The sequence below is a fragment of the Lepeophtheirus salmonis genome, chromosome 8 (genome assembly GCF_016086655.4).
Source record: "Lepeophtheirus salmonis chromosome 8, UVic_Lsal_1.4, whole genome shotgun sequence".
Classification (NCBI taxonomy): domain Eukaryota; kingdom Metazoa; phylum Arthropoda; class Copepoda; order Siphonostomatoida; family Caligidae; genus Lepeophtheirus; species Lepeophtheirus salmonis.
The window spans coordinates 6,533,976-6,675,855 of record NC_052138.2 but is presented as its reverse complement, the minus strand read 5'-3'; the positions used below and the strand labels follow the sequence as shown (position 1 = coordinate 6,675,855).

Here is a 141,880-nt window from a genome sequence, read left to right as displayed (position 1 = left end):
TAATATGTCAAACCTGGACCTTTTAGGCGGGCTTTCCTTGAATGATAACGGTAATTCGTCAGCTTCAAACTCTGCAAATGTAATGATGAGCAACTCCTCAGACATTTTCAGTTTGGGGGGGAGTAGTGGCCCAACCTCATTACCACCAGGATTAATACAACCCTCCTGTTTAACTTCCGTACCTATGTCGCATCAACCTGTCGAACCTCAACAGCAACAAATATCAGCTCAATCTACAATTCCAGCAACGTGGGGTAATCTTGGCTCATTAGATATCAACCTAGACAATCTTGGTACTAAAAAAATGGATGCGAAGAAATCCACTCCCATGAATGCTATGACAACTATCTCTCCCATCCCAAGTTTGATTTCGCCTACTCATAAACAACAAAATATTATCATAAAACCTATGGCTACACCTCCCGCAACTAATACGGCCAATTTCCCAGCTTTTTCTTCTTCGAGTAATGGCTCAAGTTTGATCTAAGCAGCGCATACCTACATCGACACACTTACTACTATTTCTCCACGCTGCCTGACTCACTTGAATATGAATATTCATCCAATGAATAAGGTCGATCAATGATATGCAATTTCTGCAACACGGCTTCCATTACTTTCAACTCTTCAAAATATCAAAATACATCCCTTAAAAAAAGCGTGGTGGTTGCGGCCTGAAGAAGGAAAAAGAATTGAAGAACAAGACAAAAGTTAAATTATATAATGAAATATAACAGTAAATCATATTCCTTTATAATATGTAACAAATGGTTTACAGTTTGTGATATATACATATTATACTTTACTACACTACATATATATTTTTCCGTTAAATTAAGAACCCTATACATACATATATTTTATACAGAGTGATTGATTCAGATTTTCTACTACAGAGTGCTAAACAAATTGCTTTAAATAATTCATTAATTAATTTAAAAAAAATCAACTGGGTTATCTTTTATTCGTATGAATAACATTGTATGTTGCTACATAATTTCAAATAATACATACTATGTCTTTAATTAAAATAATTTCAAGGGACCATTTTTATATTGGACGAGGTGAGGATTGATGTAAAAATATGCATGGATTAGTTCTGTTATAATACTAGGATTTTAACATGTTTTGATTATTATTTTTGATTATATCTGTTTGATTCAAGGGATTATAATATCCCTTGAATGTATTTGTATATTATTAATTTTATTAATTTTTATTATTATTATTTTTATGGTAACAAACAGAAGTATAAGAAAAAAAAACACGAACAATGATAGAAAACCATTAAAGATTTATGCTTTGAGATTTGTTATACTTTTATTGGTCCTTGGCATTTGAAATGAACATTAAATATATCGAAGAATACATATTATTTTATATGAAACAATGCTATGATATAAATCTAACTCTTTATTCTTATGTCCTATTATTTTCATTGGTAAATGACGGTGGGGTCAGCATATGAAGTGCGTAGGAGGAAGAAAGGGATGGGGACTTGCGATTTTTAAAGTCAACAATTTTTTCACTGGATATGAGATACTCTTAGAAGTATTTTTTATTTATTTTTTGAGGACTTGGACTTAAGAATTCACTATAAGGACTTTTTCCAAAAATCTGGCAGTTGATATCCCCCTTCTTTTTTATTCTTTTTATTGCCAACTATCTAAATTCGGGCAATCACATTTGAAGTCTTAGCAAATAAAAATATTATTGTAGATATGTTAATATTCAGGGCCAATAAGAAGAGATAAGGATAAGACCTCGTTTTGATAGGGGGTGACACCCTCTTCGGTCTTACATGGAAAATCCAATCGAAAAAATGGGTGGCTTTTATTAAAAAAAAGTCATTAAAAAAATTTGTACTTAATACAAAAAAAAAAAAAAATTCCACATGAATTTTAACGTTTTTAAACGCACAAAGTATATTCGTGCCCCTGGGCTTGATCAATGAACTCCCCAATATAACAATTATTTTTCTTTTTAAATGAATTAATTGTTAATCTACTGGAGACTTACATTAGATCTAGCTGAATTGTGAATAGTCCTTCAACGAAATAAAGGATATAATAATTTATCAATGTATTTACCCAACATTGTATTGAATTATTAGAGGTCGACGAAGAGACACATTTTGCTTGATTAATATAGAAGATAACTCCACAACCAATCTCCAGTGTTACTCTCCCTTTTTATGAGCAAAATTACACGTAATTACTCAATACTTATAGGTTATTTCCTCAAGAATGGAATAATGCTTAAGAAAATAAAAAAATATTATTTAGTTTGGCAACAACAAGAAAACTCGCACACTAAAAATACTTAGGATTTACACCCCTAAATAAATGTACTGCTTTTTCTTTTTAATGTGACGCACTGAGCTTTAGCTACACACGCTAGTTGATAAACCTCAAGGGTAATAAAAATACAAGGTTATACGGTAATGTATATGAAAATTAAGATGCATTGCCTCCTCGATAATTCTGAATGAATGATCACAAATAATATTTGTGATCAATATACAAAAAAGTTGGAAGGATGAGTATTAATCTTGGTAACATGAACCTAGATTATATTATGAGATTTGTATTCTTCAACAAAATACTTAATTATTTTTAACATTTATTGATAAATTATTCTTATCAATCCTTCGATGGTGTCACAAGTTGCCCGTTACAATTAAAGTAATAGAAATTGATAAAAATATATTCTAATTTCTTTATGAAAGGCCCAAACAGAGACAATTATGTATCATAAATTAAATGAAGTATCTATGTAGACTCTAGGCAGCTAAATGACCATGTACGCAATTTTTTGGCATTTTTGCTCTCCCCTTCATCCATATTTGTATTTGGTACACATTTCTTCAACCCCTTCTCCTTATAAACCACATACATTATTAAATATTTTAACTTGTGTCCGTAATTTAAAACCCCTTCCCTCTTCCTGGGTACGTACTTTATACATAGAGTCCCTAATCTCCTTTTCCTGACTTCTGTTTAAATAAGATATGTTGACATTGTACCGTGCAACTTCTATTGCCAATAGTCTCTTGAATCAAGAGTAGCTTTGCTCGACCTCGGTTGGTGATCTTCCATGATATTGATATCGTAAAATATTAAATACAGTTGATTTGATTTTTTGCTCTAAATACTACTTATAATTAATCTATGCATAAGACCCGGCGTAAAAAATTGGGAGACGCACCCTAAGACAAACTCTGTGTACTTTTACATGTTACATGTGTCCGCCCTCTCGGTTCTAAACCACCTCTGTTCTAAGTCTCAACCTAGACTACATTGACAGAACATTGTATCCTACTCTTGTGCCAAATTCCTTCATAAATATCAAATTGATTCCTGTTCTACTCATTATGAATAATTAACATGTAAAGTGTTAATGAATTGGAAGACCACGGAAGTTAAAAGTACGTTCTTGATTATATCAAGAAATAAATTCGTATGAATTAAGTATCGTGGCATTCAGAAGCATAATATTGTATGCTTGAGGAGTTAGAGGATTAAGAATCAAGGGACTAGAAGCCAAGGATAAGGTGACTCAAGGTTGTAGACATTCCTAAGATTCCAGAACGGGATTTATTTATAAGACAGACCGAATGGTTTCAGGGTTAGAAGATGGAAGATATTGATAAATTATATAATTATTATTACGTTGATTGACCATGAGTAGTGATCTGTCAGTCAATGAAACGACTGCTAATATTACTAATAAATTAATATTCCAATAATTATGTAAAGGAAAAGCCAATTAAATGAAGGTTGATGGCGGTTGGTCTTATAAATAATATGACGAGTTATACTATGTAGATATTATTTTAATATTATACTCTATAGAATATAGATATTATATAAAAAGAGAGTGTGTCGTTCGTTCATATTAAGTTTGCTGCCTTGTCCCTTTTTGTGTGAGTATGTAATTTCTTGAATTTCATGCCTTTCTTTTCCAACTCCTCCATACTATATACATAGACTTATAGATAGATAGATATATACTACATATAGACTGAAGTTAATGTAGTCTTTAGGGGGGTTTTTATTTCATTTCTTTTCCTTTAGTTTCACTTGGATTATTTATGTTTACCTTCTACTATCCACTGTGCTAAACTGTGAGGAGAGACTCCGTGACTCAAATCCCTAGTGTGCAATGCTCCAGAGGAGGATCACCCTTTATCCCTCCTCCTCTTCTTCCTCCTCTACTTACCCCTGAAGCCAATAAGAAGGAAAGGGGAATTAGCTCCTTCCTTCCTTCCTACCTACTTACTCTTTCTTTCTTCTCCTACTGAATTGTACTTTGGTACTTACTACAGTACTTTTGGTCGTACTCTTCCTCTCCTCTATTTATCGCGTAAGGGATGAATATGAAGAAGTGAAATGGGGGGATGTGTGGGTACGGCAAGAAGGAATGGGAGAGGTCACCAACATCATCGACGTCCTTCAGGTCTAAGCGTTGCTGGAGAGTCCTCTACCTCTCTCCCACCACAACAAACCCATCATCACACAAGTAGTAACGGAATAACAGCTAAGAATAGGCCCCTTAAACATGAGAAAATCCGGTGGAAATCCGACATTCCCCTCACAGATGGACAACTTCTCTCTAAGAGAGAAGAGTTCTGGGATACGGCCCCTGCCTTTGAAGGGAAACCAGAAGTATGGAGTGCTTTAAGAGCAGCAACGGAGGCTGCAGAAACGGCTGAAGACTTTGAATTGGCTCAAGCCATACTAGATGGAGCTGGTATTTCTATTCCTCAAGGATCCCTGGTCGAGTGTTACGACGAACTAGGGACTCGCTATGCCATTCCCGTCTATTGCCTCAGTTTTCCCGTAAATCTAGTCACGGAAGAATCTTCAAGTAAGTCAGAGAGAGAACCTGAGTCCGAGACTTCCCCACGCTCAAAAGAATCTACGGAAAAAGACGAGGAAAAACGTACGAATCCTTCTTCTTCTACATCCACGTCCTCTTCTTCTTCTTCGTCTTCTGGGACAGAAATGAAGTTGAAAGTCAGGATCAGTCTCACCTCCTCATCACAAGATGTCAAATTATTTGTCAACTCTGAGTCCACGGTTGGAAATTGTAAAAAGAAACTTCAGATCCAGGAAAAACTAAAGCATTCTCCCTCACGTCAAAGATGGTACTATGGTGGAAAATTACTTCACGATAAATCCAAAATTGGGAAATTTGGCATTCCCAGTGGGTATGTCGTTCAATGTGTTCTCAACAATTTGGACTTTGATATTATTGAAACCAAAGACTAGTAGTAGGTAGATCATATTTTCCAAATCATCGCATGATTGATTTCAAGTAATACCTATATTAAAGTCGTCATCATATACTCATTAGAAGGATTCGTTGATTACCTAAAGATTTCCAATGCTGCTTTCTTTGTTTGTTTTTTGCATCTTGAATGATCGTGAAATCATACCTTAAAAAAGAAAACAGTGAAGAAGCAGACAATTTTTAATTATAATTATTAAAGACACTACAACAAATTAGGGTAATTGTAATTATATCTTATTTGATCTTGTGAACTGTCTTTTTTAAAAAAAAAAAAAAAGATTTTCCTTCATTTTTCTTTGTCAAAATGTAAAAGTTATTGCAGAGATGAAAAACCTTGATTAGTTAATAATTAATTTATGTATGATCCAATGGGCTTTTGAGGCTCTAGAATTAAAAGAGTTTTGGTCTTTTCCCCCTTGTTTTAATTTCTATTTACATTTTCTTCTCTCGCTCTTAAAAAGAAATCAAAAATAAGTTGACACATTGTCAACTTTGAGGGGTGAATCCCATCTAGGCTAATTAATTGATTGACTAATTGATTTTCTGTACTATTTGTGATAGCATTTCTATTATTCTTTCTCGTTTTAAAGATGTGTTTGACTGTATAATAATATTAAATTATTTGAATTTTACTCATTTTTATATATCATCTTTACTTCCAGATACGAAAATTGTCCACTATTAAATGTTTGTGTAAAAAAAAAATAATAATCATTTTTCTGGGAATATTAATTTATGTCTTTAATTTTTGCTTATATATTTTTTTGTTTCTTTGTTTTTAATGTTTTCTCGTTTTTTTTTCTAAAAAAAATAAAATATAAATAACTTACAATAATATTTTATGTAATTATGTACAAAGTATTAGGAAATACGTGGCCGCCCCTCAACACAAAAAAATCTAGAAAAAAAATCACTATTAATTTTGACATAGGCATATTTAGATCAATTAAGTGGGTTTTTTTTCTCCTGTAAGTTTTTAATAGTTCTATTTGTTGAGATAGTACCAAAGAATGTTAGCTATAGTTCAAAGATGTTTTTGCATCCGAAAAGTTGGGCTAAAATTGATTTTAACACCCCCTTCCCCTACTAATACTGGTCTCTCGATTCATCATAGGCAATCTTAAATTTTAATTTAGTTGATTATTACAATGAGATAATATTGATATTAACACGAGAATACAAACAAGGATATTTGGTTTTTTGAAGGCCTTAGGCAACCCTAGTTGGGGTCGCAACTCACAGGTTAGAAATTACTGATCTAGAGCATGGATCATCATTTGACGGTCTGAATCTGGATCTTCCAAGTGCTGTAGTATTTGGCAGATTGTACAACTAAACATTTCCACAAAATAATTGAGTAGTTCCGATCTAGAGCCTTTGTTTTACTTATGGGGCTTTAATTGGCTTCTATATGACTCTTCAATCGTATTATCTTTGGTATTCCTTCATTGTAACCGGGCGACTTTTAAGTGCATTCGAAGCATGTGTGGAGATGGGATAAGGGAATTCTAGGCAAGCCAGATATTTTTGCGGCAATTGAGCAATATTTATTGTGAAATTAATGTATTTAAAAAATAAAAATAAACGATTATCCTAAAATATATTTTTTATAAATAAAAAAAACGTCATCAAATATATTTCATGATAAAAGGTCATCGAAAAAATAATATCATACGCCTATATTTCGAAGGACAAATAATGAATAATGTATTAATATAAGATGATTAATTCAATAATGCAAAAAATAATCTTTTGTGTCAAAGAACCACATAGACATAGTATCCTGGTCCTGGAGCAAAAATGCAATAGCTAATAAGTGACAGCCAATCAACATGCATGAATGATTTAGGTTTTCAAAATAAGGATATTCATAATTATTTATGATCAGGGCCAGTTTTAGGGGAGATGAGTATTTGCCACAGCTCTGCACTTGATTATAAAAATAGGAATCCCACTTAGGGTAGATTCTTTATTTTTATAAAAAATCATTTTTTGATTAAAGGTGTCCATTCAGTATTGGTCAAAAATTTAGAAGAACTATAATATTATATGCAGTTTTGGATAGTGAAATGATTACTTTACCGAGTAACAAGTAATATAGCACTATAAATTTACCAAAAGAGTAATACATTCATAATACATTTCTTTTAAAAATATATTATTTAATTTGAGAGTGTGATAGATGTCACGATGTTTTCTTGATAGGTGTACAATATAGAAATAAGTTCGTATAACGGTGTAGTAACATATTTTTAATACAATTTAGGGTCAGATTTATAATAAAATTATGCAATAACGGATAGATGTTTGATACACAGTAAGGTTTATGTCTTTTAATTTGTTGCTCTCATTTTGCCAATCCACAATTTCCTTTAAAATTAACTTAAAAAGGGTTTTTATTATTATTAAATTGGTTGTATAGATCCCCAAAATGCCCGACATCAACATGAAAACGCTCTATAGAATTGGATTCATGAATCCACACAGATAATAATTAAGCAATATTAAATTACGTTTGATTTTAAGTTCTAACAATAAGTAAAGCAACGAAATTACTTTTTAATTGAGTAATATGTAAGAAGTCACTTCATAAGTCCTGATAATTGAATAACAATACATGGACACATAAATATTTATCAATTTAAGATTAAACAGCACTTGTGGCTTGTTTTGAGGCCTTTATGACAGAAATGGGTGGCTTCCCGAAAAAATTGTCTTTCCAAATCAGTTATTTTAAACTTTTTTTGATTGGTGAAACAAATGCGTGAGAAATGGAATGAGAGCTTGAAATTGATTGAAAATGCGTGAGTGCCACGCCACTTGCATGATACATTTAACTTATTACTCAAGTAAGTAATATTAATATTATCATAAACTGCACATTAATAGCATATTAAGTGCTATAAAAATATAATTTCTGTTTGCTAAACATTTGCTTTGGGCCCACAATACGTACCTAATTTAAAAAGGTTTAATATGATCTCATTCATTAGAATAACTGTTACATATATTCTCTTATCGATAACAATGTCACTTGTAAGGGACCATTCTGAAATCATTGAAGATAGTGTGGCTTATCTTACTATTATTTGAGTTAAGTTAATTTTTACGAGTTCTATCCTGTAAAATTTTGATAAATGATTCATTTGTTTTCGTTTCAGGAATAGACCCGTATGCGGACAATGCAGAGTGCTATAGTGGGAAAATGAAAACGCTTCCGAAGAGGGATGATGAATAAATAATAAAAAGAATGGATGCCTTTTTGAGTTTGACCTTGATAATCTTAAATGTAATTAATAAGGGGGATGAGTCGAGACAGTATTATTATCTATTACATTTGTACGAGTTGATTCAGAGGTCGTAGTTGACGTACTTCTCCTAAGCTTACTGCTAACCACTAGCTAGCTGCATGTTTGAAATAATAGGTGCTAGAGGGCGAAGCTGTAGCTGTTCTTTGTAACACCTTGAGTCAGTTTGCTACTACTATTAGATGAAGAGCAATCGGGCAAGGATTGGGGCTCCTTGGTCAAGACTCATCTCTATTACGGACAATCTTTTTTATTTCTTTTGTTTTATTATCTTTTTTTTTTGGAGTGCTTGATCCTTTTGTGTATATTTATTTAAAACATAATGATTTACTAGTTGCTGCTAAGAGTGAATAAGTGCTACAGCCTGGTGTCCACCACTGCTGCTGCTACTGCTACTGGAGAGTGACGAAATTATTTTTCAATTTTGATTTTTCTTTCACAATTGAATAATATCAAATACGCTACAGAATTCGATTTTATGTCAACTCATTCGTGTCCTTGTTGTCATGGAAATGATTCGTTATTTCGTGTACCTTCTCCCACTCCTCTCCTCACAAGGTCGGTGTGTTGTCAAGTTCATTATGTCACCTGTAATGTTTACTAATAAATAGGTCTTTTCTCCTCATTTTATAATTAATAGGCGAGTGTCGTGATCGTCGAATATTAAAGGACAAAGTCTCCATTATTGGAAGTTCCTCCTCTGGAAGCATAAAAAAAACTCAAGAAGACATAATAACCCTGGAGGTCGGAAGTCCACTGAATCTGACGTGTCTTGTTCGAGACGGCTTAGAGAGTGAGCCCCAACTTAGTTGGCATTTGTTGGGCTTTATAGAGGGGATTACGCACCTCAAAGGGGTTAACACACTCAGTATTATCTTTGATCAAGTCAATCTTGAACATAAAGGAGTGTATCAATGTTTAGCTTCGGGGGTTTGGGATCATTATCGTGGAGAGGAGATTTTTAGCAAAAAAATGCAGTTACAAGTCTATGATAGTAAGTGCATTTCTCATTGTACTGACATTATGAATATAATTCACATTAACAGTCTTTAGAAAAAAAAAAAAAAAAACCTTTAAATAGACCCCAAACATGGAATAAGAATCAACAGTTGTCGTTTTATCCATTCTTTACTTATTCTTCTTTTTTATACACCTAGGAAAGGGTCTTTGTGATGAAGGAGTCTTCCAATGCAGTCATGGAAACTGCATTCCAAATCATCACGTCTGCGACGGTGTTCTGGATTGTCCTCAAGGAAATGATGAGGATCTCCTAGTCTGTGGTCCAGACCCATGTGAATCAAAGCTTCATTGTGCAGACGGTCGTTGTATGGACACAAATCTTTGCTGCAATCCGGACTTTGATGTCAACTGTACCTTTGTTCCTAAATGCTGTAATGCATTGATCGAGTTTCATCGTAATTTTAATAAAATGGATATGAAGTTCCTTCAAATTGCCGAGGATGATAATAATTTTCATTCTACGATTCTTACAGTTGTGGGTATGTCTATATTTCGAGTTCATGCCTGGCAACGTATATAATATGAGTAATTACATTTCAGCTTGTACAACAGTTTTTTTAATTGTTTTTGGTTTTATATTCGCAATCGGTATATATCATAGTAGAAGCTCCTGGACGCATCAGATTGGAGGAAGAACTCCACCTCGTGTGAGAAACACTTATTTCATAAGCAATCGTGTTCAAACTTTAGAGCGGCCACCGTTACATCGGCCTCCTTCATACAGAGCAATATTTGGTAATAATGATCCTCCACCGCCATACAGTGAAAATATAGGGAATTCAAATGAAAATATGGAATTCGATCTCAATAATAACGGTGATATCAATGGGAATAGTGAATTAATCGATAACCATGAAATTGAAACGCGAATCCGAGAAGAAAGGTTAGCTTCTAGGAGAAATAGAGACTCCTCATCTGATGATACTACTATGTAATTATTCTATTACTATTTAATTATCTTATTCATTCAGATTTATATATATATACACATTTATATATATTTTGCCAGTCGTTGCGCTGCATATCCCCCTCATAATTATTACCCATGTTTCCTACCATTTTTTTTATAAAAAATTTAATGTTATATGTTAGCTAACGCGTCATGACTACATGATATATACCCCTTTTTCTATTTAATTAATACTTTTTATGAATAAACCCTCTTAAATAATAACATTACTCTATATAATTATATATCTTCGTATAGTCTCGGAGACACAATTTTTTTTTGGTTTTTTTTTAAATAACTTTTAATGTGTTTTATTCAAATACTTTTTAAAAAAATATATATTTATATTTAATATGCTATTTTTCTTAAGTATCATTAACTTATATCATTGTTTAAGTGACTCAAACCAAAATTTGAATAAATATCGCGCATCTACCTCAATTTTAATCCTTCTTTGATTCATTACTGATTCGTGATCAATTCTATTCTATGCATAGGTCAGAAAAAGAAGTATGGGATTCATGTAATTTTTACGTAACATTCAATTAGATATTGCTTCTTTTAAATATACCTTCAGGTTGAATCCTACTTAGTTATCAATTATCACATAATGATGTATATCAGGGTGACCTTATTTTGTATTCCAAAAAAAAGAGAACACTTAATATTTTGAAACTATTAACTAGAGATTACAAATCTCTTCATATATTTTTGTGGGATTTTTATTCTTAACCCTGCTCAAAAAATTATAAAAACAGTGCCAGGGTTCTGTTTGTCTTCCTTTTCTTTTAATGAAACTCTGTATCTCTCATACACTATCTCTGAAACTCGACTTATTATCCCTTCAAAATGCGTACATTTTAAGAAAAAACGTTCCAGGGTATCTTTTTCAATTATACAGAAAAACCATTTTCTCTCCTGCGGTGTTTTTCAATATATGTTTCCAAAAGTTAAAGTATTTATTGTGGTTCTGTAAATGAATCAATGCATGGAAAAGTCCAGCTTTTTACAATTTATTGCCTGCAATATTCCCTCAACAAAAACATTTTTGCCCATAGATTCCCTTTTGTTGTTTATAGATCTCATATATTTTCTTTTCGTAGATTCATGACCTGTAATCTCCGAATCTTTCGATTTCCAGGCCCCTTATGAAATTAAAAAAGCTATCCCTCTGTCCAATCTCCCTCCCACGTACTCATATTTTTTTAAGAACCCTTTTAATCTCCAATTCCTCGGAGTAGCTCGAATTAAGGTTTTCAATTGAAAATCTCACCGACATAATCGAGTTTATTTTTTAGTTACATCTCTGACACAAAGTCCAGTCAAGGATTTTCTATAAAAGGTTCCTCATGACCCCCCGCCCCGCCAAATAAAACAAAAACACGTGACTATTGCACTGAGGTTTAAATGTCCTGATCGCCCTAATATAAGTATGTACTCAAGTCTATTTTAAAAATATTTTATAGCAATACTTTTGGCTTTCTATTCTTTAATCCTCCATTTGTTGAAGTGTAAGCCCAAAACATTATATAATTTGATATTTGTAAGGGAAAGACTGGCTCTTAAATATTGTTATTAATATTAATCTATAACTATGTCAAGAATCAATGGACAGTTAATTATTATAAAATTGAGCTACTTCTGACAATCTATCTCTTGTTACATATCATTAATTAATTTTGGTAATACTAGAGTCAAAAAAAATAATTCTCATCTATTCCTGTTACATCTTGTTCGCATATGTACTGAACAAGTTGTTACTTGTTATAAATATGTTCACGTGACGTCAGCATTCTTGATGTCGGCCATTTTGGGGGCTTAACATCCAAGTTATATAGCTATGAAAACCATTTTTTTTATTAATTTTAGGGAAAAATGTTAACTATTGAATGTGAAAAAGGGAACAGCAAATAAAAGGAACTAAACCTTACTATCTATAAAGACTTTATCCATCAATAGCCTTGTTTTATTATATTTTGGATTAAAAATATGTGATTACATCGTTGTTCAATCTTATTTCCATATTATAGATAAACATTAACTATTACAATAGAACAAGGGACGGGAACCTTTTTGGCGTAGGGAGCCATGAACGCCACATATTTTAAAATGTAATTCCGTGAGAGCCATACAATATGTTTAACACTAAATGTAAGTAAATATGTGCATTTTATTTAAGACCAACAATTTTAAAGGACAATAAGTATCTGAATTCGTTATAATTAAAGCCACTAACGTACACTTAATTTATTCAATTTTGGAAAAAATTTCAAATAATTAAAATTTTTACTCTATTGTATATTTTGCCCGAATTACCTTTTTTTTAGAAAAATAAATCTTTAAAAAAAATTCCCCTATTTTCGCGCTAAATTTTTTTCTTTCCCACAAATAAATTTTTCAATAATAAAAAATAAAAAATTTAACTCCCCTTTAGTGATAACTGATAACGTAGTGCCACACTGAAGATTCCTACCAGGGTTGCTACAATATTTTTAACGTTATCATTTTTTATTAAAGATTTGTCTACGACACCCATAGGTTCCCGGCCCCCGGAACACAATGAATAAAATAATTTGTCCATCTTATGTAGTAAAAATATCAACTTTGACCCCTAAAAGTAGCGTCTCCTTCAATTATGATCCAATTTATGAGGTCTGTGAAAATATTATAACCAAATTGTACAAGTTGCAACCTAAAAATGAGATGAAGATTTTTATATGAGTAATTTGGATAATGCTATAATTGAATATTCCATGGATGGTTGATATATTAGGGATGCAATTTCCCACTATTTCGATGACAATTACTCATTGACAAAGCACATTATATAGCTCAAAAGTCCACTATTATACTGTAGTTAAATATTAAATACATAATAAATCCATAATTTTGAACGGTTAAAATGAATTGGGGGCATCAATTAACAGTTGGTAATAAAAATATGACTGATTTTGAATTCAATAAATTAATGCATTGTGAGAAGTACAAAATGTAACTTGGGACTATGTACAAAAGTACGTTAGCAGGTAGCAGGAGGGAGGCAGGGGTTTTGAAATTGTGTACTTTATAAAGGAAATGTATCAAATAAATATGTAGCAAATGTCGAAACTTGCCTTCATACTTTGCAGTACATGGCATCTGGATCAAACAATCTCCATATAAGTACGAGTTGCAACTAGCACAGAAATCGCAACTTGTACACTACAGAATATATAATATGAGTACTTGTTCCAAATAGTTAATGTACGACGCAATATTTTACCATCACTCTTTTATTTATTATAGACCATAGTTATGACAATTCTGCGTAGTTCGTGAAATATTTTAAGCATAAATTAAGGGACTCGAGGCCCCATTTTACTTTTAGTATTAACTACATAGAATGATCTAACAATACCAGACTGATTGTTCTCAAATATTATTTTGAAAGCACATTTTATTGTCTTAAAAATTCTTCAGTATTCAAGTTGCAAATATTTTAAATAATTTTGGCACTAGCTCTTGTAGATAAAAACTGATTGAATTTAAGACTGCATCAAATTAACGATCTCATTCAATCATTATTATTAGGTCATTACATTACTATGTATTCACATTTACTTTATGTAGCCAATAAATTAGTTATTACCTTTGCAAACAATCCCATTATCCTATTTGTCTGCTCCTTAATCCATCCAGAACATAATTATTTTGTAAATATATCAACTAAAGAGTATTTTACGTGACCTCAGCCTAGTTGATGTCAGCCATTTTGGGGGCCTAAACAACCTAGTTCTATGACTATGAAACCCTTTTTTTCATTAATTATTAAGAAAAATAGTAAATTATTGAATGTCAAAATGAAACCAACAAATAAAAGGACATAAGTCTTAAAATATTTTATCGCTCAATTGCCTTATTTTATTTTATATCTGTCCCCAAAAGGTATTAAAAATATGCTAATACATTGTTATATAATCTTATTTCCATATTGTAGATAAACTTTAACGATTACAATGTAAGGAATAATATATTTTTCTTTAATAATTATTCTACTTTCCTCGTCTTTAATCGATCTTTAAAATGTTTTTTGTACAAATTTAGGTATTTTATAAGGATTTTTAGTATGTATTACTTTGATTTCAGTGTTTATCATTGGCATCAAGTAGTATTCAATGCAAGTGTTCTGTTTTTGTTTTATTCATAAGGTCATTTGATGGACTTTTAACATGGTTTATAGGAAATTTATCCATTTTATACTGTAAAAATATCAAGTTTGATCCCCCCAAGATGGTATCTCCATCAATTACGATACAATTTATGACGTCATTGAATACGTTCTATATACCTCCAACATGGCGTTGCTTCTGGATAATTAAGCATTCTTCTTAGAATATTCTATGATCAACCGGCCTATTAGCTGTTTACTAAACTAGCTAGTAAATAATTACAAGTAACTAGCTAGCCCGATGAATCATCATAAGTCAAATATTTTCAAAGTGAACCCCTTTGTCACGCAACCTTTCGCCTACAATAGAAGAGTTGATGACGACAGAGTAAACGTTTCGTTGTTACACGTAAGCCGGTGAAGAATCTCTCACAATTTAAGCCTTAAAAAGACTAAAAGTCGAAGCCACTTTCATCTCCCTTCCTAAAGTATCCGGCACAATGGTAAGTAGTTCATGAATAATGGGGGTTTCTGGGGTGCATTGGCGATGGAATGCTCTTGTGACAATGAGGTATAGAGCAGTGGCTATCAAATGTCAATTCCATCTCAATGGTTATGGGTTTCGTCTCTTTTATTTATTTTAGTATTAATGATTTGACTCTTTGTTTTTTATAGATCAAGATCGAGCATATGCAAAGATTCGCCTCTCCGGTAAACCCAGCCATTTACCCTCACTTATCACTCGTCCTTTTGGGCATTGGACTCTTTTTCACGGCTTGGTTCTTTGTGTATGAAGTTACTTCAACGAAGTTTACAAGGGAGCCCATCAAAGAAGTCCTCATTAGTGTCATTGCTTCACTCTTTATGGGACTTGGAACCCTTTTCCTCTTACTTTGGATTGGAATCTATGTTTGATGGCTTTGCACGTCTTTTATTGTTTATTTTAAGGTTAAAACATGGCTCTTTTATTAAAAGTTTAGGGTGTTTGCATTTTTTGTCGATCTTTATTTTTTAGATTTGTTTTAAACACATTTCAATGTTATTCATGATGATTATTATTATTATTTTAATAAAATAAGTCACAAAGTTTTCGTGTTTTAAGTATGTATTATTGTCTTAAAGTTGTAATAATCGTGGCTCGACGACCCAAAAGCAAGTTAAAATGATTTTTATCATAATTGAGTGTAGATTACATTTTTACAATTGTAAATTATGCTTACTAAAACCTTCGGGCGTGCATCAAATCTCATTTTAAGGAGCCAAGTTTGATATTCACAATTAAAAATTGAAACATGTTATTTGTAAGGCCATTTCTGGGTCTATTTAATCAAAAATAGGTTATAAACTAAAGACTAAATGATGAGGTATCTTAACTCATACCACAAATTTGAATAATGTGCCAACATAATTTAATCAAATGTGTTGATGAAATATTGGTATGTATATATGTATGCAGTTTAATTAAATATACAAACTAGCAAATTAATTTCGATGAGAATCCGATTGTGTGCACATCAAAGCTATAAGACTTCAGAAAAAACAAGATACTCTAAAAAACTTTTAGATTCAAAACATGGAGGACCTAACGAAAGTTGGTAGCTGAAATGTCCTCTCGCAGAAAAACTCAAACGGAGATAACCAGAGACGTAGACCCCAGAAAGTCTACTTATGATATCAGAAAACGGTTTGAATCTCGTGGACATTTGAAAAAGCCCGTAGACAAGGTCGGAACAGGACAGCAAGGACTACAGCCAAGGTAAAAGTCAGAATGGAGAGGAATTCAGTTCAGAGTATGAGACACATTGCCAAAGAGATGAAAATGACTGAATGAACCATTTAATGGTTAGTAAAGGCAGTCCTGAGGGTAAAGTAACTTTACAAAACCATCTCATTAACATCGTGGTTCTCAACAATCTCAAAAATGAATCACTAATTATCCTCTTCTCTGATGAGAAGCTTTTCTGAGTTGATCTTATGTCGAATAGCCGTATCACTTTATTTCTTAACTGAACTTAAGAGATGTCCGAGACGAAGTAAAATTTTTAAAGGTCGCTATCAAGGTCCATAGTCAAAATTGGATATGGACTACACCGAAATGAGGATTTTCTCTTTTTTTTCAGGATTGTTTTTATGTTGGAGCACCACACATCATATAAGCTTTAAATTGTGATGCACAATTCGTTCCAAGATACTGTTTTTTATATAAATGAAAGATAGGCTAACATAACTCATTTAAACGTTCTTTGATTTCTGAAATCATCAAATATTTTCATAAATTGCTATAAAACAACAACTTGTTTAAATACTAATTAGTCATTATAATATTTAAGTACAAAGTTTTTTAATATTTTATAATTCATAACATTTTTTTCTCATTTATCTTTATTAATTAATTATATTAATGATAAAGTTGGCATTTTCTATTTAACAAGAAGTTAAGAAAATTAATACTCTTATTTTCCCTTTTGCAAAATATTTTTCTTGTTGAGAAATTAACTTATAAGTAATGGAGGTTAAATTAGGTTTTATTTGTATGTCTCTTGAGAGAACACTTTACGACATGGTTTGAGATTCGACCCCGGTTTTCACTGCCAAAATTGGGAAAATATCAAGTATCAAATTCTCTTAAGTAATACATGTTTTCTGAACCAAAAATTTTCTAGACTTTAAATTTGAAGTCAGAAATACAAAATATGCAATGGTTTTTAGATATACTCATTTTTGTAAAGGTATGTATAATCTGACGGAAATAAAAATAACTTCTCAACATTTTCAAGTTCAACAAATGAATTAATTAGTTAAAAATCCGTGGTTTTGAGAGCCTATAGTTGTTTTGTAACAAATTGGAACTTGATTTAGTCAATATCAAGTAGCTGTTGTTCATGTGATTGCACAATATCACGGTTTTCAAAATATGGATATTTTGCTCAAAAATCGAGTTTCTGTTGCTTCGTAAAATTTTTTTTTAAAAATCCAGAAGAATTAAGTAGTTAGACTCAAATTGGTATCATTTTCATAAAGAAGTATATGTTGGGGATATTCGATTAAGTTTTCACGAATATTGTATTTTGGTTGAGGCCACTTGTTTTGCGAAATTTTGCATAAAATTTTAAACGCGTAAATCGTAAAATAAAAGAAAAATTGGAAATATTACAGCTGTTAGGAGAAAAATAAATACATCAGGCTAAAATATAGGTACTATTTCAGGTACAAACGATCAAATTTTCAAGTATCTAGCTCGAAACGTTTTTATGCAAGGTTAATAAAAATACATATATGAATTAAGAAGCTTTTAGCTAATAAAAAAGGAAATTGCAAATTTTCTACTACTATAGGGTTAGATTGTTTAGGTAATTTATATGAAATGCTCATTTGTGCGGTGGTATATGTATTAGCTCTAAACATATGCCAAATTGGTCACAATTCAGGTTTCAAGACGCTTCTTCTCCAGTGATTGATGGAGAGTGTTTAGAGCGGATTTAGACGGTTTTGCCTGGTCTCGTATTATAAGAAGCCGCTAAAAGTGTTTTTAGTAAAAAGGATGATAAAATAAAAAAATAAGTTTAAAACTACAAGTTTATTCATAATAAGTTAATTTTAATTAGGAGTTTAATTATAGGTGTATTAATTGGGTTGATGAGAAGGACGCTTTTTTTTTTTTTTTTTTTGGGGGTATGGTAGAGCTAAACATTATTACATAGATTGTTATACATATATGTATTTCTATTAAGCTTGGTTTTATGTACCATACATTTTAATGTCCGACGGTATATTTTCACACGTCAATAAAATTAGGGAGTAGGCGTAATATATTTATTTTTTTAAATGTTCCTGTACAAGAAATAGTATAATTTAGGTATAAATTTAAAGCTTATTAAATTTCAATAAAATATTATGTAAATCAAGCCTGTATAGTCCTTTCTTATCAATATATATGGGTACCTAAAGCCAGGAATTTATCTAAAAGTGTGAATTTTCGATTCTGTTTGTCACTCGATATATATTTTCTAAACGGCCATTGCACAAAAGGTATAGAAGAAACAACTGAAAAAACAGCTTTATTTTAAAGTCCTGGCCACTATCTAGTATTTGGAAATAAATGATGGTTTTTTAATGTACATTGTAGATTATGTAGGTCTACAAAATTAGGATTTTAAAATTTTTGTCACGCAATTACCATCATTTTGTCAGAAATTCAAAACAACACAAAATAAGGGTTTGAAACTTAAAAAACTATACTCTAAAGACATTTTTACACTATAATAGACTTATTAAACAATTTTCAATTTTTATTTTCTACCCTAAATATTTTTTTCACACTTGAGGTGTAAGTGATTGAGGCACATAGAGGTCATGTTTAAAATGAATATGCTATTACCATCTAAGCTATTAAATGAAACCAAAAAATAAGTCATAATTTTTTCAGGATCTGGATCCAAGTTTGTTCCCAATGAGCGTTATTTACTTATATTAGTTTGTAATCAAGGCTTCAGAGAGTGGTAACTCCATGAAGGATAATAGCCAATAGTCTATTTAGATTTTATAATGGTGAATTTCAAAAGGGAGGCTGTTTGTTTATTCCTAAATTGAATACTGTAACGACACCCTCAGAATTATAGACATAATTCCATACGACACCTTACCGGATAATTATATATATTTTTTAGTTAGTTCATGCCCTATTGTCGAGTGCAACCCTGTAATAGATTTTGTCGTCACGATATTAATTCAGGGACGTGACTACAGGGATCTGGGGATGCTAGAACCCCTGGCTAAAATATTATTCTCAAAAAGCCCACCTCCCCAAAGAAAAATCCTAGTAAGGGCCTTCAATTCATTTTAGTTTATTGATATTTTGTATAAGTAATAGATTAGATACCATTTTAAAAATTATTCATGTTCTATATCTCATTTAAGTGATGCGTTAATCACGAATATATTATTTGTTTTCTCTATCAAACTTTGGTTTTTGTGAGTTTTGCATTTTATAGGCTTGAGTCAGTTTTTATATGAAAAAAAAAAAATTGTATTTATATGTATATATTTCTATTAACCTTGCTAGTGATGTATTCAAATATATTTATATATGAAATGTAAACACTTGTCTTAGGATTATTAAAATATATTTATATATGAAATGTAAACACTTGTCTTAGGATTATTAAAATAATTTTAAAATACAATTGATAAAATAGTATTTGCAGGTGTAAAAAAATTATACATTGAATTATCACAATATACTCACTTATAATAACTATATACTAGCTATGTACTTGACCAAAGGTATATAAATGACAATTATAAAGAGCCAGAAAATTGTTCTACAAAAAATATCAATACTTTTTTATAGAACCCTTAGTATAAAGTAGAAGATTGATAGACGAATAGCTACAGCCTCTTTCTAGTCTTATAACTTTGAACAATAGTTTCATTTTTGAATTAAATTAGTAAGGGATTAGACAGGGGAACACTCATTTTATCCAAATGAATTCAAGCCAAAAAATGAATTTATCTTTGAGCGCAGAATCCAAAACTGATCTCAGTTTTTCTTTCAGTCATCTGAATTCCCTGAAACCTGGGATTATAGTCATTCGGGACTATTATCATTCAGAGTCATTTTTTACCCTTAAAACAATCCCCAAATTAAAAGTAGCATTTTTAAAAATGTTTTTGTTGATTCTCCATTTTGTTTTGAACTCGATATATTTTCATTTTTAGTTTAAAAAATGATGAAAAACGACACTCTTCTTTAGATTCTTATAACTTATTCATAATACATAGTGATGAGGAATATTATAGCTTATATTATAGAAAAATATTCAATGTATAATTTAAAGAAATATTTATTTAAAAAATATGCACCTCCAAGGATTTTTGTTCTATTTTGTTTTTTTAAGTGATCCAAATTTGAAATTCTCTACTCATTGTCAATGGATCACTATATCGTTTCGATCTTGGTATCTCATTTCCAATGAAGGAGTCCACAATACTCCCTTATGAAGTTTAGTAGTTTTCTATCATCGTCCCTCGTTGAATTCGAATTAGATTAAATAAAATAAAAATAATGGATGTGTCTTTAGATAAGTTTTAGCAACAACGTGTGTACGCTCATGACCTCATATTAAAAAATAAAAGAGAAATACCAAGGTTAATAGAAATACAAGGATAAACCATGAATTTTCAATTTGATGTATCGTACCGACTGTTGGGCAAGACAGACCGATTTTGAAAAACATACAACTAATCATATTCGATGACGTCACTATTAATATTAATATTGACGTCATAGTAGATGAGTGGTTGCGTGTTTCATCAAAATCTATTTTTCTTTGCCAAGCAGTCGGTACGATACATTAAATTGAAAATTTTAGCAATAGTGACGTCATAGGCTCTCAGTGGTTTCGTGTTTTGTCAAAACCCTCCTGCCTTGCCCAGCAGTCGGTACAATACATCAGATTGAAAATTCTAGCAAGCCCGATTACATAATGGTCTAACCTTGTATTTCTATTAACCTTGAGCAAATATCAGAAGCGTTTTTCTTGCAAAGGGTTTGAAGGCTTTTAAATTTACCTGATTTAAGAAATGGACAAAATTCAATCAGTGATTGGCTTTCACTCATTTTCTTCGTGCAAATCAATTAGCTCTAATTGTAGTTTTTAATTTTTCGTTTGAATGTCACAGGCAAAAGGAGAGCTATGTAAATTGGACTGACCTTCCATTGCATTTAAATCAACAATTCGTCCGATAAATTCATCAGATTATACTAACAGCCGAGAATTTCTAGATTTAAAATACCCACTCTGTATATTGAGTGTGGTCTTTGTTGACAGCCATCTAAGATAGGGAGAACAAACATCCCCATATCTGTGCCCTTTTATATACTGACCCTGGTCATTTTTATAAATCCATGAAATATCCATTTTTTCCTGTGAAAAAACATCTGAATATCGATTTTTAAAAATAAATCAAAAAAATCAAAAGAAAGAAAATCAAACAAATAATCAAAATTGATTGATATTTTATTCTTAAATTTTCAAAATATTAACGACCCCTTATACTGATCAGGTCACTCATCCCCTTTTTGGAAATCAAAATATGGTCGCCCTAATCTAGGAGAGGTTCAAAGAATTGAAATTTCAAATTTATTTCAAAAGATGAGTCTCAAAATCACCTTTAAGATGTATTTAAGGATGATAACGACATTGGCTTAGTCCTAGATACGAGGGGGATTTGAAAAGTTTCCTACCTAACAAAGAAATAAGACATTTTTCTTCATTTTTATTTTTTCTCTGCAAAACAATTATTCACGGGACACTTTTTGCTTTTGGCTCAATTACTCAGAGTTGTATTGACATTTTAACACAACAACCCTTTATATATCGGCTATTGTTTGAATCTATTTAAAGGTTACACTTTCAAAACAATCACATCAACTCACTTAATCAACTGTTTCACAAGTCAATCAAAACTACATTAATTGAACTTTTAATTACTTCTGAATCTACTCTACTCTACAGATTGGAGAGTGGCCTACAAATGTTTGAGCGGGGCTGGAATGGTTGCGTTGCTTTTCATGGAGATTATATTTTATTATTAAAATACAGTATTAATCATTATTTGCATTAACTAATTATGATAGACATTATTCTAACCTATAAAAAATTTTCATCTTTCCTTTCTGAAAATGTAAAAAAAAAAAAAAAGGATGCACACATACGTGGAACATGAATTTTTCCTAATTCTTTTTTGGTTTCATCGGATGATTTTAGAAAAATACTTTTTAAATACTTTTAATAGGTTAAAACAATGTCTATCAAAATTATTTAATGCTAAATAACTAATAAGTTCCTCTTATTGAACAACAGACAAACTATTAAATATTAATACATTTTATTTTATAAATATGGAATAGAGGTGAACATACTACGGCCCTCGAATACCTGCAGCAAATAATGTTCAAAATTAATAAAACTGAATAAAATCACATCTATATTGATAATAATTTGTAAGGATAAAGGAAAAATTGGTATTTGTTCTACTAAAATAGCTATGCAATTTAGATTTGAGATTGTTCTGATAGGATTTTTTGCCCTGGGAGTTTCCTTGGAGTTCCTGCTCCTCTTTCCACTAAAGCTCTTACCAGATATGCGCATATGAAATGAGACTTTTATTGTGAAAAATGGTTACAAATTTAATTTTCAAAGTATGCGCCTTCGCTAGCCACACATTTTCCCCATCTTTCATGCAATTTATGGATACCTTTCCAAAAAAAATTGTTCGTCAAGCGTAAATCATTGAGTGTGTGGCCCATCGATGCAATCAAGGGATACTCGGAAAGCACCAGGTCTGGTGAGTAAGCCGCATGAGCAGTTGTACGATTCAACAAGCTAGTGGGTGGCTATAGAGTGATTCGGTGGTGTATTGTCATCAAGGAAAATTACCTTGTGTTGCCTGGCTTTATATTTTGGGCGATTTTGGCGTATAGCATGGTTCAAATCGGTCAATTGTTGTTGGTAGTGATCACCATTAACGGTTTGACCGTTAATGTTAATTCGCCATCTTCAAACTTTTTCGGTGGCCGGCCGGGCTCTTCATTTCTCACGTCAAAATCACCACTTTGGAATTTTTTAAACCACCTGAAGCACTCTGCCCTTTCCCACATTTCTAATTACAAACTACCGTCACACAAGAATTCTCGAATAAATATTGATATTTAGTTACATGTTTTTAGAAAGTATTTTTTATAATAAGCTCTTTTTCTGGAAAAAGGTATATTTATATTTTAAAAGGGACCTTATTTTTTTGACAATAAGATCAGAAATTTCCGATGACATCCTATTTTATCTGAGTATGTTACTCCATCATTCCATCATCAATATAATCTTGTTTGATATATAGTTCATCATATTCTTCAGTTTGTTCTGCCGGAATCCTATCCAGAGCGTTGTTGGCATCGTTATCATAATTGGAATCATAGCAGAGTCTCTTTGGTTTGCTTGAACCACAAGCAATGACGATAATGTTTTGCCAGGATAGTCTTTCTGGGGTTGACGTCTAGACGGCGGATTTTACTGACGGGCTGGGGCTTTTGGAAATGGCCGAATTTCTTTTGGTGATATGAAAGTGCTTGACATTGAAGGGCTTTTATCAAGTGATGATCCTACAGTCGGTGAGCAAGTTAGTGGTTGTTGGATATCGGAAGAGTCTGATTCATCTCTGTTGGTGATTGGTACATGTCTGTCCTTAGAATAAGGTGGTAGGAACTTGTGGTCAGGAAATATGTGATGTTCCATAGTATAAATCTCAGTGGATCGAAACCCAGGAACAATATTTGCTAGAGTGAATTCTTGCAGGAATTTAATTTGTGGTTCTGAGTGAAGGGACATAAGTTTGCCAGCATTAGCAGTATCCTAGCACAACATCTCCAAAGCACGATCCTATTACTGTTCAAATGGTCCATACACCAACTTTTTCAGGGCTGCATTTCATGCAAACACTAGAGTGGCGTACCATCAATCAAATCTTATTTCATAATGACTGGGGTGAAAAGTTAGACGTCAGAGACATTGTGACTTTTTACCCTGGCACCGGTAGTCTTACTCAGAGGCCTAAATCATCAAATTGACTTTCAAGTGAAGCAAAACATCATTTAATATTGGATGTTCTAATATTAATGATAACAATCACCCCATGCATACATGATATTAGAAATGCATGAATAAATACTAACATTTTTTCGAAGATCGGATTTTTCCTTTTTGTCTTTGAATCCTACCACCCAACAAAGATCTTAGAGGTAAAAGGAAGAGGAAGTCAATGCTTCCTAGCTCATAACCATATTGTGCCAGACTGTACTCGTGAAAATAGCCAAAAAGTATGTTTTAGGACCAAATAATTACTGTATTTTCCCCTCCGTTCTTCCTTAAATATACCAAAAAATACAAAAAAATAAAGTAAGCCCAAGAACCGAGACCGATAAGCAATATATTGCAGCCTCGGTTCGACTTTGTCGGTTCCGGCTGAATCACTAGACCGATAAAGGCATAGCCTTGGTTATAAGGGTAAGTCCATGCTGGAATTAGAGTAGAATTGAGGATCAACATCGTTGTCATTCCAGCCTATATCATTGCTAGAAATGGAGCTGGGTATGTGTTTATTTTCTTCATCTCAAGGATGCTTGTAGCTGATTTAATTAAATGTTATGCATTTTGATAAAAAGAGAGTAAGAGTGCTAAGCCGCTCTCCTTCCAAATATTCTTAAAATTGTCAAAGTGACCAATTTCATTTTCTTTTTTTAAACATACCGGCAAGGTTGTGTCCGATTCAGTGGTTCTTTCATTTGAAAGCTTTCGGTCTCGTTTTTTTAATATACATACTCAATATCGTAATAGGTACTTAAAACAAGGGGCGTCACTACAGAGTTCGGGCTCAGGAAATGATATTAGATACTATCAGGAGCGCAGCTACCTTATACGTAGTGCCCAAGTTCCAGTAGGACCCCTGAAAACTAAGGTTACTTTCAGTCTACACATACTTCGTAAAAAGGGGGCTATAGCTACGCTTTTAATAAAATTTTACGAAGCACTATAGTAATAGAATATCCGATAAAATACTATGGTATGTAGGATTTTAATATTACGATTATATTAGGACGTACCCGTATTATTTTATTTCAAATTATTTAAGCATAATGCTTTATATAACTCCAGAATTTAGTTAACCTTGTCAATACACAAAATAATAATAAGAAATAGCTTCCTCCATCAAACATAATGAGGATACATACTAAGACTAACTTGTTAATCCTCTTCCTAATTCCTTTTTTTTTTTTTTGGTAGATTTTCGATTCAATAATCCATACTTTAATTTTTTTTTCTTTGAGAGACGAGAAATCGATCTTGCTTTATGAAAAAAATCAACTTATTTGCGAAAAAACAAACTTGCCTCTAAGAGCCCGGGTATCTGCTCTAAATAGAATAAAACATAGTTCTAGATACGTAACATCTACCCGTATGATATATTTTATTACGAATTATTTTATTATGCACATATTAAGAATGTTAAGAGAAACTCGCTCATTCTCTTCTTTCCCTGTATTACGAATTATTTTATTATGCATATACTAAGAGAAACTTGCTAACCCACGGACAAATATACAAACACCTACTATAATAATATCGGGTATGGCGAAAAAATATTTGCACTATCAATCTAAAACTTTATTATAAATTATTTTAGCAATCAGTCAATGAAATAAAAATAACTAATGTGATGTCTTGGCTAACTTAATCTTCGATGTTGTCCCCTTGTCAACAATGATGGCTTCCAGGGGGCCACGGAAGTCCTTGCACCCATTGCAGATGTAATCCTCAAACATGGCATCCCAGTGTCCTTGAGGTTGTTAATATTTGGTTTACGTACAGTACAGGCCTTGGCCTCAACATGCAGCCAAAAAGTGAAGTCTAATAGGTTGGCATCTGGTGAATAAGGGGCCATATTTTCTTTGGCCAGAAAGAAAAGTTGTCCTCCAATCCCTTCTGGGCCTTTTTGGACGTATGTACAGGCGCACCATCCTACTGGAACATTTTCTTGCCAGCGTCCAAAAGTGCGCGGACCGAAATTAGTTGGTCACATTCGGATGGCCTTTTTTCGGCTACGAAGACACTTAAGAAGATATCGTTGAGTTCATTTTTTTTAAGTATTTTACCGTATTCACAAAAAACATTTAATTAGTAGCAAAAACGAAGTGTAAATAATTTTTAGTCGCACCCGGTATATTATAGTAGATACTAAAAGAAGCTTGCTAATCCACAGAAAAACAAACAAACATATATCTACCAAAATATTATATTAAATATATAATAGTCTCGTAGTACCTAAGATAGCATAAAATAGCAGTTGGCATAGTTGGCTCATTTAGGTAACTACAAGATGACTTTCGGCTTTTTTCCGGTTATTTTTTAGGAAAGGTTGCGAGATACACTACAGGTAACGACGTGTTTTATTTACATAAAATTATGTGATGTAATATTAAAAGTTTATAAATATACCAAAAAATACAACAAACGAATATAAGCTCAGGAACTGAGACCGCTAAGCAATATATTGGGGACTTTTGTCTGTTCCAGTTTTAACGTTTCAAGAACCGGTATCCCTAGACCAATAAGGGCACAACCTTCTCCTCCGGTGTTTCATATTATTTGAACCATACGCCTCAAATCAAACGTCAACCTTAGAACCATAGATTTATTCGAGTAAATTAGATAACAATATTTCGAATTATTTATTATTATAACTAATAAACCAATAATATTAAATTATTATGATGATGAATTGCTTGAAGGATTTCAATTTGAATAATTATAATAATAATATTAAATATACATCTTTGAGCTTTCAATTTATACAACATAAAAAAGAAAAGAAAATATGAATGAAATAAAATAAAAGTGAAAAGACTTTAAATAGTAGCACTGATTAGAACTGAAAATATGAAGTTGACTGTCAATGGCATATTAATTATAGTGTGCACTAATTAATTATTTATAGTTAAAGTAATAACAACAGACAAAAAAAAAATGCTTATTTTGTTATTAAAATGAATGATTGAATATTACTTGGTGTTCATCCTCATCCAATGTCATTATGGGAGTGGGACGGCGGTTAAATTCACAATCATATGCTAATAAAGTTGGACAAATTAAGTATTATAATTATTTACAGTTTTTGTATAGACAAAATGTATATTTTACTCTTTTTAAATATTATCATTTCACCGAGAGCAATTATTATTTAAACAATTCAAAATAATAATATAACTTATAAAAAATTAAATTAACTTAAACTTTAAACAAGAAAAATGAAATACTGACAAAAAAAAATAAAGTAGATGCATTTTTTTTTTTTGATTTTTAAGTGAAAATGTCGATTTAAAAGATAAAAAAAGGCTGATTTGATGGTTGAATAATAATGATTATTAAAGAAATGGAAATGTACATTCCAAAGACATGACAACTCTCACTTTTCCTCCCTCTTACATATATATTGATAAAATTCGATACAATATGATCACATGAGACAAAAAGACTTTATGTAATACCTTAATAATTTCTGTACATAAAGTAATATAATCATTATTAGTTCAGATCTCTTTTTTATAGTATATTACTCCTTCCTAAATTACCAAGTGTTTTACATCTAACAACTAAAAATATCTGGACAAGCAAAAACACCTTTTTATTTTACTATGGAATGAGAGACACAAGGGCCCGTTAGTGATTTAAAAATTATACAGCATCTACCTTATTTTTAGTTGTATATTATTAAAATGATAGAAGTTATTCATGATTGAACTTAGCAATTGAGTAAAGAACAAGGATTAGGGAAACATATACCCATAATTATATGAATATAACCATACATTATTGGTAGGCCACCAACAAATTAAATACTTGATTAATGAAGTATGCCACTTCGGAGTTTTATAATTTGATTATTGAGTAAAATAAATTGAATTAATTTACAATAACAATCAAAAATGTTTAAATGATTGTTATTGTAAATATAATTAAAGCAAAGGTAGTTGAAGAAGCTTTTTTTGATGTATGGTTAATCCTTGATTAAGTTTTGTATCTTTATTTTTAGGCCAGATAATCAATCCATTGATGTAACTAATCATTATAGAGATAATACTGAAAGGACACTGTGCAAATGTTATTATTTGTTATCCAATGAATTGTTGAAGAGAGTAAAAAAAAGAAAAGAAGTGTTTTCCTTTGAGCTACACAAGAGCTTTCAATTAACAAAAACTTAATTCTACCCCACCACAAATCCTTTGCGTCAAATGATTAAAATAAATAACCAAACTTCCTGTGATGACTCTCAATTCAAATTAAAGATTAAAACAGTTGAGAAAATTGCTTATCCAGATATTTTAGCTGTCGTTTTATAAAATAACAAAATATATAAAAAACAAGTCTTCAAACATAAAGAAAAACGAGAGAGACAAACAGCTCATTACTAGGTTATTATCCATACTTTGCATAATATTATTTATCTTCTTTCATGACCAATAAATATATGAATTACAGTTTTAAAAAATAACAAAATGGTTGTACTTATTGAGAATCTGAGTCAGAGGAAGAAGAAGATGACCCAGATTGGCTAGAATTAGATGAAGAGGACGTGGATGACAAACGCCCAGTGTTTTTAGTTGGAACACTCCCGGAATCCTCTGCTCCATCAGCAGGTGGATTAGTGGAAGCCGTGGTGGCACCTGCAGTAGCGGTAGTAGCTGCCCCAGAACTACTTTCCTGAGAATTATTACTGTTCTTACTACTATTGGTGGCATTGTTGTTATTGGTTGTTGCATTTTCCGAGCGTTTTTTTCGAGGTTTTTTCCGAAGAGATGATGCGACAAATTGTTCTAACGCTCGAAGAGTTGATGGTTTGAGGGTTTCGAAATCAATTTCAATTTCGTCTGGGTTAGAGTCTCTGAGCGCAGGCTCACGAGATTGAATGATTTGAACGACACGACCTAACTTGTCTCCTGGCAATTTGTTAATATCAAGACTGAGCCTCCTTTTTTCGTCATATGTCATAGGAGTAGTTTTAGAGCCACCTTCATCTTCCGAATCGACAATGGGTAATTTAGAAGAATGAGAAGAGGCACTCTTTTTGGGTTTTTTAGTAACAGATTTGCCGCCGCCGCTGCTGCTACCACCACCGCCGCCTCCTTCTTTACTACGTGATTTCTTTTTACTCTTTGATTTAAGACTTTCCTCAACGAGCAGCTTCATCTGCTCCTGCATCTGTCGTAATTGTTCCTGTAACTGAAGTAATTTCCTTTCCCTTTCATCCTCGGAATCATCTCCATCAGACTCGGCCTTTCCATCAGGAACACCAGGAGGGAGATTACCACTATCGTCTGGTATCTTACTAAACTTCATTTCAAACACATCCTGCAACTTTCTGGCCATAGCAACAACCTCATGTTCAGGGGGATTATATTTGAAGCAATTTGTAAATATGAGGCGTACATCTGCGGCAAATTCTTGTGCAGAATTGTAAGATCGGTTATCCATTTTATTTTTTATGGTTCCGAGATCCATAGGGTTTTTAATAACTTTATCATAATCATGTAAATCTAAATAGTCAGTGTCCACGGGTTTATAAAAAGGCCAAGCATATCCAACATGTTTTTTAGAAAATATTTCTTTAAGAATTTCATTACAAGCCTTGAGGGACTCTGAAAGTTTTTGTCTAGATTTACCAAGATTAGGAGGAGGTGGATTATCAGGAAGATCCTTGGTGACACGTTTAATTTGGCGGGAAGATTCTCTACGATTCACTTCGTCAGCATTAGCAGATTCGTGTGTCGTCGTATCCGCCTTTCTCTTCACTCCTTGTTTTTTCTTCACGGGTGCTGGAACCGAGTTAACGACTGCGACAGGTGGGGGGCCGGACTCGGAATCGGAGGGAAGTTCAGTAGAGCTGGTTATGGAAAGAGAGCGTACGGGTCGTGAGGAAGTGGCATTTGGAGGGGCTGCAGCTGGGGGGACGGGGCCTACAGGATTGGTAGTAGCACTGCTTTTCTTCTTAGTTTCTTTAGGTGGCGGTTGAGCCACTTCCATTTCTTCTTTGGGCATGGCTGCTATTTTGGATAGGAAGAGTTTTTCGAGTGTCTGCGCCATGACGACGATATCTTCTCCCGCTTTGTTGTACACATAGCAGTTGGTAAACACTGTGTTAAAGTCCTTGATGCACTGTTTGGCACTCCAGTAAAAGTTGTTCTCCAGGCGCTTTTTGATGGTGCCAAAGTCCATGGGGTGTTTAATGATCTTGTGATAATCTGGAATGTTGAGCTTCACTGCGTCCACAGGGCTCTGGAAAGGCCAGCCAAATTGGTGCTTCCACACAGCCTTCATCACCACACTTCGCAAGTAGGAGAGCTGATTCGTTAGTCGACCAGGTTTCGCGTCCGTCGGCATAAAGGGAGGAAACACTTGCCCATTCACGGCCTCGTAGTGATCCTCCTCTTCCTCAACTACAGCTTCACCACCGCCTCCGCCAAGAGGGCTCTTCACTCCTACACCTTCCATACCGGGGGAATCACAACAAACCAGAGCAGGACACTAATCACACAGCCAAATCAAATAGATGAACAGACGCCGTTCTTCCTTCCTTCTTTTCAATCCCTCTTCTCTTTTTCTTCTTTCTTTCTCTCTCTCTTTCTAGCTCTTCTCCTTCTCTTTTTCCTCTTCTTCTCACTTGAGCTACGATCTCGCGACCTTACTCCTTCCTCACTTACTTTTATACAACTACTGCTGCAACTACCACCTTCTTATTTTTATTTTTTTTTCAACTCCCCCCGCCACTGCTAACAGACACCAAGAGTGAGCAACCCACATACATATTTTACACACACTCTCTCTCTCTCTCTCCCTCTTCATTAATAATAATGAGTCATTATTCAAAAGGAAAGTCTCCCTCTTTTTGGGACAGAATCCTCTAGGCTGCAGCTCCTACTCTCTCTCTCTCGCTTTCTAGATTCATATAGAATAGGAGTGACGTCACTCAACGGCTATATTACGACATCAAAACCATCGGTCTATTTAGGTAGAATTTATATATCCTTTTACTGGGTAGACTGTATAAGTTTGCCCGTACGTCATAATTTCTCTTTCTACCTAGAAATTGGAGACTACGACAGTGGAATGTTAAAATTGAATTATTGCAACCTTTTAACAATAAGGAAATCACTAGAGGAGATTGTGAGGCTGTCTCTTATGGAGAGGGACTTGGAGTGGATGTGTGAATTGAAGGATGAGGCCAATAAAATATATTAAAAAATCTTATTGCCTTACATAATGAGATGTGATCTCCTACAGCCTCGTCCCTCTGAGTTCCTATCCCTCCTCCAAATACTCCATTAGATACAAACTCACAACCTTCTCCACATAATGAGACCTTCTTTCTACTTTCATGATCCTTCAAAGTGCAATTTGTCCAAATATATATAAAAAAAGTTGAGATCCCTCTTCTCAAACTCCAATGAAATATTTTTCTAGTGAAGAGGTTGCGATAATTGAATTTTGACTTTCCGCTATCTCACGTCTCCAATTTCGAACTAGAAAGAGAAAGTATGACGTACAGGCAAACTTATACAGTCAACCTCTCTAACTTAGCCATCTGCCTCTGTGACAAGTGGTAATATTGTAGAGCAGAAATCAATATGTTATGACGTCACTTATTAAAACCTTATTATTATAATACTTAGGAGGTAGAAGATACTCTTGAATGACTGAGGAGAAAGGTTCTCTCATTTCATGGTGACCTCTGATATTTTATTTAACATGTTATCCTTGAAAAACAGGGGTTTGAAGACCAGTTTTAGTGCTAGGGCGCACCCATTTCTTTTTGCAAGTACCCTTAACGATTTGAAATGTTTTGGCAGATGTGCAATTTGATTTGAATTCCCAATCATTTTATTCTATATTATTATTACTACACTTTTATTAGTTGAATAGAGAGTGGATAAATATTCTACGTCGTGGAGTAAACCAGTACTTGAATTGTTTCTTACAGTTACTTTGAATAGACATAAACAAGTTCTACTTGCAAATAGTTTTTAGATAATCCCATCAAGGTCATGAACAAATTTATTCTATTCATGTGAGATGAGCCAAATAAGTACCCTTATAATGAGAAAAGTATTGAATTAAAGGACCAATAACATTTATTTTAAGGGTTTGTTTTACCCATGACCTAAATAATGATAGTTCAAAGAAACTTTTCTCTTTTATTTGGATCCTGCATTTTAAATTGTCTATATTTCTAGTCTAGGATGTATTACTTACAAAATAGCTGAATGTTTAAGGGTTGCCAGGAGTTGATAAAAATTACCTCAATTTGTAAAACGTAAATCAACTGATTTCCATATTTTTTTCTCATAAATTAAAAAAACAACAACATTGCAGTATTTTACGTTGTAGATACTTAAAGAAAATTATATCAAACAGAAACCCAACTTATTTGATGTACAATAATGTTGCATCTATTCTGCGCGAAGCGAATTTATGACATGTCTGTTCAATGTTCTAATTTGTATTTTAAAACTTTTCTATGAAGTATTTGGGAAATCGTATTTTTAAAAGGCTGTACATAGAAAAAAAAAACACATTTTTTTAAAGGATATATTAATTGAAATATTTATTTATTTATAAGATAATAACAATTGACTTTTCATTATAGTATCATCGACAGCTTCAAGGTTGCCTTTTGTTAAATTTTCAAAGTTTTAGTTTTCTTACTCTAATAAATATTAGTGTTTTAAACGTGGATTAGTGAAACTTGAATGGGCTGTTGTTAAGTTGTACAATTCCCAAGTATTAAGTAAAGAATAAAAACCATTTTTAAGGGGCAGTTCATTAAATGAAATATGGAGACAATTTAATACATCAATCAATCAATATTAATGGAAAATATAGCCCACAATATATATTTTCCCCAGGCCCTGCTCACACTAAAATCTACTGTGCCCAAGTTGGGGAGAATTAGCTCACTACAAGTTGATTCTGAGCTTGCCTTCATTCTTTATTAGAGTAAAGGTTGAGTGGTACATTAAAGATTTGCGATATGTTTTATTAATTTATATTTAAAACTGTTTAGAGAGAATATAACCAAGATTGTGCCTTTATCGATCTAGCAGATCCGGTTCTTGAACTGCTAGAACTGAGACCACAAAATATTGCTTAACGGTCTCTGTTCTTGTGATTTTGTTCTTATATAGAATATATTAGCAGGGGATTATCGAGCGTTGCTCGGCACAAGGAGGGAGAGTGAAATCATATTGAAAATGGTCAAATTAATTGAGAAAATTATTCAGACAATGCGTCTATATAGTACATATACTAATAATTATAATATGAATGCTTCGTTGTTGTCGAGAATGATCCTGATATTTCTAATTCTTATTCTCTTGGATTCTTCACACTATACAATCCGGTTAAGTAAGGTCATCCACAAAGTATCTTCTTAGCAACTCCCTCCCCCCAAAAAAAAAAAAAAGATATATTTTCATTGCCTCTTATAGTATTATGAATATAAAAAACCATCCATAATAAACTTCAAATAACATACCAACATATATGCATCAAAAAAATTGTCTATTTGAAAAGTCCATTTATTATTTACTTCAAAAAATTCCCAAATCGAAATTCATGAAGAAAATTGAAAAATACTTTTTTTGTACTAATTTTATAAACAAAGATGTAACTAGGATTTATTGGAGTTGTAAAGAGGAACACAAAACTACAAATATTTTTTTCATACTTGCAAAAAAAAATAGTTATGAAGAATAATGCTATTGAAAAAATAAAACCGATAAATGGTTCATTTTTGCAAATATTGTAAAAATTATGTAACAAAATGTTTCGGAAATTGAAAAAAAAATGCACACCATTGTTTTAACCTGACCTCGTTCAAAAGAGGGACCCATGTAAAATTTTACCCTCTTGTTTCTACGGTGTGAATTACCGATCTATATAATAACTGGATACTCTATAGGCAAAGAAAAGGGGAGTCAACTGTCAGTTGATATTTTATGTTAAATCTATGTTATAAAAAACCACGAGTAGTAGTATTTATGTACTAGTCAACTGCTGATAGAAGATTTGCACTTTTTCTCCTTTTTATTCAATAGATTGTGCATCCAGTTATAAGGTCGATTTTTGGATGAGGAACAGGGAAAGAAGAATTATTCTTTAAGCCCTATAGACCTTCCCCTATTGTCTGTATCATTTTTCACGGATTTTGTGGAGTATAAATTAATAGTTCTACTTGATCTCTTTCCCCGATACTCTTTCAAAAATCGATCTAAAGACTCAACGATAAACAATACGTACAATTGGGAAGTTGTATAAGGCATAGTTCTACCTTCCCTGTTGTTCCACTCCACCAAAAATGGACCTATTATATAGGTGGGTAGTGTGGAAACCCATAGAGTACTTACACACAGAATCCCTCAATGATTTTTTTTTACGTCGCCAGGGTGATACAGTTGCATCTGATTTTCAAATAGCTAAGGGTTTCTTATGGATCTGCAAAGTGGTTTTACGCACAAGAAGGTGTAAATAAAAGAGGGAAGGTATGGAGTAGATTATGGATCCAGGTCCACTACTAACTATAATATTTCTTATGCCTGGGTTTCCCATACTTTACTATGTTAAGACCCACACGACTAATACATTTTTAGCTGAGGTCCCCTTTATACGAAATATGTGTACTATGTACAGATATGTAGACTCAGAGCAAGCCTCAATTCTCTATCTTCCTGCGCATCCCCCACCAAGCCTCCCCTCATCTTCCCACATTGAAGACCATTGTCTTAAGCAGCCTTAGTTTCCGGGGGGCTCTGTTGGAACTTGGGGCACAACGTTTCCTTCGCAAAAGGTAGCTGCGGCACTGTTTGTACCTAATATCATTTTCTGGGCCCAAAATTTATAGGGACGCCTCTTCTTTTAAGTCCCTGTTACCAAACTGAGCCTGTATTGAAAATAACCGAGACCGATAAAGCTGAACCAAGACCGTTCAAATGAAAGAAACAAGAGCGGGACTAATAGAATTGCTGAACCTGAACCGGGCACAACCTTGGATATAACACGTATATACACTTATTGTATCACGCCACCTTTCTTACGAAAAGAAATAGGAAAAGGTTCAAAATCACTTAGTATTAAATCAATTCTTCCCGGCACGATGATGTGGAGAAGAGGTAGAACCTTTCGTTAGTGTTGTGTCGGTCCTTATGTATTCTGTCCATTCCAGTCTTAGTACCGGTGCTTGGGACCGGTCTTTAGTGTTGCCAACCGTACCTTAAGAAACGGAATAGGTGCGTATTAAAAAAAGCACCCGTGACTGAAACGTGACGTACTTTGTCCCCTAATACAGAGAGTTTTAAAAAAAATGGTCTATAGATGTACTGTTTTGGGATGGATGTTCTCCTTTTTGGCTATTGTTTTATATTAATGTATACAGTTTTATGTGAGCAAGACATGCTTCTGTTTAAGAAGGATTCTTATTTAATCCAGTTGATACAAATTGTTATTAATTTGTATTGCTTAATAATAATTTGTTTTCCATGTGTTCATATTCCTCAAAAATATGGACTTAATTTAATTCTGTGTCAAATAGTTGGAAAATCGGAAGCAATGGATTGACAACTGCACCTTGAAATACGGAATCCTTCCTTATTTAGAAAAAAAAAAACACCCACCCCGAACCTACCAATGAGGTGTTCTTATTTATTTTTGAGAGAGTTGTCAACTCTACCGGTCTTTAACTGTCGGTCCTTGGAATTTTTATAAAAATATTGATGGTTTATTTAGCCAAATAACATATATGAAATATGTATTAAGATTATTGCACATATTTGGCAAAATATATTATGTTTTTCATTATAATACAACATAACACGAACATTTTAAATTATTACTTAGTTACATAAATTATTCTATTATGTAACAGAATCTTACAAAAAGGAAAAACACCCTCATTAACGTCACGAAGGATCGTTTTTACATTCTTTAAGGACACACAAACTGGACTGGAATAGACTGGACTGAACTGTAATCCTGAATAAGGACCAACACAGCACTAACCATCGTAGTTGACCAAAAATTTCAAATTGTAGTAGTAATAAATAGGTGTATGTTAAAAACACAGAGGGCGCTTTAAATATTTATTTGTTCGATTGTCACTTTATTTTACATTTGGTTATATTTTTCTAAATGGAACACTTGAACCGTACTCAGAGAAGTATATAATGATTTCATACAAGATCTGGAGTGATTGATGTTTAAATAAAAATATATTCTTTTGTTTTGATCGACTAACTTTTGGCTTAAAAAAAAATCCCTTGCTTTTTTACTCAATATCTTTTATTTCTCTCTTTGAGAATTGTTCATAGCTTTAAAATAGCTCATTCTAGTTCACTCAATCAATGTTCTGAGCACTGATTAAGAGAAAAAAAGCAGGGAAATAGACAGCTGACAATAAACAATAGTGATTATTTTTGTGTTAGCGAGTTAATGTCGTAAACACTCTGCTTCTATTACATTTTGAAGTTTTTTTGGATTTTTTTAGGAGGTGGGGGGTGACATAAAAATACTTTCCAGGGCATATTCAGCTCACGTGTCATAGTTTGTCTAACCCTAGGTTTTGTATCACGGTAGTTTTTTCTGTTTTTTTTATAATGATTTATTTTCAAATTTAATTAAAAATATGAAGCGTAATTCATTATCCTATGTCAATTTAAACTACCCTTTCTCAGGTTTGGATAAATAACCAATAATGAGTGCCGTTCATTTTTGAACGGAAAAAGACAAATAATTAACGGGGAAATCTTTGAATAGCTTTTTTATTGTCCTATAAATACATATATTATCCGAAAACCAAGTGACATAAGAACTACCACGCAGGGTTGTTGATTAAAAAAACCAAATTTGACTTATTAGTTTAAAATCGATTTTATGTAGAAAATCTAAATAGCAGTAATACAAAATATTATTGTTAATTAATGGATTCTACAAGTGTTATTCACAGCATTAGATACGAGGACTGCAGAGTCGCAGCCGAACTTGCTCAAGGTTGGGGCTTTAGCCCTGACTCGGAGTCGGACTCCCTAGTTGTTGGGTAACTCGTGAGTCCGGATAAGCTTGTGTGGTCCGCAACCTCGAAGAAAACAACAACACAATCATGGCTGTTGCGGCAAATCAATTATTTTAGTTTAGACTGCCTCAAGATTTTGTAAACTACTGGCTAATTCAAATGAAGATCTGTGAAGTTGACAGAGAAATGATTGATCCAGCTGTAAGGAATAATGTATCAAATATTCGTATCAAACACTCTGCCGGGAAGCTATTGGCTCGATTACGGCCAATAACTAAAGCTTTAGATGAGGTAAAAAGGGAAAAATACACTATTGCTCAAGCAGTAAATATTTGTAAAGAGTTATGTGACCATCTCAGAAACAGACAGCAAGAGGAAAAAATGGCGAGAAATAGGTATAAACAATTGATTAACAAGACTCATATTCCTGCCAACATGTTTGATCCTTCACTGCAGGGGAAGACACTTAATGAAGAAGAGATGAATATAGCAATGGAATATGCCAATGAGAAATATCCAGCACTTGTTCCTATCATCAAGAATTTTCAGGCTAGATCACCTTCTTTTCAGCCATTTAAGTTTACAGAACCTGTGACCAAGACCATATCAGCTACTGAATGGTAGGCATCTCATGCAGGTTTTATGTCTTACTTACTAGTCTACTTACTGTTATGTAAAGATAACTACTAATATGGTGAGATATATAGGCTCGTTGCCAGGATCGACTACTAGATTCGACAGGAGGGTAGTACCGAGTGAGTTCAAAGGTGTATTCAAGTTCTTTGTTAACATGCAACTAACAAAATTTAATTTAATTTAACTATAACTTAACACAAAGAGTATTTACACATATGGTATATAAACCGGTAGGGATATACTGGTCACAACACTTAGAAACTAAAAGACTGCTCAACGTCACCAGCAGTAGTTAGATCAAATTTGAAGTTGGCGAGATCTTCAGGAGTCTTGTTAGTTGGAAGCATCTTATACCCACTGATTATTTTGCTTAAATGGAAGATCAGGATTTTTAAATTTGGCGAAAAATTATTTTTCCTTTCTAGCAAGATTCAAAGGGGATTCAACAATCAATGTTACTCCAAATTTCCCCTTCCTCTAATTGGCTGTAATCGGAATCGGAATCCCTCGAAAATAGATTCTGCACTCATAAACAAATTCGATTATTGTTTTCGATTTATTTGTACAAAATTTTCCCCCGTAGTTATTCCCCTGTGTTATTCTTTCTTTTCTGAAAAATTTAAATATCATCAGCTGACAAGGAGTACTAAGGTAATATCTAAAATATGGAATAAATTTAACTAATGGTGTCGGTCCTATTTCGTGATCTTATCGCTAATGATGGAAATTGGGTGTATTTTTTAGCTAGCCCGTTTTTTCGAATTGGTAATCAGAAGAATGAATTTTCTTTTCCTTAGCTGTTGTCATTATTTTTTAATTACTGAGTAAAAATTGTCAATATTCAAATTTCAGCAAAGATAGGTCTTCTTCACAATTTTTTTATTATAAATGTTAATATTAACAATTGGTTTTGACTAAAATTATAAACAAAAAAACTCCTTACTTACCAAGGATATCGTTGAGTTTGTCTATTTTCAAGGGATTACCAACAAAAAATGTATCTAATTATAAAAATTATAAAAAAGGATTTGACGTCAATATACTTCCATGTTTATAAAATTTCATATGTTGGGATGACTGATGAGTACAGAGGGAATGTGTGTAAAGAAAAAAATAAGAATAGGGATTAAAAAATGACAAACGGTGGATCTGTGGGCTCCTTCTTCTTTTTTTGTTCATTGTTGGTGTGTTAACATCATCCGGTGTCTAACCAATATAAAGCCTAACCAATACTTCTTGCCCAGCTTAACTGTATTATCCAAGTCATTCTATCAATCATATGTTCATGTTAAAAACATTATTACTCAACTAGTAGCTAAATAATTAATAAACCAATTTTGTTTCATTTATACTTATGATGGCCCGTATTATGGGGTAATATGGGCCAATTACAAGGTCTAAAAAAAGGGCCCTAACTAGATACAATGAGAGCTTGCTTTGGAGTTATAACTGTCCTGTTGGACTCGGAGTAGAATTGAGTAAAATACAGAAAGGAATAGACCGATCTGGCTGAAAGTTGGTGTGTCTGCTTCCCAGATGTGCTACTAACTAAAGATAACCTCGATACACACCAGTTGTGCCATCTTTCGGACTTTACTATGACTTTTCAAACGACCCTGGTACAGTCGTATATATCAATAAGTTAAATATCATTTTTCAACCAAATGTCCCAAATGGTCCACCAGCGAAATGTCTGCTCTACAAATTGTCCTTTGTCTAAATGTCCGTTCAGCAAATTGTCAGTAAGCAAAAAAAAATTGGCCAATTGTCCTAGAATAATATTTTATAGAGCACCGCTCTAACCCAATGGTCAATGAAATTTGTCCTTTCGTTTAAATTATAATTTTCATTAAATAATAAGTCTATAATGAGTAGAATTTATATTTCAATAATTAATATGTGATTGGGTATAACTTACATAATCTGTAACTTCAAATATAGAAACAAAATTTATTTAGTTAGCGTGTAAGATAGGGGCAATAGAAAAATTATGTATCCATGTTGAACATATTTAATCCAATGTTTATGCGTAAATGCATATATATCAGGGAGTATTTAGATTAAGGACTGAGCAGTTTATTTAAAGAAATTGTGCCAACAAAAATATTATTCTTATGTATTATGCGAGTTTGTTATTTAAATGTAAATATAATCTAAAAGATTCGAAGCAGAGATAAGAATGATACAAATTTCGAATATTACAACCGTTAGCAATATAATTATATAATTTATATTTATATATGTATATAATCAAAAAATAAATAATTATGTATTTTATATATTATAATCCCAAGAAACAAATATTGAGTTTTTACCTTCTTGTTACATCTTAACAGTTCTGGACGCCATCTTATAAAAATAAGGTGCATTATGCCTTTTTTAAATTATAAAGCAGGAACTTTGTCACGAAAAAAAAGAGAAGAGTATTGTACAAAAATATAGGTTTATGATAATAAATATGTCGTTTTACACCAAAAATTTACATACTATTTGATATTAAGGACATTGACTAAATGAAGGGGTGATCAGGAATTATCTTCTAACAATATAAGTCTTTGGTTTTTTTTTAACTGTCTATATTTGAGCGCAGCTCAATCTTATTTCAATCATCAAAAAAATAATATATTTGGCATGGACTACCAGAGAAAAGGTCTGGATACTGAATAGAGAAAGCCGTTGACTTCAACTTCAATTCATTGATTTATTTGTTAATGTTTCGCTTTTATGAAGTCACAAATAATTAGTGATGGGAGGATTAATTGGAATGGGAGGATCGGGTGTTTTTCCGAAATCGGTAATGTTTTTATTTTCGATTCCGTTTCTTATTTTGCAAGGTTATGAAAAAAAAATAGGCCACTCCAAAAGTAAGGAATTTTTGCTTTTTAGAAGAAAAATTAATATTGCAAATTTATTAAAATTTTTAAAAAAAAAAAATAACTTTCTGTGAATAACTATATAACTTTCAAATACTTCTCCGAAATATTTAATATTTGAATTTTTATATTAGAAATTTTTCCAATTTTTTTTGGGTTTTTTTTAGAGCAGCCAGGGATTTTAAAAATTTTTCTTCAAAAAAATTATTTTTTTTGAGAAAAGCCATCTGCTTTTGAAGCTTACTTCCAAAATATTTAATTTTTTTCAAAAAATTAAATATTTGTAATTTAATTTTTTAATTACAATGTTTGGATTTTTTCAAAAAAATTCCAAAACCAAGCCCCCCTCAAATGTAATCATGTGGACGCCCCTGATAGTAAAATTCTATTTTTTAACTATTATTTAAAATATTAAAGAATCAGCATTGGTAATTTTTAATAGAATTCCATCGGCATCAGGATTTTTTTTTTGCAATCGTCGCATCACTACAAATATTTGTTCAACAGGTAACTCAAATATGTCCCGAGTCATTTTGTCTAGTAGTCCTTGGTAAGGACATGGACTACTAGACAAAAATAGAGGTGATGGAATAGAGACAATCGTTGATTTAAAATTCAATTAATTTATAGTTATCCTTTCATTGATTTCCTTTTTAGTGTTTAACTTTTATGACATCACAAATAATTATGAGTAAAAGTACTTTAGTCAACAGCTTAATCAACTCTGTCACCAGGTCTTCTCTATAGAAGTACTTGGTTAGGGCGAAGAATGCTCCTAACATGGACCGCCCATCTCTTTTTTAAATAATTTAAGGCTGATTTCGTTTTATATGAATAGAGGGGATTGAATCAAAATAAATGGAGTCTCTCATAGGCCACTACAACCTATCCAGCTCCTTTGGTTCTTGTTTTAGATTCTATAATAAAAATATACATTTTTTATTCAAAAAAAATTGTTGTTTAAAATTATTTGCTAAAAAATATAAATAAAAATTCCAAAAAATTAAATTTTTCAAATTTTTTTACAAAAAACTTAATTTTCTCTGAATATCTGAGTATTTTGTAAATTTTTCTCCAATTTTTTTTTTTTGTAACCGGCTGTACAATTTTGAAAATTTTTTCCAAAAAAAGCTGTCGATATTGAAATTATTTTCCAAAAAATTGGATATTTGAAATTATTTTCCAAAAAATTGGATATTTGAAAATATTTTCCAAAAAATTGGATATTTGAAATCCAATAAGTTAATTTTTTGTGAACAGCTTTAGATTTTTGTAATTTTTGTCTAAAAAAATTGATATTGGCAATTTTTTCCCAAAAAATTTTGATATTGAAGATTTTGTTTCTTAAAATTTAATTTATTGTGAATAACTATCGATTTTTTAATCTTCTATCCAAAAAATTAACTTTTTGTGTATAGCTGTGAATTTTTGAAATTTTTTTCAAAAAATTAAACATTTGAAATTTTTTTCCAAAAATTTTATTTTTCAAATTTTAATTTTCGTATTTTTCGTAAAAAAATTTCAAAAACAAGCCCCTTCCAAAATATAATCCTGCGGAAGCCCCTACGATTCTACAGTATAAATTTAAAAAAAGCCTGAAATCACATGAATGGTCCATGTATAAGGTATTCCTTTCTTAGGGCTAAGGAGAATATTGTCATAACATTATGTAGATTCGAGTTTTATATAGATTAAAAAAATGCTATTATCATAAAATAATTGAAATGAGAAAAGAACATGCATAACAATAATTAATTAGTTATAATTATATTGAAGGGGAATTAATAAATCTGAAGACAGTAACTACAGGGTCACCAAACCTTTTTTTCCTTTTTTTTCCTAGGGAGGATTGAAAGAATAATCTTTTGGTTTTGCAATTTAGGTATATTGAGGGTATATATTGTATAGTTTCGCACTATCAATTTGCAATTCGGCAATAATCGTAATGAATTAGGGAGGGTGAAGGGGGTTACGAATTTTGGGAACAAGATGCACTTTTAAAGTCCGATTGCTAACAACAATTATATACAGTAGGTTTGAATTTGTACTAGTCATTTTGATGAGTGATGATAATCAAATAATTTATTTATTTCCATCTAATAAGTAGATATGTGAAAAAGAGCCCTTCCCGGCAAGCGTTGATTACTTCAATAATATATTATTTGGGAAGCTGTTTTAAATAATATGATATAATTTGTTAAGGCTGTTGTCATCATTTCTTAAATCTCGTAGAGGACACGCTTGGGTATTTCAAATGAGTTCATTCTTAACTAATGCCTAAATCATATCCGTAGCAATAAAAAAGGCAGAAAAATACACATTATATACGATGACTGATTAAAAATAAATCCTTTGCTTTCTATTGATGATGTTGGTACACATGTCCAGTCTTTTGGTGTGCCCTACGATTTTTTTAAATATTGCTCATATTAGTCAGATAGAGTTGCTCTGATTAAGTATAAATAAACATTACAGTATTACATTTGCTTCATCTGACCTAGGAATCTTTTTTGAAGTCCATATCCTTAAAGTATATTTCCTTCTCTAGGAACGACCGGGGCGTAAACGTACACACATAGAGTTCAAGATAATAATTTATCCCGTGTGCGTTGTCCATTGAGCTACGTTGTTCTTTTTGTCCAATTTAGCATTTTAATAAGAATATATGTTATAGAGAGTTCAAAAGTTTTTAAATTTTTTTACCCTAAATTGATTTTTCCTTTCATTTTTTTTTTTCAATAATGAAAATTTATCTGTCAAAAATACTAACTAACAATGCAAAATGACTGATATTATCAATGTCTGTTGTGGGCTTGCGTACCAACATGGTAAAAATATAAATTTTAGAATCGAATGAAAATTGAATTTGTAATGAGAAAATAAAGATTTCTTTTGAATCAGAGTATATAGAGTATAAGGTTTTACTTCATTTTCATAGCGATATGTCATAATGGATAAAATTTCAGGTAGTTTGGGATGAATCAGCAAAGTAATAACAGTTTTTTCATTTCCATCCATGTTTAAGACAGACAACTTAATTGTAAGTGATTATTAATTAATTAAGTTATTTTAATTCAATCCATTACTTTTCTTATATTGGATAAAAAAATAAGAAGAGAAAATTGGCATGCTTTTTTCGCTCACCGGGAATGTCTCCATTTCCCATTTCAATCAATAAGTTAATGTATTAATTTTATTATCTAAATTAGAGTAAGTGTCGGCAGGCATTAGTTTGGTGACCCCTGATCTACATAGAGTATGCAAATTTGAATAATACCAGCCTATTTCGCTCTTTTAAGCTCTGCTGTTATGTTTTTTTAGCGTGTCTGCTCATTTGAGTAAGGTTCATTTCAGCGAGCGTCATCTTAGTGACATTCTTATGAGCGAAGATTTATTAGTTTAAGCGATATTTACATTTAATAAAATTACAAGATGAATTAAACGTCATTACTCACCCAAGTAGTGATTAAAACCAAATGGGATATGCTTAGGGGAAGCAACTGAGGCTCTTGTCAGAGTTTGTAGTAACTTTGTAAGTTGCAATGAAGGGAATAGTTTAAGAAACCCATTGAATGTGATAGCCTTCAATTGGTTTCCGTTGAGTAGGATCTTGTTGTGAATAACTTAAGGCTTTGATTTATGGGTCATTTTGACTAATAACGACGTATATTATATGAAAATATCGCGGAAAAGAAACTCGCTCAAATAAATTTTTGAACAAATGAAAGTTACTAGGATGACACTCGCGGAAAAAAAGCTTACTCAAATGAACCCACGCATCCTTTTAGGCATTTTTGTGTAACGGGAATGTATAAATGTATTTTTTAATGTCAACCATAGGCACTTTCAATATATCGTATAGATCAAAATATAAAGAAAAAAAAACAAAAATCATGACTTTACATGAGAACACATTTCTCCTTCATTTTCTGAACTCCTCCCTTTGACTCCGTTTCTTCTATGGGTTGTAGTGATAGTTGACGGCTTGTTTCAAGCTTTAGCAGCTCTTCAAATAATTCCGTAACGTTTGTGTCATTTTTTGCAGAGGTTTCTATATATTTACATTTCCACATTTGCTGAAATTATAAAAGAGTTCATGAATAGGATGTAAATATATTAAATTCAGTTAAAAATTAAATAAAGTAAAGGAACTGTTCGTCCCAAAAATGTTGAAATCCCATCTGAATGCTCTCCCATAGAACAAAATAACAAATAACCTCATGAAAAATTCAATAACATCAGTTATTGACGTCACCACAGATGTATCTGGAGCACAGGCTTGAAAATTGAGTGTAAAAGGAGAGCCCTTCTTTCTTTCTGTTCTCTTTTGATCACATGAACGGAAAAAACGATTTACCGAAAAAAAACAACAACTATGTATCATACAATCTTTAGTCCAAAAATAAATTTAAAAAAAGGGACAAAACCATCTAGTAGTTAGCCAAATAAGTATGTCATAGCATATTTCAGAGTATAAAATCCTACATTGTATTTTATTTGATGCTATATTACAAAACTGCTTTATAATATTTTATCATATCCTTAGCCAGTGATGAAACTCCAGTGTAGAATGGGCATGTTACAAATAAAGAAACCGAAAATCAACATGGTACCCCTGATCATTTGAAGAATGTTTTGGAGGAGATAAATAATAATGTTCATGACGTTTCATTAGCTCAGCTGTAACAAGGGAGGAAGGAGAAAAGGATACAAACAATCATCTTAGCAAGAATTACTCCAATGTCCATCCCCAATTATATTCTGAGTCCAAGAAGCACTTACAATTATAACTCTTCAACAAATCCTCAGGGCCACACTCCGTCTTTTTATTAACTTACACGAATGTTCAAACAGGTTTTGAATATAATTGAATCTATTTAGGAAAATAAATAATAATGACAGCTGCTAAGGAAAATAAAATTATTTCTTTAGATTACTAATTCCAAAAAAAAAACTGTCCAGCTAGAAAATTCACCAGATCTTCATCACAGATGATGGGCAAACTTTCTTTATATAAATAATAAGATGGCCAATATATAGAATGATGAAATAAAAATATGCAAGTATTTTGCATCTTGTATGAACAAAAGAAACACAAAAATGGAAGAACGTAACTATTTCGTCAGTCATCATATGTATTTATGCGACGGGGGATTAACAGGAAATTGTATTCCAGTACTTTTGGAAAAGGAGCATAAGTATAGTTAAGGTTGATAATTTTGGCAAGAATACAAAAGCGTGCGAGGAGAAGGGGAAAAATACTTATGTCATCATTGATTAAATAATATACATCTTCTTCTATCAAGAACGTCATCATTCCCACCTTTATTATTCAATATTAATATAATATTAGATGCAATTCTATTCTTGCACCTGCAAAATACTATTCGCGTTGAAGATGGCGAATATAATGCGGGGAAATGCTGCTGAAGATATGTTACTCAAATTCCTCTTTAAAATGCCACTATCAGCAAGAGAATAAACGACATGAGCAATAAGATCTTGGCTCAAGTGGTTGCAGATCAATAGTTGAAATAATTCAAGCCCTGTAAAATTCAACCTCCAACTCGATGAGATCCCTGTCATTTTAATCTAAGGCAGCTTGTCGTATTTGTGCGCTATATGAAAGATAACGGGATACAAAAAGATTTTCTATTTTGTAAGCCTCTTACAACAATAACCAAGAGAGTTGTTGTGAAGAAACTCATGGATGACTTCTTCAGAGGCAACAATCGTTCAGGGTTTCTGCAGTTGGTTCGGACGGATCTCCAGCCATGCTGGGATCACACTCTGGTTTTGAAGCGCTGGGGAAATCCGATGTACCACACATTATTATTACGCAATGTGTACTGCAAAGGCATTCGTTGGCAACAAAAACCTTGCCTCCTCTATAAGTAGCGCAAGTATTATAAGTTGTTGTTGAATGTGTGAACTACGTGCGAAATAGTGCTATGAAGCACCGTCTCTTCAAAGAGCTGTGTAAGGAAATGTACCTCGGAATTCAAGGTACTTCTGTAGAGCTGAAGCAAGTAATTGCCATGCACTTAGAAGATCTTACAAAGTCTCTCGAGGGATATTTCCCCACCACAGAGTCATATCCAGCATGGGTGAGACATCCTTTCACGTTTAGTGTTGCGATAGCAGACGTGAATGATGAATATCTCGATGAAATCATTGAACTTCAGCAGAGCCAGCTTCAACGGCAATTCTTCAGAACAAGAGCACTGTCAACTTTTTGGTACCCTACCCTCTTATTGCAAAGAAACCTCTGGATATACTCATAACGTTTGTAACAACTCATCTTTTTTGAGAAATCCTTTTCGAGGATGGTGGACATAAAAACAAAGAAAATGAACATACATTGTTGCGAAAACGAAATGAGAGTGGCACTTGCCAAGGTGAAGCCATGCATTTCTGAACTTGTGTCTGAAAGGGAAGAGCAAAAGACACATTAATTTGCAACTAATATTCAAATATTTAATTTTTTCGTAAAATTCTTGTTTTGTTGGTCTTGTTCATTAAAAATAGTGATTCATTTTGTGCACTCATAAAATATATACCTATGTTCTGAAGAAGTCATATATTATTATTCCAATCATGAAGGGGTTCAGTACCTCCAATAAGGTTAAGAATCACTGCTATAGAGACAATTTTCTTTAATAATATAGATATGATTGTTTTTAAAGTTTTCAGCAATAGTGCTTTATGAACCTCCAAAACCTCCAAAGAGTAGCCATTCATTTTTCAATATTCAAATCTTTTATCCTCATAAATTGTCGATTCTTCGAATGTAAAAGAAAAAAAAATGTAAATAGATATTTAAAATGTGAATTTAGTTTATCTTATTAATTGTATTATTTTGGATAATGAATCTCCCAAAAAACAATTTCAATTTTAAAATAAAAATATAAAAGCTAATTTCCAATTCTTGATGATAGGTAGTACAAAAATTGCATTGGAATCCGTGTGCCATAGAGCCAAATATATAAACATGACTTATTTTTATTCATGTTGGATTACAGATGAAAAAGTATATGACCAGGCATCAATACAAAAACAAGCAAGGATGGTTTTTCACACAAATGAATCTGTATTCAAGTATCAATATTAGCTTTCATTCTTGCATCATTTATATTTTATGGAATATAGTTATTTGTGGTTAATTTAAGAGTCAAATGGAATTAATTGGCTATATATTAAAGTCAAACAGAAAGAGGGGAGGGTGTACTTGAGTGACATTTAGAGTTGAGTTAGGCAGGAGCGAGACATAAGGAACTACTAAATTAAGACCCTTGTTAATATCAGTGCCTTGATATATGATTTCAGGGGGAGAAAATGACATATGGCTACAAAGACGAGAGCCATCTACATTAAAATTAGCATTAAGAGAGAGCTATAGTCATATTAAAATACTAAACAAAAAAGAAAGAAGCACGATTAAGAAAAATGAAATGGAGACAGGCTGGATTTTATATATATCAACAAAGAAATCTTCCTTATCAAAAAAAAAAAAAAAAAAAATCATAGGTAGAGTTGACAAGTTTGTATTGAAAAAATAATCTTTAAGAATTAGAAAAGAAAAAACGGTTGTTGCATGTACACTTTTTTTTTTTTTGTACATTCTTTAATTGGTTATCTAACACAAAAATATAGTGTGTTCTTTGATGTCAGCTGTCGATTTTTCTGCTCCTTTATAATTTAAATCATTATTATTTTATGTAAATATAGCTATAAGCCTCAGACAAAATGTACTTTTGAATGCGGCCCTCGTGCTAAAAAGTTTGACCTTCCCGGATTTATATTATAATTAACATTCCCAATGGGTATTTCAACTTATTCATAGATGGACATGAAGCTTAAAAATAACTTGATCATTTCTCATATTTTTAAGATTTTCATAGTTTCCTTTTTTGTGGACTAGGGGCCTTTTATGTCCTCTAAATGGGGCAAACAGTTTTAATATGCCAAGTTGATTATGTGGTTAACATCATATACACTTTTTAAAAATGCAAACAGGTTCGAGTACTTCTGTTCGTTTTGAATATGAATAATTTTAATATTTTAATCAATTTACCTGTAGAGCTTCTCCAGTTTTTTGACTAACTTCCCGTTTGCCCGCTTCTTCATCACTTTTATTACCCACAAGCATGATCGGAAACCCATCCAAATCACCTTTTACCTATTATAATAATAGATAAGTAGTCATGCAATCATATGTATAGACAATCAAAGGCGTAGGAAACCCCAAGTTTGAGGAAACTATTAGTGTTTGGGTTCGGTATGAAAAGCTAGTCTAAAACCGTTAACAACTTATTCTGTCTTTTAAATAATTTCGATATGGAGCCAGGAGCTTCCGCAAGGGAAGGGCTTGAGGGTCTCTACTTTTTGCTTTTTACTAGAATTTTCCTTGTCCAGGATGAAAAAAATTTACGCAAAAAGTAGAAGTTTTTTCATTAAATACGATTAAATTACGCTCTAGAGCCTGAGATCACAGTTTGAACTAAAATATCCGTCCAAATCAGTCTACAAAAAATTGCTTAAAACAGTATCTTAACACTAAAAACTATCAACATTCATTATATATTGGGCCAATGTTAGACTAAAAATGTATAATGTTATAAAAAAACGTCCTAAGTACTATCCTTTCTTTTTGAAAAAATCATCAAGAAAAATCCTTTTAAGAAAATGTGTTTGTTTTTTTAAATGATAGTCACAAATATTAGATGGATTGTTGGTTGTTGTTTTTTTCGTTACACCCAGGTGAGTCTCTACATGAATAAAAACAGTGTATTTTTATTTCATAATTACGTAACGGGCGCATCAAACCGCATAAAATTTGGCTAGTGATTACTTAAAGGCATTAATAATAACCTCATTAATTACAAATTCTAAATTTTTTTTGCAATAAATAATTAAAATAACAAAATTAATTTATTATTTGATCTTTTTTTTCTAATGAACCTAATTTTTAATTTGGTTAAGAATGAAAGAGTGATTATTATAAATCTAATGAACCCACTATTTAGATTCGAATACCCCCATGGGGGCAGTTGGTGGCCAAACTATCGTATATTGAAAAAGTCATCAATTTTTTTGTATGAAAAAAAACAAACAAAAAAACAGTTAATATTTCAAGCAACTTTTGTTTCTGGTAATATTTGAAATGTGGCCTTTTGGTTTTCATTCACTTAAGTGAACTGACTTTCAGCAAGTGTCATCTAGCGACATTAATTAAAGTGAGGATTTATTTGGGTGAGCTTCTTTTCAGCAAGGTTGCATTCAGCGACATTTTCATATAATAGACATTACATGATGAATGACGTGATTATTAGACATAACGGAACATGAATCAAAGGTTTGATTTCATAACATTCACAACGAGAATGATCGGTGAATGTGCATCGCTTTTGAAGATAATACTCCACAGAGACCCATGGATCAAAGTGTTTGAACGCCATCACACTCAATAAACTTTTTAAATTATTCCCTTCATTAAAACTTATGGCGTGGGTGCGAAATATGACAAGAGCCAGCTATACCACTCTTATTTGATTGAAACACCACCCTGGTGAGTACTGACACACAATGATGACGTCATTAATCTTTTAATGTTTACTATATAAAAATATCTCAGAAATTAACATCGCTGAAAAGTAGGATGCCCAAAATATTCGTTCATATGAATGTCGCTAATAATCACTGGCTGACAATAACTTTGCTCAAAAGCGTGGACAAGGCGCCTTTTATGTCCTATAAATGTGCCAAAAAGTTTTAATTTAAAGAGTTTATTATGTATTAAACTTCATATACACTTTTTGAAATCCGAACAGGTTCGAGTACTTATGCTCGTTTTGAATATAAGTGAATGTCTGAAAGGGACAAGAAAAATATAAAAAGTAAGGGGCCAGATTTAAATGCCCTTCCCCCCCCCAAAAAAAAAAAAAAAGAAGCCCCCTACGCCAATGTATATACAGGGGCGTCCGCAGGGGATAGCTCAACCCCCGCAAAATTAAGGAATTTTAGGGTCAAACAATTTAATTTTTGGATTTAAAAAATAAATCCAAAACCCAAGTACCCCCAAAAAAATTATATATATATATATCTCTTTTGCGGACACCCCCCTGACATAACCATAAAGTAAGTATCCTCACTTCATTAACTAATTCTAAAATAGTGCGTAGTTCTTCTAGGCTCTGACGCGAAGAAATTGAATAAACTAGTATGAAGGCATGTCCTTTGGAGATTGAAAGTCTTTGCATCGCGGGGAATTGGTGAGAACCAGTTGTGTCCGTTATTTGTAGAGTACATATCGACTTATTCGAGGAAATAACCTAATAAAAATATATCGAAATATCAATACACATTTTACTACAATATTTGAAATGACATTGAATTAGTTAGAGGTGGAGAGAACCATCATACTTCAAACAGGCCCAGTTTTAGCGAGAGCGGAGACTGGGGCAAAGATAATTAATTGTACGAAGCACTTCAATTATTTCTGGTAATGGGACAATTAAAAAAAAAAAAAAATCCCGATGCCGATTCTTGAATATTTTAAATAATAGTTAAAAAGTACCATATTGCTATAAGGGTGTCCATAGGATTATATTTTAGAAGGGGCTTGTTTTTTGGATTTTTTTTGAAAAACAATCCAAATATTAACTTTTTCCGGAAAATAATTCAACAATTAAATTTGTTGAAAAAAAAATTTCGATGAACAATTTGATATTTAATTTTTTTTTGAACAATCCACATAAATTCACAAAAAATTTCAAAAACCCCTCACAATTATCAAAAAATTAAATTTTTTATAATTTTTTTTTAAAATTCAGTAGCTGTTCACAAAAACTCGATTCAAGAAAAACACACAATTATCCGATTCATAATTACAATTAATTTTCCCATCACTAATTTTTTTTTTCTTTAAAAAAAATTAATTTTAAAATTAAATTTTTGGAAAAAAATTTCAAAATTCCATAGCTACTCTCACAAAAAATCAAATTTTTGGGAAAAAATTTCAAATACTAATATTTTTTCTTCTGTTGCACAATTTGCCCGAATGATCTTTTTTAAGAAAATTAATCTTTTAAAAAAATAATTTTACCTTTTTGCGTAAAATTTTATCATCCTGACCAAAAAAAATATAGTCAAAATTCCTTAATTGGGTGGGAGGCTGCAGCTCTCCACTCCTGCAGACAAGTTTTGGCATTGGCTTGGCTCCATAACTATATATTTTTTTTAAATATCCTTATTAAAATTGTCCAATCTACGTTTTTTACTAAAGTTTTACTGGACTTGGTTTTCGGTCAATCAAAAGTTCAAATGTAAAATTTTGTTTAGATCGGGCAAAAAAACAATTGGCTCTTCACCGATTTTACATATAAATTGTTCATGATCTCATATGTGTTTTCAAATTATGAACACGATATAATGACGCCATACAAAGTTTAAACAGAGATAGCTCGGAGTAATTTTCATTCCATCGTTCCTTTAGGAATATGGAACTCTGAATTCAAGCATCTCTAGAGATGCTTGAATTCCCTTTATCTTCCATTGGGTTTAACACTTGGCGAACACAGAAGTCCACTTAATCAGGTCATACTGAATTAAGAATGATCATAGGCCTTAGCTTTTCTTAAATTAAAAGCATATCTTAATTTCGAATTGTTATATATTTTTGTTTTATTGTTATAATTTCAAATTGAATATATGGATGGATAGATTCTGAACTACTCTGAATGTTATTTGTATAAAGTATTTGTTCTAGACTATTGTTTAGAAATATTTATAAAATATCTTAAGTTTTTCTTTAATATAATGTAAACATACATGACCTGGGGCGTACGCCCTCTCCAAATTAAGTAATTTTTGCTTTTTACTAGAAAATTTAATATTTGATTTTTTTTTTCAAAAAATTTAATATTTGATTTTTTTTTTCAAAAAATTTAATATTTGAAATTTAATTAAATTTTTTATTTTTTTTTCACAAAATTAATTTTCGGGGAATAGTTATGGATTTTTGATAATTTTCAAAAAAAAATTTATACTTAATTTTTTTTCAAAAAATTTTATATTTGAAATATATTTGTTTTGTGAACAACTATGGATTTTTGAGTTTTTTTCCCACTAAATTTAATTTTTCCTGAATAACTGTGGTTTTTTGAAATTTTTTTCCTAAAAATTTTATATTTAAATATATTTTAGGAAATTTTTTTCCACAAAAATTTCATTTTCTGTGAACAGCTTTGTAATTTTTTTAGAAAACATTTAGTATCTGAAATTTTTTCCCACAAAAATTTAATATTTTAATTTTTTTTCCAAAAAAATTTATATTTAAAATTTAACTTTTGAAATGTTTTATAAAAAAAATTATAATCACCACGACGGCCCAAATGACGGTTGATCGAGGAAAAAAGGAAATTCCACCTTTCATAATGTATGAAACCGAACAAAAAATTGGTCCATAGAGTGAGACCGAATAGAATCAGTCCATTAAGTGGGACCGAAAAATATCGGTCTATTGAGTGAGATTGAAAAATATTGGTCAACTGTCTAAAACAGTGGTCTAGACGGAAAAAGTGGTCTAATTTTGTCTTTAAACCCAAATGAAAAAAAATAATCGGTTCTGGACCGAGTCTCAACACTATTTTCCCTTCAAACTATTGTCCAAGTACAAAATAAATTATAGTCTTGGACTGTAAGATCAAAAGTCGAGTTTTGCAACAAGTGTTCAAAAACAGGACTCACGTCCCCACCTCTGTAATGAATTTATTGAAGTAATTAATTAATTATACCTTTCTGTAGGTATCCTCAATGGTTGGAATATAGGAATTTCGAAAGGTTCCATTGATAAAACGAAGAACTAAACTCGTTTTCCCAACTCCTCCTGCACCAAAAACTACTACACGATAATCGTTGCTTTGTTCAGGCATGGCTCCAATGAATTAATGACCGCCTAAATGAAAATATGTATGGCTATCACTTCATTTTGTAGGCATATTGGGTAGAAAGATAAAAAATGAGTCAGATATTATTAAAACAGAGGAATTTAGTGAAGAAAAAGAAAAACCTTATCAACATTTTAATATAAAGATATACTGCAATTTGTGAGTGGTTCATTATGGTATTACTAATAGCAATTAAAACGGTAATTATCATCTAATTAATATTTATATAAATATGTATCTATTAACCTTATGTATCCTTATGATCAATCTTCTCTTTTAATGATTAACTTTCCCGTCATTCCAATGTTATTTTGTAAAATTTCAAAATATCCTAAATAAGATTGAAAAAGATTCATTCACTGTGTTTCAGAGCATACGGAGAGCACTTGAATTGGTTTAACTAAATTTATTATGGAAGAGTTCACAATTATTATGACTAATGTTTATTATGCAGGATCCTAAGACACATCAATTCGTTAAAAAGTGAATTTTATGTGAGGTTCTCGTAGGCCTTTTTTGATAACTGCCAAGAATAATCAAAAGGAGAGTAGGCCATGCCTTTTTGGACGAGTAGGTTGGCTTAGTGGTGAGAGAAGGACAGACGGAGATGGTTGTGAAATAGAAAGCTTTACTTTCCTAGGGGGGAAGTACTGTGTAAGTACCAGGGTACTCACTCTAATAGTATGTTTTTATGAAGAATAGTATGTTTTAAAGAAAGGAGAATAAGATAAATTTCACAAAATAATTATACTTGTAGATAATCCAAACGCAATTAACGTACGTTTATATAGTCTAAAGTGAAAAAACAAACATATTCGAATGTGGTCATGACGGATTCTTTTCTTTTTTTTTTCAATTTTTTTAAATCAATCCCAATATTCAATGTTATTTGTTTAAGAAGGTTTTTCAAAGAAATATACATAAATAAATCAATGAATCCACAGGTATTATCCGTGAAGCATAAACATTGTCCGCCGCTATGTAAAAGGTAATAAAATCAAAAATCAACATGGTAACCTTGACAATTTGAAGAATTTTAGGGAGAAGAGCAGCTTCGCTGTCAAGACATTTAATTAAACCAGTTGCAAGCAGCCGTCAAAAGAAGGAAATAACCACAAATCTCTGTCCCAGGGACGTCTGCAGGGGGAGGGGGCTGAATGGGTGTTGCTGTCATTTTTGAAAAAGAAAAAAACTAAGCCCCTACCTCCCCCCCAAAAAGAAAAAAATACTACAGACCTCCCCGACTCCATATATAGTAAGGACATATACTATAAAGCTGTAGCCTCCCCCCTCCCAAAATAAATAAGGAATTTTTACTTTTTATTAGAATTAAAAAAACGTGATTCTTTGTATTTTTGGACTATAGCTTCGGAATGGGTTATTGTATAGCATTGACATGGTTATCAAATCAAAGCCAATAAACTGTACTTCAATTTGTATAAATATGTTATTAACCCTTTATTTGTGCCCATGGGTAAATTTACCCTAGATATTAAAAAATGCTTGTTTTTTACAAGGTTAATAGAAATACAAGGTTATACCCTAATGTGTGTACGACTTATGTTTGACTCCCACCACGCTTTTAATATTGACGTCATAGTAGATGCGTGGTTGCGTATTTTGTCAAATCTGTTTTTCTTGCCCAGCTGTCAATACCATACATTTAATTGAAAATTCTATTAATAGTGATGTCATAGACAATGAGGGGTTGCGTGTTTTTTTCAAAATCTGCCTATCTTGCCCAGCAGTCGGTACAATACATCAGATTGAAAATTCTATCAAGCCCAAGTATATGAAGATCTAACTTTGTATTTCTATTAACCTTGGTATTTTTATATTTTTTCCCTCGTCTTTTTAGGTATTCTCCTAAGTTATTAGTATCTTGAGATATATGTATAAGCAAATAGAATGCAATAGAATATTCTGCATCAACAGAACTTGAGGATATCTTAAGCAATGAAGATCCAGTGAACTGTGAAGGTTCTTTTTCTAGTGAGGATTCGATGATAAAAAATGTATTCTCATCAAAGCCTAAAACAATTAATTTCAAATTTACACTATCAGTTCTTAGCAATGAAGATATTTCCAGTATTGCAGATCGTTTATCACTGTCTGACAACCAAACTGCAGCCATGGTATTTGCAGTATTAAAAACAGGAGGGGTTGATCTTAACTACTTTAACTTATCAACTTCAATAACTAGAAGAAATACGATAAATATTCGCTATAACTGCTGCCAAATATACATGAATAGATTTAAGGAAAATCCACCAAAGTATTGTACATTACACTAGGATGTCAAAATTTTAAGGGAGTTTCTTGTTAAGAATTGCCCTGTCGTTAGTCTCGCTGTACTCGTCTCAGGTGCTCTACAGCTTTATGTTCCTTTTATAAGAAGTTCCACCGGACTTCAACATTGCAAGGCTACATTGGACGTATTGGAAACATGGAACCTGACAAACAACGTTGTTGGTCTAGGATTTGACACAACAGCCAGCAATAGACGCATCAACAACGGTGCAGCAAAACTGATTGAAGGCAAAATTGGGTGAAAAGTTTTCTACATAGCTTGCAGACATCATATATCAGACGCGATAATTGGAGGAGCATGGGAGGCTATTTTTGGCAAGAGTTAGGGCCCGGACAATACAATGTTTTGCAAATCCAAATAAGTTTGGTGTATGTTAGATAAGGACAATCCAAGAATTTCAGCCAATGTTTAAAAAGATTTGGATCCCATGAAGAAAAAATCAATTAATACCATAAATAATTTTATACAAAAGACATCTCCCAGGGCAAACTTAAGAGAAGTAGCAGAGCTATGCCTGATTGTTCTAGGTAAGAAACCTAGTAGAGTTATTCATTGGACCAAGCCCATTGCAATGCATCATGCCTGTTGGATGGCCAAGAATATATATGCTATGAAAATGTTAATGTTTTCAAATGGACTAAAATACGAAAAGGACACCATCAGTAAACTAGAGAGAATATATAAATTCCTGGTTTTATTTTATACAAAGCACTGGATAATAGCAAAATACCCCACCCATGCTCCAATCCACAATTTGCAAATGATTAAGAACATGCTTCAGTATCAACATGTTAATAATGAACTGTCAACCTCTGTTCTGAAGAAAATGAGAAGTCACGGTTGGTATCTGACTCAGAAATTAGTTCGATTCACCTTATTCAGTTCACATGAGAGCATGACAATGCCAATAAAGCAAAAGCTGCAAAAAAAAACAAAAAACAAAGCCGGATTGTTATAGAAAAGCCAAGATAGTTTTTCAGTCATCACTCAAGTTACATCCTCACAGACTTGGTAGGACCTGTGTCACATTTTCGTTTTGACGCTCTCGGATTGAAAAGGTACTGGCTTATTACACCGGTTGATACGAGGGGAAAAAATGAAAACTATAGAGCAGCATGGGAGTTATTGAATTCAGTAAAAGGGATCAATGATATTGTTGAAAGAGGCGTAAAACACATGGATGACTTTGAAACTAGGGTTACCACCTATTTAAAGCAGAGAAACCGCTTCCTGCAAGTTGTTGAACACCACAGATATAAATATATTAATTTCAAAAAATCCAATTTAAACCATTAAGAGTCAATAATTTTCTAGTATGTTATATTGTATTGCTTTTTAGTATAAAGTTATTAGCTTTATTCATGGAAAAAAATTATTTTTTAAAATTTTATTCTATTGTATTGTTTTTTGTATACATATACGTCAAGATAATAATAACTTAGAAAATACCTAAAAATATAGGGGAAAAATATAAAAAACAAGCCCTTTTTAATATCTGCGGTAAATTTACCCATGAACACAAATAAAGGGTTCATAACATAATTATACAAATTGAAGCACAGTTTATTGACTTTGATTTGATACCCATATCAATGCTATACGCTGAGCCATTGTAAAGCATTGTCAACAGAATACAAACAATCACGGGTTTTTTTTTGCCTTTTTTTTAGAGCCACCAAAAATGAATTTTCAAGGGGCATGCGGCAGAACATAGCCGAGGTCCAAAATCCAAATGACCGGAAAATTTAGTTTCTATAAAATTTAGAGAACGGGAAGAAGTCAAATATCAGAAGATTTATAAAAGTCAATAATTGGACAGGTCTAATGCCCATTCTATGTACACTGGATTTTCATCATTATACATAGGCACCATAGCTATACAGCTATACTTATTGAGATACCGAGTGGTACATTGAAATCTGAACACTCACTAATTAAATACTTAATAAAGGTTGAATGATTGAAATTAATTCATATTTCGACGTATTAAACTATAAACAATTAGTTACAAAACAAAACAAAAGTCGAAAAAATGAAACTTGAACTTACTCGACGAATTTCCATTCGCACACTCAAAGCAATTCAGCGTCTCCAGGACCACTATCTAAGCCGTCAGCAAGTCCAAAACGTTAGAGGAAGAAGGGTTCTGTCAAAAAGTCCAAACTGGACCCAGAGGAGTTAAAGAATGCAGACCAAGCCAATCCCTTCAAGTCCATGAGAGCCCATGCAAAGGATCTCGAGGTTTTACACCAGATTTTTCAGGGAGTTAGCAAAAAAAGTGGGTGGAAATACCCTTCTGTGGGTGGAGAGGCCACTTTTGAGACCAGCAATGGAAGAACCCCATCTCCTCCGCTGCAACACTAATTTGAATGAGTCTTTTGAACTCTTTTTTACACTTAAGACCCCCTTAGGCCCTAATGACAACCCCCTCGACTATACCTGTTGGGTCCATGTCGAGGGAAAGATCTGCAGTGTCCGTCATCCAAACACTGAGGCCGCAAAGCCACTGTCAGGCAGCACTAAGACGCTATGACAGAGGAATACATCTGCAGCAGACGTAAGGCCTTCAACCGCCGCCTAAAAGCCATGATTACCACTAAGAGCATCTACATTAATGATTAAGATAGCTTAGACATATATCTATTTAATTCATTCATTTTTTGAAATTATATTGTAATAAATTATATTTTGTTGAAGTTTAAAATACAAAGTGTTCAGATTTTAATGGATCACTCGGTAGAGAAACAAATTCTATTGACAAAAAAATTCTAAGTTACAAGTCTTCAAGGATATTCTCGAGTTGAGTCTCAAGTCCAGTCGCATACTTCATACGAGTTGCAGTTGAGTCGAGAGTCTTAATAATCGAATTGAAGTAAAATATAAATCTATACGTCCAGCCATGTTCGATGTTTTTTTGATTTTTTTGAGAGGATCAATCTCTATGAATATCAATTAAAAGAATTTATTTCCCAAAAATTAAAAGTAATATTGAATCTGATCAATTACTCATTCATATAAAATCCCTGGTATTCATTTCATAACAACCCATTTAATAAAACATTTTAATCAACGTAAAACCTTATGACAGTTTAGTTATATGGTTAAAAATACGTCATCTCAAATATTGATTCCATTGAATTCCATGTTGGATCGGTCAAAAAAGACTGCAGTCATCAGTCTGGTCCCTGGTAAACTTACAAAATCGGCAAGAGCTAAAATACTTATTTCTCTACACTGTATATTAATTAGTATTTATTATTAATGAATACGACCTATTATATTCAACCCCAAAATGTTAAGAATCGAGTTTTCCTTACCAGTTATGAGTCACAGGGATTCTCATTGAAAGTAATATTCTATTTATTTTAAACTTTCCTTCCAAAATTTTATTAAAAAACATTAAATTAATCAGTATAATAACACAAATGACAGTCAATGTCAATATAGTTACTCAAAAATTGTAATACAACTTCTTGAATATTAGGGCGTGTTAAATATAATGCATACTCAATTACTAAAGTACTCCCTGATTCATCACAGAATACAATATACAGGGAGCACTGTATAAAATCTCGCAGGCATTTAGGTTAACTCATATTAGAAAAGAAAAATATGGGAAATGCTATATATAAAATTCAAAAATATGTATGTGACTCTAGATGAGATTTAGCAACAAGCTAAAGTAATTCCTAGCTCATCAAATCATATTTTTTTTAACTAATCATCCTGTTATTTTTCTTTGTTTTTTCTTGGGTATTGAGTCAACACGTGTGTCGTGTGTTCATGACATGAAAAACGGAGAATAAAACCAAGGATTTGCTAATGAGTTATCTTTTATATTATTAAAGTAAAAATTGTCTGTTCTTCGACCCCTAATAACCCTGGCCAATGTCGACTACTAACATTAGTATGCAATGGTGGCTTCTCAATAGCACTGTGGAACTACAGCACTCCCTATTAATGTCTTATATACACGTTTTTGTTGATATATATTGTTATACATGAATATCATAAAGAAGATATGATTATCAATAGTACTTAAACTTACAATTGTTCCACACCCTCTCATTTATATAAAAACATTAGTTATTATTTATTAACTACAAATGAGGCTAACAATATGTGTAACTGCGTACTCAACAGTTCCAATTTTACTTCTATGGTGGTTTTTGATACCCGATAGCCTATCGGCGATAGGCAATAGCTAAGCCGCTAGGATAGAAGAAGGGAGAACACTTTGACTCGCACAGTGTAAGTATGCAGGGAATACTATTAATACTGTTACAAAACGCCGATTTACGGAGAGAATTTTTTTGCAGGAGACGTGCGCGGAAGTCTATAAATGTTTCGGGGATCATCATACAAATGCTAGATTTTCATTTCTTGAATGGGGGAAATCAATTTGACGTCATTAATATATAATGTAGATAAATTCTTAGTCATTCACCAAGTTTTTGTTTTTTTTCAATCCGTAGTTTCGTTTAATCGCACCATTCGCTGGAAAATAAGTCATCTCAAGTAGCCTTCAAAATCACGAATAGAGTGTAATGGATCGAATGAAAGGTATAATGGGCGTTAGTACATTTATTTATCTTGTAAAGTTTCCAATCAATCTGTCCACGTGAAGTACATAAATTTTAACCAGACATTAACACATTCAATCTTTATTACTGCGCAATATAAAAGTACTTTGCCCTAATTTCTAACCTCTGTTTTTTTCTTTTTCAATAATTATCAATTATTGTCTGGAGAGCGTGGGAAGATATTCATATACTCGAATTTCTTAATATAAAATTCAATTGCAGGTATTTGAAAGTATCATCTTTTGACCAATACTGTACTCTGTAATTCCTGTAAATTTCATTCAATTTTCTTGATGTTTAAGAAAGTTGTGTTGTTTTATTGGAATATCATATTTTATTTGACCATCAGATTAAATCATTTGGGTTTATATTTATATATTAAAAACTTGAAAACAAATTCAAAGGTTACTGTTCAAATTAATATAACAAACTTCTCAGAATAAAAATGTCAAATAACAAATACTAAATAAAATCCATCATGAAAGTCAGTTTTATCGTGAGCGGAACTGAAAGTAAAGACAGAATGCGGGCATTTAATTTATTTTTATCGAGGTGTTATTTTTTTTTTAAAGGAAAAATTATAAATGACTTACAGGGTGACCCAGAAGTCTTAGGACAGCAACTTTAACTTAATATTTATCCTAGACAGGTATATATATATATTTAATGTTCCGCTAATTGGTTCGATGGAGTTGCACTGATTAAGTATAAGTAAACATTATATTATTACATTTACTCAATCTGACCTAGAAATCTTTTGGTGAAATCCATATACATAAAGTATATTTCTTTCTCTATGAATCGCCTGGGAGCGAACGCACATTGAGTTCAAGAGAATAAATTATCTCGAGCGCGTTGTCGATGAGCTACGGCGAATCCAGTGTATATTTTTATTTATGTTTGTTGCATACGATTTACTCAACCTCCATCTTTGTTTGTTGTTAAACAAACATTTTTTTCTAAATTGTATTCTTGAGCCTCTAACGACGACATCATGAACCCTAGCGCACCATCATCTCTCTTCATTTGGAAGGGAAGTAGCTCATTGTGTCCAAATTATCGGTCCAATACACGATCAAGCGGTAGTGAACTTCCTTTCCTACTACATACAAAATATCATTGACATAAGCGAAACCGTATATAACATTGATATGTGCTCATAAAAGACGGAGAGTAACTCAGAAAACTTGTTGCTGAGTAATAATTGTAAGTCCTTGATGGAGTCAGAGTAGAATGGAGTATCAACATGGGAGTAATACTAGTCTATATCCTTCTTCACTTCCATCTCCACGTCCCCTTTATCACAGCTGCTTGTATCTGAACTAATGAAACGTCATGACAGCTAAGTTTCCCTCCTCCAAAACATTTATCAAATCAGGGTTATCACGTTGATTTTCGGTTTCTTTTCTCCTAACATGCCCAAAAATTTTATGTTAGTGTGGTTATACTAATAGTTACCATATTTTTTGAGCTCACCGTGATTTCGACGCTTTTCACATATCTTTGTATTGTTAAAAAAAAAGGCTTATAATAGTTATATTAGTTACAGAGAACTAAACTCTTACTCAATTGACGTATTTATAAAGAAACAATTATTTATTCATTATTGGTTGAAGATCTTCACTTTATTTTATTTAATTACAAAATGATAATATATTAACATGTTTCACTCTTCAGATTCAACGTATAAAAAAATAAAATCATAATAACCGACTATCTCTTTGATATATACATTAATCCTTATGTATGGGAGTATTTTTTTTTTTCAATTGTCTCAACACCCAGGAAATTGAAATCATTCAAACTTCAGTGATACATTTTTGTATAAATATTCTTTCAATAAATACTTTTACCAATAATATCATTTAAGAGAGCAGAAAATGTGTCAAATAATTTGAAAAATTCAGAAAGGCAGAAAAATGTATACAAAAATTATTTTCATCATATGATTAATCAATAGAGTATAAAAATTGATTTGTCTTTTCAATGAAAAGTTGTGAGAAAATCATGTTAGATTAAAATAATTATAACACCTATTTATTATTTTATTTTTTTTTTTTTGGTGAAAGATTGGAGCTATATTAAATAATGAATAAATAGCTTTGTTTAATATCCCAACTTGCTTCCAACAGAATCAAGGTGACCTGAAATATTAATTTGATGTTGGGGGCTTTGTGATCCGTCTTTTTCCACGAGTAGGAGGAGCAGGACGAGAAAACTTTTGTTTAACCAAAGTTTGCTTTGGATAGAGCTCGTCAATCAAAAAATCTTCTGACAGCTCATCCCCAGATTGAATTTGTATCTTTAAAAAAAGCTCATTAAATACCTAGGTTAGATATGAAATAAATACTCACTTTTTTAAAAATAGGTATACCCAAATTCTGTATTACTTCCACAATATTATTGTTACAGCTTGAATAGAGCATCCTTTCTTTAATTGAGCAATTATAACCAGGCATTGAATATATAAAAACTAAAAAAAAGCTTATTAAAGTCGTTTCATAAATATGCATCTTAATGATTACCACAAGATTCCTTGTATTCTCCTTCATAGGTATGTTTAAAACAAAACAAATGGTAGCGGGGAGTCTCACTGGGTACTTTATTCTGCAAGTCGGTGATTGACAGGTTTTGTTCAGTATATTCTAGATTGAAGATCTCTTTATCTACATCAATACTAATTTGAATATAATTATTGATATTATCAGATTTCAATTGATGAAGGCTGTCTTTAAGCGAAGATGATAAGGGAAACATGAGTCCTTTCATGGTTTCACATCTTGAATTTATGCCTACAGTTCCAGAAGAGGCTCTCTTCACCTCTTCCCTTTCTTTCTCTTCGTTAGTAAGAGGTCCTGAGACGGCAACTGACTTGAGGTGAAGTTTGTAGCCTTCATAAGTGAGATCACTATGAACTGTTCCAAAAAGCTCGTCTACAATTCGATTACTTCCGAATTTAGTTTTGAGAGTAGCTTTGGTGGAGGCGTATAACATTTTATTTCGGACGGGGGAGTCATCGGGGGACCAACTGATTAGGATCCACTCATCAGTACACTTTCTAAAAAAGCCGAAACTTGGTGTATGCTCTATAAGTCAATAAAATAACGATGAGTATTAATTATTATTATTACATAGATAAATTATAAATATACCCTTAAAGTATTTTAAAACTAATTCCTTTGTCCAATCCAACTCAACTGAAGAGCAGGTTTTGATTTCCGTTCCGGCACAAGCAAGTTCCTCATTTTGAATGATAACAGAAATGAAGCGGACCTCTTCGTTGTCTCCACAAGACGCGAATATACTTTGAAGTTCAGCATTTGGAGAAATCCCGGTTTGGTGAGACATACTTGAATATTTTTCTATATATTATAATGTACCAAATTATTCTGTTAAATGGGTATTATTTAATTTATTAAATGAGTTCTCTGTTAACTCCTTCATACAGCATCAAATTTATTTTCACTATAGAAAAAAAAGAAAATAGCAGATAGTAATTTAATATTAAAATAGACTTCATCCTCATTCGTTGAAAAACATTATTTGCCTCAGTCTTGCGTGAACAAATCAAACCAATAATAAGAGAGATAACGACACCTAATGCTAGGGGAGGTCGAGTCAGGTTGTCAAAACACAATTTACAGGAAAGGACTCAGCTATCTAATAAAGAAAAATTTCAAATTTTTAAAGAGCCATAAAATATATTAGGTCAATGAAAAAACTCAAATAGGTGTGTCAACCTGCTCATGTCCTTCCTACTATGAATGTATAAAGTAATAATTAATAACATCAAATGCCGAATTCGTATATTCTTATCATCTCTAAACCTCTCTTTCTTTAGAAAAGGTGTAATTAATTAACTATTAAACAATTAATAAAAAATTTAGTATCTTCACTATTTATAGATTTATTCGACAATTTTAGGGTTTAGAGTTCAACTGATTCAAGTTCATAAAGCTAGAAATAGTCAGGAATTGCGAACAAGATACAGCTGACTAATGTTACGACCGATGGTGCAATTTTTTTTCTATAGCGCAAGTCTGTGTAACTACGTCACGGAAGGTAATGACATCATATAGCTAGATGAATATTCAATAAATAAATAGGTGTAGGGTAGACTGGAGAAGATATATGGAAGGTTATTTGTGGTGACAAACGTTATATCAAATTTATTGAAAAAATGAGCTTATAATGAATATAAAGAGGCTTTGTTACTTAAAAATTCAGAATATTCATAAAAACTTTGTAGCCCAATTTCGCATATGTGATTTGAAATCAAAAATTTCCTTGGCCCAATTTTATCTCTCTTTTCTTTTAATTGGGTAATTGAAGAGTTTGATTTTTCGCTAACTTAGTTTATTTCTTTGCATTAGGATGTTCATCAAAAATTTAAAGTGAAAGTCACCTTAAAATATCCTTTATTAGAGTCCTTTGATACTCATATTAACAAAAGCATACATTCGTAGATGCATTAAATTTATATGTATATTAGAGATATGCATGGATGATAAAACTTATTTAATATTAAAATGCCAACTCTGACGTCTCTGTAACTTTTTTTCTTGGTAGTCAAGATAATCCTTTAAAGCAGGACTTGAATGCAAAGACAAGAGTTGACTGATTTTCGTATGAATCCTTGAGGCTACATTTCCAGGACATTCAAACTCACGTTTATCGTAGCCATTATCTGAAATAAAAACAAAATTGAAGGACCAAATACCCGATGTCTTTTTCTCAAGTATATCACAAGCCACTATATGTTCCATTTTATAGGAAGCTGATTTTTGTTTAGCCCAAAATTTCACTGAGCCCCCTTGTCTCTTAGGATAGATTTCAATCTTTTCATCTGAGATCCCAATATCAACAAGTACTTTTATTTTTATTTTTGTAGTATAAATGGTAACATCTTGAAAGAGTTGATAGATATCCACATCTGCCGTAGTTCCCCCACCAGATTGATTTTTACTCCTCTCATGATTACTCCCTCCACTATTATTACGATTTTCTGGTGATCGTCGTTTAGAATTGAGTCGAACGATATAAAATTCATTTGTGGATATTGAACTTAAAATAGTATTAGGATCGATGGGCATACCAGGAGTATCCTTTCTTTCTATATTATATTGATAGGATACTCGAGGATTCGTTTTAAATTTTCGACGGCTAAAACTTTTTTCTATAAGCTCATTCATTGCAATTTCCTTGGTAGGAAGCTCAAGTTCAATAAAAGTTCCATCAGGTAGAAACACTACAACACTATTATCCTCTTCATTATTATCAGGATGGATGCCGATGTCAATTAGACCGAAAGTTGTAAATCCAAATTTACTTATGGGATCACGTCTTTCAAATGCTGGAAAATCAGGTTCAACTCTGCCTCGATCATCCGCTGAAATATAAAAGAATAATAATTATTATTTATGCTGGGTTCGGCAATACAATTATATGTATGTATAAGAGTAATTCCATAAAAAATAATTAACAAAAAATGAAGAATTTTAAACCCAATGTCATAGATTTGAAACTTGCCTTATATAAGTTTAAAACGTCAGCACTTAATTTGATTCACATAAAAAACAAACTTTTACGACCAGGGAGACTGTTGAATTAACTTAAAAAAAAGGGATTCACGTTTTGACTCAATACATGATCCTTGGACAATGTGTTAAAAATTTCAAATTCATTTAAGTATAACCATGTATTGGATTATATTGACTATCTACAGAGTAGTGTCTTTCGAAAATCGAAACTGTCTTTAATGCAGGCTGAATTTCGGAAGTGTATAACTCTTTTTGTGGATAAAAATTTAAACTTTTGCTAATTAGCAGGGGTGGGAACCTCATTTTTCTTCAGTTCACTAAACGCTAATCCACTAATTTTGTAGGTTCATGGTTCCGTTAAAGCTAATCCACTAATTTTGTAGGTTCATGGGTCCTCTAAAGCTAATCCGCTAACGTTAATCTACTTAATAAATTATTTTAATGCAAAGTTCTGTCAAATGACTCGCGTATTACCGAATAATCCGTCTATGTCATAGTTCCCAACAAGGGAGGAATTATGTTCTTGACCTAAAACTATCTTAAATACTCAGAACTCCCCCAAGTGGATTGATCCTTACAATTTTAGTATTCTGCTGAACACTAATTTATTAATCCGTTGATTTTTTTTAGTCCACTAATTAGCGAATTAGCAGAGTACCCGCCTCTTCTACTTAGATATTCATATATCTATGTAGATTTAATTTAATCTAAATCTGTAACATTGGGTGTCCCTCGGTAGTTAAGTTTGTAATTTGAAATAATGTACTATACCCCAAAATAAACCATAGGAATCGACTCTCTGTTTGAGTGGGGGATTCCTATTTTCTTGACTATATTTATAACAAACAAGTCCGATGATTTCATGGATTTTCGTAGAAGGCAATATAACAAGAGTAAAAGGAAGCTGCGGATTATCTGATTGCGGAATAAAAACAGTCACTTTAACAGTTTTATTTCCAGATGAGGAGGTTGTCGCATCAAAATTAGCATAGAGTGTGAAAAGGTTGTGCGGTCTCTCGGGAATAGAAGAAATTCTTTTAGTTAGAAGAGAGGCATTTGGTGATTGACGGTAGGATTCCTTGAGAATAAAGAGCTGCTCTGCAACTGAAGGATCAATGGGATCCTCTGGATCAAACCAAGAGATGATCTTCGTTTTTTGAGGCGCATTTCGCCGTTCACGCTTAAACTTCTCAAACTTGATTTCCGTGTTTGACCTTAAGCGATGCGACATCCCAGAGCGTATATCGAAGGATCGGCACTCTTCATTTTCCTCCCCGTTACAAGAAGATCCCAAGAAGGAGTAGTCTACGTCTCCAGGACCCAGGACATTGGAAGCATTGCCAGTGTCATCACTCAGGATATAAGAGTGGCGGATATGACTCAGGACAAAGAGTTTATTATCATAGAGCGCCATCACTCATCCTCAATCAATCCGTATATACACTACGCAGGGTCCTTTAAGTAATTTCCTGTAGTCGGACGTTAATATAATATGGAAACCCCGAAACTGGAAAGCAAAATAAAATTCCAAAAACAGAAGTGAACATTTATGATGTTCAGAGGCTTCAATAATAATAAAGTTCTTAAGTATTTATTCGCCCAATTACGTCACAAGTACACAATTATGACGTCACTCTATTGAACTCTAACAATGAGGTATGATACAGTCTGGCCAGAGCGTCCTCTTCAATCACGCAACCTGTTGAATTGAAAAGAATCAATTTTGAGGATAAATTCCTAGCTGTTGGTAAACTAATATAAAATTTGTACAATTATACGGCTATAATATTTGTCGGAGTTTTAGTTTTATATCAATGTCACCTGGTAATTTAATCAAGACGAGATACGAAATCGGAATAGTACTATTTACATAGTAATAACTCATTTAGCTATTTGAGAAAAAAGTTTAGTAGCCGAAATCTATCTCTGTTCTATTGACTAATACTAAAAACATTAAGAAAGTGAAAAAAATCCAACCTTACAGCAAAGTTTATATCACTATACTATTTTAGTTACAATTATCATTAACTAATCTTTTAATTTTATTCATTGGATTATTTTATTATTGAAGGATACACATTTAGGGGAAAAGCTCAATAGCTTTCCAGTATAAAGGATTGTGAGGATATATTACTTGTTAGTTTATTAGCATTCTATATGAAATGTTGACTTAACGGGGAAGAAAAAAAAAGGATATTTAGAAAGAATTGATGCAATTTGCGTGAAAAAAGAATATAACTTCCATAATTAATTATCTTACAATTAGCGAGGGCGTCGCTAGGATTGTTTTTGGGGGAGTTTTGAATATATTTTTCCTCAAATTTTCTGCCTAATTACCAATTTTCCGACTCTGATATGAGATATCTCTAAAAAAAGATAGGATTGGGGATTTCCAACTTTTTCCTAAAAAGGATTAAGGGCCTTTTCATTAATAATTTTGTTCATTTTTAATCGAATTATTTTTTTTTAGGCGTAACTTTTTGAGCAATTCCTTTTTCTGACAAAAGGTATATTTTTTCTTCCAAAAGGTATTCATGACTATTTATTTAAATCACATGGTATTATAAGTAACTCTTCCAGAGATAATATTTGAAATCCTAAAACATTGTTTTTCTACAAAAATGATGGATTGACTTAATATATACGACTAAAAATCAAAGTAGATCTAAATTAAAAGGTTTTCTAAAGTAAACTTTAACTCCTCCAGTTAGTATTAAAAGTCATCATCCTAGCAATAGAACATTTTCATGTGACGTTTGCATAATTGATGTCGGCAATTTTGGGGGACCTAAACAACTATGTTTTTCTAGGCATGAAACCCCAGTAGTATCAAGGAAAGTATTTGTAGTTGTAGTCAAAATGGGACCAACAATTAGAAGGTCTTACGGATTACTGTGTATAAATTTTTTATCACTCAATTGCCTTGTTTTATTATTTATTTGAACCTAAAATGTATTAAAAATATGTTATTACATCGTAAAACAATCTTATTTCCATAGTGTAGAAACAAATTAACTATAATCATGGAAATAAACAGATATTTTTCTCTAATTATCATCCCGAATCGATCAAAAAAAAAAAAAAAATTGGATAATTCTAACCAGTTTTAGGGATTTTCAGTAGACATTACTTAAATTTAATTCAAATATTATCTGTTTATCATTGGGTATAAACTAGTATTCAATGAAATGTTAAGAATTTTTTTTTTTCTAAAGATTGAGTTTCATCAAGATTTATTGGAAATTTGTTCGTTTTATATAATAAAAATAGCAACTTTGAGCCCCCAAAATGGCGGTTCCTTACATTATTATGCAATTTAGAACGTCAGTGAATTGAGAACACTCTATCTCTAAGAAGTATCTCTTATAGAGTTCGAGGTTGGGTGATCATTGCTTTATGTTTTCTGTATTTAAAATTGGATGTTTTTGTGCGGCTTGCTTCTGTTGTATTTAATAGCTGTAATGTTAGTAGTAGTTAATAAATAGTGGTGTATTACACACAACGTCGACATGGCCGTGGTACTCGAAGAAGAGGATCTTCCATTTGAAGAAGACATTCTCCGCAATCCTTCTTCAATACGCCCCTGGCTCCGTTATATTGAGCATAAAAAGTCTACGTCCCGTGTGAATTTAATATTCGAACGCGCTCTAAAGGAACTTCCTGGAAGTTACAAACTTTGGTATGCGTATCTCACGCTTCGACAAAAGCATACCATTAAAAGAGTCCCCACGGATCCCCAGTATGAAGTGCTTAATAATGCGTATGAGCGGGCACTTGTCTTTATGCACAAAATGCCTCGGATTTGGATTCAATATGCGGAATTCTTATATAAATATCAACGAAAAGTCACGAGGACTCGACGCGTTTTAGATCGAGCTCTAAGGCAATCAATTGGCATATCATATCTTATTGTTTTTTAGTACATTTTGGGGTCATTTCACATATCATCAGATCATCAAATGTTGTAAAGGCGTTACAATAATTCTGCAAACTCCTTTTATTTTATAATTAAATCATTTCCTCCCAAAATTTGGCCTTCCCATCTATAGGGATGGTAACTTTTTTTAAATCCTTGTGAGTGTAAATCAAAAAGAAAAGCCAATGTCGTGGGTCAAAGAAAAAAATCTCAATGATTATTTCTTACTTCTTATATATAAATATAGTCCAACATTTCATTGAGATATGTGAGTCCATTATAGGGTTATTATTTAAATTTGTTGGATGAGCTAATATAGCTAATGCGTGGTCAGAGTTTTCTGATTTTTTTAAATTAAAATTATTGTCCATCTAAGGACACAAATGTTTTTTTTGTTTTTGAAAATCTGACAAAATCTAAGATTTTTGCGGTTAGAAGTTGAGATTTCTTTTAATATTCAATGTACCTCACTAACTATTTTTTCTTGTTTATAAATATTGAATGATTTTCTTATTAAAAGACCTCTAAAATTATATTGGTCATTTTTTTTACGTTTGCGATACTGGAATATCATAAATATGAAATTGTCATTTTTTTCTTTCAAATTGATTATATTTTTGCAATGGCATCCATGAAGTTTTTGAGGCAAAAAATTGTTAGACTGCTCACATTAAAGATCCCAAAACTCGTATATCAAGTATGATACATATGACATTATTGGGTAAATAACCTGGATATACCCAAATTCCAATTAGCCTGTGGTTCAATTTATACAAATAAAAGTCTTTGAACAGGGGAAAATATTAGATGATTTAACGTGGAATGAATTTTCTTTTTTTTAAATTAATCAAATTGAAATATTAATTAAATTTATAATTGGGTACCTTAGAGCTCTTCCAGTCACACAACATGATCGTATTTGGCCAATATACACTGCGTTTATAGAATCCCATGGTGAAGCATTAAAGGAAACTGGTATTCGTGTGTATCGCCGTTACATGCAACTCAGCCCCGAAGGAGCCGTTGAAGATTTTATTGATTACCTTATACGTGTTAAAAAATTGGATGATGCATCTGTTTTACTCACAAGATTAGTGAATGGTAATGACAGAGCCTTTTCTGAATTTGTTTCTAAGCGAGGGAAATCAAATTACGCTCTGTGGAATGATCTATGCAAATTAATATCAGAAAATCCCAGCGAAATTAAGTCGTTAAATGTAGATGCTATTATACGTAGTGGCCTCAGACGCTACACGGATCAAGTAGGACATTTGTGGTGTTCCCTTGCAGATTATTATATTCGAAGTGGTTTATTTGAGCGTGCCAGAGATGTTTATGAAGAGTCCGTGAGGAGTGTCACTACTGTAAGGGACTTTTCTCAAGTATTTGACGCATACTCTCAATTTCAAGAGTTAATGCTCTCAAAAATGATGGAGGAAATGAAGGTCGCTTCATCATCTACTGAAAAAGTAGATGAAAACTCTCTCGAGCTTGCATTTGCTCGTTTTGACGATTTGATCGAAAGGCGTCCCTTGCTATTAAACTCTGTTTTATTGCGACAAAATCCTCACAACGTTCCAGAATGGTTGAAAAGGGTTTCGTTGTATGAGGGAAAGCCCAAAGAGATCGTGAAAACATATACTGAGGCTGTTAAAACAGTAGATCCAAAGCAAGCAGTGGGAAAGCTCTATCTTCTTTGGAACAATTTTGCCAAATTTTATGAAGAAAAAAAACAGTTATCTGATGCTAGAATTATTTTTGAAAAGGCAACACAAGTTGCTTTTCTAAAAGTGGAAGACTTGGCTCATGTGTGGACCGAGTGGGTAGAAATGGAGCTTAGAAATGACAAATATAATGAAGCTCTGGGTCTCGTACGCAAAGCTGTAAGTCCTCCTAAAAGAAGAGTTTCTTACCACGATACATCCGAAACAGTACAAGCTCGGTTACACAAGTCCCTCAAAGTATGGTCACTTTATGCAGATTTAGAAGAGAGTTTTGGATCATTCCAATCCACAAAAGCTGTTTACGATCGAATACTTGATCTAAAGATTGCAACTCCCCAAATCGTTATTAATTATGGACTTTTCCTCAAAGAGCATAATTATTTCGAGGAAGCATTTAAAGCATATGAGAAAGGTATTGCACTCTTCAAATGGCCAAATGTGTATGACATATGGAATACATATCTCACCGAGTTTTTGGAGCGCTATGGAGGAAAAAAATTAGAACGAACTCGGGATTTGTTTGAGCAGTGCCTAGAAAGTTGCCCTCAAGATTATGCTAAAAATATCTACATTTTATACGCCAAACTAGAAGAACAACATGGCATGGCACGACATGCCATGGCTGTTTATGACAGAGCCATTCAATCCGTTACAAAAAAAGAAAGATTCTCACTGTATAACATTTATCTCAAGAAGGCCTCAGAGATTTATGGTGTTACACGAACAAGACAAATTTACGAAAAGGCAATTGAAGTACTTGAGGATAAAGAAGCTCGTGAAATGTGTGTTCGGTTTGCTGAGCTCGAAACTAAACTTGGCGAAGTTGATAGAGCTCGTGTCATTTTCAGCCATTGCTCACAAATGTGCGATCCAAGAACCTCAACTGAGTTTTGGAGTAAATGGAAGGACTTCGAGGTTAAACATGGTAATGAGGACACACTTAGAGAGATGCTACGAATCAAGAGATCTGTACAACATACGTACAATACACAAGTAAATATGATGTCTGCTCAGATGACAGCCGTTAACACTTTATCAGACTCCAAAGATGAGATGAAGATTTTAGAAAAGAAAGTAATGGGAGAGAGTAATGTCTCAGCACATGAAATCCTTTCTGCACCGAAAACATCGAGCATTGCATTTATTCGTGGTGAGACTCAATCAGATTCCCTTGAAAAAGGACTTGAAAGCACAAATCCGGATGAAATTGATATCGATGAGGAGGATGAGGAAGAAGAGGGAAACATGGGTGATAAAGTAAGCATAGGCAAGGTTGAAGAACAAGTTATTCCGTCTGAAGTATTTGGAGGATTAAATAATGAAAGAGACACTGATTGATATCCTTATTATATATATTACTTATATATATTTTTTACATAAATAAAAATATATTAACAAAAATAGTAGATACACTTGATTGTAATTATTATATTATTAACTATCTATTTAACAACTTTAGATGAAATACATAGGGTATACCTTCGGTATGAATGATTGATAAAGAAGCCCTAAATTAAATAAAAACTTATTCTGTCATTATGTGGTATGCATAAATGAAATGATGATTTAGTACATCTTAATTAATATAAGATCTATTTTTTGCTAGAAGCAGCTCTAGGTAATGGACTGATTTGAGATAGAGGTGAAAGATTTAGATCGTGTGCCGTGATTGCAGGAAGCGTTGCTACACCTGAAACTATTCTTGTCGATGAGTCATACCAGTAACTTTCATGAGACTCCTTATCGTTCCTTCGTGACTAATTAAATATGAATATTATTTAGCTGGTGGTTATTTTTAACCAAAAAGTAAATAAATAAACTTACATCATTTTGTTCGTCTTCATCGGACTCATCTTCTCCAGACGAATAAACGTTTTTATGGTCTGAAAGGTAGTATGTTTGCATGAATTATATTAGGTCTTAATATTAGTAATATATATTTAAGTAGAAAAATGTGCTTGTAAAATCACGTGATAAGATTAAAACGCAAATCAAATAGTATAGTATACTATGTGTAGTGAAATATTCAGAAATCCCTTTAATTAGGTAAACATAATCATATCCCTTTAATTAATAAATAAGATCCAAATCACGTCATAAATAAATACTCTCGAACAAATCCTATAATTCAAAATATCCGGAAAAAAAGAGAAAAGGTTACCCTGAAAACACTCAAATTCATCATCATATTGAAGACTTAGTTGTTCAAAATTATCAAAAAATGATTCACTTCTATCACTGTTAGTATTCTCATCATAGAACCAACAAGGGGATGTCTCAGTAATATTAACCAATTCATATAAATTAAGGTTTTGTCTTGGAATGTTTATTTCGAAATTATCTTGAGGAATAGGTGGAAGATCTTCAAGTTCCGGGATATTTAAACCATCATTAAACAGAGAAGAAGTCTCAGATTGAATTTTTGGCAAATCTTATAGAAAAACATACACAGTTGGATATAAAAAATTTTATAAATATCTTTATGCACATAATGTATGGCCCTCAATAACGAATGTTGTATAGAATGTATGTAAAGATCCCTGAAATAATAGGAACTCACCGTTTATCGAACTATTTTTTGAAGATTTGTTTATATTTAATGTTCCGTAGCATGTATCACAAACACGAATAGGTTTTGAAGATTGAGAAGGAATGAGAAATCGATTCGTTGAACAGCTTCCACAAACTACAGCACCACATTGTCGACAATGATGCTAAATAGAGAATAATAGAAAAATAATTAACCCATAATAATTATAATTAGCCTTATTTGCATACCCGTCTATTTAAGACCGTGAAATGAGACTTATTACACACCATGCATGAATGGGCCTCGGAATCAGGTATCCATACAGCTGCATGCTCATCAGATGGTTTTTTCCCACTGCTCGAGAGAAGGTCATCAATACATCTCTGAATATGGGACATCCAATCATCTTTTTCCTTAGCAGTTGCTGCATACACGGCAAAAGACTTTCCCCTCGTGCAAATTAGCCAACCATTCCGAAATTGACCATCATCTTCAAGGGATTGAAGTTTGACTTCCTCTAAGGGGATGACTCTCTGTTTGTTGTACTTCTTTTTATTGATAAGTATATTCCCATAAACCACAATATCATCGAAAAGGAAAAATTGCCTTGGTTTAGGTTTCTTACGACAAGCTTTCGTTAAAATCCCTTCTCCTACAAGCACGCGGCCCTTAACAGCTAAAGGGAGACCTGCACTTCCGAAACAGCTCTCCACAAAAGCTATTCTTTTCTTATTGATATCGGTATTGACTAAGGATGTAGGAGAGTTCATTAGTACATATAGTGGTAGTTGATATTTTAGAATAAAATCTACAGATTGTTTATAGACGATTCTACAAAAACAAACACCAAAGGAATCGTAATAATATATTAGAGAGCAAACACAATTAGGTACTTTGTTACAAAACACCTGCTACCTAAGTTCGTAATGATAAAAAAGGGAGGTATTCATGTAGGTAGGTACTAGCTGTATAATACATGTGTCAGTATATGCACATATGTAGTCGATTGAATGTTAGAAAGCGAAAAGAATCATGGATAATCAAGAAGGAGACTCCATATTACATAAAGAGTTGTTCACTCGGGAAATGAGTATAAATAAGTTTAGAAATGAAATTCAAAAGGAACGAGAAATCTCTGAAATGCATCTGAATACCCTGATTCAACTTCAAAGGAATGATGGGTTCACCCACCAAGAAACAATCCCTAATGAAGAAAGTGAAGAAAGGGTCACTGAATCTCTCACTCAATTAAATAAGTGAGTATTGACTAACTCAAATAAAAGCAATGATATTCATTGAGCAATACGTTTTGTTGCAGAATGATATCCATAGAAGTAAAAGTTCTTAAAGAGCAGATCAACAATTTGACCAAAGATTCTAAAATATTACTATTTAATAATACTGGGCAGAATGGATATAAGAATATTTCTTCGAGGGATGAGGATGATGTTAAAGGACTCAGTTCTTTTGATTTGAAGCTTAATATCGAGAAAGTCAAAACGGATATTGAAGAAGTTGAAAATGACATTCTGGAAATGAAAGATTCCAAAAATAAATTGATGAAGGAAATTATGGAAAAGAAGACAAAATACGGATATTTGAATGAATCATTTTTATCCTTATCGAATACTAACAGAGGAGGAACGATTTATCATGAAGGAAATGAATGCGATGTATATCTCTTAATGGAGAATTCTTTACGATTTAGTAACTCGACAAAAAAGTTGATTGAGGAGAGAAGGTCAATAATACATAGATCTCCCAAATGTAGTGCTATAACAATGGAGCAAATCCATCCCTTATTAAAGGCTATGCATAAATATAAAAGAGAAGAGAGGAGTTTCCTTAAAAAAATATTTATTTGTCTACTTGAATCGTACGAGCTAAAGGCTTCTCAGTTGGAGAGTAGTAAACGATTTTACAAGACTCTAGGGCAGAGATGGATTCTTCTTTCAAAATTTGTTCAAGAAAAAAGTAACATCATTTTTGAGGATATTATTCCGAGTGAAGATAAAAGTCAAATCATACTAGAGATTGAGTGTAGACAGCCTGATAGAGATGACATATCCTTGTATCACATACCCCATCACACCAAAGGAAACTTCAAAATGCTATGAGAATTATTACCTAATTGATCCACCATTCTATCCTCATCTTCCCACTTGAAACTAAGGACAATTGAAATAGTAGTAGTAAAGAGATGGATCGTCACCGCCGTGCGAATGTAACTCTAGTCTTTAACTATATTCATGAACAAATTTCTCTTTCTACAACATATACTAGTCACTACCTCCTTTAAGATGAAAAGAGAGCGCACCGTGAACAAGGCTAGTTTCTTTCTTTTCCATTATGTTAATACTAGATACAATATACATTGATATTATAATTTTATAAATTATAAGTAATATACTATTTATAAAATCCTATTAGTACTCACCTTAGTGCACAAACGCCTAATCGTGATAATAAGTATCAAAAGAAATTTTAAGTAATAACTAATGAGTAATAGTATACACCAGGCATTAAATTATTATTTACTAGAATGGGTACTCGGTAGATTGCATATGTCATTTTTCCTAAAGGAAATATCATTTCATCTTTATGTTAAAGTCAAAAATGCGCGAGTGAATTTAATGACATTTAATATCCAGGGGCTGGAGGAGCTCCAACACACATAAAATATTTTTTTATAGTCAACACTATGAAATTATTGTTTTTCAAAAAAAAACTCAGAAATTTTTTTCTCAACTTGAAAAGGAAATTTGGTAAAATTCAACCATTTATAAAAAATTCGATTTTTTTTTGTCCCTTCTAAAGAATTAACCCATCCAAAAATAAAATTCTGGGGACGTCCCTGATATCTATGGCGTTCATACATTAATAAGTTATAAATTATATATTGTGTGCCACAAATTAAAAAGAAATTAATCATTAGTTTGTAACGATATGAATTTTATTCCAAAGTTACTTATACTCAGAATGGGCACTAGGTAGAGCGATAACCTCACCTTTGGGTCATTTTTCCTAAATGAAATCTTAAGCTTTTAATTTGACCTTTAATATTGATCTTGTATTTTTTGCTATGTGAATCATTTTTATTAGACCTACATAATGACACCAATCCTTTGATCTCTCAAAATTTAATGGCCTCTTACTGTGACCATATATGTATAATCCTTGTACCAAGTTAAATCAAAATCGATCTGTGATTTTTGCCGTAATCCTGGTGATCAACAGACAGAGGAAAAAACAAAACCTCTTTTCAACTTCGTTCGTAGAGATTATATTCATTAATTACAATTTGCTCTAGAGATGATGTCAATATTCTTTTGTTGTAGTCAAAATGCTGAATCGACAATATTTTTTTTTTGTTCAAAAGTGATTGTCAAATATGCGTTTTTGACCTTTAATCTTGACCTCGGATTTTTGGCTATATGAAGCATTAAACCTACACCATGACACTAATTTGAGCTCTGCCCATTAATATATTCCTAAGTTATTGTAGATTATGTATTTATAACGTTTTGTCCTACCTAATATCTTGGACCTCTCAAAATTTAATGGTTTTTTTATTGTGACCATATATTAAGTCGGTGAAAAAGTAATTTCGTATTTCCACCCCTTTTTATTATCGTACGTCGAGAATGAAGGTCCAAAGGAAGAAATTCGGCATATTTTTCATTTTTACTATCCGAAAGAGAAAAACGCGTCGAAAGCGACCAATAAAATTTCAAATATACACAAAATACATATTCCCGCTCCATTCTGTGCACTACAATGAACAACTCGGCTGTTAGAAGCTAGCAACCGAACAAAAGTGACCAGTATTGGTGAATAGGAGACATCGAAAGCTGGGACGGGAAGTTCTTATGTATCCACCCTACAGTCCGGCACCAAGTGACTACTCCCACCTGTTCCTGACTATGACGCGCTTGGGGTACAAATTTGGACCAATAGAGGCCTGTGGAAATTGGTAGTCTGAGTTTTTTACCAATAGAGACCAGGGCTTCCACGAGAAGAGTAATATGAAGTTGAATTCCCGTTTGCAATAAGTTATCGAACAGAATGGGGCATACTTGCTTAAATCGGATGATTGCAATACTTCTTATAAAGCATAGAAATAAATCGAAAAATACGGCATTACTTTTCCCCCCCACCCTATTACAATCTTCGTACCAAGTTAGATCAAAATCAATTCTTAACCTTTTCAGTAATCCTGGTGAACAACATACATTCAATTAAAGGGGCAAAAGCATAAGGTAATTATACTAAAATGTGAACCTTTCAATTAAATTTTATGAGAAGAAAATCAATCACAATTCATTTTTTATTCATAAATAATACAATTGACAAAAAAAAAAGGGCAAAAAAGAAATGCATTTAATTTTTATTCCAAATCAATACATTCAATTTCCGGAGGCGGAGGAGGTGGGGGGGCTGGATCAGATGTTGGAAGTGGTGGTAATACAGGTGCGGCACCAAAATACTGGCCATTTGAAGATGGAGGTGGAAGGGGAGGCTGCGCCGCTGCACTTTCATCATCTGAAAGATCAATCAGATCTACATCATTGTCAATTTTTTTACCGTTGGTGCTGGGTGTGGAAGTGCTGTTTCCATTGGAAGGCCCTCCATTCACAGTTTCATCAGAATTTGAGGTATTTTTCTTTTCTTTTGATGTACTTGTTTTGGCAGATTCTTCTTCCTTAGGTACAGGCATCCAGGATCCGTCCTATTAGGGTAAAATAATAATATTAAGCTGCAAATACAAAAGGATGCTGTCATTTACTCCATTTAATATGATATCATTTTCATCCTTTGGTAAATCCTGTGAATTGATAACGTCCATGAAATAGCCATCAATCATCAAATCGTCAAACAAAGCTTTTGAGTCACAAACCGGACAATTCCACGTGGGTTTTCTCTCATTCATTTGTAAGAAAAGGCTGGCATCAAAGCACTGTAGATGGCCACAAGTGGAAGGTCTGCAAGGAAGAGTCATTCTCATCTTTCCGAGCGGACATGCAACAGAGACGCGTAGGCACTCTGTTTCAACATCATCATCGTCACACATCTTGGCAATAATAGTTTTCTTGGTATACTCTGAGTTTCTCGTTCCTTTTTTCTTTAGTCTTTCTAATAAATCTTCGGATGTGCACTTCATTACTAACCAGATTCCAACTACCCACCTGTAAAAAAATATTTAGTACAATAAAAATGTCATAATAATTGCTACCATTACCATTTTCCGTATTCTCCTGCCCATTTTATATTAACAACATTAGGAAGAATTGGGCTGAGCTTACAACAAGATGTGATATTAACTGGTTTAGGCGGTCTTTTGGGCTCTACACCAGTCCTGTTGGTTGGAATGGGATTAGGGAGTACGACGCCCTTTCCATTAACCTGAAGAATAATACCGGGCGGAAATTCATCAGCCATTTCTTTACTTGAGTCCAGAGAGAGGGGACAAAATCTCAATTGAATCTGAATTAAAAATAATATTTTAGTTCTTTACTTTTAGGAAGATTCATCCTATTTTATCTAATGGATATTACTTGATAAAGATAGTCCAATTTACTGCTAATTCGAATGTCCCTATGAGAAGCAATATCAGTTGCTTGGCTTGGTGTCATAAAGAACTGGAACTGAGCCTCTTGATGCCGATTGTTACCTTGAGTAACGAGAGAGGAAGGTCTTAGTAGTTCGGCAATGACATCATAAAATGGCAATTTTACGAGCTTGACATCTGGCTGAAGAGGAACAGCAGAGCTTGATCTAATTTGTGGAGGAACATGAGGGTGTTGTTGTTGCTGTTGCGCAGCCTGCTGTTGGGCCTGTTGTTGCGCTACTTGCTGGGCCTGTTGCTGTTGTGCCTGTTGAACACCATAATGTGACCCATACATTTGTTGTTGTTGTTGCACCGCCTGCTGCTGCGCTTGTTGCTGAGGGTGTGTTGGATATCCACTTGTATATGGATTCCTACCTTGAAGTGATAAAGATTGGGCTGCTGTGGGATATGAATGTTGAGTCGTAAGACCCATCATAGCAGCGGCGGCAGCAGCGGCAGCGGCGTTCATATTGCCATAACCCATGGAATAGAGGGAATGTCCTTGTCCACTTTGACTCATCATGGAGGCAATGGAAGCTGCTTGCTGCGCTTGAGAAGCTTTATATAATTCGCGAATCTTGGCTTGCATAGGAGATGAACGTATTTTGACTAATTCCAGGGCGCGGCCCTGCAATTCGTGTTTCTTACCATTCTTATTTCTACCAGCAAAACCTATTTAGGGACGGATAAACAATAAATCATTTTGGAGTCATAAGACTACATATTTTAAATAATGAGTAGAGCGTTTTCACGAGCGTCATAACTTGCATCCCAATGGAAGGAAAGGGCATTTTGGGGGCTTAAAGTTAATAGATTAATTGAACAAATTTGTAATAAATCTTGTTAAAACTCCATCAAATGGATTTAAAAATTGAATACGATTTGATGCCAATGATAAACAGTGATATTTGAATATAATATGTACTGAAATCCATGTATAAATTGTCAAAATCTGCACAATTATAATTAATTTTTGTATCAATTAGAGGCGAGAATAATATGATAATTTGATAAAAATAACATATTATAAATACATGAAATAGTGTCTGATATATAATACAACTATGCCATAAAGGGATGTATTTTGGATGATGATGAAAGTCCTTTGATTTGTTGGTTTTCCCTTAATATCAATGAGGAAAGGGTTTGAATTGCAATATCAACTGCCCGACATGACGTGAAAACACTCCTGAGAATGGTGATTGAAAGAAGTGTGAAAGAGGCATTGAATGGAGCCATTGAGTAGAGAAGAGGAAAGAAAGAGGCTCCAAAGGGGCCGGCAAGAGCATTGAACGTACCTTTCCGTCTCAATATTTACACAACTACTTTTTAGTTTATAACCTTGAAGGTGTCACCTTGAGATAGAATTGAGATTGATATGAGTTACGACACTCGGCGTCTCAGACTTTACCTAATAGCATCTGCAATTCAGAGACTCGAAAAGTCAGAATCATATGCTTTAGAGACTCTTGTTCCTGAAGCGTAGACATCACTTTGACTCCCCTCCTCACTCGCACACCACCACATTTCTTTAACAAATTCAATTCAGATTAGTCCATCAAATTCAGAATTATTTCAATAGATTCAAGTAGGTCACGGACTCTTCCCTCAAAACGAACCTTCCCCTCACCAAACTAAATGGATAATGTCTTCCAAATGTATAACAAACTATGTCCACAGTGATGTTGAGTATCTAAGGGATTCAGGAAGAGATCCGCCAGAATATATCTCTACACAAATAACATACAGTACAAAACTCAAAGGGAGAAATTCACTTCTACTAATCGAACCACTCAAGAAGAATATATTGTACTACTGAATAATAATAAGAAACAAAAGAAGAAAAGACAGAGAAAAGAAAGAGAAACACTCTTCCTTAGCCACTCAACAGGTCTACCAACCGCAGTTTCTCCATCTACACTATACTTGTTCTACTTTTGTAGCGCCTGGTACCCTTCTTCCAATTTGTTTTCCTCTCTCTCTCTCAGCCACGGCGCTACATCCCTAACACAAAAATGTATTTCATTGTTAGCTGTCAATTCCTTCCTCTGACATTATACGTCATTCATTGCTATTTCATAATTTTAATTTGATAATAATAAGTTATGATACTTATGCTCCATTTCCAAAAGGACAGGAATACAATTTCTTGTTCATCCCTCGTCGTATATATAATCAATGGGTTCTTATACTATCTGGAGTATACTTTCGTTAAAATGTAATGAGCAAACTACATAATTAGATCTAGGTATCTATGAAGATGTGTGACGGGTTATATTATGTGCATACGAATTAAGGATTTGGGAAATCGATTTAGTCCGACACCTGAAGGAAGTTTCCTATCAGCTCCAAATCGACACACAACATAAGCACACTTGTGTACCATAATGAATGAATTATTTTATTATCACAAGATTGATATCTGTTAAATAAATATAATATCATCTGAATGAAACTCATACTACATAACCTTGTACAAACACGAACTAAAGTTGAGACTTTATTTTTGAAGGGCAAATTTATCCGTTTAAATAATTAGTTCAATTATTTTTGACGATTTACTTTAGAAAACCTTTTATAAAATATCTACTTTGATTTTGAGCAGTGAACGTGAAGTGAGTCTATCATTTTCGCCTCAAAAACAATTTTGGGGATTTAAAATGCTAACCCAAAATGGAAGAGTTAAATAAAACACCACGTGATGTTGTTAAAAAACTACAACAACGACAAACTATTACTCTTTTATAATTGGACAAGACAAAGATCATATATAAAAATTGATATTTATCACCACAACAGGTTGCGTGATTGGAGCTTGTGCTCCTCCAGATAGAGAACTCATTGTCCAGACCTTTGTATAAAATAACTTAATACTTTGTGTATTTATGAAAAATAATAAATTATGAAATAGCCATGACGTATCAAGGGAAAAAGGGAATCGACAGCTGACTACAAAATACATAGGTTATTTTTGTGTTGGCGAGGTAACGCCGTGCTAGAACTCATTGATATAAATATATAGTTTGCCCAACTTATTATTTCTATTAAGACATTTTGGCTATCAAAAGTCATGAATAAAAAAATATATATTAAATTAATATTTAAATAGGCTAATTCTATTTAATTTTTAATATATTCTATTTCTTTTAGGTGGTAAAATGCTGCAGGTAGAGGACTAAAATGAAGGGGGGAAGGGTTAAAAGGCCTAGAACCATCCCATACAAATTGGTTATCTATAGACTATAATATAGCCTTGTAATAAAATATTACTAATCTATATTATAATTTATAATACAGTATGAAATAAATTCTTACAAGATTTTATTATTTTGTATATATACATTCATTTCAAAAATTCTGAAGAAATAATATGACGATGATAAGCATTGATGAGAGACAAATAGCAGTTGGTAGACTGACTTATTTGGCTAACTACAAGATGATTTCGGGCCTTTTATACCCTAAGAAAATACTTTTGAAAGCAGAAAATGATAGTTCAAGAAACATGGATATGTATTGTAAAAAAACACATTGGCAGCGAGCTTGTCCCGTTAATGAACAATGAGTAATGACAAAACGTATATTATCATATAAGAATACCAAGTTCAATCGGGTTTATATAAGGGATGAAATTATATCTTCTCTTGTTTTAAGATGAATGAGTTTCAAAACTTTTGAATATTTGAGGAAAAATAATTATCTAGCTCTTTCAAGTTGACAAATTCAAGAGATGTGGCTTCAACAGTTTGACTGCTCGTTTGAATTTCAACATGACAGTATTATAACCTTCAAAAAGATGTTCAAAATCATCGAAAAATTAGGAATCTTTGCCTTTGATGAGATGAAAAAGGAAAAAGATAGGAAATGGATTTAAAGAAACAGCAAATAGTTGGTCCTTGCAAGAAATTGCAAATGGTAATTATGTGCGGTGTATTCCGTCACTGGAAGCAGCCAATCTTTTTTGATTTTGATAAGAACCAAGGGCTTCCGCTGGGTGGAAAATCAATTTAAGAATTTGTTTTCTTAAAAAAAAAAAGGAAATTAATCCTGGGGACGCCCCTGAGACCATAACAAAAGAGTTACTTTTTTCTATTGTAAATTAAATAGAGCATCATGGGTTTTGAATTCCGATGAATCACGATGGACATGGGAAATGTATCTCTGGTATCTCAACTGTCATTAAATGTCAAAAGCTACTCGTTTGTGAGTCCATATGACCCCTAATGCAGTGTTTATGTATTTCCTGATTCATGTCTTATTGAAGAGAGCTCGTGACAATTTGCAAGATAAAGGATTTGATACATTTTCAAGGGATGGCACACGTTCAGCCAAGCTTAAAAATTCAGATTTTCAAAAACTTCTTATTCAAGATAGGTGTGAGTTGAAAATAACAAATAAACTCAGTGACACTAATTTAAATTACAACACTAAATATTATGAATTAATTTTGCTTTATATACTAATAGCATAATTACTATGTATCTTTGAAGGGTTGATTCTAAGTTATTCATCATTGCAAGTATTTTTTAAATATTTTATTTTAAATTGTTAAATGTACAAATCACTGTATTTGATATATTTATTTGAATAAATGATAACCCAAAATACATTTCAAAAACTAAATACTAACACTACAATTATTTATTGCACATAGATGCCATGAATAGAGGATTTTTATGGGCGCAACTCCATTTTGTCAATTATTTAATATCTAAAATTATTTTATTAAGTATTATTATACAAACTGTCATTTCAGAAGATTCTTATTATCTGTTCCGAAAATGGTTTGTTATGTTATTATGTAAAACAATAGTAATCCAATGACTTCTTAACAAAATGATGGGGATATCCTAACAAAAATAGTAACAAAGATATCTTTTGTAAAAAATATTTTTTTTATTTAAACATTTATATCATTATTCCATAAAAAGTATATAGCAAAATAATAACTAAGCTTACTAAAAACTTCACATTCAATTCGGTCAGTAAGATAAGGGAATGTGAAACCAGTAAATTAACTACATTCTAGTGTACTGGAAAAAATAAATTATGTCTGTGATGAATGTGAAAAGGTATTTATGCTATTATCAGGGGCGTCCGCAGGGGTTGGCTTTAGCCTCAATCCAAATATCCTAATTTCCAGAAATTTAAATAGCTATAAAAAATTTCCAAAAAATTAAATTTTTTGTGAATAGATATGGATTTTTGAAATTTATTTCCAAAAAATTTTACTTTTTAAATTTACTTTTTGATTTTTTTCCCCCTAAAAGTTAATTTGTTTTGTAAATAGGTAGGGTTTTAAAATTTCAAAAAATATTTAAAATTTTGTATGAATAAAATATTTGAAATTAAACTTTTGCCTTTTTTTTCCACAAAATTAAATTTTTTGTGAGCAGCTGAGGATTTTTGAAATTTTTTTCCAAAAATTCATTTTTTTGTGAAGAGCTGTGGATTTTTGAAATTTTTCCTAAAAATTTTTTCAATTAAAATTCATTAACCAAGCCTCCCCCAAAAAAAAAAAAATATATATATAATCCTGAAGACGACCCAGATTATTATATATAACAAAATTAATTAATAATGTTCAACAAAGAAATGAAAATGGATCTTACACAAATTATAATATTGATATTGTTTATCAATTATTAATAATCGATTTAGGTCAAAGATGAGTATGGAATACATTTGTATTCTTGGGAAATTATCGTCAATTTCTAAAAAAAAATAATTCTTATTAACCCTTTAAGTCTATTGCAAAGTGCACATAACCATAGCCTTATATAGTGAAATATGATCCGTGGATATGGTCTGGAATATGGAAAATAATCTAGAATAATAAATTTTTGTCGGTTGTATCACTTTGTACTGACCCCACGATGTATCATTATCATTGAAGTAATTATATAATCATTATTACGACTGTTTCATTCTTCTATCATATTCATGAATCATAGATATCCTGGCAAGATAATTAGTAATTATTAATTACTCACAGAAAAAAACTAGATGTTCCTGTTTGACAATTCCTTGTGTACCGATATTTTTTATCTTGAACTTAGAAGAAATGTAGATATCACATAATGAATGAATAAGCGTAGGGGAGTTGTTTTTTGTTTTTGTTGGGGGGGAGGGGGGCAGGGATAACACTTTTTTGCTCATTTTGGCCAAAAAAATCGCTCCAAAATCCTAAGTCTATTCATCACTCTCCCGAACGGTGTTTAAATTCAAATTAAAGAAATCTAGCAGGAGGAACTGACATTCTTATCGGATTTCGTTTAAACTCCAAAAGCTTCTTCGAAGTGATGAATTTACAAAACTTATGGAGTTGGGGATGCCATTCAAACACTTCGATCGATAGGTACTTGTAAAGTAGAATCCTTAAAAAAATGCGCAATCTCCGATCATTTTCGTTGCCAAATATTATGATAGTAAACCTTTGAGGCATGAGCCTTTTTGACTTTGTTCAACACTTTATTCAAGTGAGTTGGGACGGATCTTTTTGAGTGCTCCTTTATAAGGCTGTTAGTTTCATGGAATGAAGAAATATGCTGCAGCATTCTTAAAGGATATCGATAGTCCCTATATTCCAGTGGTCGGGGGACAGGGGTAATATTTAGAAAAATAAACCTAGGCCACAAGTTTGCAGTAAATTAATTTTACTACTATTTCTTTTTGGGCAACGCTAAATAAAGTTACATGCCCCCTGCTTTAGTCTACCTATAGGCAGCTCCTCTTGGTTTACTATATGAAAATGTCACTGAAATGAACGAGGCTGAAAACAATTCTTGATCAAATGAATGTTGTTAAGATAACACTCGCTGAAAATAATCTCGCTTTTCATGAACAAACTCACAAAGTAGTTACTCAATACTTGGACGTTCTCTCCTCAAGAATAAGAAAATAATAATAACATTTTGATTTTTTTTAAATATGATATGATGAGCCAGAGAGTACATTAGCTCTTTGCTAAACATCATCATTTTTTTAAATTTTATGTTAAGTACGTACCTTTTCTTTCTTTTTTAATATAAATTTAACTAAACGCCTCCCAGATTTCATTCAGTTTATACAGTGCACCCATAGAGAAAGAAATACATAGAGATGACAAGCCTTTTTACTTGGCTGCTTTGCTTAGTTAGGCAGACAGAGAACAAACATTCTGATCTTAAAAAATGGTGTACAGCTGTTGTAATATGTGTAATATTGTAGCTATGTTATAATCTGAAGGAAAAAATCGAACTTGATTTGAGCACATCTGTAATTATTTGAAGCATCGTCTTAATTCTATTTACAGGAAGATTTATTTAGGGAATGAATGTCTAAGAATTCATTGATTCAATTTATGGCTGTTTTGCCGTTCTTAATTCATTAACTAATAATCGGCGGATTAAAAACAAAGGAAGATTCAAACTATTTACAGCGATTGGTTGAGCACAAAAATCCTAGCACTGGACCCTTGATCCGTAATATCATATCAAACTTTATTAGCATTTGATTATGAACTGTTTTTGTATATTTAACATTTCGCTTTTTTTGTATTTTCAATCTTTATATAGATAGTGGGTCACGGCCTGTGATTTAAAGTCATAACCTTTCAGTTTTTATTTATTTTTAAGGACAAAAAAAGCTTTTAGATTATAGCCACAATAGAAAATATTTTTAATGAGTGCACCCTGTATATTATTTATATTATATTAACAATGGTCTTAATTCAGTAATACCATATGTCTCGTTCCCGGCTTTTCCTTGGGGTCTTTTTTCTCTTAGAAAAATTGTAAACTTACTCAAATTACTTATATGATACACATCAGGGAGCACTATGTATATTGTGCATTCTGTGTACACGCTCGATACTACATGCAGAACGCCTGCTAGATTTCATTAGTATGACTACCTTGTTATTTCTTCGATAAGAAATAGCTTTATTCAAAGATCCAAACATGCATTCCTTACATAAAGATATTTGCTTTATTAACATAGAAGATAATAGGGTGTGAGCAAAGTAATAAAAATAATAGACTGCAAGATGACTCAACCATCTTGAACCAAGTTCAAATAATTGAAATAAACAAAAACTACAGTTAATAGCATTTACATAAGCAGTAATTACTAAAACTATTCATCAGAAAAATGTCATAAGATCAAACTAGTGGAATTTAATTCCTAATTTCATATTCGCTGTTAGTTTTTCTCTATCACCCTTAGGACCTTCAGAAATAGGACATAGGGTGATCTGACGTCATCTTACGTTAATTTTAGTATTCTTTTTGTAGACAAAGTTAAATTAATTAAAATGTTACAAGTTGATATATAAATTACTAGTTACATTGAAGTGATAATATCATCGTCCATGGGATTAAAAATATTTTCTATTGTAGCTATAATCTAAAAGTTTTTTTTTTTTCCTTAAAAATAAATAAAAACTGGAAGTTTTCACTTTAAATCACAGGCCGTGACCCACTATATATATAAAGAGTAAAAATACAAAAAAAGTGAAATGTTAAATATACAAAAACACTTCATAATCAAATGCTAATAGAGTTTGATATGACATCGCTGATTAAGGGTCCAGTGCTAGGATTTTTACTTTTCTAATCGGTACTTTTTCCGTTACACACACCCCTCCTTTAGCAGACTATTATTATAATATCGGGGGCGTCTACATGATTTTTTTTTTGAGGGGAGCTTGGTAAAAAAATTTCAAAATCCATAAATATTCGCAAAAAATTAAATTTTTGGTAAAAAAATTTCAGAAATTTAATTTTTTGACCGAAAAAAAAATCCTGCAAAAAATCATTAATTTGGAGGGTGCTACAGCCCCTTCAGCCTACCCTCACTGACCCCCTTGAATATACAAGAGCCCTAACATACGAGTTTTTAATTTCGAGATACAAGCTGGATTCTGAGGAAAAAATTGCATTGAGCTATATTCTATAGATATGAGCTGGTCGGGTGTTGCAAGTGTTATTTCTTATGAATAAAGAAGGGATGGGATCAGTGTAAGGAAAAAAACTAAATATAACGAAAACTGTTGATGTCTGTGTTATTTCTTCTTTTTTGTTCTCTCTAAAAGAAGAATTCGTCCCTATCTTTAGCATAGATGGATTTAAAAATCCATAATAAAATAAATATATACGAATTGAAATATAATTATAATTTTTTCCCTGTACTAATGCTTTGAATTGTAGAAGTTTCTCTTCTTTAAAGCAGTAATTACTTTTCTACCCCCAAAAATCATATAACAGGCAGCTGATATTAGCAAGTGTCTTAATTCAGTAATACCATATGTCTCGATCCTGTCTTCTCCTTGTGCTCTAACCCAAATCACATCTCCACTTAGGAGATAAATTGCTTTGACTTACGAGCTCCGTCCGGGAACGAGTTCGACTCGTATATCAAAGTATTACTGATATATGCGCAATTTTGTCAAGAAAATGTGACTGTGATTAGGTTTTTACATCCTTTCAATGATTTTTAGTCCAATAATATTTTCTAAGTTAGGGGTTCTCAACCAATGTGCCGCAGATCATCGTCCAGTGTGTCGTGGAGGCAGTGGTATTGAAAATTTTAATGTCTGCAATGTAAACAGGTAAAACCTAATGGTAGTAAGATGCTAGACACAAGTAGACCTTGCTTCATTCTATTAAATATATAGATTGAAGCAAGGTTGTCTTTAGTCTCATCAACAGCTAAGAAAAAAATCCTTATCTCAAATTTTCTCCTTAATTTTGGAGATTATACCCTTACTAACAATCCTTCTATTAGGAACGGTTCTAACGGCTGATATTTTCATAAATTTCGATAAAATGGGGTGCTCCACGGTGAAAAAGGATAATTAATATGAAGCAATCAGTCATTCATGTTCTTGATGTTGCACGAGAACATAAAGTGTCTTTGACTTTAGATGAGGGATTATAAGAGTATTTACAACGACATATTCGACAAAATCGTCCGGTAGGTAGATCCAAGTTGAATGACCTTCATTAATTTCAATCCACACGTTTGGCAGAACTTTATAGGCATTTCACAAATAATATTAATTTTATTGCAAAAAGGCAGGCGGATTCTGTATCAGAAGGAAGATGTGATCACAACAATGATTTGGTAAAGAATAAATAAATAAGAAAAAAGAGCAAACGCAACAACAGTTTTTCCTTTTCTAATCTCAAAATAGTTATTTATGGAAACTTGCTGCCCATGTATATGTATACAGGCTGCCAGTCAATATCCCTTTCTGTCAAAACGGGCAATACAAAATGGTGTTGTCTTTCATCACCCCCTATTTGTGTGAGTCGGGGTTTTGCATTGTGATGGTCAAAAAATCTATGGGAAGGAACAAACTAAAAAAAACACATTGAATGCTACTCTGTGTGTCAGCCTCTCACCCATCCCATCACAACTTGATCTCATTATTTTCCAGAGACAAGCTCAAGTGTCTCACTGAGTGCAAGCAGTATATGTATTTTGGTCATAACAGCTGACAGTGGCACAAATCATCTTATATACAGATCCGTTTACTATTTATTATATAAAGCGTTTTCAATGACGTCATAGATTGCATCATAACTAAAGGAGACAACATTTTTTGGGATCAAAGTTGTTATTTTTACTACATCAAATAGATAAATTTTCAATAAATCTTGATAAAACTCCACCAAATGGTTTTTTTAATAAAAAAAAAAAAATGTATAATAACCGTATTGAATACGACTTGATGCATATGCTAAATACTGATATTTGAATATAATCAAAGTAATATTTACTGAAAATCCCTAAAAATGGCTAGATTTGTAAAATTAAAATAACTATTTTTTTGTTTGGATCAGTGAGGGACGAGATAAGTATGATAATTAAATAAAAAAAAACATTATTCTTAGATTGAAATTGTTAATTATTATCTACAACAAGGAAATAAGATTGGATATAACAACTTATTTTTTATACATTTTAGGGGCAGCTATAAAATAAAACTAGGGAGGGTAAAGGTTTATGTTCTTTTATTTGTTGTCTCATTTTGACATCCAATGTTTACCTATTTTCCTTCATATTAATGAAAACGGGGTTTTCTTTGTTATGAAACCTGGTTGTTGATGCTTCTCCCAAAATGGCCGGCATCAACTATGCTGACGTCACGTGAAAACGTTCTATAAACATGTTAGGTTTTTGATAAATATTTTGGGAAGGTGGTCCTCGGAGCTGTTTTGACAATCATTACATGGTTGCCTTCAGTTGAAAAAGGTTGAGAACTCCTGATCTAAGTCATTAGATAACACTCTGACTTCTAATTATAGGGAGTGGGCTCATTAAAAAAAGAATGACATCCAGAATGATTCCATGAATCATTGATAATGTCAAGTGATTCATAGTCTGCTGATTTTATGGGAGGTGTACCTACCTATTTATTTAGTATAGCTGAGATACAAAAAGAGAGAGAGCGCTTAAAGTGGAGTGAAGAGGACCTGTATGCAATGTTGTTCACATCGACACCTAGCTGCCGGTTTATGTAGAAAAATAAAAGGAGGATGACATATTATTATTTATTATTATCTCTATGATGATGAGAAATTATGAGGTGGTGTAATATAAAAAGAAGAGGTCTCTGCTGTGTGTGTTTGGAAGTGGGATGGGCGTGCGACGAGAAGGGTATGTGTAAAAAAGGAAAGAAAGGAAAAAAAAGGAGAGAGGGAAGAATGGAAAAAAGGGAGAGGAGGTGGAGTAGGAGGAGTAGAAAAGAGAGAGAGAGAGAGCTGAGCTCAGCAGCAACCAACTCCCGAGATTCTCAGGCGTTTATTTTATTCCATAATATTTCATTACATAAAAAATTAGCCACTTTTTTTAATAATCAGACTCTTATCATTGAGTGGTTTTTTCGAATCCTTGTGATTGTGGGCATTGTATACGTAGATTAGGATATTTTCCTTCCTTCCTCCTCGAATTCTTGCATGGAAAGTGAAAAGTAGAAGTAGATTGGACTTGAGGATGAAATGAATTCTGGTCGTCGTAGCATGACTCGTGATATAAACGAATCAATCCGTCTTGTGTTGGGGAAGCACATCAAGATCCTTCACAAGGCCAGCGCCAAATATGAGTTGAAGGGCGGCGATAAAGTGGAGAACCGTGTTTTGGTTCTCTCTGCGCATCGCATCTTTGTGATGACAACCAAAGTCCCAACACGGATTGATCAACATTTCCACTACTTAGAACTGCGACACATTGAGTCCCGTCGTCGTAATTCCATGCGTTGGACCTCTGAGTCTACTAACAAATCGCACCACTTTATTTTGGAGGATGCGGACCCCCTTTTGTGCACTCTTTTCAACGCTGTCAGAAACGTTTTCCCAGGTGTTCCCGTGGAGCATGTCCTTGGACCCATTCTTCTCTCACCTTCAGATCGACTTCGTGATACACTTGAGTTCAAACCACCCGACCCCAAGACTCTTGGACCCTGTGGAGGCTTTTCTTCACAATATGCTTGCATGTGTGACTATTTTGGCTTACCTTTTAGGGAAGAGGTGGCATGGGATGTGGACACTATTTATTTCTCTCATGATTCCAGAGAACTGCGATTACAGGACTTTGAACATTTAGACCATCGTGATCTTGTGTGTATACTTTCTGCCCTTGAACATAATACTTGGTTTACGAAACTACGTGCTTCACTTTCTGCGGGTACTGCATCTTCATCCTCTTCTAATTCATCCACGTCTGGGACCAAGCTTGCTGGAGATATCGCGGAAAGAATTCTAAGTGTCGTGGGAAAGTCTTCATCCTTACAAGAACTATACATTTCAGGGATTGGGGCACGATATGACTTTGCTCAAAAATTAAGTGGTGCCATCACTACCAATCCTAGATCTGCATTTATGTCATTTGATCTCTCATGCAACTTTCTAGAAGATAAAGGCGTTGCTGCGCTCTCACAAAGTGTATCAAAATTACCAAGAGGTCTTCATCACGTTAATTTAAGTCACTGCTCACTCTCTTCAAAGGGTATTACTGCTTTTGCATCCTCCCTTGCCAATCATCGCTTCACTGCAAGTACTCTTACCTACCTTAATCTTTGTGGGAATTCAATGAAAGAAGCAGAGGCAAGTCATGCCCTTTGCTCCTTTCTTGCTCAACCAAATGCTGTTGCTATCTTGGACATCTCGTCCACGGACACACCTCTTGATATTCTCTTCAATGCCCTTGTTCGTGGCTGTACTTCTTCTCTCACACATCTCAATTTAAGTCGCAATCCTTTTAGCTCAAAGAAAGCAAAAGATGTACCGGAAGCATTTAAACAATTTTTTGCTACAACACTTAGTTTGCAATATGTCAACCTCAGCCATTGCAAATTGCCTGCAGATGCTCTAAAGAACCTATTGCTAGGATTGGTCTGCAACGAAGCTACAAATAACGTAGAGCTGAATCTAAGCAATAATAATTTGGGAGCAAACGGTGCTGCTGTTCTCGAAAACTGCATAGGCGGCGTTCGTTGTCTTTCTCGGCTTGATTTGAGTGAAAATAACATTGAAGCTGAAATGGCAGGCGTTATGAACGGTCTTACGCGTAATAAGTCAATCTTAAGTTTGAATATAAGTCGAAATATGACTAATGTGAAGCCCAAGTATTTGTCTGCCGTGATGGAGTCTATTGTTCATCTTTTACAAGATGAAGATGCTACGCTTACAAAGTTGAATATTTCCGATTGCAAATTAAAGGCAGAAATTAACAATGTTATTAATGCCTTGGGATCAAATCAATGTCTTCAACATTTAGATATTCAAGGAAATGGTATGGGGGATGTTGGCGCTCGTCTACTTGCCAAAGCCCTTCAAATTAATACTCGTCTAAAAGTCATTCATCTAGATAGAAATAATATCTCACTTCAAGGGTATTCAGACATAACATATGCACTGCAATCAAATTATGCTATGAGACATATCCCATTTCCTACATATGATATGATTCCCTTTATGAAAACTCATCCAGAGAAGGTCGACTCAATTCTTCATCGTCTTCAAGAACTTCTACAGCGAAATTCTAGTCCACATCAATTTAGAAATGCCGGTCAAGCATTTAGACTTACCCAAGGATTCATTCTTAGTTCTACACAACAGATACTTGATCGGGTGTCAGCAGCTACTCAAGACAATGTTGAAGCGTTTAGGAAAACTCAAGTTGCAAATGAAGAAAGTGATACGGAGTCGGAAATCATTGTCTTAAGAGCAAGAGGTTATCTTAATGATGCAGAAAAGTCGAAACACCTATTGTCAGCCCTACATGAGGTTTCCTCTGCTAGAGACGAAATTGATACGAAGATGAGACGTGTATCTGAGGACCTATCTTCATTTGTGGAGGATTATGTTCGAAAAAATTTGGAAAATATGATAATGTGTGCAGAAAAGCAGTGCTCACAAGTTATGTCAAATTCAGATCTTAGAACGTCTATCCGAGCAACCTGTGCTAAAAAGTGCGTAATTTCCTCAGATTTTGTATCCAATATAATATCTGATCAAGTGGGATTAGAAATTCATAATAAGATCAATGAACTAAATTTGATTATAGCCAATAACATATCTGATCGTGTAATTGACGAAGTGATAGAATCTATGAATGGAATATCTAAAAAGATATTATCTGAAATCGGATCTAAAAAGAAAAAACGCTCTTTAACACCGGATGTTTTAAAGCAGGGTGTTAATCACGGAATGTCATCAGGCTTGCCTTCAACTAGACCTTCATCTTCTGTTGATGGTTCTAATGATAATTTGTCTGATGCCCCTACAAATAGTAGTCACGGGGGAGGAGGTGGAAGTATTACAGATATTGCTAGTACGAAATCCGAGTCTTCGCCCATTCATACTCCACAAACGAATAAACGTAAATCATTACAAGATCGTAAACTCCGACCTAAATCCGTTACTGATGAAAATAATATTCTTCGGCATACCCCGGACATCCTTAGTTCCAATACGATCCAAGAGGAAGATTCTGTTCCTGAACTCCCTTCCGTATCTGCTCTTCAACATTTAGGAAAAGCGAGGCCCAAAAGACCTAAAAAATACGCTCCTAGTCGTGGAGCAATTGTTACTCATCATTCATCCACATCTTCAGTCAATGCATTTGCTTCCAATGACGAATCTTTTAATGATGGATTTGACAAGTTCTTTTATTCTTCTTCCGTTAATTCAGTTTTATCCAACTTGTCACCATCATCATCTCCTAGCGGAAGTCCAATGTTGGAAGATGTTCCAAGACAGGGAGGCTCATTTTCATCGGTAGGATCTACATCTCTTATAAAGGAACAATACATAGACGAATCAAATTCGAGTAATAAATCCCCTCTTCCTCTGCACAAAAGTCCGACACCTACTCATTCCTCTAAATTGTCTTGTTTAGCAAGCTCAACTTTAGATGAAGACTACTTGCCCACACAACCAAAGAACTCCCCCGAGAAAAAGTCTTCGGGGAGCTCTCCATCTGTACATAGCATAACAGATATATTTGCACGTTCAAAGAAAAAATCATCAACAGAATCACCTTCCTCTCCAAAGCTGGATCCTGATTCATCTTCCCTTCCCTCTAAGCGTCCAAAATCTTCCTTGGTTTGTGAAGAACCCATTGATGAATTTAAATCGGCCCCATCCTCTCCGCCACCTCCGGTTCCTCCAGCGGATTATGAAGTTGGTAAAAAGACTCCTGAGGAAGTTGCTCGACGCCATGGAGTCGGACTTGGAGGAAATATGTTGGCAGAAATGAAAGCAAAGCAGGAAAAACGTTCTTCAGTCATTGTCCCACCTGTAGTATCGTCATCATCTAGTTCTTCATCGTCAAAAGAGCCTTCTAATAACGAAGAAAAAAACTTATTTGGAAAAGTTAAACTTCGGTAAGTGATAATAATTAGTCAATGTCCTACATATATATATATATTTTAAGTATAGCTACTAATGATGGACGATTTTTACCTTCCAATGTTTCAAATCATACACAACAATAAATGCAATTTTTTTAATGTCCACACTAATTTTTGTATTACATATTATTATGGTAGTGCTATTCTTCTAAATTTGTCATAAATTTTGCTTGCTATATTACATCTATGTTATCTCTTGATCTGCTTTATCTAACTTTTTGTTTTCTCCTTTATTACACCTTTGTTCCTAACAATTTTAAAGAACAACGGGGCTTGCTGGTAGTTTGACGTCTCCCACTTCCGAATTTGTTTCTGACATGCATAAATCTTCATATGACGATCAAGATGAAAGACTAAAAGACTTAAAGTGTATCCCTTCATCTTCTCCTCCTGTTATGGGAGGCGGAGGTTCAATTGTTGGCTTGCGAGCTTCCAAATTCTCTGCATCTCCTCCCAATGTTACATCCTGTGCTCTCCTTACATCCACTCCCACAAATACCAACAACAATTTATCAAATGACAGTGTCGCAGCAAAACCTAAGCCATTGCCCAAGCCACGTCCCTGGTCCATTGTTGGAGTTGATCGGAAATCTGGTGAACTTACATCAGTTACGTCAGGAAATAAAGATTCTGATTCACTTGAAAAAAATGAGGAAGGACCTTGTACGACGACAGGGGTTCAACAACAAGGACGCTCTTACTCAACATCAATACCCAAAAAGAATTCTGTCCGTGATTTAATTAATAACATGAATAAAGTTGAATCAGGTTCTTCTTCTTCTTCGTCAACTTCAACCTCCTCGAATCAATATGAAAATGTTAGAAGGAAAGGAAACTCTTTACCTCGAAATAGTGCTCCACCTACTGCCACAACTTCATCCTCATCTTCTGTTGGTGCATTAGATTCCGGAAGGTCCCCTAATATTATTAAAAAAGAGTCCACTAGTGACGACCCTAGAATTTTGAAGTTAGAAGACGATTTTGCATTTGAAGATGTTATGGATGTTTAAAAGTTCATAATTAGTATTTTCACGTTATGTCTTTCTTATTAACTTTTTAACAGTCTCCTTCTCCCGTAACCAGTTGATTTGTTTGTTTGTAATTTCTTAAGAAATTTTTCTCTTTGTCTTAATAATTTTTGCTTAAAGGAGGACATCCAGTTAAATAGGTAAGATTCTAATCTATTTTATTCATTATTTATTACTAGACTTGGACCCATTCATTTATTTTCCTTCATTTAAAAAAGAAAAACAAAAAAACGTTGACTACTTGATCATTTTCTCCCAAATTTAGTTGTTACGAAAAAACTTTTTCTGACAAGATGTCCAGTTTGATTTGCCACAGATAATCTTTGCAATTTTTTCTAGTATTAATTCAATTAAAATTATGAACTCTTATGGATCTAGGAAGAGCTCGTACTTTGAAAATTTGCCTTGGGAAAATTTGCCGTAGGTAAAACTCTCCTTCTTTTATCTAAAATAAATTACAATGTTTTAAAAAACATTCAATTGAGCATTTTTAGATCATTGTACTGTAATTTGAAATAAATATCTATACTCTGATATGGGGTTACCGGAAAATTCGGGCTGAGAAGTTACATTATATGTATCTTCGTGCTTAAAATGGGTCTTCCATAACTTGAAGTCCCTTTTAATTTAATTTTTTTTTTGGTAAAATCTCCATAAACCTGTCAGGGAGACGAAGGCCACCTCACTCTTGAAGTAATTGAAACACGATATGCTGGCAAAATGAATGCAAAAATGCATTACAAATAACTTCAAGGGGAGGAAGACCCCTTTTAAATCTTATATATGAGACCGAAATATCCTAGAACACGGATATGGCAATGTTGATATGAGGGGATTTTTTAGTGAGTATCAGGATAATACTTGAATGCAAATTTGTTCGAACATAAGTAAGATTTTTATAATGTGCATTGTTTATTTAGATTTTTTTTATAAGATCGGGATTTGTGGGAATGATTTCTTATTATTATCGTATGAATAATGTCAAGACAAGGCTCTCAGTAATATATGTAGAAATTAGTGATGGTACGATTCCAAAAAATAAAAAAATCCAAATGCCGATTCGATTCTATTAAAAATTACCCGATTCCAATTAATTGTCCCATCACTAGTAGAAATAAATTTTTTAATTAAATAAATCACACTTTAACAGTAGCTTTTAACTTATGGATGAATGTGTAAGCCTTTGAATGAAAAATATTTTGTGTGTGGCATTGGCAAGAGGAGTATTAAAAAATCAGTTATAAACAAATTATGATGTTCTAAGTAGCATTTGGCAAATTATATTTAGATAAGATAGAAAGTACATTCTTTGATTGTACGAGATGCTTGAGGACGGTTTCTAATGTCAATCCATGATCCTCTTTCATGGTTGTGGGAAAACATTTCTTAAATTTGTATATAAATATTATACTAATACACACTAATTAATACCTTTATATCAGGATATAGATATTCAAATCAAATTACACAATAAAATAATTTAGAAATGCTCATTAGTATGTTTTTTAAACCTTATATAATATATATATATATATATTATAAATATTAAATAAAAGAAGGCGAATTTTCCTCACAGTGAGGGTTACTCACGGCAAACTTTCCACAAGGCGATTAATCCCAAGGTATATTTTTTTCTAAGCTAGCTTTCCTGATACCAATTCATTTATTAGGAGAGTCCGCAGGATAATATATATATTTTTTTAGGGGTAAGGAGGGCTTGGTTTTTGGATTTTTTTTGAGAAAAAAAAACCAAAAAAAATCAAAATTGGACAGCTATTCACAAAAAAAATAAAATAAAAATTTGAGAAGTTAAATTTTTTTGAAAAAAAAATTGAAAAATTAAATTTCAAATATTGAATTTTCTAGTAAAAAGCAAAATTTCCTTAATTTGGGGGACAGCCCCTCCATCCTACCTCCTGCGGACGCCCCCGTATATTGGCAATTTTTTAAAGGAATGGAAGTTGTGTAGTTTGCTACTTAGAGTAATTAAAGATCCCTCAGCCTCTCTGGCAGACAAAAAAGTATATCCGCGGACAACTAAATTTAGACAAAAATGGGTGACGTAGTAGTCATTTTGATAAAAAGGTTCTAGCTTTGATCTTGGAATAACTGCTTTTTTGTAGAATAACAAAAAAAGATCGAAGAAATGAACGCTGTTTTAAGATTTTTTTCCGTACATCTGTTTAAAAATGAACGGAGAGCATGAACCAAATTCAAGTCTGTTCATCAGTTTTGATACTAAAATTTTTTGCATGTTTCAGAACAGTGGTTCTCAAATTAGGGTACGTGTACCCCTTGGGGTACTTATAGACACTCCAGCGGGTATTTTTGGAGATTTTGAAAGAATATTTTACAAGTGGTTCATAACTCAGGGGTGTTTGCAGGGGGCGGCGGTCTGGAGGGGATGTAGCTCCCACAAATTAAGGAATGTTTCTTTTTTACAAGAAAATTTAACATCTGAATTTTTTTTTTTTCAAGAAATGTAATTTTCTATTCTGTTAATAGGTATTGATTTTTTTAAAAATATCCACAAAATTAATATTTTAAATATTTTGTGAACAGCTAGGGATTTTGAATTTTTTATCCAAAAAACTTAATTTTTTGAGAATAAATAATAAAAAAAAATTATTTTTGAATTTATTTTCAAAAAAAATCTAGACCACCAAAAAAATAAAATAATATAATCCTACGTACGTCACTACTGAAGCTAAATTTGCTTTGTGCTGGTAAGGGTTTACTTGGGCTAAATAAATGTTTTACGGGTGGTACATCACTAAAAAAAAGGTTGAGAATCCCTGTTTTAGACAATCGAAATACTATGCCTACAAATTAAACCAATAAATAAGATACCTAATCTTTTTGTATCCATTTCAGAAAAGAAGAATATAAAATGGTAATTTGAATACGAGTTGCTGTTCCCCCTATGTGCCAAGAAGATAAAGTCAATGCAGAGGATGTATTTTATATTGAGAATAATTACTTGCCTTTTAAATATGGGTTTGATATATATATTAAAGATTTAAAAAAATAATAATAATAGTTTATAAGTCGTGTCTTGGCGTGTAAAAATGAAAAAAAAAAAAAAAATGGATCAAAACTATCATTGCAACCTTACGCTTTACTTTTTTTTTTAAATAATAATTCATTATTTATTGATTTTAACTTATTTCCTTTTTAATTTTTTGAATCACAAAAGCGGTCATATATTTGTCATATTTTTCCTCTTACGTGAATCACATTACATTTGGCTTGTCTTTTACAAGACAAACCAAATGATCCTTCTTTTTGTAATGTTGAAAAAATCAATATTATTATTATATAATACGATTATGAAATGAAAATCGTAACTCTATAAACCATATTAATAAAAAATCAAAAATACCTACGTGAGAGGAAAATATTATTATTTCCTGAGTAAAAATAATATTGTATATCCTTATTCATATTTTAATCAATATTTTAAGGATGATTCATTACAATAATAACAACACTATTTTATTCTTATATATCGTGTTTTCTTAGAATATAAACAGTTTTAATTTTGAGTCATATATTTTTTTTACTCTTCATATCTGTTTTCTTCTGCTTGAAGAGACTCTGGGCCACTTATGTTGATCCGCATTGGTGCATAAAATATTTCCTGTTGGTATGTAAAAATACAAGAAACCTGGACATGACGTTTTATTAGATCCACTGCAAGCAACTGTGAGAGGAAGGAAATAAACACAAATGTCAACACTCCGTATACCGGGTGACGCGAAAAAATATATACACTTTCAATCTAGAACTTTATCAATATGTGTTTCAACAAGCAGTTGTAATAGGGTATATCGATAAATTAAAAATTACTAATATGATGTCTTGGATACCCTAATTATCGATGTAGCCCCCCTTGGCAGCAATGACCGCTTCCAGTGGGCTACGGAAGGCCATACATCCATTGCGTATGTAGTCTGCAGACATGGCATTCCTGTGCTGGTTGACGGTGTCCTTAGGTTGTTGATATTTGTGTGACGTTTTCTTTGAACAAAAAGGCAAGTTATCCTCCAACCACATCTGGGCCTTTTTGGACGTTGTGTGCAGGCGCACCATCCTGCTGGAACACCACGTTCATGTTAGAGCTGCTTTGTAATCTCTGTTGGTTTTTTGCCAGCGTCTAAAAGTGCACGGACCGAAATTCGTTGATCACGTTCAGATGGCATTTTCTCGGCTTCTAAGATAATTTTACTGCACTCACAATTTATGTAGCAAAAACAAAGTCTAAAGATTTTTTCGCCTCTCGATAGAGCAATGACATATTATAGGATGGAGTTACTTCGATACAAAACCCCAATTCTACTCCCAAGTTCAACGAGGAATTGCACTTAGAGGTAGAGTTGAGTAGTTTGTAATAAAGAGGCTCTAAGGGAAGGAGGCGTCATGTTTATCAATCAAGAATGTTTTTTCTTATCTCTAACTCTGATTCGTCTAAAATTCTGTATATGCGCTATTTTCATCTCTTCCCCAATTCATTGTTGTCGCTTCTTTTGACTACTATTCATCTAATGCAATTTAAACAAGTCGACGTTTCGGATAGGGTTATGTATTTTTCTTTAGAATAAACCAGAAAAATAAAATATTAATTAAAACTATAAAAAAACTCTAAAAAATTATAAAAATTGTTTTAAAGCAAAAAATACATCACCCTTATCATCTGCGAAGTGTATTTTATTCTCTATTTTTGATCGAGGTTACGTGAATCCTGAACATAATTCATATACACTGTTTTACTTTAAATTTTATTTCAACCATCTTGTCTCCTCTTTCCTTTTGTGTCTCTTTAGTTTGAAATGAAAATACTACCTTTAAAATTAGCAAACAAACAAAAGGTTGTTTTTGTGTTCTTCCTTTTTTTTTGGTTCATTAATAAATATGGCGTCGTGGTGTTAACTTCTCCCTCTGACGTATGTATTATTGTGAATCTTTGGTTTAAATTGTTTTAAAAATGAAAAATAAAACAACATAAATGAATTTAATTATAATTACAATATTTTACCTGCACTAATGGTATTTTTCATGTAGAAGATTCTCCTCTTTATAGCTGGTATTTATTTTCTTCAACCAAAATCTTATAACAGGTATGTCATGTTTACAAGGGTCTTAATTCAGGTGTACCATATCAAGTGTGTTTTTAGCTGGCTCGTTAATTTGTAATTGCTAGTATAAAGAAGGAATTTTCTTTTCCTTAGCATTTGTCTTTATTATTTAATTCATGGGTATTGAACATCCTTTCCTAAATAGATTCAATTATATTCAAAACCTGATTGAATATTCTGGTGTGCTCATAAAGGATAGGGAGTAACTTTGAAGATTTGTAGTGGAGTTATAAGTCTAAGTCCTTATTCAAATCAGAGTAGAATTGTTGATCAACATGGGGGTAATTCTTGCCAATGTCCTTGTCTATTTCCTTCTCCCTCGTCACAGCTGAACTCATGACACCTAAGCCCTTCTCCTTTAAAACATTCTTCAAAATAACAAGGTTACTATGTTGATTTAAGTGATAAAAATCGTTTGTACTTTGGGCATTTAAAAAAAGAAACCAAAAATCAACATGGTAATAATGACAATTTGAAGAATGTTTTGTGGCAGAGCAGCTTAGATGTCATGATGTTTTATAGGGTCAGCTACAAGCAGATGTGAGAGGAAATAAACGTACACAAATATTACTTTGTAGGAACGACATATAGGCTGGAATTACTCGAATGGGGATTCTTATTCCAATAAGGACTCACATTGTTATTCTCCGACTTTCATGACCGCACAAGTTATTTCTCTATGCTTAGATGTTCTCTTCTTAAGAATGAAATAATAATGATAACAACTTTGGATAATAAAAAAAGTCTGATCAGATTGTCAGCTAAAAAAACCGTTCCCGCATTGTAGGACAGATGTATTTTATACATCTCTGGCAATCTCCAAGTTTGTAGCGTTTTCACTTGTGATGACTGATGAGTGATGTCCTCTTTAGTACAAAGAATATTGATCATAAAGGAACTTCATCATTTTAACGAATTTTTTGACAATCAAAGATGTTAATTCTGTGATTATCATTTTTAAACTATTGAATACAACTATTACAAGATAACTTATAACTTATAAGTAACTACTAATGACTATATTTTATACTCAGTGATGCTATTCAGTACTCAGTTCCATTTTTTTGGAGTTTGCAAATGGAAGAGTGAATTTTCTTTTCCTTAGCTGCTATCATTGCTATTTAACTAGTGAGGAACTTCATTTTCTACTACATACAAGATATCATTGATATATATATATACATATATATACGATACCGGATTGAGCATCAGCCTTTGCTCATAAAAAATGGAGAGTAATTGGACGTTTTGTTGTTGTGTTATAATTGTAAGTACATGTTGGACTCTGAGTAGAATTGAGGAAGGACATCGGAATAACTCTAGCAAATGTCTTTGTTTATTTCCTTCTTCCCCTCCCTTCTCGTCACAGCTGCTTGTAGCTGATTTAATGAAACCTAACGACAGCTAAGCTGCTCTCCAAAACATTCATCAAATTGTCAGGGTTACCGTGTGATTTTCACTTTATTTTATTTAACACGCCCAAAATGCTACGGATTAGCATAAACGATTATTCAGTATTTACAAATAATATATATATCAATTAGTAATTTTCATTAACCAAAAGCCAAAATTAAGCTTTTGTATATATCGGCCATCCAAGGAGCATTCAATTATTTTATTATCCTCATCACAACAAGTACTCTAAATACTTCATTCATCTCATTTTTTGTTGTAACCTCTAAAATTGGATTATACAAAATCGCAACTAGTACATGACATATAGGGCGTTTTCACGTGACGTCACAATTTTAATGTCGTCCATTAGTATTTATGGGGCCTAAACAACCAAGGTATATGACAATAAACCCCTTTTTCATTCATATTAAAGACAATAGTAAATTTTTGGATGTCAAAATGGGACCAACAAATATAAAGACTTAAATATCCCCCCAAAAAAAATCCTTCAAATTTAATCCTGACGAAAAAAATTTATAATAAAAAGGCAGGAAATCCATCATATAATTTGGGGTGAGCCGGTTCCTGATTGGTGCGGGCCAAGTGTCAACACTTTTTTATTCATAAAGCCATTTGATGGAGTTTTATCTAGATTTATTGTAAATGCGTCCATTTTATATAGTAAAAATATCAATTTTCAGCACCTAAAATAGCTTCTCCTTTAATTATGATGCTATTTATAACATTTATAAAAACGCTATATTAAATTAATTTGAATTAGCAATCATGAAATCTCAGTACCTCCTGTGTCCCACCTCAAATTAAGATTACCCCTATTAGCGATTTTGCACTTAAACTTTTTTGCGAGTGCTTAAAAATTATTTATTTCTCAATTTTTTTTTGTGAGAATCATGAATTTAGTAAAAACAATGATTTTTTCTTATTTTAGTGCATGATTCTATTTTAATTTTTATTGAATAATTTTTTAGCGCATATCTTCAAAAAAATGAAAATTATGCATTAATTAGCAAGTTAATTAATCACGAAAGAAGTTTAATTTATTATACATTTATTTATGACTTCTTATCTAGCATTTATAAACATCAAAATCATAAAATGTTTCAATTTTAGATTTATGTCAATGTTTCATGTATAACAATTTCTAATTTTTGATAAATAAATTTAAGGAAATTAACAATAACTTAATTTTATAAACAGAATAATAAATATACTGATTCATTTTTTAAAAGAGAAATAAATTACTAGTAAGTTCGGAGTTCCAAAATAGAAATTAAAACATTCTGAATATCCAATAATAAGTATTTAGTGTTTCCAGGAGTCACCAAGGACATTCACAGCGTTTAATGATTCAAAGGATTCATTGGCTCTCTTAATCATAGACTCCTCAGCAGCACGAACCCAAACTCGTGGATCGTAAAACTTTTTGTTTGGCTTGTCAGCGCCTTCTGGATTTCCAACCTGTCCTTGAAGATACTCCTTCTTTTCTTCATAAAACTTTCTGAGACCATCCCAGTAAGCCCATTGAGTATCCGTATCAATATTCATTTTGATCACACCGTTGCTTACTGCTTCAGCAATTTCTTCTCTGGTGGAGCCGGAGCCTCCGTGCATGACAAGGAAGGCGGGTTTATCAAGTGGGGAGTTAATTTGCTCCTTGATGTATTTTTGATGATCAGCCAACAAATGTGGGGAAAGAACAACGTTACCTGCCTTGTATACACCATGTACGTTTCCAAAAGCGGCAGCAATGGAAAACATTGGTCCAATTTCGCTGAGTGTTTTGTACACGTTGTAAACCTTACATATAAAATGACCAATGAATAATGTTAATTAATTAAATAATATAAATAACTCTATACTTGTTCGGGTTTGGTGTAAAGAGACTCCGCTTTCACATTGGTATTGTCAACACCATCCTCTTCGCCCCCAGTGATTCCAATTTCCATTTCTAACCACATTTTCATTTTAGTCATGCGAGTAAAATATTTTGCACAAGTGGAAATATTTTCTTCATCAAACTCCTCCGAGAGATCAAGCATGTGACTGGAGAAAAGAGGTTCACCATTTTGTTTGAAATACTCTTCATCAGCTTCAAGCATTCCATCAAACCATGGGAGGAGTTTTTTAGCACAGTGATCAGAGTGAAGAACTACAGGAACACCATAGTGCTTTGCCATTAAACGAACATGTTGAGCCCCAGCAATTGCACCAAGGACACTAGCCTTTTGACCGTCATTTTTGATGCCTTTGCCGGCCATAAAAGCAGCTCCACCATTGGAAAACTAAAATGAAACACATTTATATACATATAAATTATAGTACATAATATCTCAGTAATTACTTGAACAATCACAGGGGATTTAATGTCCCGTGCTGCTTGCAAAACTGCATTGATGGTTGAAGAAGACGTGCAGTTGAAAGCAGGGAGAGCAACTTTATGGTCTCTGCAGTATTCGAACAACTTAATAAGATTGTCTCCAGTGATGACACCAGGGGGAACAATTCCTTCAAGACCCATTTTTAAGATTTAAGATAATTTGCTTTTAGGAACAAGTGTTGCGAACAGAGCCTGTCGATCTCTTATACTAACTAAATCTAATAGAGAAGAGAAGAATATAAAATTGAGGAGGGGTCACCTTCAAAGAAAGAAAGCTGATTCTGTGTATTACACATTCACTAGTATTTGATGCAATCCTATTGCTCTTCAGCGGCGTAAGAAATTTCACTAGGCACTACTTAAGTTATTACTTATGTTATATCGTACAATATATATTTCGGGTTTTGTCTACTTTGGAAAGTCCTAATAATTTTTCCCTCTTTGTTGCTAATCAAACCTAACTATTTTTCCACTCTGTATTATGAAATACAATATGCAATAAACGATTTATAATTTGTTAGAAAGTGTAGGTACAATAGAAGAGGATCGACAGATACATTGGCTAGCATTATTTGAAATAATGAAATTATATTATATTTTGTAATATAAAATCTATAAAATAACATATTAGTGATTTGCTATTTCATATTTTATATGAGTAAAGGCAACGAACGATAGGCCAGGATATTCCTTAAGTTTCTATATTATTGCATCACTTTTTTTACCACATATATTGTACTTTATTAAATGATCGGATCAAAGTACGTATAATGCCTCATTAATTATTATTAACTTTCTCCATTCAGAATTTAATATCATTTATTATCTCAAGGAAAGTTATTGTTAATAGTCAATTAGTATACATTTGGTGGATATGTAATTAAAATTTGATAAACATATTTAATATTTTACAAAAATGGATGAATGACGATTGATATGATCATTTATCGTCTAGGAAATCTTGGAATACCAGGTAAAAAAATGAAATGTAATATAATATAAATATTAAACTTCCTTTATTCTGCTTAATTCCCCTTCGCAATTATATCCTCTTTGATGTACGTTATGAGCGAGTAACGAGATATTATATTAATGAAATCCTCTGAATAAAGTAATCCCCCGCGTTTTTAAGTAACCAAAAGGGAATAGATAAAGAGTTTGTGAATTGTTATTGTCTAGCTACTAGCTAGGTTCCGTTAAGAATAAAAGACTGCGTTCATTGTTAGCAGCTCATTTTATTCACTTAAAAGTAACAACCTATTTTTTTGACTTTTACCAATAACTTAAGAAAGAATTCATCAATGATCGAGTCTAACTTCATATTGTGTCGCTGAATTTCATAGGGATGTCGTCATGGGTCAGGGTCAAAGTGGTTTAAAACGAGAATCTCGTCGGTTACAAGAATATGATCCAGCTCCACTGGATTTACCTCCATTGCGATTTCACGAAACTCGAGGAGAGAATATCGGACTCTTTTCCGAGGGTTTCATTGCAAAAAGAGTGGAGAGCTTTTGTAAGGGAATTGTGTTTAGTCAAAGACCTGTTCGAATCGGAGAAAGAGTGGTAATAAGACTCTCTGGCCTTAGTAGTCAATGGACGGGTGTTCTTCGCGTTGGATTCACGAATGTGGACCCCTCGACCCTCACTTCCCTCCCTCGATACGCCTGTCCAGATCTCACAACTAAGCCGGGGTTTTGGGCAAAGGCTTTGAGGTAAGGATTTCCCCATAAGTCCATTCATTAATCATTAATTACTTATTCATTTTTCCATTTTAGCAGCCGCTTTGCCACGGATCAAGCTGCCGTTCATTATTTCGTAACTCATAATGGAAATGTTTATATTGGCGCAAGTGGAGACGATTTGGAACACTTTTTCAATGGCGTGGATGCCAAAAAACCTCTTTGGGCCATGATAGATCTCTACGGAAACTGCACTACAATTGAGCTAGTGGATATCCGAAGACAAATACATAATAACCTTAACCCAAGGCCGCTTCAACCTCAACCTACACTTCCGCCACCTATTCCTCCTCCTATTATAGCAGCACCGTTACCACAGCCACCAGTACCACTCACATCATCACATAACGTTCCTCGCACTCAACTTCCTCCTCAAGAAGAACTAAATCTCATTGATCATACAAGAACGTTAGTGTCCCACAAACCTCTTTTGTTTCACAACGTTACCGGAAGAAATGTGCATTTATCTCCTACTCTAAATACTGCATGGCGACATGAAGATGAGTTTGCCCAAGGATATGTGTTTTCTTCCATTCCATTAAGATCATGTTCCATAGTTGTTAAAATTTTAGGGGCGGAGCCCTCATATATTGGATCTCTTGCAGTTGGATTTACTAATGTAAATCCGAGCAACATTGATTCGGGTGCCCTACCTGAAGACTCTAATGACCTATTAGAAAGAAACTCTGAATATTGGGTTGTGTGCAAAGATATCGCAAACTCTCCTTCCGTAGGAGATGAGCTCAAATTTGATATATTAAGAGATGGTGTTGTGACTCTTTCCTTCAATAATGGACCTTCTCATGTCATCATGAAAATAGATACTTCCAAGAAATTATGGGGCTTTTGGGATATATATGGACATACTTCCAAGATTCAAATTCGAGGAACTGTTCCCGAATCTCGGAGTATGGTGGTTCCTAGTGAATTTAACGGTGGATCTTTGGGGGGTCCTCCGCCTTCCTTACAATGTAGTGACTGTACTATTTGCTATGAAAAACCTGCCAATAGCGTTATTTATACGTGTGGACATATCTGTATGTGTTTTGAATGTGCTGTTCAGCAATGGAAGGGTAGGGGAGGTGGATTCTGCCCTATGTGCAGACAGCCAATTATAGATGTTATTAAAACATTTAGATCATAGCAGAGTATTCCTAACGTTACTTTTCCAATTATATATATATATTATATATACATAAAACTGTGATTTTATAAATCAAGAAACTCTATTTTATTTTCCATGGGGTGCATTATTTAGAAGAAACAAAAAACGAAAGAAGCCACTTTATTTTTATACCGTTTACTTAAAAAACTTGAACTTCTATACATGGATAGAAAACAAAGTTTTTATTTTTTTTATATTCTTTTATAATTAATTATGTATAATACTATGCTCATAATAAATTTGATAATTATCTTTATTTGTCTGTATAGCTCATCCATAAATATTGATCATTTTGAGTTTTTTACTACTCGAAATCAACGATTAATTATAATTTATTTCTCTCGACCTTCTCTGGGACACAAGTTTAATATAGAGTGTTTTCATGTAACGTCAGTATTGTTGATGTCCCCTTTTTTCATTCATATTATGGGAAATGGTAAACCACCGCATTGTATTTGGATGTCAAAATGTACCAACAAGAAAAAGGTCTGAAAAACCTTAGTCCAGTGGTTCCCAACTTTTCAAATATAGTGACCCATTTTAGAACAAGCATTCAGAAAACGACAGCGATTCTTAAAATATCTTATACATACAGTCATTTTTTTGTTCAAGAAACTGTCATATATTGCGATTATGAATAATTATAGATTATTTATTCGTGAAGCAACTATACATTCTGTAAGTTCTTCATCGGAGAATAAAATTATCCACTCACCATGATGTTTCAGGTCTTTAATAAGACTTCTATAACGCTTCATACGGAATTGTTGATGCCTTTGAGTCAAAAATGGCATCTAAAGCAAATCTCTTTGACTTCCTACGAGAAACCTTGACCAACATTGACATGGTATTCTAGCTTTTCTTACAAAAAAATCTAGCCACTAAGTGAAAAAAACAACAACTTAATATGCTATCAAATTTGCTAATCTAGTCCAAAGTAGACTGATTTGGCAATACTGATGGAAGCGGTGGCACGAATAAAATAAAACAGAAACCAAACATGCTCAATACAGACGTTGTGTTGAGTGACTTAGATAACTGTTACATTTAGTTTCATATTATGAATTTATATAACTGTCTTAATATGTTTTTCACTCTGTTATATATAATATACACATTTGGCTCAAAATCAATGAACGACCCCTTGGCATTGGTGTCGCGACCCCATTTGGGGTCGAGACCCACAGGTTGAGAATCATTACTCTAATGACTAGCTTTATTATATATCCGACCCTAATAGTTATTAAAAATATGTTATTAAATCATTATACATTTTTATTTGCATAGTGTAGCAAATAAATTAAGAATGATCATATATATTTCGCCAATAATCCCTATTTGATCAAAAACATAATAATTGTAATAATCTTAAATTTTTTATATGGATTTTGGATACCGTAACTTTGATTTAATTCAAATATAGTTATTCAACATTTGCATTATTCATTACGTAGAGACGAGACGAGGAAATAATATTATATTGATATTGCTAAAAGCCATTGCAAATTTCTCAATTTCTTTTGTTCACTAATTGAGTGAAAGACATTTCCTTTTCTACAAATCGGCTCCAGTTAAACATTTAAAACTTGTACATAATTATTTTGATCGTTTATGTTAATCTTGGAACATAAATATAATATGTCCTAGGTTAATCCCATAATTATAGCTAGAGGAAGGAAATATAGACTAGCTGTGACAAGGCATGCAATTAAAAGACTGCTCTATTGCCTTCAGCTAGTAACTTTTGTATACACAGAGGATCGTCTTTTCCCAAAACGACCATAAATTTAATAGATTGATTTTTTCCGTCCGGATTTTAACTTTAATCATTATATCAAAGGCCTTTGATCAACGTGACAATATACTCATCTTGCCTTGTATATTATTAATTTATTGTTCCTAATAATATCTAAAAGTATACCGAACACACCAACTGTATTAAACTTCTCAGGATCAGAGTATTTATTATCTATCTTCCTAATTAAGCCAAACAGCCAATTGTCAAAATCCTTGTCGCCTCTCTATATTGTTCTTTCTCTAGCTATGGTTAATCCAGGATTAATAATCCTCTTGTTTTGCAAATTATGACGAGGAATCTGGACAGGTTGTCACTTTTGACTGTTTTTGATTTGACGGAACTTAGAAATACTGTGTTTTCATTAGACCGTTTAAGAATATATATTAAAATGGGAATACAATAGATTGAAAAATGTCTATGCTAAATTTTAGAGGAAAACAAAAACATTATTATAGAAAAATAAGTATTGAGAATGAAATAACTCAAGAAAGTTTCCCCTAAAGAACTTTCTTGGGTAGTGAGTTTAACTTATTGTCTGACAATTAAATAGCTCAAAGACTAATAAAGAAATGGACTGAACACATAATTGAATCAACCGTTCATTGCAGGCCGACTTTAAACTACCTCGTTCATTTAATATATTATATTAATTAATATTTGAGTAGTTTATGCAATATACCTTATAACGATAATTATATAATCTCTTTATTTAAGATATTTTTTTCCCTCAAGATGTGCCTAACAACCCAAGAAGCTAAATTGAAGATCCACTTTATTGACCAAATTAAAAATAGTTGGCTTTAATACAAGATCGGTCGCCTAAGCCTCTATTTTATCATTACCAAAAATTAGTGTTGGCGAACATTTATGAAAATGAGTCGATTATATCGAAGCATAAATTTTATAAAATGTTTAAACCGATATGAAAGGATCTTTAAATCCAATTGAATCATTAGAATTGTGTACTTTGTTTATCCCGGTATATAAAGGAATTACTGCTACAACATTGAAACGGATTCAATCAGGAGTTTGGAAAATCATTTATTCCCAAAGCACTGCAATGTATTGTTTCCAAACAAATCTATTTAATGCAATTGTTTCTCTTTTTAACGTGAGAATTATGTTTTATTAAATTAATAATTCCACTCAATCCATGAAAACTTAATAGCATTTTTCAATTTTGTATTTTATCCACTTTTTGAGAAAAATGTTTTTTTTCATAATTGTAATTCCGAGCAAATATGAACATCCTATTTAAAATTATACAATAATAATAATTTTTCCTCAAGATTGCTTAATTATGATTCAATATATTTCATAAATTTGACCTAATCACCACATTCAACGATTGTGAAACTAACTTCTTTGTCCATTTGTTCAGTTGTTTCTTCCAATCCTGGTTTTGTAGGCAAAGGATTATTACTATTTAATTGCTTGAGATAGCGTTCACACGGAAGAGAGAGAAGGTCTTCTTGAAGGAATTTACGATACAATTTAGGAGAAGTTTCCTTCCAATTTGAGGCTATTGATATCAAGGACGAGGAATAGCGTCGGCTTTGCTTATAGGGTATGACACATAATGAAAGTTGTTCATTCAGAAAAGACAAGGATTTTTTTTCCTTCTCCTTAAAGTCTGGAATCACACTTTCAATAATTTTACAAGCCTTTCCCAAGACTTTAGACTTATCTTCTACATCACAATCTGGGCTCTTCAAAAAAGCAACCAAATTGATCACTTCAAACAGATGTTCGAAAGTATTCGTTTTTAAAATATGGCCGAATCTATTTTTCTTCAATTTGAAGCCATTGACGCTAAAAGGAAATTAAAAAGAAGTTATTCATCAATTATAATAGTCAAATCTGTGTATAATTGATACCATGCAGTAAAAGAAAGATCTTCATTTATCTCAAGACTAAAAGAAAGCTCTTGAGTGCCGAATTTAGACATTCCGATTGTGATGAGATAGAGTTTCCCTTCTTGTTTAATCATGGATACTTGACTAGGTAGTGTGGCCTTACCAAGCTTTTTTTCAAGATCATCTAAACTTTGAATATTATTTTTTTGATAAAACTCCTTGGCCTGAGTATTCAATCGCTCTAGTTGTCTCTGATGTCTGGCTGAAGAAGTTGCTCTTTCAGATCTCGATGGGGTCAACGTTTTTGTTTCTTTGGGAAGATTTGGAAATTTTGATGGAACGGAGCCCTGCTTGAGTTTATTTGAGCATTTAATATTCTTTGAGTTTAATTCTTTTGGATTTTGATAAAGATACTGTTGCTCAAAGTCTTGTACGTCGAAATGCTTGCTGCAGAGAACTGAATGTGATGATGGGGTATAATTTTTTCGAGAAAGATTCCGGATCCACTTTTCTCTAAGGATTTGATCTTTTGGAAATCTGTGGAATGAGATGTCTTCTTTAACCTCAGAATGTGTTTCGTTCTTTTTTAGGTTGTAACCACTCCTGCATCCGATGACTACACACTTGTTAACCATGCCTATGATTCTCTACCGATGTCTTATCACCTAAATCGAGTTGAAGAACTAAAATGAATGAATGAATCAAGAATTAGTAAACCAAAGAGGTAAAATATCAATGAAGTTGTGCAAATAATATTAATATAAAATAACAATTCGAAGAATTGAATTTCAGCCTGAAATCAACAGCTGACTCAATTATGTTTCTAGTCCAAATATTTGAAGTAGCAGATGTCCTTGACCGAATGGCTAAATAATATTTTATTCTTAGTTACTCAACTCTGTTATTAAACTCAACTTATGACGTCACATCTGAATTATGCAATGACGTATTAAGCTTTTCATCGAGAGTTACAATATGCTTGCAATGTATATTTGGCTAAATATATATTTTATTAGGCTTCATTTGATGGAATCAAATTAATTTGTATGCTACTACATAAAGGTGCTAAATATCTGGGCTATTCCACAGTATATATTAGTAGTAGGAATGATTAATGATAGGCAGTCCAATATTGAATAATAGTTTGAGAGAATCCAGATAATGGCTATATAAATATTGGTAAATGATTTTTAATTTAATTCCCTTTTTGGAGGAAAATTATAGCGAGCAAAAGCTATCTAAAGGAGCCAAGAAGATTAATATAAATCCCCAGCTTGTAATTTGTAAACATATGGTGGAATAGCGTTATAGGGGATACATTAGATATTACAAAATAGGTAGCTCAGTTGGGGGCTATATAAACGTTATAGGTGGGAGCATAGAGATGTCGCGCTTTTTTTGACATCATCTCTGTGTTACATGACGTCATCAAAATATTTGAGGAACGTGAAGTGAGTTTAAAGAGTAGTGCGCGAGTCGTTTCTTGAGTGTTTATTTTGGATCATTTCCGCGGTTTTTCGTGAAAACGACGTGAAAAGAAGGCCTTGAGTATCCAAGTATCCTCTGGTAGTATTGAGTCATTCTAGAGGGATCAAAGATGTCTTTTTTGCCGTCTTTGGGATCCTCGTCTGAATGCCTTCCCTTTCCCGTGAGTGTGGGTGGACATCTGGCCTCTGGTTCCTCAGAAGATGCTTTACTCCTTACAAGAGGATGTCTCGCTAATGCTCAATTCGCATTTCTCTATCGAGGTGATTATATGGGCCTTTGCCCCTTCCAATAGGCAGAATGACCTTTGCCAATCTCACTAGGCAAGACCCATTGCGCATTGGTGGATGGGTCTTGCCTATTGGTTGCAAAAGTTGAAGCTGCTCATTTGAACCATTGATTGCATTTATCTTACTCATTGAATTATGAATTATTCTGCAGGACCTTGTTTAGAAGTTGTGGACATGCATAACAATGAAAGACTCTCCTCCCAAACCTTCACAGACGAAATCACATGTGCTGATTCCCTTGGCTCCAACCAAATTGTCATTGGGCTCAACTCTGGAGTCGTTTCTGTTATAGATATAAATATTTCCAAAATCATAAAATCAATTGAATTTCCTCAACGCGTATCCTCATTAGCAGTGATTCATGATTCAGCCTCTCGTTCCTTGGCTGAGGAATTAATGTTTTTTAAAGGGATTCTTGCTGTAGGAACGCAGTCTGGGGATCTCTACCTTTTGGATCTGGCTCTTGATAAAGAAAACGAAGATGTGAAGCCTGTAAGTCCTCTCTACATTTCACCTGGAGTAACGACACGATTGGCGGATTTACGCCAAGAAAGCCAAAATCACTTATGCATCTTTCTAAATGATCACGCGAAAGAAAACAAAGGACTTGTTATTAGTGCAATCTCCCATGTACCCCAGCTAGGTTCTATCGTTGTAGGCTATAACTCAGGATCATGGAAACTCTGGAATCTTAATCGCTTAAACACCGAATTTACTTTTCCTCTAAACATGCAATTACTCCCTTGTGTGGGTTTCGCCTTTCAAGAGCCTGAAAATGACCCACGTAATTATTGTTACCTTTGGGTTATGCGAAGTCAAAATGACATTGACACGGAAGATGACAAGAAAGCTCTCAGTACTTTTGCTACTGTGGATCTGTATGCCCTGTGCTATGAAAGTAAAGATGAGGTTGATCAATATGGTGTTCTTTATTCTGGTCTGACATCTTGTTCAAAAAAATTTAGTTTTAAATTAACTGGGGATCCAGAGGCCAACGGCAGAGTAATTTATTATTAATTTTAAATTAATGAATTGATTGTATAGTACTTTTATTGTTTTAGCCGAAGGGAAGTTTGGGCTTAACTACGAGAACTCTAGGAATGATGTTGCCTGAAAGACAAAACCAGTTGGATATCAGTGGCACAGAATTTGACTCGATCTATACGCAAGGACTATGTATGTTTGTGTGGGAAGTACGCTACCATCACGATCCTAAAAGTCGCTTCTTTATGGGAGTTTTTGATCTGAACATGTGGTATCAGGTAAAATACTCTTTATGGACAACGCGGTCGGGAGAGATTATTCAATGTAGTGTTGTGTCAATCTTTAAATTTATTCGGTCCAATACAGTTTTAGGACCAGTCCTATCAGTCCTTCGGACCAGTCTTATCAGTTCTAGAACTATAGTAATAAGCAAAAATTCCTTAATTGGTAAGGGGAGCTACAGCCCCCTCCAGCCCACCCCCCGGCGGATGTCCCTAGTAACGGTCTAGCGGGACCAAACTTTATAAATTTTAGGACTGATATGCAGTACTGAACTTGACCGGACTGAGACTAAACTGGATGGGACTGCAGTTTTCAGTCCTAAATAAGGATTGAGACAACACTAACTCGATGTCTGTAGGTTCTCTCCGCCCCGGTCGTTCCTAGAGAAGGAAATATACTTAATGTATATGGACTTCGAATACAATTCCTAGACTAGATGGAGGGATTGTAATACAATAATCTTTTATTATTCAGTATACTTTATCAGTACAACTCCATCTGTCCAGTTTGAGGAACATTCAAAAATACCAAATTTATAATTAATGAATGAATTTAGATCAATTAGTTTATAATAATTTATTTTATAGGATCAAATGCCTATCCAGTATATGGACGAAGACATGTGTTCATTTTTAAGCTGTTGTAACATGGAAGATACTCTTTTATCGTGCAATGATGCAAACATTCTGGATATATATGTGGATCTTGCCTCGGTATCAAGATGTAAATCTTTTATCAATTCAGAAAAAAATTCGTATCCATCGTCATTAGCATTTGAATTAATTGCCATATTGGATAAGGGTATTGTTCAAACTTCCCATTTGGGTATTCAGAAAAAAGTAAGTTATGATTATTATTCATTGTTTTGATTAATTATTTTATTATATTCATAAGGTGCTTCTTGAGCTTCAAACAGAGGGGCAAACGAGCTTAATTGAGCCAAGTTATCTCTATAAACTCTGTTGTATAGCAGGACTAATTAATGAAATGAATTTAAAGGACAAAATAGATCAGAGAGCGGCTCTTTTAACTGTTGCACTGGAGCATAATCTTGTTAATTTGTTAACTGGTTGTGTAAGTCATTGGAACGATGGGAAATACAATGAGGAAGGCTGTTCTATGAAAGCACTCTTGGATTGGGCATGGGAAAGATTGTTTTCAATTAAACAAATGATTGATAAGGTTGTTATTTTTAACATAAATTAATTAAATAATATGTAACTATATTTTCCCGTAGGTCACCGCTCCACTCTTTGATTTATCAAGTCTACATTTTAGTGAAAACTACCAAAAAACTTTACTTCAAAATTCTCAACAATTGTATCATTTGTGTGCCGTGATTCAAGAGCTTAAAAATCAATCCGTTGTCGTGAGTCAAGTTGGATTAGAGGAGTTACAAATCAAACTGAATGTTGTTAGACTTGTTAACCTATATGTGCGAGTCGTTATATGGTTTTTTTCTGCTGGCCTACTTCCCGAATTACCTGAGCCAGATGTTGGAAGTATACCTCTACTAGTAAGATGGATAATTAATTATAAATATTTATATTGCAACATTATTAATGATATTATTATTTTTGCTATTAGGGTCGAGATAGTCCTATTCCTTATGTTGAACTCTCATCTATTTATAAGAATAAAAGACGTCATATGAAAATCCTCCATGAAAATTGGGATTATTCTGATATTCCTTTATTGCTGATTGATGGACTTTGTGAGCAATTTGGATCCAAATTGTCAAGTAATTTCAAGAGAGATGGGGGGGATGGATGTTATCCACCTCCAACGCTGAGTTCAATTCTTTCTTCATATTTAATTGATGATCATAGATACGCCGACATAAATGATGTGAACAAGCATCGCATTATTCATTATTTATTTTTGGATATTGCTGACAAAAGGTGTAATGAAGAAATGTGGAATGAAATGATTGATCGTCTCATACAGTTTCCATCAGCTTTTTCAGTACCTCCATCCATAATAAAACTTACTCAGGCATTTTGGTTGTTGGATCAAGGGGATTTTGAAGAAGCAATGGGTATGCTGCTTGATCCACTTATTTTGGACAAAGACATAAACTGTTGGGAGCATCGTACTATTATAGTTGCCTTACTTGTTCAGAATCAACCAAAATCCGCACTGAAATATTCACGAACACGAAATCCACCCATAAAAGATTCTTTTGATATTAAACTGCACGTGTCTGTTCTACTCTCTACTGGGAATATTCATGAAGCTTTCCAATTTCAACGAAACAGAAGGAATACTTGTAAAGATTTACTCAACTACTTTTTTATTCAGGCTGAAAAACTTGGTAAACTAAATCTATTATTTGAATTAACTCTCACCAGTTTCGAAGAATCTGAATTTATACATTTCCTTCAAAATTCCGAATCTTCTTCAGAAGTTTTGTTAATGTATTATCTTCAACGCTATAGATTTCAAGAAGCAATGTCTTATCATCTACTACTCAAGCAAAAAAAATTGAGTTCTCCTACTCATCAAGCCATTATGGATCGCTATTCTGATTTGCTACCTAATTTATTAGTAGACTCTAAAGGTTATGATAACATGAAAGTTACATGTTCGTTTAAACTACCCATTCCTCTGTCAAGAGAGGTTAAGATGACAAATTTTAATCCTGTATTTCATACAAGCATTATCGAGAAAAAGTTGGAAGATAGCTTTAATCAAAGCTCTTTATCGTCCAATGTATTTACTCCCTTTAGATCCAGAGAGCAGAGGAAACATTTGATTGAAAAACGCAAATTTGTTGAAGTTCAAAGAACGAATTCTAATGAAGACGATCTGATCATTCAGTCTCCTGCATCTAAAAAGTCAAGATTCATTGAAACAAAGTTCTTTCATGAGGATAAATCACCTCTAAAAAAACCTGTCTCAACCCTTCTTACTGAAGAAGTGTCTTCAATTTTAACCACTCCTAAGACAATTCGCAAGAATTTAATTTCTTCGCGTTGTAAAAATGATATGAGAGAAAAGTATGAAACTCCTCCTCCCGCAATATCAGACCCGCCTAAAAAATTAACTCCATCAATACTTAAGAATACTAGTTATGATTCGGAATCCACACCCTCTCGGGAAGTACATTTTAAAAATCAAGACGAAATTACATCTAAATCCTTGCGATTTACAGTACCTAGAAAACTTCCTCCAGCGGAATTGAAGCCTGTAACTACATTCGAAAGTACAAGTGATGATGACGATGTAAATGAAACGGCATCCAAGTCCGAATCTTTCTTCTCTACTTCTCCATCTCTAAAAGATGCTGTTGAATCTAAAATATTGCATTCTCCCCACCGCAGTAGAGAAGGAGATTCGTCGTTCAAACAGAGACAGGAATCAAACGTTTTCAAACAGCAATTCCAGAAAAAGTATGATGGCAATGTCTCATCTTTCTTGGGTAAATCGCCGTCGTTGTCTTACTCAAATATAAATACTTCAAATCCCAATATTGAAGATAGCCGAATGGCTACGCCTCGTAAGCCTATTTCCGATTACTTAGAAGATGGGAATGATTCTATTTTTCGTAGTTCTGTAGAAACGCCAGAGCTTTCACGATCTATTTTTAATCAAATCAAATCCCAGGTGCGAAAAGAGGAAGAGCAACAAGAAGAAGAAGAGGCAGATTCAAAAAGTAGTGAGGAAATCATGAGTGAAGGTTCCGAGGGTGAGGATATACAATTACTCGAGCCTGAAAAGAAGTCAATTTCTAAGATGCAAGAGGAGGATAGTGAATCAAATGATAGTAATGATATTAACCAAATAATTAAGGGTAGAGCCGTTGCGGATTTTGATAAAACGATGCATGATAATTTTAGAAGAACAAGGTCTGATACATTATTCAAGTCACTTGTTGCACCTAATGTTGCAAATAATAAGTATGTAGTAGATGAAGAATCAGATATTGCAGTTACACGCTTAATTGAAGAGAGAGCTACGGAAGACTTTAATAGTAGAAAATTTACTTCTTCTTCTTCTAAATATATTGAGGAAATAAAGAGAAGTAATCATGGAAGGATGTCTTCCTTTTCAATGTCGAGTAATAGATTGAGCAAAGACATAAAGACGACTTTTAATTCTAGTTTAGAAAGGGACAAGGCAGGAAAATTGAATACTGCTAATCCTTCAGTTAGTGGTTCATCATTACAGCCTACCCAAGAAGGAGATAGTTTTATCAAAGAGCAAGCTGCAGTTGATTTCTTAAATTATGGTCATACACAATCGGATAAACCCCCCTTTGTGTCTGCCGAAAGTGAAAAATGTGATAATAAGGAAGACATTTCACCAGAAAAGATTAAGGCCAAAGCGCTTAAAAGTGCGGAAGAATGGATTAAAAATTCATCTTATGCTAAGACCTCTAATAAAAAGATACTTGAAACTAATGATGTAGATGACGTCGATGAATTGGTACAGGAAAATGAACCTGCAAAGGATATTGATGTAATTGATGAAACGGATGAATTGATTAAGAAAAAAGAATTTGAAAAGGATTGTGATGTGATACTTGAAACGGGGGAGGATGAAGATGAGATGGAGGGATTGATTAAGGAAAGAGCTGCAAAGGATTTTGATATGTATAAAGTTACAAGGAAAGAGCGAGAATCCCTCACAATCGAACCATCGTCTGTGCCTGTTCTTAAGAAGCTGAACGTTCCATTTCAGTTTAACATTGATAGCGAAGACAGCGATTCCGACTTATTAGATGACGATGAAGACGAAAGTCCTATTTCGGAAAGAGAAAAGGATGATTATACTTCTGAAGAAGAAGAAAAAATATCGCCAGTTTCCGAATTGGAAACGAGCCCTAAAGTACAAAAGTTTGTGTTTTCTCCTCCAGAATCTTTTGTTCAGCGTGGTGAAAACGAGGAAATTAGCTTTAACTTTTCAAGAGGGAAGGACATATCAAGTTCTTCTTTTGGGGCGAGTCATGAAGAATCAAGTGTTAATGAATTTGAAAAAGTTCAATTTTCTTTTTCGAATAATTTAACTGCCGTAGAAGAAGAAGAAGAACATGATGAAAAAGAAATTGTAGGCTATATTGTTGAAAAATGTGATGTTTCGGAGAAGAAGATATCTTTTTCTTCAAAGTGTATAAGTAGTGATGAAAGTTCACCAACAAAGCATAAATCGACTCATCAACATTCACCTGATGGCAAAACTATTGATAGAGCAACAAACTCTATTTTAAATCCATCAAGTCCGTCTGATAATACTAGTCTGCAAAAAGAGTCTGAAGAATCTATTCATAAGACCACAAGTGTTCGTAGAAGTAAGAGAATTTCACAGTTAGGAGATAAAACTATTAAGAATGATGGACCAATAGAGGTCAAGGATAAATCAACAACATCCTCATTATTCAAAAAGTCTAATAATAAACCATTGCCCATGCCCCTAAGATCTGATATAGCAGAGCAACATGATTTACAAAAAGAGTCATCCTCGCCGGATCGTGTCGGTGATATATTATCCGATGATGATGAGACGTCTCAGAAAAATATATCTGAAATTGAAAGTCCTAGAGAGAACATCACTGAGTTGGTGTCAACACCTAAGACAAAAGTAGAAGGGAAAAAGGACACTATAAAAACTACATCGAAAAAGAAGGACTCTGCTCCTGATAAATCCGTTTTACACATTTCAATGAACGAAGAGAATACAAATTTGACTCCCAGGAGGAGCAAACGTCTGTCACATTCATCTGTAATCCCCATTGAATCTTCATCATCTCGACAGAGAAGATCAACTCGTAGTGAAGACCGAGAAATATTAAAAATGAGCAAATCTGTCATTGCCAAAGATGATGAAATCCTTATATCGAATAGCGAAAAAGATATTAAAAACCAAAGTCTCCATGAGAAGAAAAGCCTTCTTACTAACGAGTCTAATATTCCTGAAATGGAGGAAGATCTTTTATCTAATACTGTGCCAGAAGTTTTGGATAAAATAGAGGAAGAGGAAGAACAAGGAGAGGCAGAAAGTTTGCATACTGCTACTCCAAAAAGATCCCTACGCTCTTCAACAATGCATAAAACGTCTATTCCTAGTGCCCAAAAAACTGCTTCAAAGAAAGTTGAAAGTGAAGAAGATACAACTACTACAGTTGTCTCAAGTCCTCTTAGAAAAAGCAAAAGACTCTCTACCAAATCCCAATCCCACGAAGACTCTAGTAATAAAAAAGTCCTTAAATCTGAGTCAAAAAAGAGTCTCGAGGAAAGTGCAACGGCAGCGGATACAATGTATGTAGACGAAGGACCTTTTGATGTGTCCGTTTTTGTTGAAGACAACAAAAACTTATCACCGCCCAAATCAACTAGACGTAAAAAATATGCAGCGAAGAAAAAAGTTATGTCAAAAAAGATATTTTTTTAATATTATAGTAATTAATTTTAAATGACAATTTGAAATATATTCATACATATTTATTTTGTGAAAAAAAAACCAACAAGTGAATTAATTATTAACAAAAATATCCTTTTAATGTCTTGTATATTTTATATTTTTTTTATGATTGTATTTCATTATTTTCTGAGTTACTAAAAAGTTTAAGAATTAACTATGGAGGTTTCAAAAAGAAAAAAAAATTACGTCCAGTGGTGTATAAAATATGCCTTGGCATACGAGAGTAATTTTTTTTAGTTGCCACCTGAACAGGATTTTTAATATTTTTCAAAGCTTTTATCTTTATTATTTAATTCTTGAAAGGGAATATTCAAGTATAAAGTAATAACTAGTCCGTGTGCTCATGAAAGACGGAGAGTAACAATGAGTATTTGCTCCGCAGTTATAAATGTAAGTCCTTGTTGCACGTGGAACAGAATTGAGAATCGACATCGGAGTATATCTCCTTGTTATATAAAGAATAATATTTATTTCCGCCAACAAAGTTGAACCAGGATTACCGCAAAAGTTGCAGATTGATTTGTTTCTAACTTGGTACGAAGATTATATATGTGAGGAGCCATTAAATTTTGAGAGGTCAAGGTAGCAGAAAACGTTAAAATGAATAATCGACCATAACGTTGGAACATACTGAGGTACGCTTGACTGTAAAATGATCCTGGTAAAAAGATTGCGGACAAAAACGTTGTGAGTAATTTCATTACAAGACAATAATATCGTGTGCAATTTCGTTGCAATTTATATTAAATTCGGAAGATAAAACTTTAGAATGATGAAGAAACATGCTATGATAATATTTTAGAGAAAAACGCGTGCAAGGAGAAGGGGGGAAATACATATGGTATCATTGTTTAAAATACTGATGTGATTATCATCTGCCTGCTTTATCATGATTTTTGAGGGTATAACGAAAGTATTTATTAGCAAAATGTCTAATGAAGATATACTACGTATAATTGAATTATACGTTTTTTATCCGTTACAGTAGATTTTATAACGTCAAGCTCCATGAAATTGTAATTCATTATGAACCTTATTCTCAGAATAATAGCTAATGAAACGACAAAGTAGAGTATTTCGAAATATGTTTGAAGTTCCAAGTTTAAAAAAAGAAGGCTTTAATTAAATATAATCTACATAATAAAAAATATACCATCATACATTTAAGTTAAATATACAAAATTAAACAATTGGAATCATATAACTAATAACAATAAATTATATATACAGAATATTGAAATAATAGATTGATGCAAATAATATTTTCTTGTTCTGACACCGGAATCCAGTTAAATATGTCATAACTTTAGGTTGTAAAACATAAGCCAGACGTAGAGTTTAATCAAAAAGATCATCACCCTTTTTTCCTAATGTGGAAATTGCTATATACAATTGTGCACAGGATAGATATATCTCTACCGATGAGATATAACTAATTATTAATAATAAAGTAAATGTCAAAATCATAAAATTAGACAATAAATATACTAATAAAAAAATGTTAGAAATAAATCCATCTTAAAGATTTAGAGCAAAAGCTAATTATGTAGTAATGTCCGGTGATATTACTCCTTATTAAGAGCATCAAAAAATATATTTTCCCCGTTATTTATGCTTATATAACAACATACTATTATCATGAAGGATATACACAATTGCTAATTATAATGCTCCACCCAATGTAACTACCCCCGTTGTTGTGACCATTTAAGCAGTTGTTTTTGCCTTTTATGAGTTTTCTGAATACCCTTTCTTGGAGCCTATCAACCATAGCTAAGCCTTAAGTGATAAAAAAAGTAATATTTATTAACTATGTAATATTGGAAAACCTAATTATCATACCCAGGTCTTTAAGTGAAGAAACTAGTCTCAGCAAAACTAGTTGCGAACCATCCAAAGCTACTACTCCCGTTGTTGTGACCATTTAAGCACTTTTTTTGCCATTGAATGAGTTGTGTATCATAATTCTTGATAATTTTGGCTAAAATAGAAATCATATTTTAGGGTTAGATTTAAAAACAATTGAATACTTACTGTTAGATAGTACAAAATTCAGAGTTCCATTTCGAAATTAGTAAATATTTTATACTTTTTACTGATAACTTGATCGTCATTTGGTGTGGATGACTCAAAACATTTTTATATGTATTTCTATAAATGACATCAGTACCAACATCCTCTATTAATTTAATGATGGTTCCTCGGGAAGGGATAGGTTTACCCGTGTATTTCTCCATAAATTTTTTGAACATAGATAATTAGCAATAGATAAGGTTATATTACATGCAATAAGCATCTTTGTGAGATCAGAGTTAAAGTCTGACTTGATGTTTTCATCATTAACCTGATTTTTTTATAAGAATATCCATGCTCTTGATATGGGATGAATAATGAGTGGCGTGTAATTCTAGACAGGGGACTAAAGGCACATTTATATTGACAAATCCGACAAACCATCTGTTTCTCATGCGGTAAGTATTTTCTAAATTCCTGGGCCTCCATTTTCATCAATCCAAACAGAAGGCGACGTTATTTGAGGCATTTTATTCAGTTCTCTACCGACTATCACCATCTAATATTATATTAATATTGAAATAGGCCGGAATGACAACGTTCTTGATGGAAGAAGAGGTATATTATTTAATCAATGATGCCATAACTATTTCTTCTCTTCTCCTCGCACGCTTTTCTATTCTTACCAAAATTATCAACCTTAGCTATAATATACCCCAGCCCACAGGCTGTATAGGTGAATTACTGGGCTCCGAAGAAAGTAGAATTTATCCGCCGCCGCTTCCCTGAGCATCGATGTACCCTTCTTATATCCCAAAATACAACCCGGCCCAGAGGTTGTACAGGCTGGGCCCGAGTCAGTTTAACCTCCACCACCACCGCACTTCTAAGCACCAAGGAACCCTTCTACCATGCAATAATATACCCCTGCCAGGCCCAAAGGCTGTATAGCTGAAGTACTGGGCCCCAGGCAAGTTGAATTTATCTGCTGCCGCTTCCTTCCCAGAGCATCAGGATACCCTTATAATATCCCAAAATACACCCGGGATCCCAGGTTATATAGGTGAAGTGCTAAGCCCCAAGGCAGTTTTGACTCTACCGCCGCAGCGTTTCTAAGTACAAAGGCATCCTTCTAACATTTATAATATATGCTGGCCCACAGGTTGTGTATTGAAATATGAAAATAAATATAAAGTACTTTGTTCACGAGATTGCAACTTGTAAGTACTCATAGTCCATAGATAATATGATAAATTCAGCTTGCATCAGCTGCTTCTTTTATGGTTTTTTTTTTTTTTTTTGGGGGGGAGAAAATGAATTACTACTATAAAAAGGAGAACCTTTTACATTTAGAGTAGCATTTGTGCAAGGAAAATATTATAATTATATTTAAATTCTTATACATTTTCAAATCAATTTACACCAGAGATAGGCGAGAATTCTTCTTATTAAATAATGAAGTAAAAGGAAGAAAGAACAGACACATCAACCGTTTTTCCTTTTCTAATCGCTATACTTTCTTTACACAGATCACTCCTTAAATTATAATGGAACGGCTTTTTTTTACTTGCTACGTCTATATATGCCTTTTATTTTACAAAGTTGTTATAATTATTCTAATATTCTTGAAAGAGAAAATATAACTTATAAGTATAAAGAAATCACTTGTGCGTGAAATACGAAAAGTAACACTCAAAGATCGACATCGAAGTAATATTCTTCCTAGATAAGGAGTTGGGGTTGTGTTTATTTCCTTCATCTTATAGTTATTTACAGCTAATTTTTATGAATTGTCATTACAGTTACTATCTTTTCTCTTTTTAAATACCGGCGTATAATATTATTTTCATCTATGATCAATGATCATACATGTAAATCCAGTGTGTTTTTTAGATCGCCCGTTAATTTGTAATTGGTAGTATAAAGAGCGAATTTTACTTTCCTTAAAAGTTGTCATTATTATTTAATTCTTCAGTAGTGAACATCCTTTTCTAAATATATTCAAAACCTGATTGAACGTTCGTGTGTGCTCATAAAAGACAGAGCGTAACCCTGAGGATTTGTTGCGGAGTTATAATTGTAAGTCCTTTGTTGAGCTCAGAACATAATTGAGGATCAAGATCGGAGTAATTCTAGTAAATGGCCTATTTTATATTCTTTTGCCCTTCCTCTCTTATCACAATTGATTGACGCTGATCTAATGAAACGTCGTGAGCATTATTCTTTCTCTCCTCCAAAACATTCTACAAATTGTCAGGGTTACCATGTTGATTTTTGGTTTCTTTTTTTTAACATGCCCGTTCCACACAGGATTAACACCTTTGTCTATGATAATATTAAAGTCTACATGGTACCCCTAGCTAGAAATAGGACGGGTCTTGGATTCGGATCCGATGTATGCGGATAAACTTGTTAATGATATGACCCGAACTGGCTTCCCGTACTCTAACTCTTAAACGTAATGAAAAAGATCTGAGGGATTTCTCGGATATTAAAAAGCTTATAGTAATACTTAATTCTAGTTATTAAAAAAATACTATATCTAAAATACTCTCCATTTATCTTGATTAGTGCTTAAAGCATAAATATTTGCATCATTTGGTTATTCCACACGGCGTTATCTAGCTCACCCACACAAAAATGTACACTGAATTTTGTTGTCAACTGTTGATTTTACTTCTTCTTTTCCTCTAATCAGTGTTCTTAACGTTGATTGATTGAATACAAATTAGTTCTTATTAAGATGTGATTAATTATAAAATATTACATAGGGGAACACCAAATTTTTCCCAATGAAATATTTGAAATTATAGTAACTCGAGAGTATTATCGTTCAGAGACATTTTTCATCATTAAGACAATCACCAAATTGAAGTACGATGAATGAAACTGAATTAAAAAGGTCTTTTAGGATAATAAAATGGTTTTTTTAAAATTCTGTATTCTTATCTTAACTCGACATATTCCCATTTTTAGGCTGAAAAATGATGAAAAACGACACTCTTCTTGAGACCATTATAACATATTCATCATTCATAGTGATAAGGAGTAACATAGCTCATATTATATAAAAATATTTTATCTTTTATTTAAAAAAATACCTCTTTAAAAAATAAGGATCTCCAAGGACTTTAGTTCGATTTAGTATTTTTTTCAGTGATCCCATTTTTAGTGGGTCGAACAAGCAAATATGTAACATTATCTTATATTGCGTACGATTCCAATGTCCTCATAATGATGTCATACCCCGTGATCAATAAAATCATAACATAAATATAATTAATACCGAGCTTCGCTCAAATTCAAATAAAATAACTATTAATTACTATTAGGTATATTTTGAATATTAAAATTATCTACTCAGCATGAATGGATCTCTTCATTGTTTCTATCCTGGAATCCCCTTTCCGAATAAAGGAGTCCACTCTACTTTCTTATGAAGCCTTGTAGTTTTTCTCGGATGAATATTCATCACGTCGTCCCTCGTAGAATACGGAGTTCTGAATAAGACTAAGATCATCTCTGGAGATGGATTATCAAATTAGAAGTATCTTCCTTTGGTCCTAATTCTTGGAGAACTAAAAAGTCCACTTCTTCAGGTAGTAATGCATGAATCTTAGGCTTTAAAACATGTCAAAGTAAAATTGCATTTCAATTTCAAATTATTGTATATTTTAGTTTTATGGCTATAACTTCTCATTGTTGTAGTAACTTATTAACAAATTAATAATAATATATTTCACATCTAGAGAAGTTCATCTGAATCTGAAAGTAAATGGATCCCCTCATAGTTTCAACCGTTGAATATGTTCATTGTTCTATATGGATGGAGAAATTCCCACTAAAGTAAAGAATCGTTTCTACTCTAGTATGAAGCTGGGTTTTCTTCTGTTTTCTTCTTCGGCTAAATTTTAATCCTGTTACACTTCCGTAGACATTGAATTCGAGCATCTTTTGTTGAGGATAAAGTCTCTTCTTTTCTCCTTATTCATAAAGGAATTTTCCTCTTTAATTAATGAAAATGAATCTAGGCAAATGAAAAACACTTTCATATTTATAATTTGTCCCTCCATTTACTCAAATATTTTTGGATATAATTTTTAATATATTGAAATTCTATAATTGTATCTAATGTATAATATTCATGTTCGGATAACACCTAATATTTTACTTAATTATAATTACATATGTCATATCAAGTCTTTTATTTTATTCAATTATAGCTGTAGTGCCTGACTTGAAATGTGAAATATATGACTTGAAATTAACCAATTCAGCATAGATATTTTATCAATTACTAATAAATATTTAATTCTTTTTAATAATCTTTTTACTTTGAGTTAATAGGTACTAAAAATTTATAATATGAAGACAAGGATATCTCAAATACACTGGTAAGAACACGAAATATAATTTTGAAACGAGTAGATATATTTTAATATTCATAATTTAAGGTAAAAATGTTCAGTCTCACCACAATCTCTTTCTATGCTCCAGCAATAGTCTGCTAGTATATGCACATCCCATCTTCCCCCATAGTGTTTTTCCATAACCATTAAATCTTGATGAAATCTTAAATTATGAAATAAAAATATATATGTATATTAAAATATATCTACTCTTTTCAAAATTATATTTCGTGTTCATACTAGTGTCAACTAAGTCAACAACATATTTGTACAAATATTAATCACGCAACCTTCATTTTGCCACTTGGTTTATAGCTTTAGTATAGTACTGTTTAATCCATCAATAATCCAGTGCCGGAGTACCTGAAAACACTAGTAAATTTGAGATAATATTAGAAATATATAAGCCAATGTAATTCTAAATAAATAAATACATAACTAAGCCTAAATCTTACCTTTTACTTCTTAGTTAGTTACACACTATTATTGACATTCTGAAGGAAAAATGTATTGAATTTCATGAGCAGCGCATGTTATTTCAATTTAAAAAAATGTATGCACATAATATGATCGACGTTCCGACTATGTTATCACATTCCCCGGGAAGTTGTATTTGATCGGCATTCCGGGAGGTATTGTTTGCCTCCATGCCTGGTGCACACCCAAGGAGATTACTGAGTTTACGAAGATGCTCAAATAAATTGTTTACAATATTGTTAAGGCTTTCAAGGAGTCTGATGGGACGGGAAAACGTGCGAGGAAGAGTCATGATAGCTCTGAGAGAAAAAAACACACTCCAGACTTCCTGAAGTTGGAGAATATAAGAAATATGGCCTCATAGATCGCTGGATATGAAGCCTTTAGGCTATTATATGTGGTCGTCTTGGTGAAAGAGTCCAATAAACATAACACTGTCGATTCCTTGCTGGCTTCCATTTTCGAGGGATTTTCCAAAATGGACAAGGCGTTCCTTATCAATCAGATTCATGACTAGGTTAGTTTGAATAATTTACTTCATTATGGAGCTCTACATATAACAGCTAAAGATTTGTGAATTTATCTGTTAATTTCAATAAATAAATTGTCATATACATTATCCTTAAATTTCTGGGTTTAAAATCAGTGATGCATAAAATATGCCGACACGTAAAAATTAAAGAAACCGATAATGAATGTGATAATCCTGACATTTTCAAAAATATTTGGTAGGAGAGACTCATAGTTGTCATGACATTTTGTTAGATCAGCTGCACGTATTCATGAGAGGAAGGAAATAAACACAAATCCCACTCCGTATATAGGGTGAGGACTCAAAAATTAGAAAATTTTAAACCTCATTTTCACTTCTACATATTTTTATTTTGGGCCATTTTTATAGCAAACTTTTGAAGCAAAAGTTGGTAATTCAACAATTTTCTACAATTTTATTCAATGTGTCCCCCTCCATTCTGAATGATGGCTTCAATGCGAGGACGAACAGAAGCACAGCCTTGATGAAGTTCGAAGACAAGTTGCTCCATTCCTCCGTTATCACGGCCTTCAGGATATCGAAATTCGGGTGATAAGTCTTGTTCGTCTTGCCCTCCAAGACGAACCAAATAGTACAGTCTATTGGGGGGGCACGTCGGTTGAGGACGAAGGCTATAAGTATGCCGGCCAGAAAGTTAATTACATTTAAACCAAGATTGAATATTTGCGTGGGCTTATAGAAGACGGAGAGTAATCCAGAGGAGGATTTGTTGCAAAGTTATAATTGTATGTTCTTGTTGGGCAGAGAGTAGATTTTAGGATCGACATCAGAATTATTCTTCGCTATGTTATTGTTTATTACCTTCTCTCCATCTTCATTCGTCACAGTTGATTGCAGCTGATCTAATGAAACGTCATAACAGCTGAGCTGCTCTCCTCTTAAACATTATTATTTGCATTGTTAGGGTGGATTTTTTGGTTTCTTTTTTATAGCATGCCCAAAATACACATGATTTTCATCACTACTTACAACTCCCGAGGAAACTCTCATTTTTACTCTCCATCTTTCATGAGTACACGCACTAGTTAATACTTCATACTTAGATGTTCCGTTTTCTAGAATTAAATAATAATAATAACAGCTTAAGAAAATAAAAAAATCTTGTTCAGGTTGCAACTACAAAAAGTCGCTCACGCCTTCTAGGACTTATTTTATACATCTCTACATACAATCATGACTGAGAGTGCAACATTTTCTTGTTCATTAACCATAAAATAGGAAGTTTTTATTGCCCTACTTTTCATTCATTGTATCATGGACCCAACTAAAATTTTTGTGAAAATAAATTTCAGATTTTTTTTCTTACTTATAAAAAAAAGGAATCGTAGTATGACGTCATCATATTTAATTCTGTAACGAAGTCAAGCGGAGGTTATGTTTTCCCCTCTCTTTGTTTGTTTTTCTGTTAATTACCAGGATTACGGCAAAAGTTGCAGATTGATTTTAATTAAACTTAGTAAGAAGATTATATATGGTCACAAAAAAAGGAAATTTTGAAAGATCAAGGGGAAAGGTCAAGTTAAAGGTGAATGTACAATAAGGGTTGCAAATTGTAATTTAAAAAAAAGTTATATGAACTCAACCTGGCCTCTCTTTCGATTAATAATGTAATCAGTAACGTCAGTGAAAACATTCTAGTGATTAGAATAATTAATGATCTTTTGGAGAACAGCATGACACGGTGTTTTGCTCTCGAAAACGCTAGCTTACTTATCAGTTATCCATCAGACCATCTCTAGGTATACCAGCTGGGTGCGCTGTGTAAAATTATTGATGATGTTATTATATCATTAAGAATTTAAATAATGATTACTAACATATTACATCCAGTATAACATAATATTATAGTTATTTGTCCCCTGATAAAAACGCATACTGTTTTTATTTCATAACGTAGAGAGATGCATATTTTATACATCAAATAAATTTTGTTCAAAATTCTGATTTACGTACCTATGGCCATGTTTCATTTTGATCAGACCATATTCCTAGGCTCTGGTGGTCAAGTTTGATTTTCGCCAATAAGTTGATTTTAAATAGATAGTAGCAAATATAATATGTATTGGAGACAAAAGTATCGAGAAAAATGGATGCATATTCATTGTGAGTCTTAGATTGACTTCAACTTTTTTCTAACAAACTGAAAGGATTCTTAACAATGAAATATTTTTGTTAGAATAAGAGAAGAAAAAAAAAGTCGACTTTGGAAGGAACAGGATTCAAGAGTTTCAACGAAGGAGTTGTGGATGAGAAATTAAAGTCTTTGTTCCACACTGGGTAATTCCTTCGGGAACTATTTCTTATTGTGGAACTCTCCAGTTTTAAATAACTATTCATATGTAATATCAGAGTAGAATATGCATTGTTGACCAAAATATCGATAAAAGAGAAGCACATTATCTTTACGAGTCTATAATTATCTTGCACTTGTTTACCAATGACAAAAGAGACTCAGTAGTAATAAAGAAGTATACGATGATTTCGTAAAGGATCTGGAGGAATTTATGTATAGGACAATAATTAACGAGAACCGAAGTCTCTATCACAGACCTTGAAATGAAGAGGCACTTGCACAATCAACGATCCTTCCATACAAGATCCACCGGCCGAGTGAAGCACTTGTTCAAGGGATCTCACCTTAAGAGTCGAGATCCCTTGAATAGAGTATCAGAAGACGTGTGAATAGATATTCATATGAACCGTAAGGATGGATGGATGCAGATCCAACTCCTCGCTTCTCTCACCTCCTTCCTTCGCTTTAAGTCCCCCTTCATATAGTCTGAGGGCAAACATGTTACATAAATTCATCTAGCAAGCTAATATGACGATGAATTCGAACTAGTTGTTCTATTTAAATAATCTGCTGTCTCCATACAGTCAGAAAACGGACTATACGGAGACAGAAAAAATATACATAGAAAATTGTCTCCATATAGTCCGCTGTCTCCATAAAGTTATCTTTATTCATTTCGAAAAGCATATCTTTGGGACATTTAGTTAAAGATATTATTATATTTAGAGAAATTTATTTTTTGTAAGATTGCGAGGAGAAGACGGGAGTGAGATGGTATTAGTGAATTATGACCCTTATTAATATCAGCTGCTTCTTTTATGTTTTTTTGGGGGAGGGGAGGGGGGGGGCAGAAAATGAATTACTGTTATAAAGAGAAGAACCTTTTACATTTAGAGTAGCATTTGTGCAAGGAAAATATTATAATTATATATAAATTCATATACATTTTCAAATCAATTTACACCAGAGATAGGCGAGAATTCTTCTTATTAAATAATGAAGTAAAAGGAAGAAAGGACAGACACATCAACCGTTTTTCCTTTTCTAATCCCTATACTTTCTTGACACAGATCACTCCTTAAATTATAATGGAACAGCTTTTTTTTACTTGCTACGTCTATATATGCCTTTTATTTTACAAAGTTGTTATAATTATTCTAATATTCTTGAAGAGAGAAAATATAACTTATAAGTATAAAGAAATCACTTGTGCGTGAAATACGAAAAGTAACACTCAAAGATCGACATTGAAGTAATATTCTTCCTAGATAAGGATCTTATAGTTACTTACAGCTACTAAAAATCTATTATTAAAATTTAATTTTTTTTCAAAAAAATTTAAATTTTCAACTGTTCTTTTCAAAAAATTAATTTTCAGAGAATACTTAAGGATTTTTGAAAAAGTTTTTCAAAAAATTTAATTTTCAAAAAATTTAATTTTTCATGTTTTTTTTCAAAAAATTTAATTTTTCATATTTATCTACAAAAGATTTAATTTTCTGTGAATGGTTATACATTTTGAACTTTTTTCCCAAAAAATTTAATTTTCTGTGAATTGTTATACATTTTGAATTTTTTTCTCAAAAAATCTAATATTTTTAAAATAAAATTTTTTCAAAAAATTTAATTTTGTGTGAATAGCAAAGAGTTTTTGAAATTTTTAGATGTTTTTCAAAAACAATCCAAAAACTAAGCATAAAAAAAAAAAAAAAATATATATATGCTGTGGACACCCCTGATATTCAGATGTAACCAATCACCGTTCAAAACACTGATATGGGAAAAGAAGCAGAAACATCGATAGCTAACAACAACATACCTTGTACATTTTATATTAAGGAAGTAACACGTCTTCCAGTAGGATGGGGTACTCAACCAATGATGTGCAAGCCTGGATGCAAGAGAACATGGAGTTTTGACACAAGAACTTCTGACCTCCACAGACCCCCGATCTGAATCCTTTGGATTACTGTTGGCAAGTCGAGTCCAAGGTCTGTAGATCACGCCACAGCAATGTCACCGACCTCAAGTTTTCTGTGGAGAAGGAGTGGAAGTTCTTGAGAATGGACTACATTGCCAGAGTGTGCTCCACCTTCCCTGGCCGCTTGAAGGCCGTCATTGAAAGCAATGGAGGTCAAATTCACATATAATATCTGTCATTGTGTGCTTCCTAAATGTCTTTAAGTAATGTATCACGTCTGACTTAATTGAGACTCAGGAGGAGCAAAAGTTTGTTTAGGTTGATTAGGGGTACATCCATTTCGTATGACAGGATATTTGAGTTAACTAGAGGCTTTTTAATCAAATTATTAGGACGGTTTATGATAACCAAGGGTGGTTGTAACTATAGTTTAAACTCTTTATTTAATTTTAAAAAATACAACTTATATTGGCCCCTCTTCAAATATAATCTATCAATTTCTCATTATTTTATTGTGACATTAAATTTGGCTATTTTAAGCGGAATTTGTGACGTATCCAAAGGATTACTAAGAATATTTTTTTTAATATAAATTGACGATAATTTGTAGAAGAATACAAATGTAATCCACAGGCAATTTGTAAAAAAATATTTATAGCTTGCTTTTGTATTGAACTTGTATTCAACATAAGAAAATTTAAAAGAATAAAAAACAAAAAAGAAATGTTTAAAATATTAAATATTATTAGGAATAAAAATAGAAAACGATTAGTAACACCTTTGATTTCATTAGTGAGTGTTACATTAATTGTTTTTTTGTATTAAAAGTAGTAGGAATTCAATACATAATAAATATCGCAATACGTTATTCAACTAAAATTTATACGATAATGCTTTGTCAGCTGGCGAGTATTCTACTTTATGACAATGAAGTAGAACTTTCTGCAATATACAAAGATACAGTGTATTTACATGTTAGCTTACGAGGTTTCTGCTTCTTTTCTGAACGTTGATTGGTTGAATTATATTTAGCTTATTTTACATTTCAGTTTAACCCACGGTCAATGAATGGAACCCTGAACGGAATGGGAATTTTTTTGGAGGCGAAAAATGGGATTTTAGCGTTCCATTTCAGGAGCGTACCCAGGGAGTGGCTGGAGGGGTTGTAGCCTCCCCCAAATTAAGGAATTTTTGCTTTTTACTAGAAAATTTAATATTTGAACTTTAAAAAAAAAATTTAATATTTGAAATTTTTTTCCAAAAAATTTAATTTTTGAGAAAAATTTTAAATTGTTAAAATTTTTGTCGAAAAAAAAAAATAATATTTGAAATATGATTTTGAAATTTGTATCCCAAAATTTAATTTTTGTTGACAACTGTTTGACAACAATGTTTGAATATTTTTGTGAATAGTTGTAGATTTTTGAAGTGTTTTTTCAGAAAATTCCAAAAACCAAGCCCCTCCCAAAATATAATCCTACAGACGTCCCTGCGTTTCGATAATTCTATTTGCTTTTACTGTTAAAATTGAAATCACTAAAAAAATAACGGCTGGGAAGAATCCAAAACCGATCATCCGTACTTTTTTTTTCTAATTTTAACTTTTGTTAAAGGGGTTGTCAAAAATCCCAACCCTGGCCACGCTGTTCACTTTATTGCATCACACCACTTTTGATCAAAAAAGAAACGGAAAAAAATGCCAAAATTCAGTTGGTAGTTAGTTAATTCTTACCAATTACGGAAATAACTTTCAATAATTTTTGATAATTGGTCACAACTTAAAATTAAAATTATAATTCAACCAATCAAAGTTTTCTCATCGGAGAAGAACAAGACAAGATTTTTCAGAGGAGGCTTCTTTTAGATTGATCAAAGCCTTGTTTCGGGTAACACTTTTCAACCTATTCTACGGAATTAGAAGCTGCCCCTTGTGACGTGCAATGCTGCGTTACCGTAAGTCTTCATTGATGGCGCGATGGACAGTTAACCAGGACACTACGTCGATGCTGTCAGCGATTGTATTCATCGATTGGCCGGGATTCTTCACATTTTATTTTTTTATTTTCCATAAAGAACCATGATTTTGGAAGATATTGGCCTTTTCCGGATCACAAGGCTCCAAAAAATCATAGCCAGTGGTTCTTCGCCCTCCTGCTCGATACATTTTCTAAATTTTTGGACGAATCGATTTGTGCATCCGACTGCTTTAGCCAAAAACAGATTGTCTATTTTACCATTAAATTGCACAAAATCCATAAGAGTGCACAACGTTTTTGTACTTGATTAAAAGAAAACGGTAGAATGCTGTGATATAAAAGCATTATGAGCAACTCACATGGTAAAGTGACATTTGTAGTGGATTTACTCTCCAATAGTGCGTGTTTGTATTAAAAACAGTTGGAGACCAGAGAAAATTGCCAATGTTTAAAACCCTTTATATTATTTTATTTTTTCCGATGGACTTGCACTGATTAAGTTTGAGTAAACATTATAGTACTACGATTACTCCATTTGACAAATGAATTGTCTTTGAAGCCTATATACATGAAGTATACCTCCTTCTCTAGGAACGATGGAATACCGAACCTACGTTCAAGAGAATCATTTCTGCAGAGCACGTGGTCCAAAGAGCTAAAATCTATATGTTAATAATTTATATAAAATTAATCTGTATATTCTATTTTTTTCAAAAGACCTTCGTTGCTATTTTTTGAAAAGTCACTCTCAAAAATAATCAAAAATTCCAAGTAGCGTCCTATTTTTTCCGACTCGCATACTCCAATGGCCCTGTAGACAAATATATAAAAATTTATTTTCTTGCAAATATTACAAAATTAAGTATTAATTGTTGGATGGTTGAACATATTTTCACTGTAGTATGTATTTATGAACGATAATAACATCATTCGTGATGATGGTCATGCGTGGGCTGATACTTTTATATTTTTTTCAAACGAATTCATATATATATATATTGTAGATAATATATTATTTACGCTACAGCGTGATTCACGACCCATTAAGCCATTAAGCATACATGTTTGATTGTCTACCCCTACACATTTTTTTATAAGTTATTATATATATAGGTATATCACGTAATATCATAAATCATTGCTAATTTGTGAGTGACTAGTGAAAAAGAATTATAATTTCATTCTAATTTTATATACCGGGTAGTAAAAAAGTAAAGCAACATTTCTTTAACTATGGTTTGAAGAGGTGCAAAGATTTTCAATCATAAGTTGGGCAACTTAATGAAAAGATGCTATCTCTCAAACGACATATTGCAAATATATGTCACTTCTAAACAAAGATGGAAATAAAAAGGTTGGTGATTGCACCTTTGATCCATGACACTTTGGACATCATCAAGCAGCTTGGTGTCAACTACACCTAGAAAATGGGTTAAATTATTTGCTAACCTCCGAAGCTGCCAAACAATCTTTTGAGACCAACCCGGCCATTAGTTAAAAATAACTCTTTAGACCAGTCTTTCATGCCATAGGTGATCAAAACTACTGGGAAAAGGTCAAATAGGTTTGAAAAGTGGCCATAATTGACTCAAAAGCATCAACAATTCCCCAGAGCGCTGTAAGAGTCTTCTTAATTAACCTCTGGCCACCCCAGAGCTCGGCTCTCAACCCACTGGATTACATAATCTAGTGGGAAGAGGAGTCTATAGCCTGCCGAGTCTGCCACAGCAACATTGCCGACCTCAATTCTTCTGTACACAAGGAGTGGAAGAAGAATGAGCGCAGCTTTATTTCCTATATGTACACAAGATTCTGAAGCCTCATAGAGCCTGTCAGTGTCACCAAAGGTGACCAAGTTCACAATTATGTTCATTTATAGAGAATGCAAACTCTATCTAACAACTAAGAAAATGGATTTTCCCCTAAACTAATCATCTGATTTTAATAAAAAATGCCAAATGAAAGCTTTATTAAAAGAAAAACAAAATAAAAAAAAACACCACAATTATTATTCAATATAATTGCCTTTGCCGTCAATAATTACCTCTACTGGACCTCGGAAACGGGAACAGGTCAAGATGCCAGTCTCATTTGTCAGATGTCGGAATTCCTCCCGGATCCTGGACATCAGTTCGTATTTTGTGTTGCAGGAAGATCTATGGGTATTTTTCTCAACTGTACTCCACACCAAGAAGTCCAAACACTAGATCCAAAATGTCAAAAAAATTCTTACAACCAGTGTGACATGGGCAGAGTTACAATCATGTCCAGACTCTTCCAGTTCTTTCCTGACTCTCCAGACAAAGGACATGCCCAAGTTTAAGATAATCTCAATATACCCTCGTCCGGCGTGGATTTCAACCAGGGCACTCTGCCTTTTCTACAATTGTGGAATACATCCTTTGTTGGTGCGAACCTTTTTTTTTAACTCACCCCAAAAAATAATAATGAGCTCCAAAAAAGCAAACAACGTGTTCATACGCTCAAAATCCGTTGTTGAACAATGACGGCACGTCGTATAATGAACAAATATCTGTTTGATGTCACCCACGTCCAAGTTCATTTGACTTCATTCAGTTTAAAATGAAGTACAGCATGCAAGGTGGTACAAGAGATATTCACTACCCGATAATGTATTTAGTGTTATAATTTATCTTTTCGTAGTGTGGTTTTTTATCTTAATAACATAATAGGTGGAATCTTTGAAAGATTAGTTATATATATTTTAATGGTACTAGGTCATTTTATTTCAATTCTGGTAATTTGCTTGTTGGAGATTCTGCCGCTTGACATATTGACCTACTTTTTACATTTGAAAATTCATTTCTTTTATGGCTGTAGTACTTTCAATTATACAAAGTTAGTTAATAAAAATCGTAGCTTCAAAGAAATACGATTTATCTTTGTTTATTTAAGAAGGTTGATTTCATTTGTTCTCAAGTGTTTGGGGAAGGGACGACCTATTTGTAAAAAAAAAAATATATGTGGATAAAGAAAAAACTAAGTTCAGCGATTAAAAAAGGAAATCGGTTGAAGCGTGTGCCCTTTCTTCTTTTTTATTCATTATTTAATAGGTCGTCGTGGTATTAACCTCTCTCTCTCTGAAGTAAGAATTCTCGCCTATCTTTGATGTAAATTATTTTAAAAATGCATATTGAAATGAATATAAAATAAGAACACTGTACTAATACTATTTTTTGAATGTACAAGGTTCTCCTCTTTATAAAATTAACTCCCCCCTCCCCACCAAAAAAAAGAAAAAAAATCATATAAAAGATCATCTCCGCGCTAAATAATTAGGTTTGGGAACAGTGTTTGTATATTCTTGTTTATTTTGAAAAGTTTAACATGATTGTCATAAAGTAAATAAGCGAAAGCTGACCAAGCATTGCAGTAGTATGAATTTTTATGTTAGATGAATAACACCGTGCAATATTTGTTATGTATTGAATTCCTACTACTTTTAATACAAATAAGACAATAAATGTATCACTTTAAAGAAAATGAAAGGCGTATCTAATTGTTCTTCTATTTTTATTTAATATCATGTTTTATACAGAAGCAAGCTATAATTATTTATATACAAGTGGAGTGTGGATTACATTTGTATTCTTTTAGAAATTTCGCTTAAAGTATCCAAAATTGATTGTCACAATGAAATAATGAGAAATTGATAGATTATATTTGGGGCAATATAAGTTTTTTTTTTAATTAAATAAAAAGTTGAAACTATAGTTACAACCACCCTTGGTTATCATAAATCATCCTAATAATTTGATTAAAAATCCTCTAATCAACTCAAATGCATATGTCTATGAAATATGGGACTGTATGTATATATAGAGTAACAAATATATTAGGGATATATCCTTTTCTTGATACATGTTCAGTATTGCTTTTATGTTAACCCACTACAGATTTTTAAATATGTAAATAAAAAATAGCTCTTTTTTTTTTTTTGAGTCAGCAAAAAGGTAGGTATAAGACAACTGACATGCCAAACCTACTGCCAGTCTCGCCCTAATAAGAATAATTGTCTGTGTTCACGTCCTGACCTCACACCTCTTTACATTGATTGTATCGCGCTCTCATAAATGCCCGCCCACCCTTATCTGACTATAACTAAAGAAGGGATCTGTGTAAAGAAAAAAAAATAACTTTAGCGATTAGAGAAGGAAAAACGGGTGTTGGGCGTGCTCTTTCATCTCTTGCGTTCATTATTTAATCATTCTTGTATGTGTTAACTCATAGCATTATCATAATTCATATAAATATATATGAATTTAAATATTTTCCCTGCAATAATGGCATTTTAAATGTAGAAGGCCCTCTTCTATATATAGTGATTATTTATTTTCTCCCCTAAAGTAATAAAACAGGCAACTGATATTAACAATGGTCTTACTTGAAGTGTACCATATATCTCGCCTTCTCCTTGTGCTCATACACAAATCCCATATCTATCTATAACCAACTACGTAGGCTCCATTAATTCACCCTTTTAACTGAATTTAGAAGGTGAATTCTACGAAGGGAAGAGATAAGTTACCTATCGGTCATGAGTGTAAATGACGGGTAAATGATAAAGTGACGTCATCTGTGGTATCATAAAGAGTGAGCTCCTACGCGGTGGAAAATATATCAGAGTACGAACAAGAATCTACTCGCGTTTCCCCATGTCAGAGTTATGACTATTTTCCAATTTATATCTATTTTTAAAATTACCTGAAATATTATACATATTTCAGGTAATATTTTCATTCATTTTATCCCTGTTTTTTAATTATATACCTATTTATATTGCTGGGTCTAGAGAATTACTCCTAGTAGGTAACATTTATATATATATATATTAGTATTTCATTCTTGCTGATTAATCATTTTTATACCTAGGTAAAAAAGTGATGTGGCTTGTCTTGTAGTCCCTTGTAGTCTTGTAGTGCTCTCATCTCTTTAACTTGTCCAAAGGGTACTCGGTGTTTTTTTCTGACGAATAATTTTCCACGAAAATGATTACAGTCACTTTAGACTGTATTTTTCTTTCGGCCGTTTAATGGTGTATCCAAGTTTCATTCACAGTAATTAATCGGCGCCAAAACTCGGATTTATAGCGGATTTTATAACTATGTAACAAAATGAATGTCCTGGAGCGCCTGCAGGCTAAAACCCACATTTATTATTATTATTTAAGCCAAAGAACACGAATATGACCAATTACATGATGGTCTAACTTTGTATTTCTATTAACCTTGGGATATACCTACGATTCAGGGCCATATTTTGACGTGAAAGACCTATATAGATGAAAATCATTGTAAATAAAAAAATTGATACAGATATTCAGCATTTGAAAAATGAAATATTTTTTAATTCATCTTGATTAAATTAATAAAAATGTGTAAAACCACTAAATAATCGAGTAAAATGTAGGACCTTATATAGAAGCTAATATCTTTTTTTTATTTTTTCTTCAAGTGCTTTACATCCTAGCTGAAGTTTTAGAATAGACCTGACATTTTAATTTAAAAAAAATCCATTTAATACAGGTTGATTTTGATGGATTCTTGGTCTATTTTGTTTTAATATTTATTAAGAAATTTTTATAAAATAAGCTGGTTAGATTGCGTTGAATATTGATTACGATAATATTCCGTGAAAAAAGAATTAAACTCTTCATGCGTTTTTCAACAATAATATATACTAATATGATTAAAAGTTTAGATGTAAGGGGATTCAAACAAGTTTATAGATGCTTCATGTTCGAAACCATTGATTAATTGATAGATATATTACTGATTCAATTTTCCCGCCCAGAATAATATTGTAATATATTGTCACGCAACTTCGATAGTTTATTTTATAAAATTCCTTAATAGATCATAAAATAATCATAAAATCATATAAATAATTTAGACTTAAGAAATAACTTTGCATTAATTCAATATTGCAGGTGTAGGCGTATGACTAGAGCACTGAATAAAATATAAACGCTGGTATTTTAAGGTGTATCTAGTTTGGTTTTAATAATGATCTCTTATAAGACTAAAGTACTCATCAGTAATCTCAACATATATATTTTTTTCTCAAACTCTTATCAAAATTCATTCATCCTGGAGGAGAGAACACGTCATATGAATTGATGCATATAAGTATTGAGTAGTTACGTATGAGTGTGCGTATGAAAAATGGAAAGTAATACTGAGGATTTCTTAGGGAGTTATCTTCTATATTTTTAAAGCAAATGTGTCTTTCAGCCAACGCCTAATTACTACGGACAGCGGGGAGTACTACCTCTAGTATTGAAATATAG

The 141,880-nt window shown here is 32.8% G+C and overlaps 16 protein-coding genes and 5 long non-coding RNA genes across 36 annotated transcripts in view; 10 read left to right on the top strand and 11 right to left on the bottom strand.

Annotated features, from left to right (window-relative positions):
• Positions 1-1,416, top strand: part of lqfR (clathrin interactor lqfR) — a 4,577-nt gene extending 3,161 nt beyond the window's left edge. For all 4 annotated transcript variants that reach the window (XM_040717314.2, XM_071890695.1, XM_071890696.1 and 1 more), the window contains exon 3: positions 1-1,416. This exon is cut by the window's left edge and continues 811 nt beyond it. In XM_040717314.2, the coding sequence (XP_040573248.1) occupies positions 1-487 (487 nt within the window). In that variant the 3' untranslated portion in view covers positions 488-1,416.
• Positions 1,417-3,887: 2,471 nt separating this feature from the next.
• LOC121122821 (ubiquitin domain-containing protein 1) lies at positions 3,888-6,127 on the top strand. The gene has a single exon (XM_040717881.2). The coding sequence runs from the start codon at positions 4,392-4,394 to the stop codon at positions 5,271-5,273; it is 882 nt and encodes a 293-aa protein (XP_040573815.1). The 5' UTR covers positions 3,888-4,391; the 3' UTR covers positions 5,274-6,127.
• A 1,016-nt stretch (positions 6,128-7,143) lies between these two features.
• Positions 7,144-11,019, top strand: LOC121122992 (uncharacterized). Of its 2 annotated transcripts, XM_071890805.1 has the most exons (5): positions 8,285-8,388; positions 8,457-9,161; positions 9,244-9,597; positions 9,761-10,102; positions 10,164-11,019. In XM_071890805.1, the coding sequence occupies exons 2-5, from the start codon at positions 9,110-9,112 to the stop codon at positions 10,556-10,558; spliced, it is 1,143 nt and encodes a 380-aa protein (XP_071746906.1). In that variant the 5' UTR covers positions 8,285-8,388; positions 8,457-9,109; the 3' UTR covers positions 10,559-11,019. The 2 variants fall into 2 exon arrangements, with proteins under 2 accessions (XP_040574007.1, XP_071746906.1); XM_040718073.2 differs by having other exon boundaries at positions 7,144-9,161.
• A 15,683-nt stretch (positions 11,020-26,702) lies between these two features.
• On the bottom strand, positions 26,703-31,050 carry fs(1)h (female sterile (1) homeotic). 2 transcript variants are annotated; one of them, XM_040717398.2, is made up of 2 exons: positions 27,337-31,050; positions 26,703-26,950 (listed from the first exon to the last, which is right to left on the bottom strand). In XM_040717398.2, exon 1 carries the CDS (start codon positions 30,817-30,819, stop codon positions 28,837-28,839), a length of 1,983 nt encoding a protein of 660 aa, XP_040573332.1. In that variant the 5' UTR covers positions 30,820-31,050; the 3' UTR covers positions 26,703-26,950; positions 27,337-28,836. The 2 variants fall into 2 exon arrangements, with proteins under 2 accessions (XP_040573332.1, XP_040573333.1); XM_040717399.2 differs by lacking the exon at positions 26,703-26,950 and having other exon boundaries at positions 26,952-29,843; positions 29,991-31,045.
• Positions 31,051-41,546: 10,496 nt separating this feature from the next.
• On the bottom strand, positions 41,547-54,967 carry LOC121123338 (GTP-binding protein Di-Ras2). 4 transcript variants are annotated; one of them, XM_040718456.2, is made up of 5 exons: positions 54,090-54,967; positions 53,691-53,851; positions 51,048-51,227; positions 48,971-49,075; positions 41,547-44,972 (listed from the first exon to the last, which is right to left on the bottom strand). In XM_040718456.2, the coding sequence occupies exons 2-5, from the start codon at positions 53,826-53,828 to the stop codon at positions 44,796-44,798; spliced, it is 600 nt and encodes a 199-aa protein (XP_040574390.1). In that variant the 5' UTR covers positions 53,829-53,851; positions 54,090-54,967; the 3' UTR covers positions 41,547-44,795. The 4 variants fall into 4 exon arrangements, with proteins under 4 accessions (XP_040574390.1, XP_040574389.1, XP_071746548.1 ...); XM_040718455.2 differs by having other exon boundaries at positions 53,691-53,877; positions 54,090-54,371; XM_071890447.1 differs by lacking the exon at positions 48,971-49,075 and having other exon boundaries at positions 54,090-54,371.
• A 4,932-nt stretch (positions 54,968-59,899) lies between these two features.
• Positions 59,900-61,254, top strand: LOC121123070 (uncharacterized). The gene is made up of 2 exons (XR_005865903.2): positions 59,900-60,405; positions 60,474-61,254. It is a non-coding gene; the product is annotated as an uncharacterized lncRNA (long non-coding RNA).
• Positions 61,255-62,332: 1,078 nt separating this feature from the next.
• Positions 62,333-64,296, bottom strand: twf (twinfilin actin binding protein). Its single transcript, XM_040718160.2, has 4 exons — positions 63,890-64,296; positions 63,263-63,823; positions 63,092-63,210; positions 62,333-63,039 (listed from the first exon to the last, which is right to left on the bottom strand). The coding sequence occupies exons 1-4, from the start codon at positions 64,083-64,085 to the stop codon at positions 62,890-62,892; spliced, it is 1,026 nt and encodes a 341-aa protein (XP_040574094.1). The 5' UTR covers positions 64,086-64,296; the 3' UTR covers positions 62,333-62,889.
• An 842-nt stretch (positions 64,297-65,138) lies between these two features.
• On the bottom strand, positions 65,139-67,879 carry Sin1 (SAPK-interacting protein 1). The gene is made up of 2 exons (XM_040718156.2): positions 67,049-67,879; positions 65,139-66,126 (listed from the first exon to the last, which is right to left on the bottom strand). The coding sequence occupies exons 1-2, from the start codon at positions 67,689-67,691 to the stop codon at positions 65,252-65,254; spliced, it is 1,518 nt and encodes a 505-aa protein (XP_040574090.1). The 5' UTR covers positions 67,692-67,879; the 3' UTR covers positions 65,139-65,251.
• A 1,857-nt stretch (positions 67,880-69,736) lies between these two features.
• Positions 69,737-73,323, top strand: fand (Pre-mRNA-splicing factor SYF1 fand). Its single transcript, XM_071890604.1, has 2 exons — positions 69,737-70,155; positions 71,078-73,323. Exons 1-2 carry the CDS (start codon positions 69,787-69,789, stop codon positions 73,253-73,255), a joined length of 2,547 nt encoding a protein of 848 aa, XP_071746705.1. The 5' UTR covers positions 69,737-69,786; the 3' UTR covers positions 73,256-73,323.
• rush (rush hour) lies at positions 73,252-76,732 on the bottom strand. 2 transcript variants are annotated; one of them, XM_040718157.2, is made up of 6 exons: positions 76,575-76,732; positions 74,696-75,195; positions 74,478-74,631; positions 74,079-74,348; positions 73,742-73,800; positions 73,252-73,674 (listed from the first exon to the last, which is right to left on the bottom strand). In XM_040718157.2, exons 1-6 carry the CDS (start codon positions 76,588-76,590, stop codon positions 73,510-73,512), a joined length of 1,164 nt encoding a protein of 387 aa, XP_040574091.1. In that variant the 5' UTR covers positions 76,591-76,732; the 3' UTR covers positions 73,252-73,509. The 2 variants fall into 2 exon arrangements, with proteins under 2 accessions (XP_040574091.1, XP_040574092.1); XM_040718158.2 differs by lacking the exon at positions 74,079-74,348.
• Positions 75,342-76,873, top strand: LOC121123076 (uncharacterized). The gene is made up of 2 exons (XM_040718161.2): positions 75,342-75,703; positions 75,766-76,873. The coding sequence occupies exons 1-2, from the start codon at positions 75,480-75,482 to the stop codon at positions 76,562-76,564; spliced, it is 1,023 nt and encodes a 340-aa protein (XP_040574095.1). The 5' UTR covers positions 75,342-75,479; the 3' UTR covers positions 76,565-76,873.
• Positions 76,874-78,756: 1,883 nt separating this feature from the next.
• LOC121122616 (E3 SUMO-protein ligase PIAS2) lies at positions 78,757-81,974 on the bottom strand. Of its 3 annotated transcripts, none has more exons than XM_071890605.1 (6): positions 81,467-81,869; positions 81,090-81,410; positions 80,003-80,727; positions 79,687-79,931; positions 79,234-79,633; positions 78,757-79,176 (listed from the first exon to the last, which is right to left on the bottom strand). In XM_071890605.1, exons 3-6 carry the CDS (start codon positions 80,642-80,644, stop codon positions 78,835-78,837), a joined length of 1,629 nt encoding a protein of 542 aa, XP_071746706.1. In that variant the 5' UTR covers positions 80,645-80,727; positions 81,090-81,410; positions 81,467-81,869; the 3' UTR covers positions 78,757-78,834. The 3 variants fall into 3 exon arrangements, with proteins under 3 accessions (XP_071746706.1, XP_071746707.1, XP_040573583.1); XM_071890606.1 differs by having other exon boundaries at positions 81,354-81,410; XM_040717649.2 differs by lacking the exon at positions 81,090-81,410 and having other exon boundaries at positions 81,467-81,974.
• A 7,710-nt stretch (positions 81,975-89,684) lies between these two features.
• LOC139906211 (uncharacterized) lies at positions 89,685-90,704 on the top strand. Its single transcript, XR_011781574.1, has 3 exons — positions 89,685-90,009; positions 90,065-90,159; positions 90,230-90,704. It is a non-coding gene; the product is annotated as an uncharacterized lncRNA (long non-coding RNA).
• Positions 90,705-91,218: 514 nt separating this feature from the next.
• Positions 91,219-100,526, top strand: LOC121123748 (F-actin-uncapping protein LRRC16A). Of its 2 annotated transcripts, XM_040718878.2 has the most exons (3): positions 91,219-95,926; positions 96,216-97,121; positions 99,856-100,526. In XM_040718878.2, the coding sequence occupies exons 1-2, from the start codon at positions 92,040-92,042 to the stop codon at positions 96,961-96,963; spliced, it is 4,635 nt and encodes a 1,544-aa protein (XP_040574812.1). In that variant the 5' UTR covers positions 91,219-92,039; the 3' UTR covers positions 96,964-97,121; positions 99,856-100,526. The 2 variants fall into 2 exon arrangements, with proteins under 2 accessions (XP_040574812.1, XP_040574813.1); XM_040718879.2 differs by lacking the exon at positions 96,216-97,121.
• A 1,139-nt stretch (positions 100,527-101,665) lies between these two features.
• Positions 101,666-102,644, bottom strand: LOC121123749 (uncharacterized). The gene is made up of 2 exons (XR_005866091.2): positions 102,017-102,644; positions 101,666-101,942 (listed from the first exon to the last, which is right to left on the bottom strand). It is a non-coding gene; the product is annotated as an uncharacterized lncRNA (long non-coding RNA).
• A 1,919-nt stretch (positions 102,645-104,563) lies between these two features.
• On the bottom strand, positions 104,564-106,372 carry LOC121122444 (uncharacterized). Its single transcript, XM_040717431.2, has 3 exons — positions 105,874-106,372; positions 105,392-105,814; positions 104,564-105,329 (listed from the first exon to the last, which is right to left on the bottom strand). The coding sequence occupies exons 1-3, from the start codon at positions 106,048-106,050 to the stop codon at positions 104,835-104,837; spliced, it is 1,095 nt and encodes a 364-aa protein (XP_040573365.1). The 5' UTR covers positions 106,051-106,372; the 3' UTR covers positions 104,564-104,834.
• On the top strand, positions 106,300-109,069 carry neur (E3 ubiquitin-protein ligase neur). 2 transcript variants are annotated; one of them, XM_040717429.2, is made up of 2 exons: positions 106,300-107,621; positions 107,688-109,069. In XM_040717429.2, the coding sequence occupies exons 1-2, from the start codon at positions 107,263-107,265 to the stop codon at positions 108,790-108,792; spliced, it is 1,464 nt and encodes a 487-aa protein (XP_040573363.1). In that variant the 5' UTR covers positions 106,300-107,262; the 3' UTR covers positions 108,793-109,069. The 2 variants fall into 2 exon arrangements, with proteins under 2 accessions (XP_040573363.1, XP_040573362.1); XM_040717428.2 differs by having other exon boundaries at positions 107,114-107,621; positions 107,685-109,069.
• Positions 109,070-111,772: 2,703 nt separating this feature from the next.
• On the bottom strand, positions 111,773-113,331 carry LOC121123336 (uncharacterized). Its single transcript, XM_040718453.2, has 2 exons — positions 112,489-113,331; positions 111,773-112,423 (listed from the first exon to the last, which is right to left on the bottom strand). The coding sequence occupies exons 1-2, from the start codon at positions 113,100-113,102 to the stop codon at positions 111,940-111,942; spliced, it is 1,098 nt and encodes a 365-aa protein (XP_040574387.1). The 5' UTR covers positions 113,103-113,331; the 3' UTR covers positions 111,773-111,939.
• Positions 113,332-113,758: 427 nt separating this feature from the next.
• Elys (AT hook containing transcription factor 1 homolog) lies at positions 113,759-122,189 on the top strand. Its single transcript, XM_040717324.2, has 7 exons — positions 113,759-114,215; positions 114,394-115,244; positions 115,304-115,504; positions 116,096-116,347; positions 116,403-116,690; positions 116,746-117,024; positions 117,096-122,189. The coding sequence occupies exons 1-7, from the start codon at positions 114,065-114,067 to the stop codon at positions 121,896-121,898; spliced, it is 6,825 nt and encodes a 2,274-aa protein (XP_040573258.1). The 5' UTR covers positions 113,759-114,064; the 3' UTR covers positions 121,899-122,189.
• An 834-nt stretch (positions 122,190-123,023) lies between these two features.
• Positions 123,024-125,227, bottom strand: LOC139906159 (uncharacterized). Its single transcript, XR_011781500.1, has 3 exons — positions 123,963-125,227; positions 123,771-123,909; positions 123,024-123,707 (listed from the first exon to the last, which is right to left on the bottom strand). It is a non-coding gene; the product is annotated as an uncharacterized lncRNA (long non-coding RNA).
• A 2,442-nt stretch (positions 125,228-127,669) lies between these two features.
• LOC121123630 (uncharacterized) lies at positions 127,670-130,389 on the bottom strand. 3 transcript variants are annotated; one of them, XR_005866040.2, is made up of 4 exons: positions 128,806-130,376; positions 128,591-128,722; positions 128,416-128,513; positions 127,670-127,968 (listed from the first exon to the last, which is right to left on the bottom strand). It is a non-coding gene; the product is annotated as an uncharacterized lncRNA (long non-coding RNA). The 3 variants fall into 3 exon arrangements; XR_011781499.1 differs by having other exon boundaries at positions 127,670-127,924; positions 128,416-128,722; positions 128,806-130,389; XR_005866039.2 differs by having other exon boundaries at positions 128,416-128,722; positions 128,806-130,383.
• Between the last annotated feature and the right edge of the window lie 11,491 nt (positions 130,390-141,880).

What these genes read in the sequence shown, in the direction of transcription:
- LOC121122821 (XM_040717881.2), top strand. Translation starts at nt 4,392, where the DNA reads ATGGGGGGATGTGTGGGTACGGCAAGAAGGAATGGGAGAGGTCACCAA.
- LOC121122992 (XM_040718073.2), top strand. Translation starts at nt 9,110, where the DNA reads ATGGAAATGATTCGTTATTTCGTGTACCTTCTCCCACTCCTCTCCTCA. An exon ending in CCCACTCCTCTCCTCACAAG is followed by an intron (nt 9,162 to 9,243) that starts GTCGGTGTGTTG and finishes TATAATTAATAG; the next exon opens with GCGAGTGTCGTGATCGTCGA. An exon ending in TACGATTCTTACAGTTGTGG is followed by an intron (nt 10,103 to 10,163) that starts GTATGTCTATAT and finishes ATTACATTTCAG; the next exon opens with CTTGTACAACAGTTTTTTTA.
- LOC121123338 (XM_040718456.2), bottom strand. Translation starts at nt 53,828, where the DNA reads ATGCCTGAACAAAGCAACGATTATCGTGTAGTAGTTTTTGGTGCAGGA. An exon ending in TTTTAGAATTAGTTAATGAA is followed by an intron (nt 49,076 to 51,047) that starts GTGAGGATACTT and finishes TTATTATAATAG; the next exon opens with GTAAAAGGTGATTTGGATGG. An exon ending in AAACTGGAGAAGCTCTACAG is followed by an intron (nt 44,973 to 48,970) that starts GTAAATTGATTA and finishes TTATAATTTCAG; the next exon opens with CAAATGTGGAAATGTAAATA.
- twf (XM_040718160.2), bottom strand. Translation starts at nt 64,085, where the DNA reads ATGTCTCACCAAACCGGGATTTCTCCAAATGCTGAACTTCAAAGTATA. An exon ending in AGTTTTAAAATACTTTAAGG is followed by an intron (nt 63,824 to 63,889) that starts GTATATTTATAA and finishes ATTGACTTATAG; the next exon opens with AGCATACACCAAGTTTCGGC. An exon ending in AGAATACAAGGAATCTTGTG is followed by an intron (nt 63,211 to 63,262) that starts GTAATCATTAAG and finishes GCTTTTTTTTAG; the next exon opens with TTTTTATATATTCAATGCCT.
- Sin1 (XM_040718156.2), bottom strand. Translation starts at nt 67,691, where the DNA reads ATGGCGCTCTATGATAATAAACTCTTTGTCCTGAGTCATATCCGCCAC. An exon ending in TTCCTATGGTTTATTTTGGG is followed by an intron (nt 66,127 to 67,048) that starts GTATAGTACATT and finishes TTTATATTTCAG; the next exon opens with CGGATGATCGAGGCAGAGTT.
- fand (XM_071890604.1), top strand. Translation starts at nt 69,787, where the DNA reads ATGGCCGTGGTACTCGAAGAAGAGGATCTTCCATTTGAAGAAGACATT. An exon ending in GACGCGTTTTAGATCGAGCT is followed by an intron (nt 70,156 to 71,077) that starts CTAAGGCAATCA and finishes ATAATTGGGTAC; the next exon opens with CTTAGAGCTCTTCCAGTCAC.
- LOC121123076 (XM_040718161.2), top strand. Translation starts at nt 75,480, where the DNA reads ATGGATAATCAAGAAGGAGACTCCATATTACATAAAGAGTTGTTCACT. An exon ending in TCTCTCACTCAATTAAATAA is followed by an intron (nt 75,704 to 75,765) that starts GTGAGTATTGAC and finishes GTTTTGTTGCAG; the next exon opens with AATGATATCCATAGAAGTAA.
- rush (XM_040718157.2), bottom strand. An exon ending in TCACGGTCTTAAATAGACGG is followed by an intron (nt 74,632 to 74,695) that starts GTATGCAAATAA and finishes TTCTCTATTTAG; the next exon opens with CATCATTGTCGACAATGTGG. An exon ending in TGAATTTGAGTGTTTTCAGG is followed by an intron (nt 73,801 to 74,078) that starts GTAACCTTTTCT and finishes ACTACCTTTCAG; the next exon opens with ACCATAAAAACGTTTATTCG.
- LOC121122616 (XM_040717649.2), bottom strand. Translation starts at nt 81,545, where the DNA reads ATGTCTACGCTTCAGGAACAAGAGTCTCTAAAGCATATGATTCTGACT. An exon ending in TGAATTGCAGATGCTATTAG is followed by an intron (nt 80,728 to 81,466) that starts GTAAAGTCTGAG and finishes GTCCCTAAATAG; the next exon opens with GTTTTGCTGGTAGAAATAAG. An exon ending in ATGATATCATATTAAATGGA is followed by an intron (nt 79,177 to 79,233) that starts GTAAATGACAGC and finishes TTACCCTAATAG; the next exon opens with GACGGATCCTGGATGCCTGT.
- LOC121123748 (XM_040718878.2), top strand. Translation starts at nt 92,040, where the DNA reads ATGAATTCTGGTCGTCGTAGCATGACTCGTGATATAAACGAATCAATC. An exon ending in TTTGGAAAAGTTAAACTTCG is followed by an intron (nt 95,927 to 96,215) that starts GTAAGTGATAAT and finishes ACAATTTTAAAG; the next exon opens with AACAACGGGGCTTGCTGGTA.
- LOC121122444 (XM_040717431.2), bottom strand. Translation starts at nt 106,050, where the DNA reads ATGGGTCTTGAAGGAATTGTTCCCCCTGGTGTCATCACTGGAGACAAT. An exon ending in AATCCCCTGTGATTGTTCAA is followed by an intron (nt 105,815 to 105,873) that starts GTAATTACTGAG and finishes GTTTCATTTTAG; the next exon opens with TTTTCCAATGGTGGAGCTGC. An exon ending in TTTACACCAAACCCGAACAA is followed by an intron (nt 105,330 to 105,391) that starts GTATAGAGTTAT and finishes TTTATATGTAAG; the next exon opens with GTTTACAACGTGTACAAAAC.
- neur (XM_040717428.2), top strand. Translation starts at nt 107,263, where the DNA reads ATGGGTCAGGGTCAAAGTGGTTTAAAACGAGAATCTCGTCGGTTACAA. An exon ending in TTTTGGGCAAAGGCTTTGAG is followed by an intron (nt 107,622 to 107,684) that starts GTAAGGATTTCC and finishes TTTCCATTTTAG; the next exon opens with CAGCCGCTTTGCCACGGATC.
- LOC121123336 (XM_040718453.2), bottom strand. Translation starts at nt 113,102, where the DNA reads ATGGTTAACAAGTGTGTAGTCATCGGATGCAGGAGTGGTTACAACCTA. An exon ending in GATCTTTCTTTTACTGCATG is followed by an intron (nt 112,424 to 112,488) that starts GTATCAATTATA and finishes ATTTCCTTTTAG; the next exon opens with CGTCAATGGCTTCAAATTGA.
- Elys (XM_040717324.2), top strand. Translation starts at nt 114,065, where the DNA reads ATGTCTTTTTTGCCGTCTTTGGGATCCTCGTCTGAATGCCTTCCCTTT. An exon ending in ATTTGGGTATTCAGAAAAAA is followed by an intron (nt 116,348 to 116,402) that starts GTAAGTTATGAT and finishes TATATTCATAAG; the next exon opens with GTGCTTCTTGAGCTTCAAAC. An exon ending in TTAAACAAATGATTGATAAG is followed by an intron (nt 116,691 to 116,745) that starts GTTGTTATTTTT and finishes ATTTTCCCGTAG; the next exon opens with GTCACCGCTCCACTCTTTGA.